This window comes from Tenrec ecaudatus, chromosome 15 (genome assembly GCF_050624435.1).
Source record: "Tenrec ecaudatus isolate mTenEca1 chromosome 15, mTenEca1.hap1, whole genome shotgun sequence".
Taxonomy (NCBI): domain Eukaryota; kingdom Metazoa; phylum Chordata; class Mammalia; order Afrosoricida; family Tenrecidae; genus Tenrec; species Tenrec ecaudatus.
This window is the reverse complement of record NC_134544.1, coordinates 91,281,064-91,425,242: the sequence shown is the minus strand read 5'-3', so window position 1 is coordinate 91,425,242 and position 144,179 is coordinate 91,281,064. Positions and strand designations below refer to the sequence as shown.

The following is a 144,179-nucleotide window of genomic DNA, read 5'->3' as shown; positions in this document are numbered from 1 at the left end:
TGTTCCTCTGTTCCCCTTGTTGTCATTTGTCCCCAAGGGCTCTTTTTTGTTTGTGTTTTCTTTGTGGCTTTCATTGATCACTATTGCAGTCCTATAAGGCAGAAGTGATATTTCCTCTATACAGATGAGAATTTTCCAATGACTAAAAAATTCTTAGTATCCATGGTGATGCAATGGCTTAAGTGTTCAGCCACTAATGGCATGGTTGTTAGTTTAAACCCACCAGCCACTTTGCAGGAAAGCGATTAGGCTGTCTGCTTCCATAAATATCTGAAGTCTCTAAAGCACTGTGGAGTAGTTCTACTCCATTTTATTGGTTCACTATGAGTTGGAATTGACTTGGTGGCATCAGCGTGTTTCAGGGTGACTGTTCTAATACCTTTTACCTACATGACACGTGGCCCTTTCCTCTCATTAAACGAAGATTCTCATCAGTTCTGGGGTTGAGAGAATTTCTTTCTTTTGACATTTTATTAGGGACTCATACAACTCTTATCACAATCCAAACATACATCAATTGTGTAAAGCACATCTGTACATTCTTTGCCCTAATCATTTTCAAAGCATTTGCTCTCTACTTACACCCTTTGCATCAAGTCCTCTTTTTTCCCCTCCCTTCCCGCTCCCCCTTCCCTCAAGAGAATTTCTTAAGAGGAAAAAAAAAATCTTATACTGTGTGCCAAATTTACTCTCTCCCCTTACACCAGATTGAACTTTACCCAGGTGGGCCCCTATCCTACAACAGTCATACACTGTTCTCACATGAGAATGATAGGTATTTGCCTCAAAGGAAATGTCTCCAACTCAAATCAGTACTCAGACTTAAATTTATACCATATTGAACATTTTGTATCAAAACTGAACACATTACTAGTAGTTACATTTTACTAGTAGTTTTCTATTTATTGGATTGTTTTTGCTCTTTTTCTTGCTTTGAATTAGTATTTTATAAATATTATTTACATTAATTGAATTATTAAATTATTCTTGCATGAACTTTTATAAATCTATCCTGTTTTATAACATGAATTTTTAACAATCTTATTTTATGTTTAGACAATAATACATTCCTTCCATTGAGCATAAGGATAATTTAATAACATATTTCCAATTCTTTCTTCCTTATCTTCTGTCCCTTTTTAAACAAAATCACTTGAATATAATAGATAAGTATACAAATTTGTTATTGTTTTAAATATTAGTTATCTTTAAAGACAATTAAAATAATAAACAATGTTAATTTTTCCTTAATTTAATTTATTATCCCTGAAGAAATTCTTTCAGTGTTAGTATCAGACATATACTATTGTAAACTTGATTATAGTGGATTTAATCATGGAAAAATATGGTACAAGGTCACTTGATTTCCCTCTTGACTCAACCTGAATTTTCTCTAGGGTTAAATATCTTTTTATTTTTCTATGAGAGTAAGTCCTTGTCTGTTTTAAACTTATTATGAATAGACTTTTATTTCTTACATTTAATTTTTATCTTTATGTAATTATAATTGTCTAGAAGTGTTGGACACACAGAGACAATAACTGATTAAATCGTTTATCAAGGACAGGGGTGGGGACAGGACTGAGCAGCACTTCACACTGTTGTACAGAGGGTCACTTTAAGACAGAACTCAACTCAACAGCACCTAACAACAAGAACCAAAGGAGATCTACACAAATGGAAGAATGTCCCTGGCTCATGATAGGAAGGCTCATTATGTAAATATCAATATTACCCAACACAAATTTTAAATACCATTCAATACTGATCCAAATAATAACTTCATTCCATAATCAAATGTTAACACTAATTACTAACTTCATATGAAGGGAGAAGAGACCCAGGATAAGCAAGAAAGATCAAAAGTGCAACAAAGTAGGAGAACTCACACTACCCAATCTCAAAACCTATTATACAGCCACATTAGGCAAAACAGCATAGGACTGATCAAATCATAGGTACACTGACCAGTGTGTGTGTGTGTGTGTGTGTGTGTGTGTGTGTGTGTGTGGTGCGGGGGGGGGGCAGAGACAACTTACAAATAAAGTCAACCACCTGTAGGCAACTGATATTCAAGAAAGTGCCAACAATTAAATGGGAAGAAACCATTCTCTACAACCAATGGTGATGGCAAAATTGGATCTAAATCTACAGAAGAATTACACAGGACCCATATGACTTCTCATGTACAAAACTGAACTCAAGATAGATCAAAGACCTACCTCCATGTACAGACCCATAAAGATCACCAGTGGGAAAACAGTTACATACTTAAGGGCCCAAATACAGGGCATACACGTTTCAAACACAGCAAGGAGGTCCACATAAGAGAAGCAAAATAACTGAGTAATTCTTTGTATAATAAGACCCATATATACATCAAAATAATTCAATAAGAGAATTAACAAACAAACAAAAAAAAGAGAATTAACAATTATTTCCTGGACTGGAAAACAATCATGACCAATGACACAGGGGCAATTATATACCACTAAAATATATAGAATGATGCAAGACTTTAATAAGAAAAAATCCAAATAACTCAACAATAAAGGCAGTAAAAATTATACCTAGACGGTTAATCAAAATAGGCATCTAAATGTCAAATAGACACATTAAAAATGTTCCTGATCGAGTGAGCACTCGGCTTGCAGCAACCATAGAAAATGTTCCTGATCATGAGCCATACAGAAGATGCAGATATGAAAAAAATGTAGATATATCATTTTACACTGAAAATGGTAGCCCATGAAAAGAAGGAAAGAAAAACAGAAATAAATGTACCAGAGAAGAAGCAGAGAGATTGGAACTCCCAGACACTGCTGCTGGTAGTTCTGTCCAACTACTCTGTAAAGTGATATGGTGATACCACAAACAAATGGGATAATAAACTGCATGTATTCCAGCAAGGATTTTAGTGGGTATACTAAGATCACAAATTAAAGATAGACATATGAATGCCCATGTTCATCAAAGTACTCTTCAAAATATCATAAAATTGGCAATAACCAAAAGCCAACGAATAGAAGATTAGATAAAGCAACTTTGGTACATACACAGAATGGGATACTATATATGTGTAGGACACTGACAAAGCTCATCACTACACAGATAGACCTAGAGAACATTATGCTCAGTCAAAGCAGTCCATCTCAAAAGGGCAAACATTGCATAAGCCAACTATCAGCATAAACACCAACACAGAGTCTGAAACCTATTCTCAGATTAGGTAATCATTTCATATGATGCCCCAGGCAATGTTGTTACATGACTCTAGCTCAGCTCAATTTAATAGTATCACTTACTTTGCTGTTATTAAAGGAACGGAAATATTCCATTGGACTTAAAGCTGGAATATCCTGGAATGGAGGCGCAGATGACTGCTAACCCAGAGTCGTGGGCTTCAGAGTATGATGCAAGGATTTCAAATGGTAAAGCCAAATTCAGAGGAGGGAATGTTATTAGAGGTTCAATCCGTGGGTATCAGAGTTGAAGTTCTTTCTTTGTTTCTTTTGCTTGGCTTTGCACTCTCCAGAAACAAACTTAAAAAATCCCCCCAACCCCACTTGCCTTTCCAGCACTCTCAGGTGCATTCAGGGTTATTATATTTGATGATTGTTAGTTCTGTGATGTGGCTTTGTTAAAGGGAGTGGTGATTAATCTAATCTTCTGACTTTGATCATTTTTAAGGGAGCACTCTGAACCAAAGTCTGGCTTGGGACCTTAAAAGTATCCATGTCTCTCCCTCGGGGGAATTATGGGCCCAGGAGAAAATTTCTGACCCTGTCCAGGATAGAACTTCTTTTTCTCTTTTCCCTCACCTCCCCTCCCAACACACTCACATCTTTTCCCCAAGTTACAGTAGTTTACCACCTGTGACCATAACATCCTGTTTTGGTGTCATTCGCTTGTACACTTAGGCAATTATATCTTGCAGATGACAGGAGCTGTATTATGGGGGAAAATATTGTTCCCTCTGTTCCTCTTGGTGTCTATATGGATTAATCAGTACAGTAAACTCGTATAATCAGATATCATATTTCTCCAAACACTATAATTACCAGCTATTTGCCCCAGGACACCATATCTTCCCCTCAGATATCTTTCTAATGAAAGCATCTCCCAAAGAGCACATTAGTCTGCTGATGAAGAGCAGCCCAGGCTAACCCTTAAACTCTAGAAACGAGAGTGCACAGCCATGGGCTGCCCAGGTCTCCCCATTCACTGAACAGATATGATTATGCACAAATTCCAATTGAGTCTGCTGACCTAAGGTTCCCTGGTGGCAATTATAAAAAGGAAGAAAAGATGATGAACAAGAGAAACAGTGGATATCTGTGATAGTTTGCTGAACAGGATGTCTTTGTGTTTGCAGATGTCTAGGGTAAAGAGCAGCTGGTAGAGTCTGGGGGGAGACCCGAGGCTAACTAGAAAATGTCTCTGCATTTACCTGCAGTTATGAATGGATTGCATCAGCCAGCTCCAGGGGAGGGCCTGCAGTGGGTCTCAATTACTAGTACTAATGTTGGTACTACACCCTACATAAGCTCAGCGGGTGGCTGATTGGCAGTCCCCAGAGATAATGACAAGAACATTCCCTATATTCAAATAGTCAGGCTCAAAGTTAAGGACATAACCTTGTATCACCATAAAAGAGACACTGTGAAGGGAATCATTAAATGTTTATACACAAAACTCCCTACAGTGGGACACTGGACTTCAATGATTGCTGAGGACCCTCGGACCCAGGGCTCAGTTCCAGCAGACCAAACAGAGAGGAGTTAAAAGCTGACTTCCTGTCAGTGTCACGGGCTTCCTCTCTATCTTACCGTTTCCCTTGAGGATCTCTCTAGATGTGTGGGTTTGTACCAAACACTGAATTAGAAACATTTCATTGTAATATGAGGAAATGCCCTTCTGTTCCCAAAGAGCAGAAGACCACACATGGAGGCACATCATGCAGAGGGAACAAGGCAAAGCTGAAGGACCTGTCTGCTCTGACACAATCCTGTCCCCAGGAACTGCTATGAGGAGGAGAGGATATAGGATGGGTAGGGGTTCCCTGAAATGTGCTCAGTCCAGGGTAGACCAGCGAGAGCACAGTGGTATCCTCAAGCCACAATTGCTCATCAGAGCTGGCAGGTGGTTCTAAAAAACTGGTGGCCTAAATCCTGCTACCATCCTAAGCCACTGACTGGGAATCAGGACAGAAGAAGTGACTGGTTTCAGAGGACACATTTGGGGCCCTTGGAATAGTGTGCTCCTGTGCTTGAAGCAAGGAGAGGTACTTATTCCTGAGGAAACTCTACACTTTCCCTTGTGGGTTTGATTGTATATAAATACCCAAAGTATTTATAATGTGTCAGCTCTTAGAGACCATGTTAATTTAAATAATTTCATTTCATAATTTTGATTTAAATATAAGTGAAAATCAATAAATTTCAATGTAGCTTTCATTTTATTTAACTCATGATTTTCAGGACACACGCACGCACCATGTTGGGAGGAAGGGCAGTCAAAAGGAGAGATCCAGGTGCTAGAACAAGGTCCTGATCCTCAGCCCTGTATGCATTCCTAGCTTACAACTAGGCCAGCTAGCCAGACTTAAGACAAAGCCATCTTGGAAGAAAAGGCTCCATTCATCTGTTGAGCTTTTCAATCGGGCACTAGAAAAGATCTGGAATGGAACCATCTCCTCCATGCCATCTCTTAGTCATAGAGTCAGAAAAACAGAAACAAAATTTGAAGCTGCAAAGTTTTATTCTTGTTTACCAATTAACTGAACACAGCTAGTGAAAATTTGATTGTATATTCCTTTGATCATATTTTTAACATTTTGATGTTCCAGAATATTGAAGTACTTAGTGCACCTGAGTATATGACTGACCAAATCTAACCCCATGGTTGGTGCACTGGAAAACAAGCCCAGTATATCTGAGTTAAGAGTCCAAAATGTTCCTTGATAGTTCAGGGAGTACTCATGAACTCATTCAGGATATGTTTAGTAGACCTGACGTCCTTCTATTTTCAAAGGACAGAAAGCCATACACGGAGGCACACCATAAGAGGGAACAAGGCAAAGCTGAAGGACATGTCAGCCTTGATTCAAATCTGTCCCCACTAACTGCAATTGGGAGGAGAGGATATAAGATGGTTAAGATTTCCCTAAAATCTGCTCAGTCCTGCATAGACCGGCAAGAGCATAATCGAATCTTCAAGGCACAAATGCTCATCAGAGCTGTCATGTGGGTCTCAAAAACTAGCTTGCCTAAGTCCCGCTGCCGACCTCAGCCACTGTGAGTCAGGACAGAAGAGGTGATGGATTTCTGAGGATACATTTAGGTCCCCTCAGGTCGTGTGCTCCTGTGTTTGAAACTAGGAAAGGTGTTCTTTTTTCCATAAAACTCTTGTCTACAGTTTCCCTTGTGGTATTGATTGTATAGGCCCCCAAAGTATTTATAATGTGTCAGCTCTTATAGACCAGTGTTTCTGAACTATATTAATGCCATGACCCTTTAATAGAATTCCTCATGTTGTGGTGACCCCCCCAACCATAAAATGATTTTTGTTGTTACTTTATAACTGTAATTTTGCTACTGTTATGAATTTGGCGACACCTGTGAAAGGGTTGTTCAATCCCCAACGGGGTCACAACCCACAGATTGAGAACCATTGTTAGACATATTAATCTAAATAATTTCATTTCAAAATTTTAAATTAAATATAAATGAATATCAATAACTTTATGTAAATTTCCTTTTCTATATCTCTTGACTTTCAGGAGACACTCAGGCACCATGTTTGGAGGAATTTAAGTCCAAAGGAGAGATACAGGTTCTAGAACAAGATCCTGGCCTTCAGCCCTGTATGCATTCCTAGCTTACAGCCAGGACAGCATGCCAGACTTAAGACAAAGCCATCTTGGAAGAAGAGGCTTTATCCATCTGGTGAGATTTTCAGTCCGGCACTAGATAAGATCTGGAATGGGACCTTATCCTCCATGCAATCTCTTAGTCATAGAGTCAGAAAAACAAAACAACAAAGTAGTTAGAATTTTAATCTGCAAAGTTTTATTCTTGTTTATCAATTAACAGCACAACTGCATGAAATTAGATTATGTTTTCCTTGGAATCATATTTTCTGCCATGATTTCCACATTTCAGAATATTGGGTTTTTTTAGTGCACCTTCAGTATGACTGACCAAATCTAACTCCAAGCAGTGTTTATGACTATTGTTTGCAGATTCACAGTGAATCAGAACTGACTACAGGACACCTAACAAGTACACAGCATCAGCAAAACAGTATCTGCTATGTTTAAGACTAGTATTGCAGTCACTGTATCAATGCCTCTCCCTGAGGACTTTACAGAAGGAAGTGTCTTCTCCATAGTCATTGCAGTCAGCACAGAATATCTTCAGATTATCACACTGCAGTCTGAGGACACTGCCACTTATGACTATGTAGAAAACACTGTGAAAATTCACATCCTGAAAATGTCCCAGAAACCCAGGTCAGAGGGAATGACTTTGACAATTTGCGTGCTGTCTCTCTCTATTTTTCTCCACGTAGTAGTTAAAGCTTTGAGGAAAAAAAGCTTTAATTTCCTGTGCAATATTTTCCAATTGGGGGCTGTTAAACCAGGTCCACAAATGAGAAGAAACTTTCTTTGACTCAAATCATACAATTAGGCCATACACACAGTCACCAAGTCAATTCTAACTTATAGGAGTCTTGTAGGGTCTGGAATGCAAATTATTTGGAGGCACACCCTTTAATCATCCGTCCTAGAAGCTGGATTTCAGGTGGTCAATGCCCTACCCACTGTGCATCTAGGGTTTCTTAATGCTCATAGCACTTAAACAAAATAAAACCAATGTAGTACTGTTTTAGATTCCTTGGGGGGTGATTCTGATGCACTGTGTCCCATTCTGCACAGAGCAGAACTGCATTTCTATCTTAAAGGCTGAGACCTTTGAGAACTAATTCATTAAGCCTGACTTACAAGGTATTCTGGGTGAATCACGATTTGGTTGAGTGCAGTGTTGTAAGGACTTAAGCTTGACTCGTGTGCCCCGATTTTAGAATTTAGAAAAAATGGTGTCCAGGCCTCTTTAATCACTAAAATAGGTAACCTTTCTCTTCCACACCCAGTTTTGCTCCTTCACAGTGTATTATTACCCAAAAGTCAATATCCTCCTTTCCTCAGAATGTGCCCTTTGTCTCATACCCCATTCCACCCTACTTCACAAACTTAAGATTAATGCTTATCTTAGTTTCTATAAACTGCTTCCTGAAAGAAATGTGGAAGCCTCAACCTTTCTTTGCTTACACTTTGTAATATCTTCAACCCCTACTGATTGCCAAACCGACTATGGTTTTTGCTCTTATAAACCTACCAGAATATCATTTTGTGCCTTGGGGAATTTCAGAGAGTTTGAATCCTCCCAAAGTCCACTAGCTAAAATAAGGATTCCCAATCTGGACATAAATGAAATTACACCACTTATGCACATCAGAAGACTACATTAGAAGAGTGAAATGGAGGAGGGGTCAAGATGGCAACCAGGTGAGCCACACATACTGAAGGCTCTTTTGGACATGGTGGGTTAAGTGTTCTGGTAGTTGAATGGAAGGATTCTGGTGAGAGATGCCCCTGGATCTGCCCCCCACCCCCACCCCACACATCTGTCCTGAGCCGTAGACTCAGTGATCTGGGATCGATTCTTGGGAAATCTCGGCTCATCAGGCTGAGTGACCCCAGTGCACCCCCACCACTGCTGTGAGCAGTGATTTACTCACTCCACACCCAGGCCGGGCCTCCACACCAGGAGTTGCTTGGCTGCCCCGCTGAGACACGCAAAGCTATGGTGGGACTCCCTACAACAGCTGCCCACACATGGGACCCCACTAGGAGAGAAATTTCCCTTTCTCGCAGTTCCCCTCTCCCCACATGGCAGCAATCTGCCTGGGCCCAGTAACTGACCTGAAATCTACCAGTAGCTGGCTTGGTGACTTTCACTAGGGAAAATCCGCCCCCATTGTTGCCTGGGACCTCGCCACCAGCACCCTGGTCTGCCTGCCTGCTCCTGTCAGCTTCGCTACTGCTCCCTGTCTGGGAGGCTGCATGACGGTGCACCCTTTCAGGTACCAACGCTGGGCACTCTCCACCAGCATGCACCCGCTGCCGAAGCCCATCCAGCTTCTACCCACAGAGCCACTTCAGGCTGGCCCATGCCACTGCGGTGGCCTGAGGGGTTCCCAGTGCTGGCAGCCCCAAGCGCTAAGCCTGCCTGCCCCAGCCCGCTCCCACAGTGCAGAGGGCTGGCCCCCCTGCCCCGTGTTTCCCACCAGAACCACTTCTGCCCTTTCCTGGCCTGGCCCATGCAACTGCAGAGCCCTGTGCAGCCCTGCGGGGTTCACAGCACGGCCCGAATGATAAGCGTTCTTGCCTGCTAAGGAGGCTAATGACAATCTTTGGGTTTCCTGCTGGAGCTCTTTCTGTCCACTCCAGATGACCCAAGCAAATGCAGTACCCCAAGGCGTCCCCAGCACCAGCGGCCCCAAACGCCTTCTAGCCCCAGCCCAGTTACTGCTGGCAGAGGAGGTGGGCATCTTGGTCTGGCATTTTCCACAGCACCTCTTGCTTCCCCAGTCCTTTCAGGCTGGTGCAGTTGGCTCGCTGCTGTGGTGCGTTTCCTGGATGCCTAACCTCTGCCTACTGGCTAAACACAACAGGCCTGCAGGGACCTTGGGAAGAGCATGCTTCATCTGAAGATCATTCATTCCCACATAGCCTGGCTTTGGAGCCCTTGATCAGCACCCTTCGGGTGACAGTGAGCTCTCCCCAACATATGCCTTCAATTCGGCATCTTTAAAAATTGGAGGCAAAGGGGGAAAATAATCTGTTCTTCTTTTTTTTTCTTTGACCATTTGCATTATTATCATTTCTTTTTTGCTTTTTATGTTTTTCCCTATTAAAAAAATTTTTTTAACAAGGAAAAAGACTAAGTGTGCCCTGACAGAGCAGGTCAAAGGATCCTAGGAGCATACATTTAGGCTCCAGCCTCCACTCCAGTCACTGAAACTTCTCACCACTGTTGGCCACTGAACCATCAATGGACTCTACCTACTAAGGAGTCTGACCCACCTCTATAGAAGGTCATATGTAGCCCCCAGAAGCACCTTTAATAGTAACAAATGGAAGGTGTTAAGGGGCCCCTGGTGTCCCAGAAACATGGGGCCTATGAACCAATCGAGGAAAAATCAACAGACCACATCAGTCCCTACAAAAATCCAGAGACAAAACACAGTAGCAGAGTTAATGACTCTCATAGAAGAATCAGACACAGATCTGTCACAGAAGGAAATCTTCAGAAGTCTGCTCAGAGTAATACAGGAGCTGAAGAAAGCAATGCAGAATAAGGATACAATGATAAAGGAGGTGAAGTCCACAATAGAGGGGATGAAGTCCACACACCAAAGGGAAACACAGGTGCTAACGGATGAAGTAGCAGAAGCCAAACACAAGCTTACAGAATTTACGATTACACTTGAGGAGGCAGAGAACGGTATAGGTGATCTCGAAGACCCACAGACATATGCAAGTGGGAAAGACCGTCAAATAGGAAAATCAAAGAAGCAGAAAATAACCGGAGATCAATGACAGATGCTATGAAGAGGAATAATATTCAAATAATTGGTCTACTGGAGGAGAACACACCACAGAAGTCGACAGCCAAGATAGTGGAAGAATTTCTGGAAGAAAACTTTCCCACCTTAATGTGTAAGAACCAGACACTCATACAGGAAGCTGAACGAAACCAACTAGACTAGACCACAAGAAGAACTCACTAAGACATATAATAGTAAAAATATCCACCTTTGAGGAAAAAGAGAAAATTTTAAGAACAGCAAGAGAAAGGAAGGCAGTCACATACAAAGGATATCAGGTAAGAATATGCTGAGACATATCAGCAAACACTATGAAGAGGAGAGAGTGGAGAAACATCTTCTAAAAGCTGAAAGAAAAAATGCCTCCTCCAGAATCCTTTACCCTGCCAAATTATCCATTAAGATAGATGGGAAAATAAGGGTCTTCCAGGACAAGGAAAGAATAAAAGAACATGCTGCAAGACACCTGACCCTGCAGAAGATACTGGCTGACTCATTGTGGCCAGAGGTTCAACCTCCACCAGAAACAAGCAGACCACCATATACCCCATCTCTATCCAGAAGCCAAAATGCCAGTAACAATTACCAAGACAACAGGACCTAAGAGAGAAAAGAAGACAAAATATAAAATCTCTACACTGATATGAAAGGATAGGAAAACACCCAAAACACAAGACAGGGTGTAAGAACATTGAATGCACAGATTGTAATAATGACTCTGAATTCCAATGGACTCAATTCATACACGGAAAGAAAGGAGACTGGAGGACTGGCTCAGAAAACATCATTCATCAAGATGTGCCTTCAAGAGACACATCTTAAGCACACAGGCAAAAATAAACTAAGAATAAAGGCTGGCAGAAGTATACCAGGCAAACGACAACTTAAAAAAAAGCATGGGGGCAATCTTAATCTTTGACAAAATGGATCTCAAGGTTCAAACCATAAAAAGAGACAAGGAGGGACACTACATAATGCCTCAAGGCCCATTAAACCAAGAACCAGTTAGCATATTGAATATTTATGCACACATTGGAGCGACAAATTTCATCAAACTATTAAAAAGATGAAAAAATAAATCACATATTGAACCATCATAGAAGGTAACTTGAACACTGCTATCAGGGAAAGACAAATTAATTAGGCAACTGGGCCTGACATTTATACCACTTTCCATACAAATACAAATAATTCACATTCGTCTCAAGGTCACATGGGTCATTTTCAAGAAGAGACTACATGCTGGGACACAAGTCAAGTCCGTGTAAATTCAAATACATAGATATTATTCAGACGTCTTTCTTGGATCATCACGTCACAAAGCTGGACATTAATAAAAGTACATCCAGAAGAGCAAGGGCAATCAATTGGAAGAGCAAGAGCAATAAAAAAGATAAACAATTATCTCCTGCGACATGAATGGGTAGGCCCAGATTAGAGAGGATATTAGGAAGTGTCTAGAAAGTAATGAGAATGAGAATACAACATATCAAAACTTATGGGATACTGCGAAGGCAGTTATCAGAGGTAGCTTGATATCATTAAATGCATATAAAAAAGAAGAGAGACTTATGACAGATAATATTATCACAAAACCTCCAACAAGTAGAATAGGGTCAGCAGAAGGACCCCTCCAATAGCAAAAGAAAAGAAATAATAAAATTCAGGACAGAGTTAACCAGTGGAAAGACAAAAGATAAATGCAACTAAAAGCAGTTTCTATGAAAGGATCAACAGAATTGACAGACCACTGGCGAATCTGTCCAAGGATAGGAAAGGGCAAGAATCCATAGCCAGGATGAGGGATGACACAGGGGTAATTACAACAGACCCAAATGAGATTAAGCGGATAATCAAAAACACTATGAAAGTCTGTATTCTAATGAATTCAGAAAAGAGGAAGACAAGGATAGATACTTGAAAAAACAGTCCATCCCTACATTATCTCACACAGAGGTCAAGAATGTCAACAATTCTATTGCAAAAGAAATAGAGGGTCATCAAGATGCTACCAAAAAAAAATAGCCTCTGAGCCAGAAGGCGTCACAGCAGAATTCTACCAAGAATTCAAGGAAGAGTTGACTCAGATTCCCCACAAAGTATTCCAAAGCATAGAAAATGGTGGCAAACTCCCAAACTCATTCTACGAAGCCAGCATAATTTTGATACTCAAACAGGGCAAAGACCCCAGAGGTATAGAGAATTACAGACCAATACCTCCAATGAACATAGATGTAAAAATCATTAACAAAGTAATGACCAATAGAATACAAAAGTATATAAAACATATTACCTACATTGACTAGGTAGGATTCATGCCAGGGATGCAGGGATGATTTAACATTAAAAAATCCATCAAAGTGATATACCACTTCGAGAAGAAAAATGATGAAAAAATATATGATAATATGCATAGATACAGAAAAAGCATTTGACAACACGCAACATCCATTCCTAATTAAAACACTCATGAAGATAGGAATGGAAGGTAAATTCCTCAAGCAGGTACAAGCTATCTACGAAATGCCAACAGGCAACATCATAGTTAATACAGAAAAGACAAAAACAATTCCACTGAAAAAGGGTACAAGACAAGGATACCCCTTGTCCCCATTTCTATTCAATATTCTACTGGAGGTTCTAGCTAACAACATAAGGCAGCAGAAGGATATCACAGGGATCCAAATGGCAGTGAAGGAGTGAAACCATCTATTTTAAGATGATATTGTATATTGAAAACCCCAAAAGCTCCACAATGGGAGTACTTACAGCAATAGAGGAATATAGAAGAGTGGCAGGATACGATATCTACAAAGAAAAGTTGGTATGTTTGCTATACACATTGGACGGAACCATGGAAGAAAGCATCAAGAAAGCAGCACCCTTCACAGTAGCCAAGAACAAACTGAAATATCCAGGAATATATTTAACAAAAATCCTAAAGACCTATACAAGGAAATTTACAGGATCCTACTACAGGAAACCAAAAGCAAACAAATGGAAGAATATCCCATGCTCTTGGATTGGAAGGCTCAACATAGTAAAGATGGGGCCGGCCATACAAGCTCAATGCTGTTCTGATTCAGATACCAACAACCTTCTTCAAAGAATTGGAAAAACTGATCACCAAGTTCATATGGAGAGGGAAGAAGCCCAGAGTTAGCAGAGAACTCTAGAAGGACAAAGTTGGAAGATTCGCCTTATCTGACTTTAATATTTATTACACAGCTACCGTGATCAAAGCAGTGTGGTACTGGCACAATGACATCGACTCACACCAGTGGAAAAGAATACAAAGCCCAGGAATAAAACCATCAGCATATAGACAACTGAACTTCAATACGTGTCCCAAAACCTGCAAGTGGGAAGGGGAGGCCCTTTATAACAAGTAGTGCTGGAAACAATGGATATCCACATGTAGAAAAATGAAAAAAGACGTTTACCTCACCCCATGCAAAATAAACTCCAGGCGGATCACAGACCTAGAAGTAAAACCCCAAACCATCAGGATCATCAAGGAGGGAATCGGGATACACCTAAGATCATTGACCCAGGGAATTCATAGGTTCACTGCAATAGGGAAGGGTACACACACAGGTGAACTGGAAATCAACAAATGGGATTTAATAAGAATAAAACCCCTGTGTGCCTCAAAACTTGGCCAAGAGGGTGACAAGACTACCCACAGACTGGAAGAGGATTTTTAGTAATGACACATTGGACAAAGAGCTCATTACTAAAAATTTTAACACCCTCATGGCCTGCAAAAAGAGGAAAACAGTTAACCCCCAAGTGTCAGGGGAAGCCAGTCCTAACACATCATTACGGGTACAGTACGCGCAATTGTACAGTGATAAGTAAAGATCATAGTAAAGTTATAGAGAGCATGAGAGATAGAAGTATTGTAATAAATGGAATCAGACATGATTCATGGTAGCATGCTCACCTCAGCCCCACTTGATGGTCCATGTGGAGGGAGAGAGAGATCTTTAATGCTAGCCCAGGCTTTTTATATTCTCCAGGGACATGCAAGCCCCCAAATTACAGGTGAGTACAAATGTCACAGAAAGGGGGTGTGCTATAGTTAATACAGTAATGAGAGGGGGTCGTCTAGAAACATACATGCAATAGTAAGAGGAGGGATTGGGGGTATACATGTGATAAGATGGGCGGATAACTTAACTTTGATGTCACAGTCAGTTTGGCCTGTTCCCTGACTCAACTGATAGAGATCCTTATAGGTAGGGTGAGAACACTTGGTTGCAGGCCTCAGGGAGGAATAGTTTATTGTCCCCAGTAGCAGGGAGTGAGGCCTGCCATATACTCTGGTGACTAACTGCCATCGGGAGGATGTCTGTAAGCGTCTGACCTCTCCCAACACCTAAGGAAGTGGGTAAAAACTGAAAAGAACTTTCACTAGGGAGGAGACCCATGTGGCCAACAAGGATATGAAAAACTGGTCCCTGTCATTAGGCATAAGAGAAATGAAAATTTAAACAACCATGAGATACCACCTACTGCCTTGAGGCTAGCTCAAATCAGAAAATCAGAGAGCAACAAGTGTTGGAGGGGTTGTGGTGAAATAGGAATCCTCCTCTACTGCTGGGGGTCACATAGATATGCACAGCCACTGTGGAAAGCAATCTGCAGATACTTAAAGACAATGGAAATTGATCTACTTTATGACCCAGTCATCCTTCTACTGGGCATATACCCAGAGGAGGTAACAAATAAAACATGATCAGTCATCTGCAATGCAATGTTTATTGCGGCACAATTCACAATCACGAAGACTTGGAAACAGCCTAAGTTTCCAGGGGATTAGTAAACTCTAGCACAAAGCACGGATGATCACATGGAACACATCGTTTCATAGGAAGAGTTGGAAGGAATCACGTTAAGCGAGGTAAGCCAATGTCAAAAGGACAGGTATAACACGAGTCCCCTGAGGTAAGGAATACAAGAACAGACACTTATCTCGCAAATCACAGGAGGCATCACAGCTAGTCAGGGGGAGGTCAGACAAAACCCAGGGAGGTAATATATGAGTCCAGGGGGAAAAGAGGACCTGATGCAAGGGGCTTAAGTGGAGAGCAAATGCCTTGAGAATGATTGGGGCAGGGAATGTATGGATGTGCTTTATACAATTGATGTATGTATATGTATGGATTGTGGTAAGAGTTGTTTGAGTCCCTAATAAAATGTAAAAGAAGAAAAGAGAAAAAATGATTAGGGCAAATACTGTAAAGATGTGCTTTATACAATTGATGTATGTATATGTATGAACTGTGAAAAGAATTGTATCAGCCCCATTAAATTGTTAAAATAAAAAAAAAAGAAGAAAAAAAATATATATGAGTCCAACATAAAAAAGGGGAAAAGGGGAAGGAGGAAGGAGAATGGCGGTGGGGAGAAACCGAGATGAGGATATGGGGGGAACAGGGCATTAAGCCACCCAGGAGGAGAGGATTGGTTGTGTCCCCACAGAATTGGAATGTGCAAAGAGAACCCACCATGACGCACCAAACCAGGAGGGCAATGTAACAGGTGGAGGAATCCATAAAAAGACTGGTCTATAAGGCCGGCCCCAATCAGAACCAGCCTGACCACCATGGAAGGGTGTGCATAGAGAATAACATTAGACCTTCTGGTGAGAGAAAGGAACTGACCTACCATACCTAGAAGAAAGCAGAAGCAAATAAACGGGGAGTGGTGCAAACCGTGGCCCACCAAACCCTGAGGACAACAACCCCACTCAGGGCAGCCAATGCCCAGAGAGGACCATATGCCTGGCCCCACTACATCCCACACTGACCCATAGCCATACAGGGGGCAACACTGGAGGCACAGTGTGGGATTTGTGCCCGAGCTGACCCCACCACACCAACTAAGGGTGTGCAACAGAACAGCAAGGGGAGCAGAGCAAGTAAGACCCAAGGGAAAATAAAAAAATAGACTCGCCCAGGGTGTGGTATCCCATCAGACTAGACAGGAAAACATGCCTAAAGGTCAACAAACAGAACTTGAACTATTTACAGGCTTTTCTTTCTTTCTTTTTTTTTTTTTTTGCAAGTCACTGTTTTTTTTTGTATTGCTGCTGTCATTGTTTTTATGTGTCACTTTTTTTAGTGCAGTATTGTTTTTATGTGCATATTATCTCTACACGTCAATCTAGATAAGCTAGGCTGGATAAACAATCTGGAGAAGAAAACAATGCAACAGATAGTTCCAAGGAACCTGGGAGAGGGGAAGGTGGGGGAAAGGAAGTGGTGTTAACCAACCCAGGGACAAGAGAACAAGAGATCCAAATCAGTGGTTCATAATTGGTGATTCAAAACTAGTGGCAAGGAGGGTTTGGGAGGCCTGGTAGGGAGTGATCAAGAGCAATGTTATTGAGAATTACTGAAATGAAAATGAAGGCTGAGCATGATAGTGGGACAAGTGGGACAAGACAAAAGTAAAAAGAGAGAGCGCAAAGAACTAGGAGTCATTTACATATGTAAACATATTTATATATGATGGGGAAATAGATCTATGTGCATATATTTACAGGTTTAGTATTAAAGTAGGAGATGGACATTGGGCTTCCACTCAAGTACCCCCTCGATACAAGAACACTTTGTTCTATTATGATGATGCTCACTTAGTGCCTGACATGAGCAGTAAAGACAAACGTGTGCACAAGCATGTGTAGTGAAGAAAGCTGATGATGCCTGGCTATCAAAAGATATAGCGTCTGGGGTCTTAAAGGCTTGAAAGTAAGCAAGCAGCCACCTAACTCAGAAGCAACAAACTCACATGGAAGAAGCACACCAGCCTGTGTGATCACGAGATGTTAAAGTGATCAGGTATCAGACATTGAAGAACAAAAAAGCATCATTTTGTGCTCACCTTCCCCATATGAAGGCTGAAGACAAACGTGTGCATAAGAAAGTGTGGTGAAGGGTGATGGGGACCAGCTATCGAGAGCTATAGTATCTGGGATATTAAAGGCTTGAAGGTAAACAAGTGGCCGTCTAGCCCAGAAGCAACAAAGCCCACATGGAAGTAGCACACCTGCCTGTGTGATCACAGGTGTTACAGGGATCAGGTATCAAACACCAAAGAACAAAAAAATCCTATCACTGTGAATAAGGGAAAGTGTGGAGTGGGGACCCAAGACCCAGTGTAGGCAACTGGACATCCCTATGTAGAAGGGTCAAAGGAGATGAGCCAGTTATGGTACAGTGTAACATTCATTTAACACACATCTTTCCTCTAGTTCTTAAATGCTTCTGCTCCCCCATCCGCAGACCCCACCCCCAGCAATATCATGATCCCAATTCTAACTTACAAACCTGGCTAGAGCAGAGGATGCACACTGGTGCAGACAGGAACTGGAAACACAAGGAATCCAAGACACATGATCCCTTCAGGACCAGTACTGAGTGGCAATACCAGAGGGTGGAGGGAAGGTGGCGTAGAAAGGGGGAACCGAATACAAGGATCTGCATATAACCTCCTCCCTTGGGGATGGACAACAAAAAAGTGGGTGATGGGAGACTTTGGGCATTGTAAGCTATGATAAAATAATAATTTATATATTACCAGGGTTCATAAGGGAGTGGGAAATGAGGAGGATGGGGAAAAATGAGGAGCTGATACCAAGGGCTCAAGTAGAAAGCAAATTTTTGGAGAATGATGAGGGCAACAAATGTACAAATGTGCTTGACACAGTGGATTTGTATATGTATTGTGATAAGAGTTGTACAAGCCCCCAACAAAATTATTTAAATAACAAAAAAGACTGAGAGCCCACGAATTGGTAATTTTTTTTTTTTTTTACCAATGGCACACTGGAAAAAGAGCTAGTTACAAAAATATACAGAACTCTGTATGCCCTGTGTTCCCAGTTACCACCTGTATCAGTGTACAACCACCGGTTCAACCAGACTTTCAAGGTAGAACAGGGATCATGATAATTGGATGTATGTATGGATTGTGAGAAGCATTGTATGAGCCCCCAATAAATGATTTTTAAAATATATCCTTAAATATATATATACAGAACTCTACAACATATCAATAAGAAAATAACAAGACCCAACGAAAAAATGGGACAAATATATGAACAGACAGTTCACCAAAAATGAGGTACCTATGATTAACAAACATATAAAAAATGCGTACAATCACTAGCCTTCAGGAAAACCACAATGAGATAGCACTTAAGTCCTACAATGCCAGCCCAAACCAAAGAAGCAAAACAACAAATGCTGGAGAGGATCTGGAGGAACTGGGATTCATATATACTGCTGGAAGACATAAATACATACAGCCATTGTGCAAAACAATGTGGTGCTACTTAAAACAACCAGAACTTGAAATCCCATATATCCAGCAATACGATTAGGCATCATGGAATTCATAGAAACATATTTTTAAAAGCAACAACAAAGTAAAAGAGATAAAGCTCAATAGAAGAGAAATATTAAAAACTACAATAGATTTAAAATGGGTCAAAAAGTATCTCAAAGGATAAAGGGTTATATTTTACCTTAACTGCATCTGCAATAACCTACTTTCCAAAGAATGCTGCATGAGAGCAAGGCTATTCGCATTTCTCTTCTATGGCCACAGTATTTCTCCAGTTAATGTAGTTAACATGGGTCAAAAGAGAGAACAAATGTAAAATCAGATATTGGTCTTGATATCAATGCACATATGCACACAGCATCAGTCATTAGGCTTTCCAAGTCTCTGTATTTGTAGGATTTCCTACAGGATTTACACTGCAGTCATACAATGTGGCAGACATTTCGTTCAGCCTTTCTAGGCAGTTTGTGCATCAGCTTAGCCTGAGCTTTGCGGAACATCAAAGAAAATGTAATTGGATACTGGAGGCACTGTCAGTCACTAAATGCATACGCACTGCCACATTCCCTGTATTCATGTGGTTTCTCTGCTGTACAAATCCTCTATTGTCACATGACACCATTTGGGCTAAAGGCCAGCCAACCAGGACTACATTGGTTAAAATCCTAATGTAGTTTACTGACACACTGAGAGAAACCAAGGAGGGTATTTGCAAAGTCACTATATTGCCAGAGCTTTCCTTGTCATTGAGATCACTGGTATGTGATGTCACATGACTTCCTGTGCAGAGCTTTCCCATCTTGACTGAACTTAAGGTTTTAAAATTTTGTGTATTTATGTCAAGTAAACTTAGAAACACAGGTAAGTTTGTTACCCACACTCATTACAGCTACATGGTAACCATATTACATGAAATCATTGATGAGACATGAGCTCTTCATTTTTTAACTCTTTTTATGATTTAAAACTTTACAGAGTAAACTGGTTTCCATTCAACAATTCATACATTGATTGCAATCCCCAAGATATACCAGCATTCTTTCCACTTCAGCCCTCCTTGTGTTTTTATATTATTTATCCTTCTTTCCTATACCTTCTTGCTTTCAAGAGTTCTTATCCATAAGCAAATGCTGTTCTTTTTATTTAGTATGGTTGATTGTTCTAAGGAATATACCTCAGATGTTATTCTTCCCCTCCTAGCTTATAGATTGTTGGGCTGAAAGCTGAGTCAGAGGCGTGAGTACAGGTCCAAGACTGAAGAGTCGCTGAAGTCCATAATTTGGGGATTCCATCAGAACAGTGATCTATTTTATGATTTTGGTTTGTTCTTTCTTCTCCCACTCGACTCAGGACCCTCTTTTGTGATCCCTTTCAGAGTAATTAGTAGTGGAAGATGGGCACCGTCTAGTTCTTCTTGTCTCAGGGTTGTGGAGGCTGAGGTTTGCTGTGGTCAATTCAGCCTCAGGATGAATTGTTCCCACACATCTTCTATTTCCTTTATTCTTATTTTATGGTACTACTCTGCTGTCTGGGGAGGAAGGGTAAACAAAGAGCATGCAAGTGTGGCAGGCACAACTGGCATCTGGGTGGTCACTCTACTGGTTGGTACATCTGTGATCCAGAAACACCAGGTTCAGCTCTCTTTCGGGCACTCAAAGCTGGAAGAGCAATGAGGTACCCATGCACTGTGGAAGTCTGGAAGGTCATCTGCCCCCAAAATGGTGGGCCATGTCAGTAGAGGGACAGCAACACAGAATATGGGTACCCATATGGTAAATCACAACTGTTTCCACACATGGCCCAGGGCAAACTCTAGCACTTCTTCCTTTGTTTTGAAGGTTTTGTTATACTAACTCCAATGAAAGATTTTCTTGTTGAGAATTTTCTCGTGTTTAATGAGACCTGACTTCCACAAAGAAGATGTTCCATATTTAATTCATGCAAAGGGCTTCTTTCATTTGTGAAATCTCTGATGTGCTGTAAGGCATCGCGTCTGGGTGAAAGCTTTACCACACTCAACACATAAAATGTTTTTCTCCAGTATGATTCCACAGATGAGTTTTGAATGAAGCCTTTGCCACCTTCACTATATACATGGGTTTTCTCTCTCTCCAGGATAAGTTTGCTGATTAACAATGAGCTTATTCTTCTTGAGAAAGGATTTGCCACATTCACCACATACATGGAGTTTAGATCCTGTATGAAATCTCCGATGTGCTAGTAAGGTATGGTTTACGGCTAACAGCTTTACCACACTCAATACATACATAGGGTTTATCTCCTGTATAAATTCATAGATGTGGGAAACAGAAAGCTTTCTCCCAAGTCATCTCCCCCAAACATGTTAAGACTTAGGACACTGCTTGCAGCTAATGGTAAATTATTGTCAAGTTACCTCCCTGAAGGCAGTCAGCTGTCAGACTACTGTCTGGTCCCACCACAAGTAGGGTCCACTCCCTGCTGTTAAGAACAATGGGCAACTTCTCCCTAAAGGTTTTCAGCCATCACTTTGGTCCCTGCAGGGTGGGTTTACACCCTACTGATAATGGTTTCTATTGTGATCCAGAGAACAGGTCAAACTGGATCAGTGAAATCCAAAATTAGGCTGCCATCCTGAACCTAGGATCCACCCATCTTGTCACCCAATCCCTCCTCTTCCTATTGCGTATATATCCCTATATCACACCCCCCCCAACCCCACCCATTACGGTATTACCTATAGCACAACGCTTTCTTGTGACATGTCTTCCCCTGTAATTGGGGAGTTGCACGTCCCCAGAGAATATAAAAGCCTTGGTTAGCAATAAATCTATCTCCACGTGGACTACCAAGTGAGGCTGAGGTGAGCATGCTAACATGAAATGCGTCCGACTCCATTATTTCAATTTCTCTTCTATCTCTCATGCTCTCTATGACTTTACTATAATCTTTACTTATTATCATTGTACAATTGCGGCTACGGGACCTATGATGATGTGTTAGGGGCTGGTTTCCCTCACACATAAATTTTGAGATTTCCTTTCTGAATGAAACTTGTGCCATATTCACTACATTCTCGGGGTTTCTCTCCTGTATGAGTTCCCTGATAAACGCTGAGGTCCTTCTTCCTGATAAAGCCTTTCCCACCTTCATCACATCCATTGGACTTCTCTCCAGTATGAGGTAACTGATGTTAAGGGAGGGAATTCTTCCTGATAAAGGCTTTTCCACATTCATCACATACATGGGGTTTCTCTAGAGCAGGGGTGTCTAAATTAAAATGAACAACTTTGATTTTGTGATTTCACTCATCTTCAGTAGTTAAAGCGTTAATGAAGGAATTTTGTGTACAGCATTGCCTTGATCTTCCCTAAGTGCTATTTCCTTCATAATAATTTTTCTATTTACATTTTATTTCAGATTTTACCTCAGGGGCCACACGTGGCTTACAGGCCACCAGTTTGACAACCCTCCTCTAGAATATGAGATCGCTGATGAACAGTGATGTCTTCCTTCCAAATAAAGGCTTTGCCATATTAATTACATACATAGGGTTTCTCTCCAGTATGAATTCGCTGATGGTAAGTGAGAGAAGTCTTCCCGATAAAAGCTTTTCCACATTCACCACATTCATAGGGTTTCTCTCCAGTATGAGTTCGCTGATGATAAATGAGAGCAGTTTTCCCAGTAAAGGCTTTGCCACATTCATCACATACATAGGGTTTCTCTCCAGTATGCGTTCGCTGATGGTAAGTGAGAGCAGTCTTGCTGATAAAGGCTTTGCCACATTTATCACATACATGGGGTTTTTCTCCAGTATGAGTTCGCTGATGATAAGTGAGAGCAGTCTTGCCGATAAAGGCTTTGCCACATTTATCACATACATGGGATTTTTCTCCAGTATGAGTTCGCTGATGATAAGTGAGAGCAGTCTTCCCAGTTAAGGCTTTGCCACATTGATCACATACATAGGGTTTCTCTCCAGTATGAGTTCGCTGATGAAGAGTGAGCCTGCTCTTCCAGTTGAAGGCTTTTCCACATTTATCACATACATAGGGTTTCTCTCCAGTATGAGTTCGCTGATGATAAAGGAGAGCAGGTTTCCCAATAAATGTTTTTCCACATTCATCACATACATAGGGTTTCTCTCCAGTATGAGTTCGCTGATGAACAGTGAGCTCGTTCTTCCAGTTAAAGGTTTTTCCACATTCACCACATACATGGGGTTTTTCTCCTGTATGAGTTCGTAGATGAGTTTTCAGATGTACTTTCTGAATGAAGCCTTTGCCACATTCACCACATACATGGGGCTTCTCTCTAGTATGAGTTTGTAGATGAGCTTTAAAATGTATTTTCTGAATGAAGCCTTTGCCACATGCACCACATACATAGGGTTTCTCTCCAGTATGAGTTCACTGATGAAGAGTGAGCCCATTCTTCCAGTGAAAGGCTTTTCCACATTCATCACATAAATAGGGTCTCTCTCCAGTATGAGTTCGCTGATGAACAGTGAGCTTGTACTTCCAGAGAAAGGCTTTTCCACATTCATCACATACATGGGGTTTTTCTCCTGTATGAGTCCGTAGATTTGTTTTGAGATGTGTTTTCTGAATGAAGCCTTTCCCATATTCATTACATACATGGAGTTTCTCTGCAGTATGAGTTTGCTGATGAGCAGTGAGATCACTCTTCCTGGTGAAGTCTTTCCCACATTCACTGCACACATAGGGCATCCCTGCCCATGAGTTTCACGATATCCCTTGAGATATGATTTACTGTGATAAGTTTTGTCACATTCCAAGCATTTATATCGCTTTTTTCTTTCATGAGCTTTTTGATAAAGTTCATTGAGTTTGAACACTTTATTGAATTCTTGCCCACAATGACTGCATTCATAGGTCTTATCTGGTTTATCAATGATCTCATGCTCATAGAGCAAAGACTCCTTGATGAAGGCTGTCCCACATTTATCACCTGTGTGTGGTTTCTCAATTTCATCAGATTCCTGGTGTTGAATCCACTGTGACTTCAGAAGCCTGGATTGTTCACACTCAGGAAATTTCATTTCATTAAAAAATTGCTCTTGTTCAATGTGGAGGAAAGTTTCCTCATCTTGCTTGAGCACAAATGACTTCTGTGTTTTGTTGCTTCTGTCCTGATTTAATTTCAGAATCATTAAATCTGATTTAACAATTCTTTCATATAAACTGAACATCTCATAAGTTTCCTTTGGTAGGAAATTATTTTTGTGCTGATAAACAGTACTTTCCGATGTATTAAATTTATAGCATTGTTCCATTCTGTCCATGTATCTTTCACATTTCAAGTGCTCAAGCAAATGATCATCATCTTTCTGGACATCTATAAAAGAACAGAAAATTGACTCTTTTCAACATCTTGATTTACAATGGACCCCTTAAAATATGCATTGACACAAAGTAGATCTTTAGTAATAACCCTCTTATATGAATATAAATAAACACTATGCTTAATGCTTATTGTCCATTGGATGAAATACAATTGTATAAATAATCCAAATGTTAAAAATAGCTCTTGTAGAAATCAGGGTTGATATGAAAGTGATGCATGGATACAGATTAGGTATTTGCTTAAAGAGGTACATGAAAACATACAACAAATGTACTAGAAGGAACAAATTGAAACCAATAGACTGAAGGTGTGATAAGGCTTGCTAGTTCCAATTGGTAGAGGTTAGATGTATTCATTTCATCAACCTTTACTGAAAGACAACTAAATACTAGATAAAGTAGTGAATGTGAAAAATGCCAAATGTTCTACTTGGGAGAAACACATTTTTACAGGTATATAGGAAAGGTATTATGGTACAGAAACATATTCTTAATGTTTATGGAGTCTGTATTCTAGCTTACACCACTTATCTTACAGTGTTGTTCTGTGGTGGCTTGCAAGTTGTTTTGATGCCAGAAGCATTGCCACCCAGTATTTCAAATACAAGCAGGATCACCCATAGTAGAAAGGTCTTAGTAGACTCTCCAGAAATAGGGATTGGGGGAAGACATAGTGATCTACTTCTGGAACATGCAGCCCTCAGGTTTAATGGCAATGAAATAACAATGAACAAGTACTAAATCCTCAAAGTACAGTCAACAATAATGATGCAGATAGAAGAAGAGCTTTGGGAACCGTCAGTACTTGACATGACATGACTGAAAAGGAAAAAAAATAGCTGTAAACATCCTCTAATAATTGGAAAATGGCATACATGAAAATCATGAAAAATTTGCAAGTTGTCAAAACAAAATGGAATGTTAAAGATTGATAGTTTATGCATTATTCAAATTTAGTAGACCGGTACTGGCTATTTTTAATTAGATAATCAGGTGGTTTATAAAGTTGAGATTGACAAATTCAAGAAGATTGGCATCATATTCATTATCCAAAAGCACATTGAAAGATCTTCCCTGAAGGATTGGTTTGTCAGTGGTAGGCAAGACCACTTACTACCAGTGTTATTTAGATTTGTGCGCCAATTAAAGCAAACATAAAGTGAGGGATCCAGCCCAATGTGGAATGGGCCCTTAGTAATTGCATATGCAATTAAAGAAGATAGAGCAGACAGCAAAAACGGTAGAGTTGCCTCATCTCTGGTGCCGGAATAAGAGCGCCAGGACGTTTAACAGTGAGTTCATATGGTAGCGAGGTATGCAAACCTCCAGAAGGCAAGACACAACATAACAGACAAGTGTGAATGTGGGAATATCCTGAATTTTTATTATAATCTGCCGAGAACACTTCCAACCATGGCCTTGACAAAGTCAGTGCATGGAGGAGCATTTAAAGAAGGCTCCACCAAGGAAGGTCCCTTCCGCAAACCCCGTGAACACTTTGGAATTACTGGTCTGATATCATTATTGAAAATTGTAGCTGATGTCTGGTTCCTGATAATTTTGATCACTTACCCTTTTAGGAAACAACAGATGTCAACTGAGGAATATTCCCCAGAAGTTGAGGTTACTTCCCTTCCTATGGTTTGGAAAGATCCATGTCCTGACTGCGAGCAAAGTGTATTGTATAATAAAACTAGAAACTGGATGCCAGAAACCCCACTTAAGGAATTTATGTTCAATCCTGAGCAGGCTGAGCTAGTGCAACCAAAACTCACAGAAATCTCAGAGGCTCGTTTGGAAGCTTCTGTGTAAGACTTTAAAAAAATTATCATCCTCTTCCCAGTTTTTCCCTTTCCTTATATTGGTTACAGCATAGGGGTTAAAATACGGCACCCCCCTCCAGGAAATAACCCAAAGAGAAATAGAGCTCCTGACCCTGATTTACCTTATACAGGGGCTTGTAATGAAAATGGCATAAGAATGGTTAACAAAGAAGGTGTACAAGTTCATTTTAGTAGTTTAAGTTTTATGGAAAGGTTAGCAAGAGGAAGGTCCCCGTGGTGTTTGAAGTCCACTAAAACAAAGCTCCCTATTGTGAGGCAACTCATATCTTGGTACAGAAAGTCTTTTGGGAGTTTAATTTATGGGAACTTAGTGGAAAAGAAAGAACAAGAAATGAAAACCCTAGAGGAACAGCCCAAGAAGGAACATAAAGAACAGCCAAAGCCTGTCAAGTAATTTTTGATAATGAAATGTATTAATGCTTTAATGATTTCATAGTTAGAACAATGCACCCTAGTTGGATGAAGTGTGCTCAGTTATTGTTAGAAGGTTTATGTCTATCACCCTTGTAGTTGAGAAAGTTGTAGTTTCAAGATGTACTAATTTTTAACCAAGAATCACGATGTGATTTATGTAACTTGTCATGGTCTTGTGGCCTGAGAATTTCCTGATGAATGATCTCAGGCCATAAGCTTTAAGGCAAGAAAAAGAATATATATGCTGAAGCTTTGCATGAATAAAATTGGAACAGTCACCCGCAACCTTTGAGTCGTGTGGTTTCTGTCTCCTCGCCGATGTCATTACCCACCTTGAGGGACCCCCGGACCTTGCTGCAGATAGACTGCAAAAATAATCGTTTTATTAGGGGTTCATACAACTCTTATCATAATCCATACATACATCAATTGTGTAAAGCACATTTGTACATTCACTGCCCTTATCATACTCAAAATATTTGCTCTCCACTTAAGCCCCTGGAATCAGGTCCTCATTTTTCCCCTCCCTTCCCGCTCCCCTCTCCCTCATGAACCCTTGATAAATTATAAATTATTATTTTGTCATATCTTGCCTGTCCAACATCTCCCTTCACTCACTTTTCTGTTGTCCATCCCCCATGGAGGAGGTCACATGTGGATCCTTTTAATCGGTTCCCCCTTTAAAACCCACCCTCCCTCTATGCTCCCAGTATCTCCACTCATACCACTGGTCCTGAAGGGATCATCCACCCTGGATTCCATGTGTTTCTGGTTCCTATCTGTACCAGTGTACACCGTCTGGCCTAGCCAGACATACAAGGTAGAATTCGGATCATGAGAGTGCGGGAGGAGGAAGCATTTAGGAACTAGAGGAAAGTTGTATTTTTCATCGTTGCTACATCACACACTGTCTGGCTGATTGCCTCCCGAAGAACCCTCTGCAAGGGGATATCCAGTGGTCTAATAATGGGCTTTGGGTCTCCACTTCGCACTCCCTCCCTTATTCACTCTGGTAAGATTTTTTGTTCTGATGATGCCTGATACTTGATCCCTTCAACACCTTGTGATAACACAGGCTGGTGTGCTTCTTCCATGTGGGCTTTGTTGCTTCTAAGCTAGATGGTCGCTTGTTTACCTTCAAGCCTTTAAGACCCCAGATGCTACATCTTTTGATAGCTAGGCACCATCAGCTTTCTTAGCCACATTGACTTACGCATCCATTTGTCTTCAGTGATCATATCATGGACGTGAGCACACAATGATATGATTTTTTGTTCTTTGATGCCTAATAACTGATCGCTTCGGCATCTCGTGATCACACAGGTGTGCTTCTTCCATGTGGGCTTTGTTGCTTCGAGCTAGATGGCCACTAGTTTACCTTGAAGCCTTTAAGACCCCAGATGCTATATCTTTTGGTAGCTGGTCACCATCAGCTTTCTTCACCACATTTGTTTATTCACCCGCTTTGTCTTCAGTGGTTGTGTCGGGAAGGTGAGCATGATAGAAGAAAATATTTTTTCATTCAGGATCTGAATTCTTTTAGACTACTTCATGATACGTATCAGGATGTGGGAAGGTGAGGGCCAAGAAGAATGGTGCAGACAAATTATTTATTCTCAGAATGAAGGAAGACCGCAAAGCCTGGTATCTAGGTGGAGAGGCATTCACAATTGTAAGCTGGAAGAGTCCCAGTTACATTCTCCTAATTAAAAATCATCCCCACAATATCCTCTCATTATAGTGTTACCTTAATGATACCTCATACCAGCACATGGCTAATTACTATCTGCCAGTAGCTTTAACTACAAGAGCAGACGTGTTGTTATTGTTCGCCCTGCTAAGGAGACAGTTACTCTACTCCACCTGCCCTCAACACTGGTCTTAAATTGCTCATCCAATTAGTTCAGGCATCCCAGATTAAAGATCCTGCCTACCTTGTTAGGTAGGTAGGGGTCTGTGAGGTGGGGAGTGGGGCTGCATGCCCTGAGATTACATAAATTAGTGAAAAATACAAAGTCTTTTTATTGCTGTCCTTCAATTACACAACCTTTTATGATACATTCAGAGGGCATTTAAGAGACAAAGGGATAGTTGATTCCTTGAGTGACAGCAACAAAGGGAAGCTGATTGTTTTTATAGCTAGGCAACTTTTAGCTGAGTAGCAAGAAGTCAGCGGCCTGTAGGAGCTGTATACTAACATCTTACTGGAGGGCATTGTGGAGAAAACTCTATCTGGGGATTGTGCATTTCAGCTCTAGCTTTATCCTTGGGGCTTGAGAAGGTTTTCTTCTAACACTAGTACTGGTCTTCCAAGCCCTGTGGTCAGGAGTATAGAGATAAGGCTGCTTTCATCCAGGTTCTGTTTTCCACAATAAAGAAATTGAGGGTGGAGGAGGGAGAGGATAAAGTGGAGCTAATACCAAGGAATTTAAGAACAAAACATTTCAAACTGTGGTAGCAATTGTATAGTACTCCTCCATGTAACTGAACTATGGGATGTTATGATATCTATAAGAGCTCCCAACAAAATATTGAAAAACATATATATTGAAAATTTCACATGAGTTTTGCAGCCTTATATTGATCAACCATACAATCATATACAGTGATGAATGTAAAATTTGGGGAAAGTATCAGTAATTGGAAAATGTCACAATAGTGACAGGACATACAAGTTTACTGATAAAATTTTGAGACTAATGATGAATTCATACCAAATTTCTTATTAAGCACCAGAAATGGAAACTATACATATGGATCTTTCGGAATGGAACAAATGAAAATCAAATCAACCACATCTATAGAAAGAAATGGTGGAAAAGCTCATTAGTCAAAACATGCCTAGGGGTTAACTGTCGAACCGAACAATTGCTCAAATCCAAGTAAAAGCAAGGAAAAGTAGCTAGATCACAGAGCTGAGAGACTACGTAAAAAATAAACTTGAGGAATAAAAGACTGATGACTGAAGACTAGTGACTGAGACCAGATGAGATGTGGGATGACACGAAAGACATCTTACATATGGAAACCAAAAGGCTACTCAAAAGACAGAAAAGAGAGCAATGTTGAATATATTACTCATTGTTTGAATAACAGCAATAAAATCTATTGGAATATACTGCAAAAATGTTCTTTAGAAGCAGCAAAGGTCATCGTTCGTGTATTGGAACCTGTTAAGAAGGGGTGGGCCTAAGGAAGGCACACTGCATACTAAGGAATACGCAGCAGACATGTGCATAATGATAAAAAAAAACATGCCCTTTCCACTTCCAAAATTATTGGAGGAACAGACAACTTAAAAAAAATCTTACAGGTAGAAAAAAATTTAAGGTATAGTACTAAAATATACTTTAAGCTGATAATTTTCTTGCTAGGAAGATAATTTTAGATACCTGAAAATAACAGAAGTCATAAACGTGTTTCACCAAAAGGAGTAAAATATGGAGAAACATGTCTGTTAAAGAATTCCAACAGAGAAGGCAATTTGACCATCTCTATAAGAAAACAGAAAGAACTTATATCACCTGCATGAAGAAAACTTTAAAAGAACAGGACAACAAATGAGAAAATGGACACCAAAACCTTTAGAGAAACTCCAAGGGGGGAAGCTAAGGAAGCCCAAAGGAGACCCGTTTATGGTGGGAGTTCAAGATCCAAGATGGTGCTGCATACTGCAAAGGGAAATCCATTCTTACCCAGTAGGGGAGGAATGTGCTGTGCTCAGAGGACAGTCACAAATTCAGAATTCTCTGTTTGGAGAGAGTCTAGCAAGATGGATTTTCATAGTAAAGTGGAAGCATGCAAAAGAGAAAATTTCAGAATGTTAAAGAAAGAAACTTATTCAAGCAAACATACAATAGTGTAAAACAAGTAAATGGAAATTTAATTTCATAAGAGCTACATGTCTACTTTACTCAACATCTAGAAGAATTCAAAGAAGTGTGCAATTTTATGCATTTTCTGACACCTATTATACATGTGAGCCTTCTACCAGTTGAATCAACTCCCCCAGTCAAATTGCCTTAAGGCATTTTGACCATGCATCTGAAAAAATTCCACTATAACTTGTTTCTAATACCGAACACATTTCTCTTATTCCAATTGAGAGAAAGCTTCTGAGGTGACACTACATAACCTGTTTATGAGAAATTACAGCATCTTAGTCACACTAAAATTAACCTAAAGTTTGTAAAGCCCGAAGAATGTTGTATTTCTAGGAAAATAATGTTCAAAGGAACAAAGTAAATAGTGTTTTCTCAAGGGTAGAAGGCCTACCCCACTAATCTTGGACCAGAGAATGCAATGAGAATCTATCGCTTTGAGAACACCACAGACACAGCAAGGATTTCAACACGTAAGATAGGAAAAGTCAATGACAGAGCCAATGACTTGAGAATTCTCCTCACCAATGGAAACCAGGATGCGATAGTTCTCCAACATCACATCCTGATATAGTGTCTTCTGAGCAGGGTTCAGGAGCTGCCATTCCTCCCAGGTGAACTTTACAGCCACATCATTGAATGTCAGTGATTCCTGTAGTAAGAGGAGTCTATTTAATGGTGTATTTTCCATTTGAAGATTTAAAAATATATATCTTACAGTAAAGAAATCAAAACAGTAATAAAAACTAACTGAGGACTTGGTTGAAAATATTTGACCTTATTTCTATATTCGCAACCATCAGCCCAGAAAACTAGCCCAATTTTCAGAAAGATCTCCATTGTTCTGAGAAATAAATGTTTTCAAATACACATTCTCCAGGCCAGCTAATGTGCCCCCACCCCCTACAATAATTCTCCATTAAGGAGCAGTCTTAAAGAAGGTACCATAGTAGATGAATCATTTCTGTACAGGGCTACTTCACAATGCCTGAAGGTTATCTGTAGATCAGAGCAATCAGGTTCTGTAGCCGGCCCAACATAAATGTAGTAAATGCCTGGGGAGGGGCCCAACATAAATGTAGTAAATGCCTGGGGAGGGCTCAGGGCGGGTTTGCAGTCAAGTAGCACTAGCTCAAGATGGTAACTCACACTTTCCTTATTTATACTGTTACCCGCTGATGCTATTACCCATTGACTATGCATATGCTGACGGCATGACATGCACGCCTTATGGAAAGATCTGTAAGTTCCACTATATGTACATCCATTGGAAAATACATTCACGCTCAGTCCTGACCTGGGAAGAGAGTCCCTGTGTCCTACTGTCTGCTCTCTGTCTTTTAATATTTGTCACAATTGCAATGTCACTCCAGAGGATCACTTTTCGAGTGTTGGGGACCTCCATGCCCCAAAATAATGCACCCACTCATAACATTAAAATTTTGAGTTCCAGTGAAATTGCTCAGCGTTATACTCCCACAAAGTAGATAAACACCTGTTTATTATGAAATGGAATTAGGGCTTCTACTGGTATCACCATTATAAGAGGCTCGGAACCTTCAGTGGCAATAAGTATCAGGAACATTTCAGATGGGGGAGGTCAAACATACCTCAGCTCTCCAACATTTTTTGTCAACTCTTACACAAGTCATTCCTCTCACATGACTCTTTGTCTCAATTCTGGGTCTAGTAATCTGCTGCTGTGGCCACACAAAACTCAATAGAACAAAGTGTCTATTCATGAACAAGGTTCAACTTGGGATCAGGAACAAGCAGCTTTAACCAGAACCAAGATCAGAATGTTCATGGGCAATATCTCCCTTCCTGAATGCAGAACAACTTTCTAAGTTATTAAAGGCCACTTTAGGACAAGCTCCTCTTGACAACCCTAAGACAAATTCTTCTCAGCCACCTTCAGACCGTATTGCCTTAATTTTAATTGCAAGGTCCTCTTGAACCTGCCATCTTTCACCACATGCTCTGCAAGGGCCACTCGTAGTTTTGTTGGGTGGACCTCTGGAGCCCTCCTTACCTTGCCTAGGCAGGGAAGGTGGTAGGTTAACCCAAGAAGCCATCATATCAAGAGGGAGAGAGAGAACTGCAGGCATAGTTTAAGAAGAGAGAGAGACATTTCCTGTCATCTGACTTGTTGATTTGGTTTTGTTAGCCCCTGTAGCCACACAGTTCAGAATGAACCCATGGATTAGGGATTTGCAGCTTCCAGAAATTCATGAGCCATTTCCTTGAATGACAACTGCAAGCCGCCTGTGTGAGCTAACTGGACAGCTCAATACACTCACTCTATGAGTCAACAGCTTGCTGCCTGACCTTCCCATTTGGGTTCCTCAGTCCCTGCAACCTATTATCTGACCAGATTCAACAACTTCACTTTGTGAGGCAGTGGACTGTGGTCTGACCTGGTGAGCTGGTTCATTAGCCTTTGCAAACACATGGATGAGGAGAACCTTACAGATTGATCCCTGACCTCTACACTGATTAGGGACTCACCAGCTTCCACATCATAAAGAGGGATTTATTTACTTGATGACTATTTAGTTTTGTAAAATGCTGGAGAGCAAATCATGGACCATCTTGAACCTCTACTTCATAGGGACCGGTCTACTGCTGCTCCTGCAAAATGAACCATAGTATTCACAGATCAAGAGCTGTGTAATGGAGATAAAGACAAGGGCAGATGGGACACAGTGAGAGAGCCAATGGTGACAGGTCCAGAAAGGACTTTTCAGCCAAGAAAGTGGCAGTCAAGATCAACAAGAGGATATCCCAAAGAAGTTGAGAGGATGCTATAAAGATGGAATTAAGAAATGAACCAACCTATAGAAGGAAAAATGTCTGATAGAGGACAGGGAAAACAGGCCTGCCCTGAAGAAGAGCAAATGTGCTTACATGATTCTTTAATATGAAAGCCAATGTGTAGCCTATTGATTCTGATATCAAATTACACCCTGTTATCTGTGACTCTGAAGTGTAATTAGCCCATGGCAACTGCAAAAAAAATTACTGAGCTGAGTAGGAGAGGGCTGTGGCAAAGATACTGGTGTCATAACTGGAAATCTACTGGAGGGTACAGGTCTGTCTAAGCTCTGCCTCATACAAATCCAAGCTGATGTTGATTCTCTCTCCTGCTTCCATAGTGCGAGGAGGTGAGCTGCTGTCAGCCATTTTTAAACCACTACTGCTACAGGGTCCATGTTAGATGCATTGATGAGAATGCTGTTGTTTGGGAGATTATCTAATATATAACCTTCAGAAAGAAGCTTTAAAGGAACTTACCCAAACAAAATCCCATGGAATAGTGAAAGTGAACTCTCCTAAAAAAGTGATTTTATTTCTCCTTAAAAATTATGCATAGTATATCATTTGAATGCTTCTCAGGAGCTGGCCATAGAATAATAAACTATGAGTTGGAAGATAATGTCATCCAAAGAATCCTCACTGATATATTATGTTCAATGTCAATAGTTTATGTTAATCCTATGATCAATATACTCCTAAACTTCTCCAGCCAAATATTGAAGTCAGAGTCAAAGTTTATCTCTAACTTCTAGTATTTCAAATCTCCACTTTTCCAATGAACTGAATCAGTATTACACAGGCTCCTACAATTCCAGTAGGAAATACAGAAAAGGATAAAACACATCAAAATCACCTGAGCTTTGGGCATTTTCTCTGATCCTTATAACACTGCCGGCAACTGGGATGCTCTGTTTATTTTATCTGGATCAGCTAATGATGCTCACAAATTTCAATCTCTCATGAGGACATCCCCAAAATAATAATACCAGGCGCTTCTTCCTCCTTCCTCTAAGCTGCTGGTGATGCACCATCTGAAAGCTGATGGGAGAATACAATGTGAGTAACACATAACCTGTAGGTCCAGATGCTGTTCTTTCCCTCTTTTTTTTTTTTCAGCGCCACGTGGGTTTATTTGTACAACAAACAGCACAAGAAGACACCAGCGCCATGCAGGCAGCAGCCCAGGGCTCACACCAGTCCCTCTCGCCCTCACAAAGAACTCTACTTTGTGGGAGCCTGGGGGCCTTTGGGAGCTTGAGCTGGGGCAGGGGCGCCTTTGGGAGCTTTTGCTGGTGTCGTGGCCTTGGCTGGAGCATCAGCCTTGCTTTGTGCCTTGGCCTTGGGCCGGCAGAGCCTCAGACCCTTGGCAATACGTGCACGAGCCCACTTGCCAAGCTTGGGGTGGGCAATGTAGGCCAGTCGGCTGAGCTTGCGGTTGACGCCCATTGGGATCTTGGCCTTGACCTCTGTGGGCTTCACAAGATCCTTGATGGCCTCAGCGCGAGCAGCCGCAGCCTTGGCGTTGTTGGCCTGCATTTTCTTCAGGCCCTTCTTGTTGTGCTTCTTGGCGAAGCGCATGTTCCTCAGGAACTTGGGGTCCACCCCCTTAAGAGATTCGTATCGTTGTGACCGGGGTTTTTTGATGCCGTTTCTGTGCCATTTCCGGGATTGGTTGTACGTGGTGTGGTTCTTGGATTTGGCCATGTCTGCACCGACGCCTGCAGCTCCCGGAACGCCAGGGACCGGAAGAGAGAGAGAAAGTCGCGGTGCAGCCCGTTCTTTCCCTCTTAACACACAAAGTTCCCAATACTGTTAATGGTCCCCTCAATGAGTATTGGGAAGCATGCTTATAACATGAGCAAAAAAATATAAAACTCATTAATTTTCATACATGTGAATAAAAGATTACTTTATAACAAATAGAGATTGGGCAATCAAATATAAATGTCAGAAAGAAGAAACAAAACATTTGAATCCCTACCTCACAGCACACAGAATTATCAATTCCTTACTGTGTGACTCTCAAGGAGAATAACAAATGAATCTTTAAGATAAATATGTTAATTAAAGCATCTGGAAACATTTTAAATGGGCTATATAAAGAGCTATTATAAACTAATGATTATTTTATAGAAGAACTATAAATTGTATAATCACTTTAGAAACACTTTAAAACTCACCATCAAGTAGAGTTAGACGTATAATCTGCAGATAGGACACAGGAGAACTGCTGTACAGAGCTTTCAAGACTTTAAAGGCATAACACGATGCTAATGGCTGTGTACCTCTGACCTTGAAGATAGAAGTCCAACTCTTAGCATATGTTAAAACCAAGGCTCCATAATAAACACTTACATGATATCTATTAGATTGAAATTTATATTTATATATATATATATATGAAAAAGTATACATTCCCCAATAGTGAGTCCATTTTTGAATCCCGATATAGATAACGTTTTTAATGTAGCATTATTTGTAGTACCTAATGCAGTTAAGATTGGCGGTTTTCAATCTATGGGTTGAGACCACTTTGGGGGTTGAAGGACCCTTTCCCAGGGGTCGCCTGATTCACAACAGTAGCAAAATTACTGTTATGAAGTAGCAATGAAAATAGTTTTATGGCTGGAGGGTCACCACAACATGAGGAACTGTATTAAAGGGCTGGGGCATTAGGAAGGTTGAGAATCACTGAGTTAGACAGTTGGCCTATACACATATAGTCTTTCTAGCTATGTCCCCTTAACTTCTTCCAAATCATTTACGTGGGTTTGTCTCCTGCCAATGCGAACGAGGCAAAGAAGCCCTGGTGGCACAGTGGTGACTGTCGGGCTGTCCTGCAAGTTCAGCAGTTGGAAACCCCCAATTTCTCCTCAAAAGCAGGATGGGGCTTCTATCAACCACAAGTGACATGGCTTTCTACTCCGCCAGAGTTACAGTCTTGGAAACTCACGGGGGCTGTTCGACCCTGTCCTAAAGGCTCACTATGAGTCAGTGTTAACTTGATGGCAGTGAGTTTGTTTGTTTTTTTTGCTTCAAGAGGACTGGGCATCTTGCCCAACAATACATCGGTACTTTGTGCATTGTGGTTACGTAAATAAACTGTCTAAAATCTAACCTGAAGATCAGTCACACTGGAAATCGTCCTAGGACTAATTGAGTCATTTCAGAGACAAAAACTGAGATCTCACTACCATCAAAAAAGAAGAGCCAGAAGTAGGGGCCTTTGGATCCTACATTCTAGCACTAAAACTCTTCAATCCAGAAGACAGAGAGCTGTGACACAAGAGAGGAAGTGATGGGGAGAAGCAGCAACAGAGACATGGTGGCAGCAGAACCAAGAGACTGAGACAGAACAGTGGGATTCTCAGGTCACAGAACAAGTGACATAAGTGCCTTTGGGCAGGAGGTTAGGAGGTGAAATAGGGGTACATCTGAGTACTTATCTGGGCCACTTGATTTGTCAACCTACATAGAGCTGAGTGTGTTTGGTGTGAGGCTAAGGTGCAGAGTGAGCATTTATCCGCAGAATGAAAAGACCTTTGTAACATTTGCCCATTCAGGACAGAAGCCAGGGGGTTGCAGGGCCTGACCTCACCTGCAGGGTGGCTGTCAATATGCTGTCCCAAAGAACTGTACCTTGTGTAGAAAAGTAACCCCTTTGTCAAATATAATTTAAGGAGGACATTTATTAAACTTTAAGAGACAACAAAAGACACACACACATAAATCATATGGATAAGGGAGGCCATCAGTAGTTCAAATGCAACTGAGGATTCAGTCGAGACCCTGGATAATAGGGCACAGAACAAAAGATCATGTCACAGATCATGATTGGTGGCAGATCAGTACATCACAGCTACAGGTGGGACAGTAGCAGCAGGAATGGGACCATAATTGGGACATGCACATTATTAGATAGAAGGACTTACACGAATCGTCCAGGCCCTTCAAACTGAGGAAATCAATTACTGTGCTGTCCTCAGTAAGGTGAGCTCCATCAAGGACACATGTAGGCAGGCCCTGGGAAGGGGCTGGCTGGAGAGGAGTACAGGCAATCTATTTTCTAAGGCATTCTCCCCAAAGGGAAGATGATCTACATTCTTGGTTAATGATCAGAATGAATTCAATGGAAGCTTAATCAAATTGGGGTTGCAGCAAATGGACAGAGTTGTCACTGTCATCAGCAACGAAAACCTTAAACCCAACTCAGTGCCAGCGAGTGGATTCTGATTATAGCAACACTTTAAAAGGAGGTGGACCGGCCCTTTGTCGATTTCTGAGACTGTAACTCTTTACAAGATCGGAAACCTTGTCTGTCTCCCCAGGGGTGACTTGTAATTCTGAACCTCTGACTGGCAGTTAGCAGTCCAATCTGTAACCACTATGCCAGCAACCTTTTGGAAATTGGAGTGCTCACAATTTAAGTTCTAATATAATTATAAATGGTTTCATAACAAGTGAATTCTATCTTTCAGGGAGATGCTCAAATTGCTCAGACCCTGACCAATGGGGCAGCCTGGATCCTTGTACACTGGTGCTTTCCTGGATTCACACTCCAGGAAGCCCAGATCCCTCCTCCTTTCCCTCAAGTTCCTCTGCCCAGTGCTGCCCCCAGGAACCTCAGGGATGCTCACCCTGCTTGGAGTCAGGTGAATGGATTTGGTTTACAACCCAGTCAGAAGTTGAAATCCTTCCTTGTGATGCTTCAATGTGCAAGACAGTAGTACCAGATTTCTAGCTCCCTAGACTGGACCATATTTCTCTGTGGCAAATCTTTGATCTGAATCAGAAGAGGAGGCAATGCTGAAAAAGGCATATCAGGTTCTTGGCCTGTACTTCTTGGTCTAAATAGTGACCTCCCCCACCAATTGGGATCCAGATCACACTCCAAGCTGAGGGTGTTTGCATTAAATAAAAGCCCACTCTCTTTACACAGCATTTTACTAATTTCTCAAATATCATCATCAACTTTGGATTCACATCCTATAAACACAATATTTCGTTTTAGAATAAAGCGCAAGTATTTAAGGCCTCAAAATTCTCAAGCTCCATTGAAGGTAAATATCTTCTTTTCATCAGCAATCTAACTGAAGAAAGGAATATTTTATGAAGAATGTTCTTTACCAGCCCATAGTGCACCTCAGACTATAACCCTTGACATATCTAGTGAAAGTGATCAAGCTGAATCATGTTCATAGATGTCACTCCAACGTAGGCTGAGCTTTTCATCAAGTATAACCTGCCCCAATCCCCTTGCATCCTGGGTATTCTTTATGATATCTACTGTGTGTGAAGAAATGCCTATGTTGGGTACCCATTTATGCATCATAGTGTGGAAAGTAGAGAACGTTGTACAGGTGGACAACAAGAGACAGAGGGACACTACTAGGACATCCTAGACGTACCTTGGCCAACACAGAGATATCCTAAACAAGAAAACCTGCCAGGGGAATCCTTATTTGCTACTATCTTAAACTCTTGTGTTTATGGATGTCCAATTTTAAAGCCTTTGGGAAAGACTGCAGCCTACAGTCAAGGAATGGCAAGGGCTAAGGTAGATGGGCCATGGCAAGAACCAAGGTGTGGGCAGAAGCTTAAAAGTACAAGATGGATCCAGAAAAGAGATGACTGCTCAACCATTTTGTCATCTTGGCCTAAATTCTGGATTCCAAACTTTCTAGGTAATGCTGACTGATGGCAAACAACACACACTGGGGGAGTGGGCTTATTGGCTTGAGTTCAAGGATGTCCCATCCATAGTCTCAGGTGTGAGTGACGGGTTAGCTGCAAGACTAGAGGATCCAGCCAGAGCAAGTGATCCATGAGCGTTGAGTGGGTTTCAGGATGTTCAGAAGGTCTATAATCAACTGAATCACAATTAAATTCCATGAGAAACTTCAAGGCTAACTGGAAGACAGATTAAATTTGAAGATTCTGGCAGCTAGACACCAGAGTATTCACACAGTATGAATAAACAATTTATGCGTTTTGTCTAAGTTCACATTATTGGGTGAAACATAACAATGATTGTGAAAGTACACTTACTAAAATTTTCTATGAGACCAGTAATAACCTGTTAACAAGGTCAGATCATGAAACTTCAAGAAAACTGGAGACTAATATTGATAATGGATCTACATGAAGAAGTTCTTGAAAATATTGGGAATTGAGTCAAAAACACATGAAAATAATTACATATGATGAGTACTTGGAATCTATCCTAGAATTCACCTAACATGAAAATAAGCACTGTAATATACCAATTAATGTAAAAAAAGGATAATCTAAATAGACAAAGAAACATACTAAGCAAAGTCAAAGGCTTTTAATGCTAAGGAAAAAACCTCTACAAATCTAACATAAAGCAGATATAGTTCAATATATTAATATGCCAATATACATTCCTAAAAAGATAGTCAAAAACATCACCCCACGTCAGAAAAAGGACAAACATAAATGTCCAGTTTTACCAGTAATATTAAAAATTGACTGTATGTTCTAACTAGAGCAATCAGGTTAACATTTTTTTAAATAATAATTTTATTGGGGGGGTCTTGCAAATATTATAAAAATCCACCATTCGATGGTGTTAACCACACTTGTACATATGTTGCAATCAAAATTTCCAAAACATTTTTTATCATTTTATTGGGGGCTCATACAACTCTTATCACAATCCATACGTACATCCATTGCGACAAGCACATTTGTATATTTGTTGCCATCATCATTCTCAAAACATTTTCTTTCTACTTGAGCCCTTGGTATCAGCTTCTCTCTTTTCCCCTTCCACCCCCTTAACATTTTTTAAAGGAAGAAGAGCCTACCAAAAAGAAATAAAAATTCCTCTAATCATAATTTAATGATAATATCTATAAAATATTCACGATATGCCATAAATAGCTAATAAATCTTAAAGATGTGGTAGGCTACATTTAAACACGCTGAAATAACTCTTGGTACTTAACTCACTAATTATTAATTGCTAATCAGGAGGATGAGGGGAAGGTCAGGGAGAAAGAGGGAACAATCACAATGATCTACATATAACCCCCTCCTAAGGGGATGGACAACAGAAAAGTGGGTGAAGGAAGACATCAGTCGGTGTAAGACATGAAATAATAATAATTTACAAATTATCAAGGGTTCATGAGGGAGGGAGGGAATAAAAATGAGAAGCTGATACCAAGGGCTCAAGTAGAAAGAAAATGTTTTGAGAATAGTGATGCCAACAAATGTACAAATGTGCTCAACACAATGGATGGATGTGTGGATTGTGATAAGAGTGTATGATAAAAAAAGTGTATAATCCCACAATAAAATGATTTAATAAAAAAGATAAAGAAAATACAGCATGATCAAAATTACAGCATTTATCTTACAGAGAAGGAAATGCAAAATTATTCAAATTAGAACCCTGAAACAGAATTTGTTTCGACCCATTCTATGATGAAAGTCATGGATTTAGAGTCCTGTAGTTTTCTGTAGTGTTGAAGGTCCTCATATACTGATGAATTAATGAACTAAAGCAAGGGATTTTTGGCACATATAATATTAGAGTGACAATATAGTTACATATATAGACACACATAAATGTATATGATATACACACACCTATATTAAGCTGGACAGCAGAAAGGATTGATGTTCACCCAAAAATTGAAGTTTGAGGACTTGAACACACTGAGCCATGGATGTTCCAGCTAGAATTGGACCCACGGGCTTCAGTTGGACTGGGCTGGGATATTTTCTTGATAAAAAGCTCTTTCTTATGTATATGTTAGTGTCTATAGTTGTATTTTTCTAGATACTCCAGCCCAAGGCAAGTCCCCATCACATTAGTGACATATGTGGGAAAAAGAGTGTATCTGACATGCTGCTCTTAAAGAAAGACACATCACAAGGAAAGTGTGAAAAGATAATCACCAATTCCCTGACACCAAGTCAGCCCTATGTTCCTCTAAGTCTGTGGATTTTGGGTGGGTGAAAATCTATTTATAACAACAGTATCTGAGGGGCCAGCCTCAATCCCAACTACGAGGACATTTGCCCCCTTCCCCCCCTACCCCTGGAAAAATTTACTTCAGAGGACAACACTGAAGCTACAGCTCAGGGAAAGGGACATGTAGCACACAAGAGAAAATGAAGAGGGAGAAAGAGAGTGGAGCACATCCTGGCCAATCAAGCCTTGAGGACAATATCCCCCGCTCAGCGCAGCCAATGCAAAGGGAGGACCTATGGCTGGCCCCACTATGAGACATGACATCCCTCACTGACCCATAGTCCTACAGCGGACAACACTGGAGACACTGTGTGAGAATTGCATCCAATCTGACCCCACCACACCAAGGCAAAACACTAAGGGTGTGCAATAGAACATGGGGAGCAGAGTGAGGAAGTCCCAAGGGAGTACGCAAAATAGACTTTGGGGCCGGGGTGTGGCAGCCTATCAGACTCCACAGGAAAACACTCCTAAAGGTCAACAAACACACCTTTAACTTTTTAAGGTTTTTCTTTTTTTTTTTTGTCATTGCTTTTTTTGTTGCTGTTTTTTTGTTTTCTTTGGTCACTTTGTTTTGCTGTCTTTGTGTGTGTGTGTGTGTGAACATATTATCTCTGCAGGTCTATCTAGATAAGATAGGCTGGACAAACAATCTGGAGGAGAAAGCAATAGGACCCATGGTTGGGGGAAGGGGGTGGACATGGGATTGGGGGAGGTGGGGGAAAGGAAGGAAGTGGTGTTAACCAACCCAGGGTCAAGGGAACAATAAGTGATCTAAAATTGTGGGAAACAAAAAGATTTCTCCCAAGTTGTTTCCCCAAATATATGTTAGACTTAGGATACTGCTCGCAACTAATGGTGATTGTCAAGTTACCTCCCTGAAGACAATCAGTTGTTCCACCACAAATAGGGCCCACTCCCTGTTGTTAAGGATAATGGGTTACTTCTCCCTAAAGGTTTCAGTTTGATCCCTGCAGGGTAGGTTTATATCCTACTGATAATGGTTTCTATAGTGAGCCAGAACAGGTCAAACCTGCTCAGTGACATCCAAAATTAGGCCACTATCATGAATTTTGGGTCCCCTCATCTTGTTACACGTATACCCTTATTCCCTCCTCTTCCTATAGCATATGAACCCCTAGATCATCCCCTGCCATAACTGTGTAACCCATAGCACAACCCTTTCCTGTGACGGATGTCTTCACCTTTAATTAGGGGGCTTACATGTCCCCAGAGAATATAAAACCTTGGTTAGCAATAAATCTCTCTCTCCATGTGGACCAAGTGAGGCTGAGGTGAGGATGCTACTATGAAATGTGTCTAACTCCATTATTTCAATCTCTCTTCTATCTCTCATGTTCTGTGACTTTATTATAATTTTTACTTATTATTGCTGTAAATTGCACCTACAGGACCCATGATGATGTGTTAGAGTGGCAAGGAGGGTGTAGGACGCCTGGTAGGCATTGATCACTGGCAAGGAGGGTGTAGGACGTCTGGTAGGCATTGATCAAAGGCAATGTAACTGAGAGGAATTACTGAAACCCAAATGAAGGCTGAGCGTGATAACAGAACAACAAGAAAGTAAAAGGAAGTAAAGGAAAGAACTAGGAAGCAAAGGGCATTTACAGAGATCTAAATACAGGCATGTACATATGTAAATATATTTTTATATGATCATGGGGAAAAAGATTTATGTGCATACATTTATAGGTTTAGTATTAAGGTAGCAGATGGGCATTGGGCCTCCATTCAAGTGCTCCCTCAATGCAAGAACGCTTTGTTCTATTAAACTGGCATTCCGTGATGCTCACCTTCCCAACATGATCACTGAAGACAAATTGGTGCATAAACAAATGTGATGAAGAAAGCTGATGGTGCCCAGCTACCAAAAGATATAGCATCTGGGGTCTTAAAGGCTTAAAAGTAAACAAGTGGCCATCCAGTTCAGAAGCAACAAAGCCCACATGGAAGATGCACACCAATCTGTGTGATCACGAGGTGTCAAAGGGATCAGGTATCAGGCATCAAAGAACAAAAAATCAAATCATTGTGAATGAAGGGGAGTGCAGGTTGGGGAACCAAAGCCCATCTGTCAGCAACTGGGCATCCCCTTACAGAAGATGAGCCAGTCAGGACACAATGTAGCAATGATGAAAAACACAACTTTCCTCTACTTCCTAAATGCTTCCTCCCCCGCTACTATCATGATCCCAATTCTACCTTACAAATCCAACTAGACCAGAGGATGGACACTGGTACAGATAGGAACCTGAAACATAGGGAATCCAGGGCAGAAGATCCCTTCAGGACCAGTGGTGAGAGTGGTGATACTGGTAGGATGGAGGGAAGGTGAGGTAGAAAGGGGAAACCGATGACAAGGACCTACATGTAATGCCCTCCATGGAGGATGGACAACAGAAAGTGGGTGAAGGGAGATGTTGGACAGTGTAAGACATGACAAAATAATAATAATTTATAAATTATCAAGGATTCATGAGGGAGAGGGGAACGGGGAGGGAGGGAAACAATGAGAAGCTGATATCAAGGGCTCAAGTAGAAAATAAATATTTTGAGAATGATGAGGCAACAAATGTACAAATGTGCTTGACACACAATGGATGGATGTATGGATTGTGATAAGAGTTGTACAAGCCCCCAATAAAATGATTTTAAATAAATGAAGCTATCATGTTAACCTTGTAAAAAACACAGAGCTCTTACAAGGCACAATGCACACATACTCTCTGCACAAAAGGTCAACACTCACATTTATAACATGTAAGGAAACTTAGTAGACTCATAGTCACACTTGATATAAGAAGTTACTATAACACTAAGCTTTAGATTCATGGGGGGAAGCATGACATGCATGCTCCTGAGAGGAAATTCCTATACTTGTTCATATAACAAAGTATTCCCATTACTCAGCCCACATACTGCAGTAGCATCAATGAGTATCACACACACACATTTTGCTTTTTTAATGAAAATATTCATACCGACTGAGGTCAGGTTTCTAAAAGTTTCTGTCATCACATGTTGTCTCTATAGTTTCCTCTAAGAAAGGTCCAGCAATGCCCATTCTTCCTAAGAGAAATTCACAGCCACCTCTTCAACAGCCACAGTGTCCTAAAATATCCATTATATTCGGGTTCAGCAAGGTGCCATGCATTCCACTATATGAAAGATGAAGATGACAGTCCTGGGAAATAGAGACTTCATTTCACATGGATTAGACACAGGGGTCTTGTTCTACTAAAGATTTCCAACAGGGTTTAGCTAACCTACCTCACCAACCACTAGATCAGGGGTTCGCAACCTGTGGGTTGTGACCCCTTTCGGGGTTGAGTGACCCATTCACAGGGGTTGCCAGATTCACAACAGTAGCAAAATTACAGTAATGAAAATAATTGGGGGTGACCGCACATGAGGAACTGCATTAAAGGGCCGTAGCATTAGGAAGGTTGAGAACCACTGCACTAGACACACTTCCTGACTAATTACATGCTATCCCAACGACTGCATGCTTCTAGCATAATGAGTTTATCTCTGTACAGTTTGTGACCAACTGCAATCTTATTCCTATCTCTTTTTCAGAATAGAGAACAGTCAGAACACACAAATCAGACGAATGACCAAAATAAAAGCCTCAATTCCACATTCATATCCTCTCTTCCATTAGAGGGAGGAGACAAATCACCTCCTTGCACAGGACCAACCAGAATATTTATTAGAAGAACATGAAGCACAGGGCGAAGGCAAGATAACAACCAGGAAACAGTGCAGAATTTGTGCTTCTCCCTGTGGCCCCTCCTTAGCCATTGGAGAGCTACTGATATGAACTAACAAAGTAGCAACCCATAGCCCTGCATTCTTGGAATTGTCTTGGAGAATTCTACATGATCAAGAGCGGACATATTACCTGCTGATAGAGATGATTATTTGGGGAATTATGAAGTTTTCTGTGGTGTGTCTATGTTACTCTCCTACTTTCCAGTCACTCTGCAGTTGCACTCTTGTGTATTTTGTACTTTCATGGAGATAGAACAAGCTATTGAACAGGGAAATGGGTAACATGGCAAGAGTGAAAGGTAGCAATAGAATATAGATACCCTCTGTACACTGGTACAGATAGGAACTGGAAACACAGGGAATCCAGGGTGAATGATCCATTCAGGACCAGTGGTGAGAGTGGTGATACTGGGAGAGTGAAAGCAGGGTGGTTTGGAACCAACTACCAGCATCAACATGTGCCCTCCAACCTGGTTGATGGACAACAGAAAAGGGGGTGAAGGGAGACGTCGGACAGGGCAAGATATAACAAAATAATAATTTATAAATTATCAAGGGTTCATGAGGGAGGGGGGAGTGGAGAGGGAGGGGAAAAATGAGGAGCTGATGCCAGGGACTTAATTGGAGAGTAAATGTTTGAGATTGATGAGCGCAATGAATGTACAAATGTGCTTTACACAATTGATGTACACGTGGATAGTGTTAAGGGTTGTAGGAGCCCTAATAAAATGATTTTTTAAAAAATGAATAGTGATATCCTCAAAAATTTTCCCACTCTGAGACACAAAGCTACTGTCATGTAATTATTATGGCCTACTCCCCTCAAAGAACAGTGGACACTCACACATAAATATACACTAAGCCCATAGGATATACTGACAAAAGAGCACAATCTATGAAATATCATTATAGCATGTTCGTCTTTTTGCTAATTGGGAAAATGTAGTTAGATTCCAATTTTCGTATAAGTAGACAGAACTTCAATGCATTTGACTGGTAAACTGTCTAAGGATCCTAGTACTTACACCAGGCTTTGAGATGTTTTCACATTTTAGATTTTTTAAAGATTTTTTCACATTTGCAGGTCATGGAAGGCAGACTAGCTGAACATGATGACCACTAGCATTCTCTCAGCTGTGGGACTGGCCTCTATAACTTGTCAGACTTTTGTTCCCACATTTTTTAAGGATAGACCAGTCCCTGGAGAAGGCCATCATGCTTGGTAAGGGAGAGAGAGGCAAAGAAGAGAAAGGACTTCAACAAAATTGATCGACACAGGGGCTGTCACAATGGGCTCAAACATGGGAACATTTGTGAAGATGGTGCAGGGCAGGGCACGCTGTTAAATAGAGGGTTTTAGGGTTGCCATGGACACAATGCCACCTAACAACAACATAGAAAAGGTTTCACTTTCATGATAAAATTTCACAGCATCACCAACTAGCTATAACATAAACGTCACATGAGCTTCACCGGTCACTCTACAAATCTGCTACAACAATGTAACCTAATGTCGATCCAATAAGACTTTCAAAATCTCATGCACAGCAGTGCATCAGGTGCCATGTTTTAAAGCCTTCCCATTCCTTCATGATGAACCAAACCAAATGTAGTGCTGTCAAGTACATTTTAACTCATTTTCACCATATAACAGGGAGTGAAACTGCTCATTAGCGTTTCCAAGTCTGTAAATCTTTACGGGCCCATGTAGCCTCATTGTCAAGAGATATTCTGTGTAGTACAAAGAGGAAACGAAGAAAACAATCTATTCAATTCAGGTAACTGGAACTCATTTGCCTGGAAGAGTCCATGAGTCTCAGACAATACTGCTTACCTCAGGCCCATATAACTGGCTCTTGCATTTATTCAATTGATTGAGGTAATATAATACCCAGGCAAAGCAGACACAGCATTGAGGAAATCAAAACAAGGCCAATTTGTTCTGAAAGGGCACACCATTCTAAAACCAACAGTTCTACCCTGGACACATGAGGTGGCTATGAGTTGAAAATGAATCTACAACTAACAAGAAGAAAAGCACAAGGTCAAATGGTAATAACTTGTATGAGAAATGCAACAGAGGTGGAGCCTAAGCAGTAACACATGCATATTTACATTTCATGAACTAGCACAGGGAGAAATAAAATGATCACTTTAGGAAACTAGCCAGTGAACCTTGGCATGATAAGGAAATTCGAACAATGTAGGGGGGGGTTCTGTGATGAGTTTGCAAATATGGTTTGATTTCCTTTCTCAAACGTACAAGCAAAGGAGTCAAAGAGCACCCAGGTCTTCATGGACAGGAGAGGGAAGCTCCAAGGTCACCCACCAAATGAAAAGCTCATTAGCAATAAGTATTGATGGAAATCCCACACTGGAAAAATAAATGGAGCATGAAGAAGCACTAGCAAGAAAGTAAAACAAAAGAAGCAATAGTTATAAGAAATGCAAATGAGGACTTTCAGGTTCATGACCAAATTGTGATGAGCCCAAAGTCACCATTTCAGTCTCAGAGAAAAAAGTTGACCATGTTGAACTCAGAGTACGGAGATCACAGAGCAAGTTTTTTTTTTTTTTGGTTTTGTTTTTCTGTTGTACATTAAAAATAAAAATCACTGTCATTGAGTCAATTCGGACTCAATCATTCCTAAAGAGCAGTGTAGAACAGGCCCGGTGCGTTTCTGAAACTGCGAGTCTTTAAGGGAGTAGAAAGCCTCATCTCTCTACTGTGGACCAGTTAGCAGTTTTGAAAGGCTGAACATGTGGGTACCAACCCAACACATAGCGTACTACATTACCATGGGTGCACAGTGTTGTTATAAATTGGAGAAAACTAGGTGGCAACTAACCAAAAAAAAGGCATCCTTTTCAATGCCTCTAATTATTTAATTTAGTTAGGACCCAGAGCAAGCATCTTTCCTGAAAACAGAGGGGCGGTGAACATAGGCACTCTCTCAGCTGATTTCCATTCTGAAATCATTCTGCGTACCTGCCTATCCAGACCTTTTGTCTAGTGGTGGTTTTCGTTATCTGCCCTTAGTAGTCTAATTAATTGAATTCATTGAAAATAGTGATTTGAAGGCTGTAATGGGAATTAACTAATGGATAGCCCAAAAGAGTTTGTTCCTAAAGGAGAAAATACCAGACCACAGGGTATCAGGAAGGAATGTACTTGTTATGTTTTAAGGATAGTCAAACCCCAGGTTGACCAAATAAATTTAAATAAGGATAAAGGATGTCAGAAAGGTGTGTCATTGAGACTTCAGTGAATAAAAAAAAATTGAAATCAATAAAAAGTAGCATATTCCAAAAAAATCATACCATTGTGTGCACACCTTCCCAATATGATCGTTGAAGAAAAATGGGTGCAAAAGCAAACGTGGTGAAGAAAGCTGATGGTGCCCAGCTATCAAAAGATATTGCATCTGGGGTCTTGAAGCCTTGAAAGTAAACAAGTGGCCATCTAGCTCAGAAGCAACAAAGCCCACATGGAAGAAGCACACCAACCTGTGTGATCAGGAGGTGTCAAAAGGATCAGGTATCAGGCATCAGAGAACAAAAAATCGAATCATTATGAATAAGGGTGAGTGCAGATTGAGTACTGAAGACCCATCTATAGGCAATTGGACATCCCCTTACAGAAGGATCGCAGGAAGGAGATGAGCTAGTCAGGCTGGAGTGTAGCAATGATGAAAATTAATTACACCTTTCCTCTAGTTCCTAAATGCTTCTCCCCACCCCTCCAACTATCATGATTCCAATTCTACCTTACAAATCTGGCTAGACCAGAGGATATACACAGGTACAGATAGGAACCTGAAACACAGGGAATCCAGGACAGATGATCCCTTCAGGACCAGTGGTGAGAAAGGCGATACAGGGGGGTGGTGGGGGGATGATGGAGGGAAGGGGGTGGTGGAAAGGGGGAACTGATTACAGGGATCTACATTATAACCTCCTCCCTGGGGGATGTACAAGAGGAAACTGGGTGAAGGGAGATGTCAGACACAATGGATGTATGTATGGATTGTGGTAAGAGTTGTATGCGCCCACAATAAATTATTTTAAAAATAGCATGTTCCAAAACAACTCTCCTCTACAAATGGATCAGTTCTCAAAACTGTCAGCAAAAAAAATTTTTTTTGCACTTCACAAGCGTCCACAAAAATGCTCATCTAATTGCATTTAGCCTCAAATAGTGAATAAGTGGCCAAGAATAAGGTCTGGACTTGTCCACATGTAACTCCCTGCCCTCACATCTGGCCAACTCGCAGCAGAACTATCAGACAGTGTAGAACTCCCTTTAGGACTGCCACGCCTGTATATCTTTACTGGAACAGGCAGACTCATCTTTCTCCTGCGCATTTCTGGTGAGTTTGCACAGCTGCCCTTGCAGTCAGCAGCTCATTTTTTAACCCACTGTGACAAATAGGTTCCTTTGTTCATATATCCCACACACAATAAAGTATCATTACAGGAACACATAAAAGAACAACAGACGAAGAAAAGTAGCCCCAGAAAAGGCCCACCAACTTGTAAGGGACGTTAACTCATGACACATCTGGCAATGCAGGGCTCTGACTGCAAGCACTCAAACTTCAAGGTGTAGGTGCTTAAAGGAAGTCTCTGAGTAGTGCAAATGACTGAGCGCTCAGCTTTCAAACAAAAGATTGCAATTGAAGGCAACGGAGCAGTACCCTACAAGAAATCAACCAACTTCTGAAGTTAGCCACTGAAAATCTTACAGAGTATAGTTTTACTCTGAAACCAAATACAGTCACCATATGGAATCCAATGGCAGGCAAAATGATTAATATTTATAAAGTATTATCTAATTGAGATACAAGGAGCTCATTGGTAGCCAATCCTTTATGCCATGAATGCACAAGGGGCTTCAAAAAGGTCATGGAAAAATGGAATAAAGACAGTGGACTTTATCCATGAACCTTTTGAAGCCACTGCATATCTGTTCCTAATAGATTATTCTAGACAGTTCAGGATTATGCTAAATAGAATATAATAATTTTTTAATTTCTCAAATATTGTACATCTTAAAAAATTTTAGGATACCTGTTCATCTTCCAATCTTCCATGAAAACTCAGGAAGAATATTAAGCTATTTACATATACCATCTCTCTTGAAGATCTATTAAAGTTGATATTAATTTTATTCTCTAGCTATGGTAAAGAGGCCAGTTAGGTTACAGTATATCTGTACAATTCACATAAAAACTTGATAGCTGAAAAATAACAATATGACTTTATTTTTCTGGGTCCTGCAAAGGTTACAAATTCAACCGTGTGGTTTCTCATGTTATAGTTAGAAACTCAACCTCATTGTATAGTTTTGAGTTTTCCTTCTCTGAAAAATTTCCAACTTATATAGTTTCTGGCCTTTCTAAGTATGTGTACTTGCTCGCATCTGTGCCTTGCTTCATTTTTTATGTCCCTGAGCATTATAATGGTTACCATGGATAGATGTTCATGAAAGGCTGGACGTTTGTGTCTACTCGGGGTCTCCGGGAAGAAAGCCTGGGTGATGCACTTTGAGAAACCAGTCACTGAAACCCCTCTGCAACATCCCTGTGCAATGACACACATGGAGCCTCCAGGAGCTGCTGTGGGTTTGACAGCATCTGTTTGGCCTGGTTCATTTCTAAGGGAAAAAATTAATTCTGGCTTCATTTGATACCCTTAAGGCTGGCAGTTCAACCACACCAGCACATCTGCAAGAGGAAAATGAGGCTGGTTGCTCCTGTACAGATTTTTTTTTTGTTGTTTTGTTTTTTCTCCTTTTCCATATTTACTTTTTTTTTTTTTAACAATTTATTGGGGCTGATACAATTCTTTTCACAGTTCATACATATACATACATCAATTGTATAAAGCACATCTGTACAGTCTTTGCCCTAATCATTTTTTTTCTCTTTTCTTCTTTTACATTTTATTAGGGACTCCAACAACTCTTACCACAATCCATACATAAACATACATCAATTGTATAAAGCACATCCATACATTCCCTGCCCCAATCATTCTCAAGGCATTTGCTCTCCACTTAAGCCCCTTGCATCAGGTCCTCTTTTTTTTTTTCCCCTCCCTCCCCTTTCCCCCTCCCTCATATGCCCTTGGTAATTTATACCTCGTTATTTTGTCATATCTTGCCCTATTCGGGGTCTCCCTTCCCCCCTTCTCTGCTGTCCCTCTCCCAGGGAAGAGGTCACAAGTGGCTCCTTGTAATCAGTTCCCCCTTTCCAACCCACTCACCCTCCACTCTCCCAGCATCGTCCCTCACGCCCTTGGTCCTGAAGGTATCATCCACCCTGGATTCCCTGTACCTCCAACCCTCATATGTACCAGTGTACAGCCTCTGTCCTATCCAGCCCTGCAAGGTAGAATTCGGATCATGGTAGTTGGGGGGAGGAAGCATCCAGGATCTGGGGGAAGCTCCTGTACAGATTTTGATATTGGACACCTATACGGAACACTATGAGACAGAATTGACTTTGTGGCAGTGAGTTTGTTTTGGGAGGTTAGGGACAATGAAAGTTTCTAGGTGGCACAAATAGCTTGCACTAGACTGTTCCACTGAGGCTTGATGGGGTAAAGAGCCCACATTATTGTGGAAGCACTGGAGATCTGCTTCCACAAATATCATGCTCCAGAAACACTATGGAACTCACATAACATAGCCACGAGATGGAATTAACTTCATGGCACCTAACCAAAGGGGAAATTGAACATGATTATCGCATATTCATGTCTATTTATGCACATGGAGAGTGTGTTGGAAATAGGACTAAATCAGAATAACAAACATAATTCCCATTAAGAATCACCATGTCGATAATGAAAAACATGTCAGCGTGGCCTATCTAAATTAGCCCGTGAAGAAGCCCTCCTGCTCCAATGGTTAAAAGACTGGCAGCTCCATGAAATGAAAGCAGTTGTGTTCCATGAGGTGACCATTGGTAAGACATGGACTACAGCCTAGAAACCATAAGGAGTAGTGTAAGGTGCTATGGCATCATTCACAGAACCCACTGTAGCGCAGTGGACAAAACAAGCCTCTTATCAAGAACACGTGGATAAAAGGCTAAAACATTCAAGCACTACCATGCAGTGGGGCAGAGAAAATAATGGTAGCTTATTTTAAATAAGATCCTATCTTACTATATACAAGAGTTATATATCTGGATGTAGCCTTTAATTAGAAATAATTGACACAATTTTTAAAATGAGGAGCTATTAGTAGGACACAGTTCTTGCACAGTACATTCAAACAAAATGAAGAAACAGTTAACATATGAGGAAAAAAACCCAACAGGATAAAAAGAATTTACATACATAGAATTTGATTCTAAGAAACTGTTATATGCAGGTCTCAAGGTTAATCAGGGCCACACCCAAAGGGATCAAATGAAAAGTTTACTGGAGCTGGCCTCATTCCAAAGCCGCCTGAGGCCATGTTACCTACAACCTTGGTTCCTGGAAAGAAAGGACTCAAGGGAGGTTTACTCTATGTAGGACTCTGCCATCCAAGTGAGGACTTAATCTATGTTGGGATTTGGGCTGTCGCTGCTATTGTACCCTTCTGGAAAGCAAGAAGAACTTAACCAAGCTCTAATACAGGCCTCAATCATCAGTGGGGTGGCCTGATGACTGCAAGGCTCACTTCTCCTTTCAGTAAAGGCCACTCTGGGGTCCCCATGCTCTCATGGCCGCGACCTGACAAGGACAAAAAACACCCCCAATCGCGCCTTTCTGGAGCGAGGGGTGAGGGTGCAGGAGGAGCTCTGAGCAAGAAAAGCGGCCAGAGTATTCCCAGACCCGAAGCCTGAGGCCTGCAACCAGTTCAGAAAGTATTTAACTGGAAATGTCCCAGGTCTCGGCGACCTTGAAACACTGGCAGACAGGGCGTGGCAAGTGTAATGTCCACAGGAACCCGGACCAAGCTAGGGACGCCAGGCCTGCGGGGGATTCCGCGCCCGTGATCAGCACAAAAACACAGAAACTCACTCACCCTCAGAAACTCCTGGGACACTCACTGGGATCCTTCTCAGTCAGAAGTGGGTTAAGCAGGAAATTGCATCACCTGGGGAGGGGAGAGGGTGGAGTCTGTGAGAAGGGCGGGGCCTAGAGATAATGAGTGCGACCTGGAAGGACGGCCCTGGAGGTCAGGCACAGGGCCTAGAGTGGCAATGGATTCATTCTTAGTAGTTTCTTCTTTGTCGGGAAACCCTGCTGAAACCTGTTCACTTTGGGTGGCCCTGATTGCATTTGAAACATATTTGCATTTGTATCACAACGACACAGAAGCACAGACAGAAAGGCAAACTGAAAGAAAAGTGGTGGGTGGAAGGCATGCTTCCCAGGGCAAGACTGATAAGGGATGGCTAGGAGACCCCCTGTACTGTCTTCAGTTTGGTGACCTCCATCAAGGACACACAGGCCTGCAAGCCTCTAAGAAAGACTGCCCCTTCCAGGGCTGCCTGGAAAAAGGTGTACGTAATGCACACTCCAAAGCCCTCTGCCTGAGGGCCAGGTTACCTACAACTTTGCTTCCTTGGGAGAGAGCACTCAATGGGGGTTTACTCTATGTGGGACTCTGCAATCCAAGTGAGGACTTAATCTATGCGGGGATTTGGAGCTGTCACTGCTATAGTACTCTTTGCAAAGCAAGGTGCTTACAAGTTAAGCGCTAATACAGACCTCGGTCATCAGTGGAGTGCCCTGATGACTCCAAGGCTGGCCTCTCCTTTCAGTAAAGGACTTTCTGAAGTCCCCTGCTCTCATGCCCAATAACTGACAAGGTGGACAAAAACCCACCATCAATCGGGCATTTCCGGCTTAAGGGGTGAGGGTGAATGAGGGGCCCTGAGCAGGTAAAGGGGACCGGCATATTCCCAAGCCGAAGGCAGAGAGGCTTGTAACTAGCTCAGAAAGGATTTACCTGGAAATATCCCATGGGGTCGCGATGACCTGGAACGCGGGCAGACAAGATGCAGGAACTGTAATATTCGTGGGGATGGGGCCACAGCTGGGGTTGCCGGGCCTGTCGGAGCCACCGAGCCTAGGAACAGCATAGAAACATAGAGACTTACTTACCCTACTAGGACCCTCGCACTGCACATTCTCAGTCAGAGGAAGTGGGTTCGGCAGGAAATGACATCACTTGGGTAGGGGTAGGGTCTTTCCCAAGGGGCGGGGCATGGAGGTAATGAGGGACTCCTGGAAGTTCTGCTAAAAGCTCTTCACTTTGGGTGACCCTGCTTGCATTTGAAACGCCTTTGCATTTGAATCACAGCAACACAAAAGCCATGAGACAAAGACAAAGTGACAGAAAAGTGGTGGGTGGAGGGCATGCTGTCCAACTACTTAGACTTTTGTTAATTAGCAATTCAGGAAGAAAGTACATATTAAAAACAACAAAATTGAATGGTCTAAGTCTTTCCTTTAAGAACAATTCTAAGTAGACAGAGCTATTAAAGTGGGCATAAACCTGATAAAAATGGGCCTTGTCTTAGTGACAACTGAACACATCATTCAGTGATTGAAAATTAGCAATTCAGAGAGAAAGAACACCTCAGTAACTTAGCTGAGGAAGTTTCTGATCTATTTCTTTGTTTCACCTAAAATAACATGGGCTGCAAGTGGTTTTTCTTAATCTGAATCCATCTAATGTCCCATTAAATACGTTATGTACATTGTTCTGTCCTTGATGGTCAATGACCCACAAGAGTTTTACCTTCCCAAACTCTATTGTGGCCAGGCTTGTTTATCATTACTGTTGAAACAGCTAGTGAAAAAGCAGAAGTTGGGCTCACAATGAAAAGTGGTCAGGGATCATCAGGCAATCATGGAAAAAATGCCTTAAAAGACTTTTAACAGAGGACAATTTCTATCGGATACTGAGATAGAATGAATTTCTCTGCCATGGAAATGTGTTCCTTATCAACTCTGGAAGAAAGCATATTGCAATCTAAAGACCAGCAACACCAGTTTCTTCTCTCTTTCTCTTGTCCCGAGTCTTAGTCTGCTTCTTTACTTACGTCTGCCTATTTGTCTAAGCGTTTTACTATGCTGCTCTCAGTTTCCAGCACAATGGATTAATAAAGTCAGTGATTCTTAGTAGGTTGGGTACCCATAAAAAAAAAGCCTTTACTGATTTCTTTTGTCTTTTTTGTTGGAAGTGAACTTTTTTCTATAGTTAAAGTCCAGTTCAGTTTGCTTTTTGGTTTTTTATTCTTTTGTTAGTCACTTAGACCAATATTTAGATTGGAAGAATAAGAAATCTTGAGGGATTTAAAAAAATATGTACACTGCATATATTTACACCACCCATCTCTCAAGAAATGGAAATCAACAGCAGTACCATTTTAAACACTCCATGCAAGTGGTTCTCTTTGTTTTCTCTGCCCCATCCTCCTCAATAACCTATGGCTCTCCTGTCCCTGTTCAATCCCTGTCCTTTGCCTCCTCACAGTCATCAAAATCTTATCTTTTCAAGTATAATCCGAGTTCTTTGCATAATAATGCTAGTATTATTAAACATTTATGTTTGTAAGATTGAGGGAGTTTGCTAAGCATAATGTTCTCTAGTTTTTTTCCATGTCTCCTCCTGTTTAACAGTCATTTGTTTTTAATGATGCGTGATATTCTATTATATGGATGTACCAGGGTTTGTTTGTCTATTCCTTTATAATAAGCGTTTTTGGTTATTTCCTTGTTTTTTATATTTTGGAAAATGCAGCAATAAACAAGTATGCATATGTCTGTTCATATTGTATTCTTTACTTCTTTAGGGTATATAAAAAAATGAAGAGACTACTAGATTTTAAAGTATTTGGATTTGCATTTGTTTAAGGAAGTGTCGCACTGATTTCCACCAGAAAGGTATGAGCATTCCAATTTCTACTCTTTGTCTTTAGTATTTATTATTTTGCCGTCTTGAATTTTGATAAATGTGTGAGTGTCAGGTGGTATTTCCTCATTGTTTTAATCTATTTTTCTCTTCTTGCTAGTGAATGTTAACATTTCTTAATATGATTGTTTGACATCTAAATGCCATCTTTAATGAATTGTCTGTTTTTGTCTTGTACCTATTTTTTCGATTGGGTTATTTGTATTTTTCTTGTTAAATGTTTTAGTTGCGTACAGATTTTGGAGATTTGCCCTTAATTTGATGTATTATTACTGAATGGTTTTCTCAATCTGTGCGTTTTCTCTTAATTCTTTTGATGAATTATTTCAATGTGTATAAATGTTTATTGTTTTTAGTATGTCTCAGTTCTTTACTTTTCGTTTATACTGCTGATATTTCATTATGTTCACAGTGTGTTTATGCCTTGATAGTGACCTTTAGTTTGTCCCTAAAATTTCATTGCTAGCCTTTATGGTTCTGGGGTTTCTATTTAGGTTTCTGATGTATGGTGAGTTCATTTTTATACATGGTGTGTAGTATGGGTCCTCTTATTTTTCTTTTTTGTTGTTGTAGGTAAAGAGCCAACGTAAATTAGATTTCTTAGAGAAAAGACTATCTCTGCCCCCACTTACTCTGCCTTAAAGATTAGGTGTCTATAGGTATTTGATTGTAGGTGTCTTTATTAAAGATTAGGTGTCTATAGGTATTTGATTGTATTTCCGGTGTTCAATTATAATCCACCAGTCTTCATATCAATTGTTTTACCAGTACCAGTCTGTTTTGTTTGCTATGGCTATAAAATACATTTTAATGTCTGGGTGTAAAGACTTTCTACTTTGTTTCAATTTATTAATAGTGTTTTATCTATATCAAGTTTCTTTCTTTTTTGAATCACTTTTACTGATTTAGAGGTTTATACCTATTCTCTTAGGAGAGTGTGGCAAAAACAATTACATTGCACATTTTTGAGGCCTGCTAAGTAGGATGGTATCTGAAGGGCTGTGTAATAAATGCAGTTGGAGGTCACAATGGACAGTATATTGGCTTATTGGTTAATCTAAGAGTTCAATACGGGTTGCTTTCATAGCTATGTATTAATCCAGGTAAGCTAGAGAAAAAAACTCATAGACAGCTGGATGACTCATTTGGTGTGCAAAAGAGATAAATAACCCACTGGAGGCCAGATACACTCACTCCCTGTAAGACATTCCTGTTAAAAAGGCACTTGTATCTATACCGATGCACCCAGAGCTCTGGAACTGGAGGAACCACATGGAGACCCACGCCAGCACTTAGATGCTTCCACCGCCCCTGGGTCCACAAGAATTTCCACCCACTGGCCAGTGGTCTTTCTGCATTTGGCATTATTGCATAGCTCCACAAGTCTAAAGAGGAACTTATTAACCAGTATTGGACGTATGGGCTAATATTGGACTTATAGACTTGACCTAGACTGGGCTTGGATGTTTCTCAATACACAATTGCCCTTTAATATAAAGCTCTTTCTTATACATATTTGAGTGTCCATGAATTTTGTTTCTCTAGTCAACCAGGACTAGCACAGGTGGTTTGGGTTTTTGTGTGTGTGTGTGTGTGTGTGTGTGCTAAATCTAGCTCCACAAACATTGTTATCGTTGATGAATCTGAACCCACCTGATGTCTCATTCAGTATCATGTATCCATTGGCTGTCTTCTGTGATCTACATCCCACATTGCGATTTTACCTCCCCGAACTGAACCAGACTCCTTGAATAAAGCCTTGTTATCTTGAAAGTTTGGAACGTGACTCTTTGTCATCACCATCGAATAGCCACTGACATTGCAGAAGTGGAGCTCTTAAGGGAACCTGGGAACCTGTCAATCACGAAAAAAATGATTTAAAAGGATATTTTCTGTAGGCAATTCTCATTGTGCCATGAGATTGAAGAACTTTTTATGAGAACTGTGATAATTAGCAAGTTGGAAAGAAAACATACAACGAAAACAACTCTAATATTGTGGCAACGTGTGATACTCAATTGCTGATGACAAAATGGGTACATATGCAAATGTGGTGAAGAAAACTGATGGTGCTCGGCTCTTAAAACATATAGTACCTGGGATCATAAAGCCCTGAGGTTAAACACAGGACTGTTTAGGAGGGAAACAACAAAGACCACATGAAATCATAACAGCCTGTGTGATCATGAGGTGTCAACAGGAATCAGAAGTTCAAAAACAACCAATCAAATTGATGTGAAAAAGCATGGATAAAGTTGAGACACCTGTAAGACAATTAGACAGTCCCTTACACAAGGGCTATATATAAAGGATGATATGTGCAGGGTGCAGTATAACTCTGATTAAACACATAACTCTCCTCTATTAAAAAATATTTCCTTGCCTCACTATTACACCCTTAGATTTACCTCACTAATCTTACTAGACCTGCATGTGTACATTTGTACAATTGAGACCTTTTGATGCACAAAATCCAAGATAGATAAACCCCTCATAAACAGTAATGAGAGTAATGATTCCCTGAGCATATGGAAAGGAGAAGGGGGACTGATAGCAATGATGACTGTACAAGCCCAGGCGCAGGGAACTAACAACAGAATTGTAGGTAAATGGGTACACTGGATGGTGTAAAATAGGGCAATAATTATAATATATATTAAGGATTGATGGGGGGTAGGGAGGATAAAGGGGAATTGATGTCAAAGAGTTAAAGAAGAAAAAAATGCTTTGAAATTGATGATGGTAGCTACAGAGAACAGCACAGGAGGCACAGTGTGCAAATTGCACCTGACCTGATCCCACCATACCGAGGCAAAACACTGGGGGAGTGCACCGGAACAGCAAGGAAGTGGAGTTGCAAGATCCCCAAGGAATGTTGAATGTGGATATTGGGCCAGGGCGTGGTGCCCCAACAGAGTGGACTGGAAAACACTCCTAAAGGCCAACAAACGATCCTTGAACTAACAAGAAAGAAAGAAAGAAAGAAAGAAAGAAAGAAAGAAAGAAAGAAAGAAAGAAAGAAAGAAAGAAAGAAAGAAAGAAAGAGAAAGAAAGGAAGGAAGGAAGAAAGAAAGAAAATAATGATGGTAGCAATTGTACAACTAGGTTTGATCTAATAGAACGATGAATTGCTATAATATCTGTAAGAGCTCCTAATAAAATAATAAAATCAATTGCAATAATAATAATGATAGTAAAAGTTTCTTCTGTTTCCTTCTTGGTACATGAAGACTACAATGGAAAACATAATTGGGCATAATGGGGAAGGGGGTCCCCTTGACTGCCATTCTGACTCATCACATACCCCTCATCCAGTCACTCCACTTGATCTCTGGTAGCCTGCCTTGCAGTGTCCTCAATGGAAGTGGTCTCAAATGCTTGGCCAGGGAGTGTGACTCTGAGGAAGGAATGGATCTACAAGCAATGCTGCAGAGGACTGGTAGCTGCCAGCAGAGAACCCTAACCCTTTCTCTCAGCCCTGAAAGCATACTCAGTGGAGGCATAGAGTATCTGGGATAAGGTCTTGGGGAACAACATTGGCATGGGCATGTTTCAGACTGTGGATGTTCAATGCAAAAAAGGCCAGTAATCATTGTCCCGTCCCGTGGGACATTCAACGTGGATCCTGGAGGAGAGAGTGGGAATTGGGGGGACAAGAGGCACGGAGAATGGAGACAAGACAATATCCTGATCAAGTCTTGTTCATTGAGTGGAAAGTTATAGCTTATACAGGCCAGGGAAAGGGAAACAAGCCGCATGTGTTTCCCAGAGAACAATAAATGGGGGAAGCAAGCCACAGGTGTTTCCCTGAGAACAATAGTGGGGGAAGCAAGATGCAGATGTTTCCTTGAGAACAATAGTGGGGGGAACAAGATGCAGGTGCTTACATATACTCATTAAACATGTTTACCCAAGTTTGCGAGCAGAGTTCATTCCGGGAATAATGACCTCAGAACAGAATCATGCAGACAGATAGAGACTTCTTTATCTGTTTCTGGCAAGATAAGTATGTCAAACACAGCTGCAGTGCTCTGTCACGTAGGCTGGGGTGGAAGAATATCCAGAGCTCAGGCTAATAAATTCCAAGTAATGGCTTGGCCTCATGGCTCCAGACAAATCATAGAGTATTTCATTTATTTTTTAGCCAATTTGTGATTCAGCTGAAAGGAGACGTCCAGGAGTAATTTCAGTTCAATGATTAGAAAGTATCTCTGGGCAGTAGCTCCGCCTATTTATTGCACCTGATGTTTTGTTGTACACTTTTCTTCCATTCCCCCATGAAACATCTACTCTGGAAAATGGGACAGAATATTCTGTGTAGTCTTCAGGTTGCATCTACTTCTTATCCTCTCTGGATAGATGATGAGTCATTTTGTTTTTAATATATCTCATACACAAAAGTCGTTTCCAAATATGTTGTTTTTAAAATTTTTTTAAACAGTTTTATTGGCATATAATTCACAAAATATACAAATCAATAGTTCAGTCATATTTTTAACAGTTTTGTTTCATATTATTCACATATCATACCATTCAATAGTTTGATCACATCATGAAGAGTTGGAGAAAAAAAAGAAGAGTTGTACAATCATCACCACAATTAAAAAAAAATCATTTTATTGGGCCTCATGCAACTCTTATCAAATCCATACATACATCAATTGTGTAAAGCACATTTATATGCACTTTGCATATGCTACCGCCTGAATCTGTATTCCTGTCTGGTCCTGCTGTGCCCAGCCATGGTAAACCCTACTGTGTTTTTCGACATAGCAGCTGATGGCGAGCCCCTTGGCCATGTCTCTTTCCAGCTGTTTGCAGACAACGTTCCAAAGACAGCAGAAAACTTCCGCGCTCGGAGCACTAGGGAGAAAGGTTTTGGTTACAATGGTTCCTGCTTCCACAGAATCATTCCAGGGTTTATGTGCCAGGGTGGTGACCTCACACGCCATTATGGCACTGGTGGCAAGTCCATCTATGGAGAAATATTTGAAGATGAGAACTTCATCCTGAAGCACACAGGCCCTGGCATCCTGTCTATGGTGAATGCTGGACCCAATACAAGTGATTACCAGTTTTTTATCTGCACTGCTAAGACTGAATGGTTGGATGGCAAGCACGTGGTCTTCGGTAAAGTGAAAGAAGGCATGAACATTGTGGAAGCCATGGAGCGTTGTGGTTCCAAGAATGGCAAGACCAGCAAGAAGATCACCATTGCTGACTGTGGACAACTCTAATTAAATGTGATCAGAATTTTCTGTTTTATCTTAAGCACCAGACCATTCCTTGTGTAGCTTGTGAAATCACCCTTCTATTCCCCATGTGCTGGCAGTATCAATTAATCTTGTGCTCTCACTCCAGTTCTTCGAGTTTTCTCTTTCCTTATTCCCCGAGTCCAGCTGGGAAGCAGAGTTACGTTTATGATTATGAAATAAAAGATAAACAATTAAAAAGCACATTTGTACATTGGTTGCCATCATCATTCTCAAAACATTTGGTTTCGTGGAGGAGGGAACCGGTGGAGAGGTCTGGGAGGCTGGCCCCAGCACCATAAATTAAGTGGATTCCTGCCCCTCCCCCAAAAAGAATTTTTTCCAAAGGACGACATTGACTCTGCAGCTCTGGGAGATGGACATATTTGATCAGAGCACACGGGAGCAGATGAAGGGGCAGGAGGAGAGAGTGGAGCACAGCCTGGCCCACCAGGCCGTGATGATGATGTTTCTGAGTAGAGCAGCCAGTCCACAGAGAGAACAACATGGCTGGCCCCACTATGAGACATGATGCCCCTCAGTGACTAAGGGTGATACAGGGGCACCGGAGACACAGTGTGGGAATTGCACCTGACCTGATCCCACCACACCGAGGCAAATCACTGGGGGAGTGCAGCGGAACAGCAAGGGAATGGAGTGGCAAGGTCCCCAGGGAATGCTGAAAGTGGACTTCGGGGCCAGGGCGTGGTGCCCCAACAGACTGGACTGGAAAACGCTCCTAAGGGCCAGCAAACGATCCCTGAACTAACTACAAGCTTTTCTCTTGTGAACTGTTTTGTTCTGTTCTTTTTCAGTGGTTTGTTTTGGTTGTTTTGTTGTCTGGTTGTATACTGTTGCTTTGTGTTCCTCTGTCTAGTTTTCGTGCATGTTAGTGACTCCACAGGTCTGTCTGAATAGGACAGTCTGGATGAACTATCTGGATGAAAAACAACGGGACGGACAGTTTTGGGGGGACTTGGGGTGGGGAGGTAGGGGGGGGTAAGGAAGTGGTGTTAACAAACCCAGGGACAAGGGAAAAACATGGGACCCCAAATGGTAGAGAAGTGGGAGTGGCAGGCCTGGTGGGAAATGATCAAGGGTAAGGTTGCTTAGAGAAGAGGTATACTCTAGCCCAGGTGGCGATGAAGCATGGTAGTAGGGCAGGAGGAAAGTCAAGGGAGATGGAGGAAAGAGATAGGAGTCAAAGGGCATTCATGGAGGTCTAGACAAAGACATGTACATGCAAATATATATAGGAGGATGGGGAAATAGATCTATGTGTCTATATTTATAGGTCAAGTATTAAGGTGGCGGAAGGACCTTGGGTCTCTACTCAAACACTCCCTCAATGCATGAATACCTTCTTTTATTAAATTGGAACTCTATGATGCTCACTCTCCCGACACAACGGCTGGAGCCAAAGTGGGTGAACAAGTAAATGTGGTGAAGAAAGCTGATGGTGCCCGGCTATCAAAAGAGATAGTGACTGGGGTCTTAAAGGCTTGAAGATAAACAAGCGGCCATCTAGCTCAGAAGCAACAAAGTCCACATGGAAGAACACACCAGCCTGAGTGAGCGAGTGGTCCCAAAGGGATCAGTTACCAGGCATCAAAGAACAAAAAATCATATCATTGACTGCACACCTCCATGATAGGATCGCTGAAGACAAATGGGTGCATAAGCAAATGTGGCGAAGAAAGCTGATGGTGCCCGGCTATCAAAAGAGATAGTGTCTGGGGTCTTAAAGGCTTGAAGGTGAACAAGCGGCCATCTAGCTCAGAAGCAAATAAGCCCACATGGAAGAAGCACACCGGCCAGTGCGATCACGAGGTGCCCAAGGGACCAGGTATAAGGCATCATGCAAAAAAAAAAAAAAAAAAGATATAAGTGTGTGTATGTATGTGTATATATGTGTATATGTATATATGTATGTATATATATGTATATATATATATCATATTAAATGAAGGGGGAAGTGCAGAGTGGAGACCCAAGGCCCAAGTGTCGACCAATGGAGATCCCCTCATAGAGGGGTTTAGGAGAGGAGATGGGTTAATTAGGGTGTGAGGTAGTATCGATGAAGAACACAGCTTTCCCCCAGATCCTGGATGCTTCCTCCCCCCAACTACCATGATCCGAATTCTACCTTGTAGGGCTGGATAGGACAGAGGCTGTACACTGGTGCATACGAGGGTTGGAGGTACAGGGAATCCAGGGTGGATGATACCTTCAGGACCAAGGGTGTGAGGGACGATGCTGGGAGAGTGGAGGGTGAGTGGGTTGGAAAGGGGGAACTGATTACAAGGATCCACATGTGACCTCTTCCCTGGGAGAGGGACAGCAGAGAAGGGGGGAAGGGAGACTCCGGATAGGGCAAGATATGACAAAACAACGATGTATAAATTACCAAGGGCATATGAGGGAGGGGGAAAGGGGGAGGGAGGAGGGGAAAAAAAAGAGGACCTGATGCAAGGGGCTTAAGTGGAGAGCAAATGCCTTGAGAATGATTGGGGCAGGGAATGTATGGATGTGCTTTATACAATTGATGTATGTATATGTATGGATTGTGGTAAGAGTTGTATGAGTCCCTAATAAAATGTAAAAGAAGAAAAGAGAAAAAAATGATTAGGGCAAAGACTGTACAGATGTGCTTTATACAATTGATGTATGTATATATATGAACTGTGAAAAGAATTGTATGAGCCCCAATAAATTGTTAAAATTAAAAAAAAAAAAAAACATTTGGTTTCCACTTAAGCCCTTGGCATCAGCTCCTCATTTTCTCCCTTCCTCCCTGCACACCTTCCCTCATGAACCTTGATAATTTATAAATGATTATTTTGTCCTATCTTGCATTATCTGATGTCTCCCTTCACCATTTATTTCCTTTTTTGATACACACTGAAAACAACAAATTTAATGAACACAAATTAGATATCCTTGAACCCCAAATAATAACAGACTCCAAGGGACAAAGGTGCAGTTTCTACATGAGCAGTTGTTTGGTTTAATTAATGGAGTGTGTTAAAGGTGTGGGGTTCATTAGAAGAAGTAGCTATGTTCACTGGTAGAAGACTGGATCAATTTTTCAGAGTGCAAATGAGTTAAGAGTCTCATTTAGATTCTCAACATCATCCAATGTTGGTCCAAATTTTTTGTGGGGGCTAAAGTGTGACCATTTGAATCAACATCCTGCATTATCAGAGAAAAGCCTGGCAGTTTGCCTCCTTAAATATCACAGAGTCACCTTTGAAACAGTTGATCTTGATACTTGATGCTGCCAGGTATCAAGACACACTGGAAAACAGTGGGCTCAAGATATCCAGACAAGGGATTTCTTTTTCAAGGACAGCACCCAATTCTTGTTCAGAAAAGACACATAAGTGTTTCCAAGTGCTCTGAGATTTCAAACAACATAGTAGTCATTGAGATGGGGAGGTCCATAGTAAGAGAAAATATTGGGACACCTAGAATTTGCACTTCTGAGGGTGAAGTAAATGGGTCACGATAGGTCACCACTTTCCAAGTTGAATATTGGCTGGTGAGACTGTTGTTCCTGGGGCTGAGAGCATGAGAGTCACACTCACATTTGACAAGAACTTCAATTGAGCTGAGCTCAAAGAGAAAGAAGAACCTTGGTATTGGCCCTCTTTTAGGATTTAGGAGAAGCAGCTCCATTATTCTGTGCCCAGTGATCGGTCAAGTTGATTGTTGACATCATTGAAGGCAGGAATTTGCAGGTGTCTGAGTGGTACATAGCAAAAACTGAGTAGGTTACAAGGGACATGCAGTGCACAGCAACTTGGCTTGAGAATGTTTTCGAAGGCAAACACTCACTGGTAGGACTCTGCATAACCATGACCATGTCCACGAGATTCCCTGAGATGTCCAGTGACAGCAGGCAGGGGCGAGCATGCTCAGGAAATCAGGATCAAGCGGGGGTTCCAAGGTCGGAAGATGGGGTCACAGCAGCACCCAGAAGCTTTGACAGGATGCTGCATCTCAAAACTCTGAGGGACAGGGTCATCTGTTGATGATCCAGCAGCAGGCAGGGGCTCAGAGGGAAGGTGCACAAGTGATCGTGCTGTGTGCCTCATGTCCCTGGACTCCCTGGACTGCTGGTGGGATTCAGTCCCAAGGGCTCCTAGTGCGACTCCCATTTGTGGAGGCTGGAGACACTGGACAGATGGAACTGAGGTGGGAAGTGGGGAGACACTGGATCCCGCAGGACTACTGACATTGAAGGTAGGGACCTCAGGCTGCACAGCAGAGCTGCCTGCCCAGGAGGGATGTGTGAGACCAGGATACACCAGTGCACAGCCCCCAAGCCCACTGTGTTGCAGCCAGAGTCAGAGAGCAAGTCCTGGCCCTGCGTGGATTAAAGGACTGCAGATGCCCCTGAAGAGCTTGGGCTTCCTTCCAGGCCGTCCACTCCGGGCTGGTCAGTGCTGTGAGCTCCACGTGGTCCACGGAGGTGCGGTCCCTGCCCTGTTTCCACAGCTCATGGCGCCCAGGTTGCAGAATGCGCACGAAGGCGTCCATGGGAAATGTGACCCCAGCTTCCCCGCAGCTGCACTGAGAAGCAGCTTTACCATAATTAACCCAGCGCAGGACGGCGAAATGGATGGATTCCGCACAGTTGAAACCGCGATGGAAGCCAGCGTGGGAGCCCTAGGGGAATGTGACCATGAACGCGCCTGCTTCCTGGGTGATCCGACCAAAGGGAATGCATTTTCCCTGAGGAGGCTGGGTGAGATGAGGGCCACCTTGTGCCGCAGGAAGTTCTCTGGCAGACACTAGAACTGCCAGGGAGCTTTTCCAGGCGGGCTCCTTGCTCAGGGGGCACCGCATACCAAGTGTTGTGCTCCTTGAAGTGCAGGTGGGTGATGCTGTACAGGTCCTTGTCCTACGTGTGCCAAGCGGAGGTGGTCTTCCACAGGCCAAAGTACAGGGAGTGGGGATTGACGCCTTTGACAACAACTCCACACTCCTGCTCCAGGAGACCCTGGATCGTCCCCAGGTGTGTGAGGTTCCAATGCTCTGTCTTTTCACCAAACAAGGAGCCGCATACCATAGCCCCATAAATGGGAGAATGGTACAGGCAGCTCTTCCAATATGTTCGCTCCAAATCCTCAACATCCCAGTGTGTGGGAGTGCGATGTCTGTCAGTGTTGGCCAAGTGGCGATGCTCCTTTACGGTCATTGATTTCTTCGTTTTATGGTCTTGCAAAAAGACACCTTCCTGCCCCATAGCTACCTGCTGAACAGGACTGGCTATGAGGTGGCATCCACATTGTCAGTTCTGTCTGGCTGTCCACCCTTCAGTGTGATTATCTTTGCCAGGCCTGCATGGTGGGCACCTTGGTATTCCATATAAACAATATATTTGTTGAAATCCTTAAATTCTTCCATGAGGGGCCAGAAAATCATGATTTTAAGACTTGTGTTCTGGCTTTGATAATCAGGGGACTTCAGGCTGCAAAATAAAGTCATAAAACCCTGTTCTCATGGCCGTTCTGTGTATCTTGGAATTCTGGGCTTTTGTTTCTTTATCTCTCTGAAAATTTATTCCAGTGTATTGATTTCTCCGTGAGAGCAAATGTACTTCCTCCAGGCATGTTGATTCACTAAGGGAATTCTACTATGGTGGACAGCTATTGTTTTCCCCCAAAGAGACAGGACTTGGAGTAGTTTTTCCCAGACTGTCCCTGCCTCAGTATGTTGCTCTGGAAGGTTACTCAGTTGGAAGGGTATCTGTATTAGTTGATACTTAATTTCAGTTGCAATCATGTGAAATCTCCAATTCCACTAACAAGAAGTGCCTCCAGGGGTTTTTTAAAAAGTAAATCTAAAGAAAATAATTCAGAAACATTCAACATAAGTGAAGGTTTCCAGAAATGCAAGTAAAGAAACAATCTGGTAAAGAAAAATAGCATGAAGATGGTAATATCAAAAATAACACTTAATGTAAAACATGAACCAAGAGAACTAGCCAAACAGACTCAATGACATCAGTTCGACCCTATAGGACATGGTGGAGATGTCTTTGTGCTTTTCTCTGGCTGTAACTCTTTTTTAAAATTTTATTTTAGCCCATTATGGTTTGTTCTCTACAATATTTTGTTGGAGTTCAACGATTTGCACTCGTAAGCTATATAGCCAAGAGGCAACAGAGTGTAACACAGAGACTTATTCTGAAGTCTTTGTACTGAATGCCATACAAATCTGCTTCGGAGAAACAGATGTAACAAAACAAAACAAACACATAACTTCCAAGGTTCCAGAAACCCAGCAGAAAATAACAATTTAGTGTATTTGTGGGTGTTAACATATGGAAAACAGATATTGTGCAAATCTTAAATTGACACCCAGGGTTTCTTTTGTATAGATATTATAACAATATGCAGTACTTCACCTACAAAACTTTCTTGTTGAAAGGTTCTCTAACACGAGTGGCTTTATTATGCAGAGACAACATTTTATGAAACTCACAGTGGAAACAATCCAGTATCGACAAACCCTAGTGATCAAACACAATCCTTTTAATGTAAAGTGAGGACAATTTATAGAGTATGTCCTAGCTGTGGGTATTATGAAACAACCCAATTTTCAGACCAAAAGGCACTCACAGCAAAGGATGATATAAACTATGAACCAAGCCAGCAGTCAGATTGGTTCTGTGAAATCTGATTACCTACTGTTCAGTTATGCAGTTCAAGGACAAAGGTAACACTAAGCAGAAAACTCACTTCCTTCCATCTACAAATCATATATGTATCTGGACACCCTCATGACTGATCTGGTCAAGCAGGTGGAAGGCAGTTCAGAGCTGTCATCTCCCTAGCAGAGCTGCCACATGGATAATCCAGGCTTCTGTTTTTCCTGAGAGCAACCTGCCATACGTGTTTCTGAGGTGTCCATCACTGTACACTTCCAGACCAGGCACTGTTCAGGACTGACACAGAAAGCACCATTCCTTACAAGTATTTTCCTTGGCCAGCTCTCAAATCCCCTTGGGCAAGCAAAGGGGGAAAGAGCTTTTCCATTGCTGTCTTTTTGTGTGGGAGCAAGAGGAAAAGTGGACGGAGTAAGGCTTCTTCACTCCAAAAGCAGGAGGCCACTTCAGTGTGGTGCTGGGCTCAAACCAGCCTATTTCTTGTGCACTGATTTTAACATTTCATTTTCTTAAATGGCAGGTATCCTACCACACCCTCACCAAAATAAAAAATGAATTGTACACTGGTGAAGACAAATAGGTAAACATTTATACAAGAAAATATAGGCTTAAAGAGCATGGCACTATGAAAGTTTGCATGGCCAGTCTCACTGAGCGTGCTCAGGGGTGAAAGTTGAGCACTGGGTTTTTTGCTTTTAAAAAAAGCTTTAGAACCTAAACACAACTCTAACACAGAACATTTGAACATTTATGAGTCTACCCCTATGTACTAATACTGTTGTACAAACCAAAGGTGGATGGTTTAATTCAGAGCCAACCATCCGTACATCAAACCATGGTGTAAGACTGACTTAATATTTTCAGCATCAGGAAATCTTGATACAATCCCTTCATCTTCAAAAGGGTTTTGATCAACCTTACAAGGGGAAGGTGGCAGGATGTGAAAACCCAGCAGTTAAGACAGGTGACATGACACAGGTTTCTCGTTTATCAGCCCAACCTTCCCCTTAACCTTTCTGCATCCTTGTCAGAACAGGAGAGCACAGTGTCAAGAAGATCCACTTACAGTCTCATTGTTACCAAAAACCAAAGACACTAATGCCTGGAACAGAATGCTCCTCAAATTGTACCCATTTTCTACATTCCTGGCAGGAGGAATCTCAAAGGAGCTCCTTTGGCCCATTTCAGAAAGTCACACCTTGTCCATATAAACTTTAATACACCAATCATTGTGTTCATTGGGTTGATGTCTGATCCATTTTACGAATTCTCTAAACATGTTGCTGAAAACCAGTAATAATATCCTTGGGATCCTTTCTTCAAACTGGCTACATCTTCCCATCAATCATTTTAGCAGTGTCTCTGTTAAGATAGATCCAAAGCATCTCTCAAGTCCCTTCGTTCTACGAACTCTGCCACCAAATTAGTGAAGAATAAGCCAGACAGGAGATACTTGCTGACAGACGTGGAAATTAGCAACAACGGCAACAGGCAATATGTCACAAGAAGGTTGAATTATCTTGAATGAGTTTAGGAATTTTCTCTGGTGCAATGGAGATTTCCAATACTTTAGACAAGCTGAAGAGTCACCTTGTTAATTAACAGCTTTGTTTTAAAGTCTTGTAAGAACCCCGCTGTTTAAAGGTCTTTCAGAATGCTTGCCTGAAAAGAAAAACGCTTGGAGGTCCTGAATTCTTCCCTAGAACAATGTGTCCTTACGAAGGTCAATCCAGCTGCTTGTTTGATCTCTGCTTTCTGAGAACTGAGATCCAGCTATAGGCACTGCTCCCAGAAGAGGATTTGAGGTGTCCGGGTGGTAAGGAACAGACATCTCCTTCACACGTGTGCAGCAATGACATCAGGTCCTCCTTTGGGCATCTCCATTCCATTCCATTCCTCAGCAGGCTGCACAACACTCTAAATAAAGAATGCTACAAAATTGCAACTGACACATGAGGTTGTGTCCTCAATCGCAATTCATTCATTTGCATGGGGAAGACATCTTTGAAATCATTTCTTGAGGTAGTTCATCTGCCTGGATTAGTGAAACATTCTGTTGTGTGACCGTGGCTTTATATACGGATCAATCTGTTCTAATATCTTCTCTAGAAACAAGATAATTCACATCCAGAAAACCTGAAACACAAGTGAGTGTTGGTTTTCTTTCTGGTGGACATTTCCAGAGAAGAGTGTCTTAGGGATTCAGAGACAAGTCTAGTGATACTCCACTTGAACTGCAACTGTCCTTTTTCCTTTAGGTCAATCTCTGGTGCAGTTATAGGGATGGCCCCATCCCCATCCCAACACCCAACTTACTGCTGTTGAATCAATTCAGACTCATAGAAACTGTACAGGATAAAACATCATTGCTCCTTTGGATTTCTGAGACTGTAAAACATTCCATGAACAGAAAGCTACATCTTTCTCCTGAGGATTAGATGGTGTTCTTGAACTTCAGAACTTGCAATTAATAGTCTATTGTGTAATTCACACCATTGGATCTCCTAGGTATGGGGTGGTGGTGTAGTTTTGGCCTTTTTAAAGACGGTTCTATTTCATTTTTTAAAGTCGATAAGTAATTTCTTTTAAACTTTGTTCAGTAATTTCCTTGTCCTTGAAGAGAGATGCTGGGACCTTGTTCAGAAGTTACTTACAATGATAACTGCATTATAATTATAGATTGCTTAGAGTGTGTTATTTTCACAAAGTTGAGTCTTCCTCTTCATGAACCTGGTCCAGTATTCTAATTATTTGCTTTTCTTTTGGTACCTTGGAGTAGTGTTTTTCTTAAAGGCTTCTTTCTACAAGACTTGTTTTTCTGCTTAGGTTTATTCTATTTTTTCTTATCTTTTAGGGGGCTATTGTAAGTGGCATTATTTTCTGATTTCCTTTTTAGAACTTTCAATAATTTTATTCTAGGGCTTTTGGATTTTCTGTGATTAGAGTTATCATCAGCAATTACAGAGTTTAACTTCTTTGTTGCCATTTTGGATGCAGTTGGTTTACATTTGTTGATTGATAGCTATTGTTAACAGTTTGTGTTAGTCAGGGTTGGCTATAGAAACAAATTCATAGACACTCAAAGCTATTTAAGAAAAACCTTTATATAAAAGAGCAATTGTATATTGAGAAAACATCCCAGCCAGGTACAGATCAAATCCATAAGTCCTATATTAACCCATATGTCCAATGCCAATCTATAAATTCCTCTTCAGACTCATGCAGCACATGCAATGACCCTGATTACAGGAAGATCATAGGCCAGTAGATGGAAAGACATGTCGATCCAGTGGCAATGGAAGCATCTGAATGCTGGCAGTGGTCTCTACAGGCTCTTCCAGCTGCAGCACTCTAGTATATCTTCATGTGTCTTATAAGCAGGAATGCCTCATAGGAAGTGTGGGTGAAAGGTCAGCCCCCGCCAACTAATCATGGGTTTTATAGGTACAATTGTACAGGTGAGGTATATAAAGATTATAATAAAGTCATAGAGAATAAGGAGAGATTGAAATAATGGAGTCAGACGCATTTCATGGTAGTATGCTCACCTCAGCCCCAATTGGTGGCCCAAGTGGAGATGGGAGACAGGAGGGCAGGAAATAGGGGGAGGGGGAGGAGGAAAAGGGGAAAGGAAATATTGGAGTGGCGAGACAGGGAGAGTGAGGGGAGAGAACTTTTTATTGCTAACCCAGGTTTATATATCTTTTTTTTTGAGGGGGGGCATGCAAGGCCCCTAATTACAGGTAAAGACATGCATTACAGGACAGGGTTGTGCTATAGGTAATACAGTATTGGGAGGGGGTGGCCTAGGGGTACATACCTAAAGGAAAAGGAGAGATTAAGGGTATACATATGACAGGATGGGCTGATTGTAGATTCAGGATGGCAGTCTAACTTTGGATGTCACCTAGCAGATTTGACCTGTTCTCTGGCTCTCCGTGGAAACCATTATCATTAGGGTGCGAATCCCACCCACAGTGTATCAGAGACCTTCAGGGAGTATATCTCTAGAAGCATCTGACCTCCCACCATGTGCTGGAAAATAGCCTCAGTATGTAGCACATCTTTGGGGGAGACAAAGCTCGGGAAGTTTTTTGTATCCAGAAGGGAGTACGTGTGTATCCCACCTCCAGCAAGCTATTTATTTCCATACTGTTACCAAATGAGGTTATCAAGCTGCGACCTGATTGACAGGCTAAATCCTACCCCTTCACTTTTAACATACTCAAGTGGACAGCAGATTATGCAACCACCACAGAGTTTCAGCACAATATGAAATAAGATTGGTATTTAATGATATCCTTATTTGATTCCAATTTGAAAGGTGAATGCGTGCACTTCCTCTCCATTGAGTGCAATGTCTGTCATTGGCCTCGTAGTTTGCTATTTTAAGTCCTATCAAATCAGTTTGGACCCACAGCAACACTAGAGAAAACAGAATGAAGCATAGGTCTTGCTTCATCCTCACAGTTGTGATGCATGAGGCTTTTGGAGCAGTTACTGTGCCAATCTATCATATTAAAGGTCAGCTTTTTAAAATGACCTTATGCTTTATAAAGTATTATGTTCTTATCCAATTCTCATTTTCCTAACAAATATCCAAAGCACTTGGGATGAAGAAATCACCACCTCACTTCTTTCTATTAAGCATCAGAAGTATACATCACCCAATGTATAATTATTTGTTCTTCTGGTGGTCCATCCTACCATCAAATTATTCCCCAGTACAATAATTCAAGTACATCATTTGATCTCTGATCTTTTTCATTCATTGTCCTCGTTTCACATGCACATGAGACAATTGAAAACCTCAGAGTTTGGCCAGGTACATCTGAATCCTCAAAGAGACATCCTTGCTCTTCACCTTTAAAGAGGTCTGTGCAGCAGGTTTGCTCAATGAAATGCACCACTTGATTGACTCAAGCTTTCATGAATATTGATTGCAGATCCAAGCAAGATAATTTCAATATTATCTCCATTCATCCTGATTTTTTCCATTGGTCCCATAGTGGAGAGTTTCATTTTCTTAACATTGAATTTTAACCTAGCAGGACTGGATAGGGAAGAGGTTGTACACTGGTGCATATGGAAGCTGGAGGCACAGGGAATCCAGGGTGGATGATACCTTCAGGACCAGGGGTGTGAAGGGTGATGCTGGGAGAGTAGAGGGTAGAACTGATTACAAGGATCCACATGTGACCTCCTCCCTTGGAGATGGACGGCAGAGAAGGGGGGGAAGGGAGACTCCAGATAGGGCAAGATATGACAAAATAACAATCTATAAATTATCAAGGGCTCATGAGGGAGGGGGGAGAAGAAAGGGAGGGGGAAAAAAGAGGACCTGATGTAAAGGGCTTAAGTGGAGAGCAAATGCTTTGAAAATGATTAGGGCAAAGACTGTACAGATGTGCTTTATACAATTGATGTATGTATATGTATGGATTGTGGTAAGAGTTGTATGAGCCCCCAATAAATTGTACCCCCAAAAAAGAAAGAAAATGATTGGGGCAAAGAATGTACAGATGTGCTTTATACAATTGATGTATGTATATGTATGGATTGTGATAAGAGTTGTATGAGCCCCTAATAAAATATTTTTTTAAAAAAACCCAGTGGGGAGAAAGCTGATGGTGCCTGCCTATCAAAGGACATACCATGTGGGACCTTAAAGGCTTGAAAGTAATCAAGCGACCATCTAGCTCAAAGTGAGCAACAAAGCCCACATGAAAGAAACACACCAGCCTGTGTGATCAATAGGTGCCAAAGGGATCAGGTATAAGGCATCAAGGCACAAAATATATCATTGTGAATGAGGGGGAGTACAGATTGGGGACCCAAAACCCTTCTTTGGGGACTTGGACATCCCCTTGAAGAAGGGATGCAAGGAGGATAAAAGCCAGTCAGGGTGCAGTGCAACAACAATGAAACATAAAACTCTCCTCTAGTTCTTAAATGCTTCCCCGCCCACCCCCACTATCATGATCCCAATTCTACCTTACAAATCTGGCTAGACCAGAGGATGTACACTGGTACAGATAGGAACTGTAACACAGGGAATCCAAGACAGATTGTCTCTTTAGGACCAGTGCTGAGAGTGGGGATACCGGGAGGGTGGATGGAAGGTGGGGTAGAAAGGGGGTACTGATTACAAGGATCTTCATATAACCTTCTCTTTGGGGGATGGATAAGAGAAAAGTGGGTGAAGGCAGATGTTGGACAGTGTAAGATATGACAAAACAATAATTTATAAATTATCAAGGGTTCATGAGGGAGGGAAGTAGAAAGGGTGGTGAAAATGAGCTGATATCAAGGGCTAAAGTAGAAAGCAAATGTTTTGAGAATGATTATGGCAACAAGTGTACAAATGGCCTTGACACGATGGATGTATGGAGTGTGATAAGAGTTGTATGAGATTCCAATAAAGTGATTAAAACACACACACACACACACACCAAAAAACAGATCCAGTAAAATAAGATATGTCTACAAAGAAAATTATGAAACAATGCGCCAGAATGTTATTACAGTGAAGGATGACAAGACTATGTCAGCAGAGAACAGTTGCTGGAGTAGAACATTATGCTTGGTAAATAAGAGGGTCAGCGAAAAAGTGGAATACTCTCAATGCAATGGATTGACACAGTAGCTGCAACAATGGGCTCAAACCATAGAACAATTATGAGGGTAGTGCAGGACTACACAGTGTTTCTTTGTTGTTGTTGCTTTTAAATCATTTTATTAGGGACTCATACAACTCAACACAATCCATACATACATCTATTGTGCAAAGCACATTTGTGCATTCATTGTCCTCATCATTCTCAAAACATTTGCTCTCCACTTAAGCCCCTGGCATCAGGTCCTCATTTTCACCCCTTCCTCCCTGCTCCCCCTCCCTCATGAACCCTTGATAAATTATAAATTATTATTATTTTTCATATCTTTCCCTGTCCAACGTCTTCCTTCACCCACTTTTCTGTTGTCGGTCCCTGAGGGAAGAGGTCACATGTAGATCCTTGTAATCGGTTTCCCTTTTCCAACCCACCCTCCCGGTATCGCAACTCACATCACTGGTCCTGAAGGGATCATCCACCCTGGATTCCCTGTTATTCTGGTTCCTATCTGTACCAGTGTACACCCTCTGGTCTAGCTAGACTTGCAAGGCAGAATTGGGAACATGATAGTGCTTGGGGGTGGGGGTGGGGGGGAAGTAAGCATTTAGGAACTAGAGGAAAGTTGTATTTTTCATCGTTGTTGTGCTGCACCCTGTCTCTAGTGGCCTACAAATGGACTTTGGGTCTCCACTGCACAATCCCCACCTCATTCACTCTGGTAAGAGTTTTTGTTCTGATGATGCCTGATACCAAATCCCCTCAACACCTCATGATGGCACATGCTAAAGTGCTTCTTCTATGTGGGTTTTGTTGCTCCTGAGCTAGATGGCCGCTTCTTTATCTTCAAGTCTTTAAGACTCCAGACGCTATATCTTTTGACAGTCGGGCACCATCGACTTTCTTCGCCACAGTTGCTTATGCACCCATTTGTCTTCAGTGATCGTATCATGCAGTTGAACACACAATGATAAAATTTTTTGTTTTTTGATGCCTGATAACTGATCCCTTCGGCACCTCGTGATCACACAAGCTGGTGTACTTCTTCTATGTGGGCTTTGTTGCTTTTGAGCTAGGTGGCCGCTTGTTTACCTTCAAGCTTTTAAAACGCCAGATGCTATCTCTTTTGATAGTCAGGCACCATCAACTTTCTTCACCACATTTGCTTATTCACCCGCTTAGGCTTCATCGCTTGTGTTGGGAAGGTGAGCATCATAGAATGCAAATTTAATAGAAGAAAGTATTCTTGCATTGAGGGAGTGCTTAAGTAGAGGCCCAATGTCCTTCTGCTACCTAATACTAAACCTATAAATATATGCACATAGATCTATTTCCCCATCCTCATATATAAATATATTTGCATATATACATGTCTTTATCTAGACCTCTATAAATGCCCTTTGCTTCCAAGCTCTTTCCTCTATTTCCCTTGACTTTCCTCCTGTGTCACCATCATGCTCAGTCCCCACAAGGGTTTCAGCAATTCCTCTTTGTTACATTACCCTTGATCATGCCCTACCAGGACTCCCACACCCTCTTCACCACCAATTTGTATCACTTTTTTCCTTGTGCCTGGGTTTGTTAACACCACTTCCTTAACCCCCCGCCACTTTCCCCTCTCCCATGTCCCCCCTGGAACTGTCAGTCCCATTGTTTTCTCCTCCAAATTGTTCATACAGCCTATCTTATTTAGACAGACCTGTGGAGATAATAACATGCACAAAAACAAGACAGAACAAAACCAAGCAACAATGTACAACAAAACAACAACAACAAACCAATGACAAAAACAAAACATGACAAGAAAGAAAAGCTTGTAGTTAGTTCAAGAATCATTTGTTGACCTTTCAGAGTGTTTTCCAGTCCAGTCTGTTGGGGCACCATGCTCTGACCCCAAAGTCCACCTTCAGCTTTACCTGGGGACCTCGCTGCTCCATTCCCTTGCTGTTCTGTTGCACCACCTTAGTGTTTTGCCTCGGTGTGGCAGGAATAGATCAGGTACAATTCCCACACTGTGCCTCTGGGGTTGTCCCCTGTAGGGCTATGGGTCAGTGAGGGTCGTCATGTCTAATGGTGGGGTTGGCTATTTGAGCCTCTCTGGACTCGCTGCTCTAATTGGGATCATCATCCTCAAGGCCTTGTGGGCCAGGATATGCTCCACTCTCTCCTCCTCCCCCTTCTTCAGCACTTGTGTGCTCTGATCAGATATTTCCCTCTCCCAAAGCTGCAGATTCAATGCCATCTTTTGAAATAAATTCTTCTGGGGTGAGGGGCAGGTTTCCACTTAGTATATGAGATTGGAGCCGGCACCCCCAGACCTCTCCACTGGTTCCCTACTCCTCGCCAGCATGTTGCATTCACATCTTGGAGCATTGGGTTGAAGTCTGATCCTTCTTTCCCGACAGTGTTTCCTTGTGTTGTGCATGGGGTTGCTTTAAGTCAGAAACTTATTCAATGGTACCTAAGAACAACAAGAAACCCAAAGAGACCTACACAAGTGGAATAATAGCCCTCATGGATAAGAAAAGTCAATATCATATAAATATAAATGTCACTGAAAACAATTTTAATCACACCAAAATAATTGCGAAGTAGCAACTTTATGCTATATAGAAATGTTAAAAGTAAATATCAACTTCATACGAACAGGGAAGATATACACGAAAAGAAAGGAACTGCAAAAACAAGAAGAATGAAGTAAGAGACTTTCCGCTACCAACCTCAAAAAACATTAAACAGCCACAGTAGTTAAAACTGCCTGGCACTTTGGAAAAGTATAGAAAACCCTTCAACACAGGACTTAAAAGATATTGAATGGGAAAGAATCTTATGCTTCAACCAATGGTGATTGCAAATTGGATCTCCATCTGTAGAAGAGTAAAACAAGATCCATGCCTCATCCCATGAACAAAAGCTAGCGGAAGATTGATGGGAAAAAACCACAAAACTAAACATAGTGGGTGGAAGGAAGAATTAAAGAACTAAAGGAATGGTGTATGTTTCATAGGTGCTGCACTGCACGCTGCCTGGTCCGTCCCTCCCTTGTGGCCTTTCTGTGAGATGTCTAAGTTTCTACAGATAGGCTTTGGGTCTACACTCTGACCCCCCTCACTTGCATCAATATGCTTGTTTGTTTTAGGTGTTAAAATGCCTGATACCTGATCCTGTCAACACTTCATGATCACACAGGCTGGTGTATTTCTTTCATGTGGACTTTTTTGCTTCCTAGCTAGATGGCTGCTAGTTTATCTGCAAGCATCTAAGATCCCAGATGTTATATCTTTAATAGCTGGGCACCCACTGCTTCATTCATTTGCTTGTGCACTCATTTTGTCTTCACCGATTGTGTCCGGAAGGTGAGCATCACTGAATGCCATATTATTAGAACAAAGTGTTCTTTCGTTGAGGGGGGTGATTGAGTAGAGGCCCAATGTTTGTCTGCTACCTCAATACTTAACATATAAGTATATATATATATATAAGTATATGTACATATGTCTATGTCCCTATCATTATATAAAAATATATTTACATATACATAACTATAAATTTATAACTGTATTTATAAATCTATAAAAGTCCTTTCCCTCCCAGTTCATTCCTCTAGCTTTTTTTATTGTAATTTTCTTGCAAGTTTCTATTCTTAGATGATAAGAAAAAATATTTTTAAATAGATGGATATAATGGCATGCTAATGTTTTTATGCTCTTAATAAATTAACAATGAATACTTGATGGAAAGGTGAATATAACTTTGTTACTCCCATGCATATCAATCACCTTGATAGAGACATCTGGAGAATACTAAAAACTGGTAACATATAAGCAAGTAGTTTTTAGTATTAATAAGGATGGCCAGTATTAACACATGGATATTAATAAACTGGCTTTCCCAAAATACAGGTCTGTACATGGCATTATGAATAAGTTTTGATCAATAAGACTGGGGAAGAGCTCAAGTAATCTGTACCTTTGAAAATCTTTGTAATTAATAAGGTTTCATGGCTAGTAAGGAATTATTGCTTTAGAGCAGTGGCTCTCAACTTCCTAATGCTGTGACCTTTTAATACAGCCCCTCATGCTGTGGTGACCACCAACCATAAAATTATTATCATTTTAAGCATGTTATTGGGGACCTGTACAACCCTTATCAGAATACATACATACACCCACTGTGTCAAGCACATTTGTACATTTGTTGCGATGATCATTCTCAAATATTAGCTTTCTACTTGAGCCCTTGATATCAGCCTCTCATTTTTCCCTCTCCTTCCCCACTTCCCCTCGCTCATGAACCCTTGATTATTTATAAATTATTATTCTTTTGTTATATCTTACACTGTCCGATGTCTCCCTTCACCCACTTTTCTGTTGTCCATCCCCCAGGGAGGAAGTAATATGTAACTCCTCATAATCGGTACCCCCTTTCTACCCCACCTGCCCTCCACCCTCCTGGTATCACCACTTTCAGCACTGGTCCTGAAGAGATCATCTGTCGTGGGTTCCCTGTGTTTCCAGTTCCTATCTGTATCAGTGTATATCCTCTGGTCTAACCATATTTGTAAGGTAGAACTGGGATCATGATAGTGGGGGTGGGAGGGGAGGGAGCACTTAAGAACTAGAGGAAAGTTGTATGATTCATCGTTGCTGCACTGCACCCTGACTGGATCCTCTCCTCCCTGAGACCCTTCTATAAGGAGGTGTCCAGTTAAAATGATATGATTTTTTTTCTTTTTGCCTGATACCTGATCACGTTCACACCTCGTGGTCACAAAGGCTGGTATGCTTTCTCCATGTGGGCTTTGTTTTTTTTCTGAGTTAGATGGACACTTGTTTATCTTCAAGCCTTTAAGACCCCAGATGCTATATCTTTTGCCAGGCGGGCATCCTCAGCTTTCTTCATCACATTTGCCTATGCACACATTTGTCTTCAGTGATTGTGGTGGGTAGGTATGCATTATGGAATGCCAATTTAATAGAACAAAGCGTTCTTCCATTGAGTAAGTACTTGAGTGGAGGTCCAATGTCCATTTGCTGCTTTAATACTAAACCTATAAATATTCCCCTCCCCCCACTATCATGACCCCAGTTCTGCATTACAAATCTGGCTGTATCAGAGCATGTACACTGGTACAGATGTCTGTACCAGTTTTCCCTAAGAGGTCTGGACACATGGAATCCAGGACAGATAAGCTCCCCAGGAAGAATAATGGGAGTAGCGATACCATGAGGGTAGGGGGAAGGCAGGGGGAGAAAGGGGAAACCGATCACAATGATCGACATATAACACCTCCCACCCAGGGTGAAAAGCAACAGAAACTTGGGTTAAGGGAGGCAGCATAAAATAATAATAATCTATAATGTATCAATAGTTCTGAGGGTGGGAAGGTGGGGGGAGGGAGGGCAAAAATGAGGAGCTGATGCCAAGGGTCAGAGTAGAAAGAAAATGTTTTGAAAAGGATGATGGCGACACATATACAGATGTTCTTGACACAATGTTTGGATGGATTGTTATAAGAGCTGTAAGAGCCCCCGATAGCATGATTTTAAAAAAACCCAAACATCAATCCAGAGCTACAAAGATCATCAGTGGGAACATAGGCACAAACTTAAGGGCCCAGTTGCAAGGCATGCACATATTATCAAATATTTTAGAGGAAACACACACAATGGAAGACAAAATAAATGGTTAGTCTTACTTACAATAAGACCCATATGTGCATCAAAACATTCAATAAGAGAACAAAATGTTTTCCACAGACTAGAAAACAATCCTAAGCAAGGACACAATGGCCAACTTAAATCTGAAATCTAGAGAATGCTGTAATACCACAATAAAAAACAAATAACTCAATTATAAAGGCAGCAAAACCCATAGTTAATTAAAAGAGACATTCAAATAGCAAAAGACATGAAAACAATATTCACAAACATTAGTCATAAAGGAGATGCAGATTTTTAAAAAAAGTGATATCATGTCACACTGACAATGATAGCCCAATTAAAAAGAAAAAGAAAACCCAAAAAACCCTACTGGAGACGAAGCAGGGAGATTGGGACTTTCACCCACTGGACTGACGTTTCTGTCCAATGGCTCTGCAAACCTATCTGGTAATGCTACAAGCAAATATTACACACTACAAATAAATGGGATAAGAAATTGCATACCATCCATCAACAAGTTTTGTGGGTTTATATCCTAAAAAAGTAAAATCGCATATCGCAGACAGACCTATGCACTTCCATGCTCATCAGAGCACTGTTCACAGTATCAAGAAATTGGAATAATCCCAAAGACTGTCTTTAGAAGATTGGATAAAGAAACTTTGGTACATACACACAATGGAATACTACACATGTCCAAAACTGCTGGAGAAAACACAAAGCACATTATGACTTAGACCTATAGAAAATTGTAATGAGTGAAACTGGACAATCACAAAAGAACAAATGTTGTATCAGACCACTGTCAGCATAAACAGCAACAGAGGCTGACAACTCTGCTAAGATCATGTAAACATTTAATACGACATCCCAGGCAATGATGTAACATGATTCTCTAACTATGTACTAGGTATCGCTCTCTCATTTGTTCATCTAAAATTTTAAAAGACTAAGCAAAACAAAATAAGAAAACAACAACAAACATTTCTGTTGTGGGAGGCACAGATGACTGATATCCCGAAGTCTTGGGCTTCAGGGTATGATCCAAGATTTTCAAATGGAAAAGCCAAGATCAGAGGAGGGAATGGTATTAGAGGTTCAATTCAGTGGCTATCAGTGTTGAAGTTCTCTTGGTTGTGGACAGCAGAGACTCCAAGCTTCTAGTGAAGTTCTGTTGTTTTTCTTCCTCTCTTGGCTTTGAGGTCACCAGGAAAAAACAGATGCTTACAGATGTTTGTTCCACACTTGTTTTTTTCCGCACTCCCAGGTACATTCCAGGTTTATTATATTTCATGACTGTAAGTTTTGTGTGGAGCTTTGCTAAAGGGAGGGGTGATTAATCTGACCCTCTGACTTCATCATTCTTAAGGAAACATTGTGAACGAGGTCTGAGGTGTCGCCTTACAAACATCCATGTTTATACCCCAGTGGCAATATAGGCCTAGAAGAAATTCCTGACCCTCTTCCAGGATAGATCTTCTTTTTTACCTCATCCATTTCCCCCTCAGTTACTGTAGTTTACCACATGTAACCAAAACTTATTGTTTGGAACCTTTAGCTTGTACATCTAGGCATTGATATCTTTTTTTTGGGGGGGGCATTGATATCTTATGGACAAGAGGGTCTATTTTCTGGGGGAAAAGGTATATGGTGTCCTCTGTTCCCCTTGGTGTCTATGTGGTTTAACCAATATAGTAAACTGGCATGATAAGAAATGATATTTTCCCAACTATTATTTGACAGCTAGTTCCCCTGGGACATTCATATCTGCCGCTCAGGTATATTTACAATAAAAGACACGCACAATGGCATGTTACTCTGCTAATGACATCCAGCCTAGCCCAGTCCTTCAGCTACAGGAGAGAATACAGCCTCAACAGCCCTAGGATGCCCAGCTCCCCCAATTCACCGGAAAGGCGTGATTCTGCATAAGTCCCACTGGAACTGCTGATCTGAGTGAGCTTCGCTTGTTGCAGTATTAAAAAGGAAAAGAAAATGTGGTGAACAAGAGAGAGAAACAATGTGTGATGCTTTCCTCATCAGGATGTCTTTGCATTTGCATGTTTCCAGTGCAGCTGGTGGGCTCTGGGAGACTTGAGGCAGACTAGGGCACCCCTGGATTCTCCTGCCCAACTTGTGGATCGGCCACCAGTGGTTAGGACATGGATTTCACTGCCAGTTCCCTGTAGGGGCTGAAGTGAGTAACAGTTGCTGGTCCTTATGGTGATTCCCTAGCCTACATATACACTGGGAGTAGCTGATTCACAGTCAGAAGTAATGCCAAGAACATACTGCATCTTCAAATGGACAGCCTCAATGTTGGTAACACAACCTTCTATTCCAATAATGGAGACAGGGTAAAGTAAATCTGTAAGCGTCTGGACAGAAACCTCCCTACAGGAAGGTTTGGACTTCAGGGATTGCTGAGGGCTCTCAGCCAGGACTCAGTTCTGGCAGACAGGCTGGAGGGGGGTTAAGAGCTGGCTGCCTGTCAGTGTCTCCATCTTACAGTTTCCCTTGGAGCTTCTCTCGATGTGAGGGTTTGTATCAACCACTGAATTAGAAACTTTGCATTGTAAGGGGAGGAAACAGTCTCCTATTTCCAAAGAGCAGAAGGACACATATGGAGTCAGATACACACAGAGGGCACAAGGAAAACATGGGGGATCTTTCAATCATGATGCAAATCTGTCCCCAGTAAGGGTATTGGGAGGCAAGGGCAGCTGGAATTCCCTAGAAGTTAGCTCAGTCCAGGATGAACCAGCAAGCACATCTCAGTGTCCTCAAGCCATAGTTGGGCATCAGAGCTGTCTTGTGTATTTGAAAAACTCTTGTATCTTAATCCCCTTAACATGGACAGACACTGACAGGGAATCAGGACCAAAGAGGCAATGGGTTTCGGAGGACACATTTGAGGGCCTGGAGCATTGTGCTAGCTTTTGTAGAGTGAGGAGAGGTGCTTTCACTGAGCAAACCTCATCTACTGTTTGCCTTGTGCCGTGATTGCATTGGCCCCACCCCCTCACAAATGTTTACAAATGGCACGTGTCAGATTTCATAGGAGCATATTAATTTAAGTAGGTGTATTTAATTATAATTTAAACATAAATGTAATTCAATAATTAATATAATTTAAATGTCACTTTATTTCCATTTCAACATTCACCTACGCACAATGCTGTGAGCTGAGTCCAAAGGAGAGATCTAGGTGTTGGAACAAATGCTTCCCTCTCGGCCCGGATGCATTCCAGGCCTCCAGCCAGGGCAGCTTGCCAGACCGATGGAAGTGCCTTCCTGAAACAGGGGTCACCATCCATGCATTAAGATTTTCAAACAGGCACGCCATGGGTTCTGGGATGAAACCTTCTCCTCCATGTTATTTCCTAGCTATAAAATCAGACAACAAAACAAAAATAAAGAGTTGTAATTTTAATCTGCAAAGTTTTATACCTGTTTACTGTACAATCATGGCATCCATTTTCGGAGATGGAGGTGACCTGGACTAGTGTGCAGCTCCATTACAGTGTGAACCTTAAATTGTCCCGCCAACCACCAGCAACAGATGTCATGAGCTGCGTGTGCTAGAATGACCAGGTTCAAGTAAAGCCATGCCAGTCTGTGTGTGCAAGCTGAATGAATCTAATGCACTCCCAATGAAAAATATTATCATGTCATTTGCTTGAAATCTTAGATTTTGGTGAACCTCATGAGTATTTTTTGCAAAACTTTTGTTTATTCTCCTTAGCAAAATCTGGTTCAAAAAATCCAAGTGACCACCACCTTGTACTTGGATTTCTGCGTTGTTAAAATACATATTAGTTCAGATATACAGACAATCATTCTGTAACTTAGTGGTGTCAACTGTGAGAATGGAAAAAAATGCTTCTGATGGTGTATATAAATGAGAAAATAATCTAGATGGGAGTTAAAATTTTAAAAATATATATATTTAGGGATAGTGCTACTGAGTTCCTGGTCAATAACATTATATATGATGTTATACATATATATTCCAAATGAGACGATCTATGAATTTTGGTGATAAATTCAAGGGTGAGATCCCTGAGCAGTTATCAAGGGGTCACACGAAAAGGACAAATAGAGAGGCACACTTTGGTTGGAAATGCTCCCATTTCAGGTGAACCAGAGTCCCCTGGGCAAGGGACATTTAGAACAGTCTGCACTCATTCCTACATTTTGAGAACCTGAATGGACCTCATTTAACCCAGAGTGCTTGTTGGGTCTGAGGCAGGTGTATTTTGGTTTAAGATCTGAAATATCGTTTATGGATCTTATTCTTACTTTGCCCTATCTACTAAACAAGTGTTTCCCACTTCCTGCTCTGAATAATCTCTTTACTCAGATTCATGACCCTTGAAATAGTGCCCACCTTTTCTAGGTGGCAACTTCTTCCCCGAGACACTATGACACATGAATCACTGTACTGACACTGAGACACTATGACACATGAATCACTGTACTGACACCGAGACACTATGACACATGAATCACTGTACTGACACCGAGACACTATGACACATGAATCACTGTGCTGACACCGAGACACTATGACACATGAATCACTGTGCTGACACCGAGACACTATGACACATGAATCACTGTGCTGACACCGAGACACTATGACACATGAATCACTGTGCTGACACCGAGACACTATGACACATGAATCACTGTACTGACACCGAGACACTCTGACACATGAATCACTGTACTGACACCGAGACACTCTGACACATGAATCACTGTACTGACACTGAGACACTATGACACATGAATCACTGTGCTGACACCGAGACACTATGACACATGAATCACTGTACTGACACCGAGACACTATGACACATGAATCACTGTGCTGACACCGAGACACTATGACACATGAATCACTGTACTGACACCGAGACACTATGGCACATGAATCACTGTACTGACACCGAGACACTATGGCACATGAATCACTGTACTGACACCGAGACACTCTGACACATGAATCACTGTACTGACACCGAGACACTCTGACACATGAATCACTGTACTTACACCGAGACACTCTGACACATGAATCACTGTACTGACACCGAGACACTCTGACACATGAATCACTGTACTGACACCGAGACACTATGTCACATGAATCACTGTGCTGACACCGAGACACTATGACACATGAATCACTGTGCTGACACCGAGACACTATGACACATGAATCACTGTGCTGACACCGAGACACTATGACACATGAATCACTGTGCTGACACCGAGACACTCTGACACATGAATCACTGTGCTGACACCGAGACACTATGACACATGAATCACTTTGCTGACACCGAGACACTATGACACATGAATCACTGTACTGACACCGAGACACTATGACACATGAATCACTGTACTGACACCGAGACACTATGAGACATGAATCACTGTACTGACACCGAGACACTATGAGACATGAATCACTGTACTGACACTGAGCTTTTCCTTAGGCATCTTGCACTGGGATATAGTGTGTGCGTTGCTTGTAAGATCCGTGGGTTTCTGATGATCGTGGCCCAAGGTGGGGAAATCCCTGGCTGATTAACAGTAGTAGGTGGCCAAAATCTACTAGAGACATCCTGCCAGAGTCGGCAGGTCATAAAATACAGAGACAGAAGTGGAGGGCAAACTCTGGTGCCAGCATCTGGCATGCCGCTTCCTGACCTTAAGAATTTGAACTGAAGGGCACCCACCAGCACGTAAACCATTTCAACCACGGTCATGGGTTTCTGTTGGACGTTGCGGTAATTTTCAGAGCCCAGAAACATGAGAGGATATAATCAAGGGAGAAGAGGGTGGAAAATAGCCCTGAATGGCTTCCTGGAAGAGTTGAATATTTGAGGCATCATTAATCCCCAACTCCTTGGAATATGTCTGGCATTAATTCTTCTAAAACATATATTCCCACATAGAAAAACTACCAAGGACTTTGAGGAGGTTGATTAAGAGGCATTTTTAGATCCCTTGAGTTAGAAATACCTCAGTCCTTGGGTTTGCACCAGAAAGAATTCACACCGAAGCCTGGTTTGTGATCAAAGTGAATTTTATTTATTTATTTAAAAATCATTTTATTGGGGGCTCATACAACTCTTATCACAATCCATGTGTAAAGCACATTTGTTGCCATCATGATTCTCAAAACATTTGCTTTCTACTTGAGCCCTTGGTATCAGCTCCTCATTTTTTCCCTCCCTCCCTGCTCCCTCTTCAATGATGAACCCTTGATAATTTCTAAATTATCATATGTAATATCTTACACTGTCTGACGTCTCCCTTCACCCACTTTTCTGTTGTCCGTCTCCCAGGGAAGAGGTCACTTGTAGATACTTGTAATCGGTTCTCCCTTTCCTCTACCGTCCCTCCACCCTCCTGCTATCACCTCTCTCACCACTGGTTCTGAAGGGGTCATCTGTCCTAGATTCCCTGCATTTCCAGTTCCGATCTTTACCAGTGTACATCTCTGATCTAGCCAGCTTTGTAAGGTAGAATTGGGATCATGATAGTGGGGGGGGGGGCTGGGAAGGAGGGGGAGAAGCAATTAGGAACTAGAGTAAAGTTGTATGTTTCATAGTTGCTACACTGCACACTGACTGGCTTGTCTGCTCCCCGCGACCCTTCTGTAAGGGAATGTCCAATTGCCTACAGACGGGCTTTGGGTCTCCATTCCGCACTTCCCCTCATTCACAATGATATGATTTTTTTTTGTTCTGATGATGCCTGATACCTGACCCTTTCAACACCTCATGGTTACACAGACTGGTTTGCTTCTTCCACGTGGGCTTTGCTGCTTCTGCGCTAGATGGCTGCCTGTTTACCTTCAAGCCTTTAAGACCCCAGACGCTAGACCTTTTGATAGCCGGGCAGCATCAGCTTTCTTCACCACATTTGCTTATGCACTCGCTTTGTTTTCAGCGATTGTGTTGGGACAGTGAGCCTCATGGAATGCCAGTTTAATAGAACAAAGTATGCTTGTATTGAGGGAGTACTTGAGTGGAGCCCCAATGTCAATCTGCTACCTTTATACTAAATGTATACATATATTCACATAGATCTATTTCCACATCTTCATATATAAATATATTTACATATGTACATACCTGTATTTAGACCTCTTTAAGTGCCCTTTACCTCTTAGCTCTTTCCTCTATTTCCTTTTACTTTCCTCTTGTTCCACTATTATGTTCAGCCTTCATTAGGGTTTCAGTAATTCCTCTCAGTTACATTACCCTTAGTCATGCCTTACCAGGCCTCCTACACCCTCCTCACCACCGATTTAGATCACTTGTTGTTCCCTTGTCCCTGGGTTTGTTAACACCACTACCTTTCCCCCCACCTCACCCTCTCCCATTTCCCCCTGAAACTGTCAATCCCGTTGTTTACTCTTCCAGCTTATTCATCCAGCTATCTTATTTAGACAGACCTGTGGAGATAATAACATGTGCAAAACCAAGCAACAAAAGAAAACAAATCAGCAACAACAAAATAATGACAAAGAACAAAACAAAACATAACAACAAGAAAGAAAATCTTGTAGTTGTTCAAGGACTGTTTGTTGGCCTTTAGGAGTGTTTTCCAGTGAGTTTGTTGGGGTGCCAAGCCCTGGCCCCAAAGTCTATTTTTTTGTATTCCCTGGGGACTTCGTTGCTCTGTTCCCCTTGCTGTCTGTGCCACGCCTGATAAAAGAGAGTTTCAATGAGCTCTTTCTGCTTCCTCCTAGGCATCACTCAGTGTTTTTTTTTTTAATTTTAACAATTTATTAGGGGCTCATACAATTCTTATCACAGTTCATACATATACATACATCAATTGTATAAAGCACATCTGTACAGTCCCTGCCCTAATCATTTTTTTCTCCTCTTTTCTTTTTTTACATTTTATTAGGGACTCATACAACTCTTATCACAATCCAAACATAAATTGTATAAAGCACATCCATACATTCCCTGCCCCAATCATTCTCAAGGCATTTGCTCTCCACTTAAGCCCCTTGCAGCAGGTCCTCTTTTTTTTCCCCCTCCCTCCCCTTTCCCCCCTCCCTCATGTGCCCTTGGTAATTTATACATCGTTATTTTGTCATATCTTGCCCTATCAGGAGTCTCCCTTCCCCCCTTCTCTGCTGTCCCTCTCCCAGGGAAGAGGTCACATGTGGATCCTTGCAATCAGTTCCCCCCTTCCAACACACTCGCCCTCCACTCTCCCAGCATCGTCAGTCACACCCTTGGTCCTGAAGGTATCATCCACCCTGGATTCCCTGTACCTCCAGCCCTCATATGCACCAGTGTACAGCCTATGTCCTATCCAGGCCTGCAAGGTAGAATTCGGATCATGGTAGTTGGGGGGAGGAAGCATCCAGGATCTGGGGGAAAGCTGTGTTCTTCATTGATACTACCTCGCACCCTAATTAACCCATCTCCTCTCCTAAACGCCTCTATGAGGGGCTCTCCATTGGCCGACACTTGGGCCTTGGGTCTCCACTCTGCACTTCCCCCTTCATTTAATATGGTATATATATGCATATACATATACACATATATACACACACTTATATCGTTGTTGTTTTTTTTGCATGATGCCTTATACCTGGTCCCTTGGCACCTCGTGATCGCACTGGCCGGTGTGCTTCTTCCATGTGGGCTTTTTTGCTTCTGAGCTAGATGGCCGCTTGTTCACCTTCAAGCCTTTAAGACCCCAGACACTATCTCTTTTGATAGCCGGGCACCATCAGCTTTCTTCACCACATTTGCTTATGCACCCATTTGTCTTCAGCGATCCTATCATGGAGGTGTGCAGTCAATGATAAGATTTTTTGTTCTTTATGCCTGGTAACTGATCCCCCTGGGACCACTTGATCACTTCCATGTGGACTTTGTTGCTTCTGAGCTAGATGGCCGCTTGTTTATCTTCAAGCCTTTAAGACCCCAGTCACTATCTCTTTTGATAGCCGGGCACCATCAGCTTTCTTCACCACATTTACTTGTTCACCCACTTTGGCTCCAGCCGTTGTGTCGGGAGAGTGAGCATCATAGAGTTCCAATTTAATAAAAGAAGGTATTCATGCATTGATGGAGTGTTTGAGTAGAGGCCCAAGGTCCTTCCGCCACCTTAATACTTGACCTATAAATACAGACACATAGATCTATTTCCCCATCCTCCTATATATATTTGCATGTACATGTCTTTGTCTAGACCTTCATGAATGCCCTTTGACTCCTAGTTCTTTCCTCCATCTCCCTTGACTTTCCTCCTGCCCTACTACCATGCTTCATCGCCACCTGGGCTAGTGTATACCTCTTCTCTAAGCAACCTTACCCTTGATCATTTCCCACCAGGCCTGCCACTCCCCCTTCTCTACCATTTGGGGTCCCATGTTTTTCCCTTGTCCCTGGGTTTGTTAACACCACTTCCTTAACCACCTAAACTCCCACCCCAAGTCCCCCCAGAACTGTCGGTCCCGTTGTTTTTCCTCCAGATAGTTCATCCAGCCTGTCCTATTCAGACAGACCTGTGGAGTCACTAACATGCACGAAAACAAGACAGAGGAAAACAAAGCAACAGTATACAACCAGACAACAAAACAACAAAAACAAACCACTGACAAAGAACAGAACAAAACAGTTCACAAGAGAAAAGCTTGTAGTTAGTTCAGGGATCGTTTGCTGGCCCTTAGGAGCGTTTTCCAGTCCAATCTGTTGGGGCACCACGCCCTGGCCCCAAAGTCCACTTTCAGCATTCCCTGGGGACCTTGCCACTCCATTCCCTTGCTGTTCCACTGCAGTCCCCCAGTGATTTGCCTCGGTGTGGTGGGATCTGGTCAGGTGCAATTCCCACACTGTGTCTCCAGTGCTGTCCCCTGTATCGCCCTTAGTCACTGAGGGGCATCATGTCTCATAGTAGGGCCAGCCATGTTGTTCTCTCTGTGGACTGGCTGCTCTACTCAGGAACATCATCATCACGGCCTGGTGGGCCAGGCTGTGCTCCACTCTCTCCTCCTGCCTCTTCATCTGCTCCCGTGTGCTCTGATCAGATATGTCCATCTCCCGGAGCTGCGGAGTCAATGTCCTTTGGAACAAATTCTTTTCGGGGAAGGGCAGGAATCCACATACTTTATGGTGCTGGGGCCAGCCTCCCAGACCTCTCCACTGGTTCCCTCCTCCACGCCGGGATATTGCATTCACACCTTGCGACACTGGGTTGAAGTCTGGTCCCACTTTCCCTGTGGAGATATAAACAATACCCTCAGGTGTTAGAGTAAATTGAACTAAAGAGAGAGCGAGAGCAGGAGCAAGATAACACGGCACAGCTGCTGCACCGGACCACAACCAGGCTGCTCTGAACCGTGTAGTAGCTGCTGGGAGAGAGCCATGATTCAACGTTTTTGGCTTTTTCAAGGGAGGCGTGGTCGATGATACTGGTTAACCCCATTGGCTGAATTAAGCTCACCTGGCCTAGATGGCGTCCCACCCAGGTGTACAGGCTTCCTCTCCCAAAGTCCTGAATGTGAGCATGCCCTCTAGCCTTAAGCAGCTTCCAACTTCCTGTAAGGGCAGCGGGAGGCTTTGGCAATGTAGAGGGCCAGCCCTCAGTTCTGCCTCTAGCTACCTCACAGCATCAGGGTCTAAATAAGGAATGGGTTTTGGAGAGTGTGGGCCAATGATGATACTCTGGGGTGGACCTGATGGTTTCAAGGAACTCTGTACTGTCCAGTCCTCGACACACAGGACATACGGGAGCCTCAGTCAGGGCAGGAGCAATGAAGGCTGGAGGGAGAGAATACTGGGCTCAGAAATGCTGGGTTTCCCTTTGACCATTCACACACACCTCTTAGGAAAAATGATCTCTTATTACAGACTAACACACAAATGAGTTCAAAAGAATTACCCTACAATGGACTTAGAAGAAACAAAAAAGCCTCTATTGATAAACACAGGGTTCCCTCCTATGCAAATCCTTCTTCAGGCACTAGGTTGAAATCCCAGGCTTGGGCACTGAAGGCTATCAGTTCTCTTTGGACAGGGCTGTGGGTCCCTTGGGAAAGCACAGCTGTGGTCTAAAGATGCCATTGCTGTGTGTTCTCCTGTGCCTGATGACAGTTCCCCAAGGTGAGGGTCTCAGAGATCAGTGTGGAGTCTATGGGGATGGTTGTGACTGCAATTGACGGACGGATTCAAATTATCTTTATTTATAGGCATCCTGCCCCTGGTGCAGCTTCAGGAGTCGGGTCCAGGATTGGTGGAACCCTCCGAGAAACTGTCCCTCACCTGCACTGTCTCTGGTTTCTCCATCACCAGCATTGGTTATGATTGGAACTGGATCTGCCAGACCTCAGTGGATGGGATACAGAGATTATGATGGTGATACAGATTATAACCCGTCCTTCCAAAGCCAACTCTCTATCACCAGAGACACATCGAAGAATCAGTTTTCTCTGCAGCTGAGCTCCGTGACTGCTGAGGACACAGCTGTGTATTACTGTGCAAGGATCACAGTGAGGGGAAGTCAGTGTGAGCCCAGACACAAACCTCCCCTGCAGGGGAGACACTGGGCAGCGGGGGGCTCACAGGTCCCACAGGACACACACACCCAGCCCTAGACAGGCACATGTGAATGACAGGGAAGATTTCCTGTTGAAATTAGGGCTTCCTCTCTTACATCTTAGCATCTCCAGGGACAGTTTTCCTCCTCCCACCCCACCCCCAGAGTTTCTCCTCACTGCAGGCTTGAATGGAGGAAAAAATATTAAAGTGACTCTGAAACTTCATACTCTTCCTGGATGACCCATTTTTCTTCTCGGCAAACAGATTACCATGGTCGTTCTCATCCTCTCTGTTACTCAAAATCTGTAGACAATGAAATACAGGCATGAATACATTCATGAGTGCAGAGCACGATTTCAATTGCTCTGAGCTCACTGATCTATTACAGCCCCTGGTTAGGACTCTGGAGGTCTCTTTGACATGCTCCCTGTGCACTGTGGGTAGTAACTGACTAAAAACTCTAAGTCTGAGAAAATAATTGAGGTGACTTTGGGGGATAAACATGTGACATATCCTTCATGATGCTTTCTCCCCACTGTGTCCCTTGATGCAGAAACAAGTGTTCCAGGCCCAAAGGGGAACAGTTGAACAGGAATGAGCTGTCTGGTTCGAGGACTCCTTTGTAAGATTACTCATTGAAGTCCCAAGGAAGGGAACACATGTTGGAAAGAAAACTTTAATTTCCAAAAGATAGAAAATGTATCACAAGAGGAGGACATTGCAGGCTCACATCGCAGAATGTTTTTAGAACTGAGAATAGCGTGACTTCTCACGTATTTTGAACCTGTGATACGGGGAACTGGTTTCTAGAGAAAGTACATCCTGTTTGGTAGAGTGTCCGCAAAACAGAGGAAAACGCTCAGTTAGAAGCACAGACACAGTGGCTGCAAACATGGTCTCAAACTTAAGAGCAAGTGAGGATGGTTCAGGACTTGGAAGTTTACGTATTTCCTGTGAGACATTATGAGTAAACGTGACTCAGAAACACCCAACAACATCTTTGATAGCGTGAGGTACAGAATATTGAGATTAATTTTGGTCAGCTAATTGTAATTACCTAATATAATCACATATTATACCATTTTTAAATTTTAAAAATGTTAAAATTATTTAACATTTAAAATTCAATACATATAACATTCCTAATTAAGTTACAGCTACATGCTTTTCAATTAGAAAAACAATGTGTAATAAATAAGTAGTAAATACATATGCAAATAAAGGTTATTTACAACACCACTATCCCTGATGGCATAGTGGATTTCACATTTGGGATGCTAAGTGCTAGGTCAGCAGTTCAGAATCACCAGCCACTCCAAGGGAGACAGATGAGGCTCGAAAAAAGATTCACAAGGATTGTAAATTATAGTCCAAATAATAATTGTAATCCAAATGCAGAGGAGGAAATAATATCAGAGCTTAATTGTGAGATTCTGGCATGCAGAAGGCCACGGAGGACAGTGGAAGTTCAAAATCCATGTGCAGGATCTCCACAGGGAATACACCTCCTGTGATTCCCTCTCACTGTAACTGAGGGATGGAAGAAGGTGGTGATCAGAGAGTATTGGAGAGAAGACTGTAGGAGATCAAAATGACACATCTGACATGGATGATTAGCAACTTGTCATTCATTTGATCTCCCCTTTGATATACTTTGTGCTGATCTGGGTTTTAACATTTTATGGATTTATTTTTAAACATTTAGGGGTTTATTTCTGCTATGTTTGTCATTGTTGGTAGCGTTTTTGATTCTCATATATTTTTATATGTTTCTTAGTTTATGAAGCACAGGGTGGGTGACTCTACAGAGTCAATAACTAGAATAAGGGTAATGGGAGCTTCAGGAAGAGAGGTGGGGGAGGTAACAGAAAGGAGTTCAAGAAGGAAGAACATGTTTTCTGGTTGTACAACACTGCTTCATATGATTTAACTATAGATGGGAAGATGTCTGGATTAGGTCCTAATAAAAGGGTTTTTGTTTGAAAGAAATAACATTTTAAAACATAGTAGCTGTGGAACAAATGTTTTAAAGCATTTTCATTTTGAATAATCTCAAAATTCATTTTAATAAACTAATATTGCAAATTAAATAAGAAATCTAACATTGATATAATGTTATCTACTTAATAATAAAATTTGCCAATTTCTCAATTAAAAAAAAGTTTTACGGTGCGTAAAACTCTAAGGAGCAGATCTACTCTGCTCTAGACAGTCACTATGATTCAGAATTCACTTGGTGCCAGTGAGTTATGTTGTGTTTCCAATTTGAATCTTATTTTGGTTGCTTATGTCCATTAGTTTGTTTTCTGTATTTGGTTGAATCATATTTAATACGATTGTCAGGAATTGATCTTTTTTTCCCATTACCTTGGTCTCCATAGAATCGCCTACATTGTGTTTTAGGTTAATGATGCCATCTTTTTCTGTCTCATCACTGATGGTATTATTTATAATATCTTTATTAACGTGTTAATGGTTTTCCTTTTAAATATATTTTTTGTCTGTGCTTCAATTTACAAGGTAGCTTAGTGAAAATAACCTTATTCTTCCTTCCATCTGTATTTTTCCCTTCTTTTGTAGTGTAAGGACGACTTAACAGTGTATTTCTGTTAAACCAATGCCTGAGGTCACCAGCAAAAGCACAGCTTACACACAGGCATTGGATGCAACAGTTGTTTGCTCACACAGAGAAGAGACCGAAGCAGCTCATCATCAGGAGTGGGCTCCAGTCCCCACAGCCAGTGGTTTCACTCAGCGGCCAGGGCTGCAGTTGAACAACAGTGTTTCCTCCTCACCAGCAAAGATAGAGAAGTAGGGTTGTGCTAGAATGTGGAATCTCCTGGAAGGCAGTGAGATGGTTTTGTTGTTGCTGTTTTGTATATTCCGTGTAATGTGAATAACAGTCAGGTTGGGGAATGCTAGCATGTGTTCAGAAGAAAGTAGAAGAGGTATGCTGTAGGACGCCAGCTCATAAAGAGTGTATTTGGATCCAGAAGCCTTGGGAAAGGCAGTCAGAGAGCAAGGTCATCACATTCCAGGAGCCAGACTGACACATTTGGTCCTAAGACCTAAGCACACCTGGGTCTGTTATGGACTCTGGGGAAGGACAGCAGACTGCACTTAAACTGCCTGCTTCCTCAATTTCCGATTCTTACTGGGGTTTATCTCAGATGTATATTGGCATTGGGGGTAACATTCTTGAATGTTTGCTCTTTGTTTTTCTGTTTTACATTAGATGAAACGTGGAATTTATGAACATATAGACATAGCTAAGACAATAAGGGATTCTGGGGCCTGTAGTACGGGGTGGCGGGGATAAAAGGGAACTGATGCCAAGGAGTTCAAGAAGGAAGAGAGTGTTTTGAAACTGATTTTGGTAACAATTATACAATACTGTTTGATGCACTTGAACTACGATTTCATAAGATTATTAGCACCAAATAAAATGGTTTTAGAGGAAAACTAAGAAAATAACTAAAATATTAAATACTATTCCATTACTAACAAGTTTTAATTTCATATTTCTGGCTTATATAACAATCTTCTATAGTTCAATATTTTCACTAGTTTTTTGAAGTGTTGTTCCCGTAAGACTTTCCATCAGTTTCTGATTATGAAGGAAAAAGTTATCTTTCATTTTTAACTTATTTTTTCTCATGGTACATGTACAGGCAATCAAATAATATTTTCAACATTCTTCGCATGCATAATTAAGTGGCATTAGATTGTCATTATGCTCAACAATTGCCAAAAACTGTAAAATTTCCTATCACACACATCACAGAAACCCATAAAAAAGAATTCTGACTTGACAATTTCCTCCTTCACACGGAATAACTTTATTACTTTCCTGCTTCGATTATTTAAACAGAAGCCTGCTTTAAGGGCCTTTCTCTTCCTGTGGAAAGACTGAAGCCTAAACTCTGCTCCGTACCTCCCTTGTCTTTCAGGCAAATCTCTCTCTTAATCAGTATTTATTGTGGAATGCATCTCAATATCGTATCTGTATAAATATCTGTGTCTATAGATCATACTTCCTTCCGCTGTACCGAATTCAGATTGTCTGCAAGTTGTAGCACTCTCTACCTCCAAAGCTGTTCACAGTGAGGGAGGGTCAGTGTGAGTCCAGACATAAAACTAACCTCAGGGAGAAAGCGGACCTGCAGGGATGTTAAGAGCCACCAGCTTTGGACCAAGAAAAGAAGTGAGGGCAAGAGCGTGGATGAGGGACTGCAGTGCCGGGTCGGCTAGAACTGCTGTGCTGACCACTATGGTAACTCTACGGCCCAGGGCAGGAAACCTGCGGAGACAGTGCCAGGTAACACTCCTGACCAATAGCATGAAAGCTTAGGGCCAGAAAAAATGTTGCTGTGCGACCCACAGAAGTTGGAGGACAGTGTGAGGTCAGGGAACACCTCTCCTGTAAGTGATGGGATGCTGTCAGCAGGGCGCTCTCTGAATACACTGAGCCCAACACCCACCCGGTACTAATTCATGGAAGAAAATGGAATTTCTTTTTATTTTTGTGGTTTCTTTTAGCCTCACAAATGACCCTGATGTTAGGAAACCTTTTCATTCCAACTCTAAATAGAGAACATAACATTGAAGTACCTTTTACTTCTTTCCAAATACTGTGAAATAAAACAGGGGAAAGAAGATTTTGGGATGACATACACTTGGTTCCCTGTGTGTTCAGATGGATGATTCAGGTGGTCCCAGTCTTGATTCCAAACATGAGGATAGAGATGGTCTTTAATTTCAATAGATCATTTGGGTACTTTCGACGGGAATGCACATAAAGTTACACTGAACTTGAAATCTGCACAGATGTGCATATGGTTGGTAGAGTGAAGACCTCATAGGACTGTGTTCTTCCAAGGACTCCACCAGCATCACGCTTCTCATCTGAGTGCCAGAGCTCTGGGCTCCATTCGGCCCTGTCCACCTTTACATACAAGTGCACCTCCCACATGCAAATACCAGCCCCGTGAAACCACAGCGCGCATGTACTGAAAGTCCTATTCCTTTTCACACGGAGAGCATTTTCTGGGTGTGACGAGTCTTATCCACAAGAACATGAATTGTGTGTGGGTTTCCTTTTCTGGTGGTGACTCCGGGAGGTAAGTGCTTCAGGCACTCCTACATGAAGTCTAGGGTGGCAGCATCGCAGCCCAGGACTCTGTTTCTCTTCATCCCCAGGTGTCTTGGCCCAGGTGCAGCTACAAGAGTCAGGCTCTGGACTGGTGAAGCCCTCACAGACCCTGTCTCTCACCTGTGCTGTCTCTGGATTCTCTTTAACCAGCTATGCTGTGCACTGGATCTGCCAGACTCCAGGAATGGGACTGGAGAGGTTTGGTGTAATAGATACTGATGGGGGCACAAAGTATAATCCAGCTCTCCAATCCCGAGTCAGCATCACCAGGGACACCTCCAAGGGCGAAGCTTATTTAAAACTGAGCTCCGTGCATCCTGAGGACACAGCCCTGTATTACTGTGCCAGACACACAGAGATGGGAATTCGGTGTGACCCCAAACACAAAACTTAGTACATCAAGTCATGGTTTTAGGAGACGTGAAAGAGATAAGTCAGAGATGTTTTCCTCTCAAAAGCTGTAGTTTCCCCACCTTGTCAGCACCTCTCTAGGGACCACCAAGCACAGACTCCAGGGAACCTTCATGTATCTGAACTTGCCTTCTTCTCATTGGAATGGGCTTTGTCGATTTGGCCATTTATTGAAAGGCAGACTTCAAAGTAATAGTTATCGGTTCAATCTGTTGACAATTCAGGGAAACAACTAGTCCTGTTTTTTTGTCAGTTAGAAATATTATTTTAAAAAACCCAAACTGACTGCCATCAAGTTGTTAATTTATAGTGACGCCCATGTGGGTTTCTGAGATTCTAACTGCTTATCGGAGAAGAAAGCCCTGTCTATCTTGTTTGGAGTGGGCACTGGTATGCAGATCTCAGCCCAACACATAACCACTATGTCACTAATGTGAGTATAAAAATATTAATGCAGGAAAAATTTCTCAAGTGAGCTCCAAATTTTCTCCAAGCCATCAGATGGATGTTCAGTGTTTTCATTCCAGTGAACACTCACAAGTGTAGGTTGATGTAATAAATTTAACTTAGAATGATCTAAATAATACTGAATATGTTGAATTGTTATTGAGTTGGCTTCAACTCGCAGAGATCCCAGGTACAACAGGAATAAATACTGCCCAGAAGTGCACTGTGCTCACAGTGATTCCTCCATTTGGACTCACCATAGCAGACTTTGTGACAATCCAGCTCCTGGAAAGACTCTCTTTTTCACCGACTCTAATTTACCAAGCACAAGACCATTCTCCGGGTTGTGGTGCTCCTACCGACATGTTCAAATGAGGGAGATAACGTCTGACTTGAATGCTTCCAAGAAGCCAGATGTGCTTATTCCAAGACAGACCTGTTTGTCCTTCAGGCAGCCCACAATACAGTTAATATTATTCTCTAACACCATAACACAAGTGCATCAATTCTTTTGATATTTCTGGTAGGGTATTTGACCTTTCTTAGAGTCACTCTTAGTTATCCCAATTGTGGCAGCTGTTTCTGACACTACAGATACTGTCCAGGGTTGCTACAGAAAACACACAATATATAGGACAGCATACTCTACGTATGCGACAATGAATACTCAAGGAGTAAAAAATAGCAGTAGCACTGACGTTGAAGAAATCTATATGGTGTCTTAACACTGGACAATATGAACAGGAATGTTCATCTTTAGAATATTAACTTGATGCATGTAAGTTATGCTCAGGAGAACCTGGACCAAAAAAGTATGTGGCACAATGATTAAATGCTCAACTTTGAGCCAAAAGGTTGGCAGTTCAAAACCATCCAGTGACTCCCTTGGTTAAAGACCTGCTAACTTTCTGCCATCAGTATTTCAGAAAAGAAAATCCTATTCAGACAGTTCTTCTCTTTCACGTTAAACTTCTTTACGAGTCTCTAACAACCATCCTGCGCCCATGTAACTTTGGATGCTTAAAGCTCTATAAATATGTAGACATATGCTACCAATAATTACCCAAGACACAGCGAACTTCAACGTAAGAGCAATGATAAAGACAGTGTATTCTGTTACATATTTCCCTTTGTTAGGTGTGTTTTCCTGCATAAAACACATACGATTTCCCAAGCACTGTTATTTAGCCTGGGAAGAATGTTGTGTATTTTGATTTCTTTTTTGTTAAGTGCCACAGAGTCAGTTCCTATTCTCAATGCCTCTCTCAGCATCATAATTGCAATAGATATTTTGAGCTCATTGAAACAGCCACTGTGTCAATCTATCTCATCACGGGCCTTGGTCTTCATTGATCTCCTACTTTATCATGGTTGATATCTTTTTGAAGTGACAGGAATGAAAATTTTCCATGAAAAAAGGTCTCACCATCCTTGATTCTAAAGCACTCACTGACTGTACTCCCTTCAAAACAGACCTGTTTATCTTATTACCAGTCTGCCCCACAGTACTTTCATCATTCTTTTACAACACCATAAGTCAAAGGCCATCATTTTTCCTACGGCCTTCCTTATTCATAGTCGAGTTCATATCTGTATAATAATATTGAAAATATCATGACTTGGCTTCTAAAAGTGACAGTTAAGAAACCTTGTACTATGGGCCTGTTGGTGCAGAGACAGGGCTATGGTGGTGCTGTGGGATCAGATGTAGTTGCTCACCACAAGGCCAGGGATTCAAACCAGACAAGGGGTCCTCCTGAGTAAGATGAACTTGTCTATTCCTGTAAATAATTATAGGCAGAGAAAGCCAAGCGAGCAGTCCTAACCAGTCTGATAGGATTACTATGAGTCAGAAAAGATGCACTCACAGTGGGTGTGGTTTTGGTGGAAGAGATTGTTCATTTCCGTGCATAAGCAAATGTGGCGAAGAAAGCTGATGGTTCCCGGCTATCAAAAGAGAGTATCTGGGGTCCTAAAGGCTTGAAGGTGAACAAGCAGCCATCTAGCTCAGAAGCAAAAAAGCCCACATGGAAGAAGCACACCAGCCAGTGCGATCACGAGGTGCCCAAGGGACCAGGTATAAGGCATCATGCAACAAAAAATATATATATGTATGTGTGTGTACATCTATATATATATATATGTATATATATATACCATATTAAATGAAGGGGGAAGTGCAGAGTGGAGACTCAAGGCCCAAGTGTCGGCCACTGGAGATCCCCTCATAGAGGAGTTTAGGAGAGGAGATGGGTCAGTCAGGGTGTGAGGTAGTATCAATGAAGAACACAGCTTTCCCCCAGATACTGGATGCTTCCACACCACAACTACCATGATCTGAATTCTACCTTGCAGGGCTGGATATGGCAGAGGTTGTACACTGGTACATATGAGGGCTAGAGGCACAGGGAATCCAGGGTGGATGTTACCTTCAGGACCAAGGGTGTGAGGGGTGATGCTGGGAGAGTGTAGGATGAGTGGGTTGGAAAGGGGGAACTGATTACAGGGATGCATATGTGACCTCCTCCCTGGGAGAGGGACGGCAGAGAAGGGGGGGAAGGGAGACTCCGGATAGAGCAAGATATGACAAAACAACGATGTATAAATTACCAAGGGCACATGAGGGGGGGGAGCGGGGAGGGAGGGGAAAAAAAAGAGGACCTGATGCAAAGGGCTTAAGTGGAGAGTAAATGCTTTGAGAATGATTGGGGCAGGGAATGTATGGATGTGCTTTATACAATTGATGTATGTATATGTATGGATTGTGATAAGAGTTGTATGAGTCCCTAATAAAATGTAAAAATAGAAAAGGAAAAAAAAAAGAAAAGAAAATGATTAGGGCAAAGAATGTACAGATGTGCTTTATACAATTGATGTATGTATATGTATGGACTGTGATAAGAGTTGTATGAGCCCCTAATAAAACGTTAAAAAAAAAAAAGAACTGTGTATTTCTAGTTTCAAGGAAGCCATGTGAAGTCCAAAGTGATGGAAGAGTCAACTTTTCATGTTGTCGATACCCAGTTTCACAAATATCCCATGAGATCTTGAAGCCAAGGTGATGTGACACTTGGATACACCACAGGGGATCAATGTAGTCTCCAGAATGCTTCTTGTAGTCTTATCCTCTTGTAACTTTGGTTCTGCTTCCTTATTTCTGCCTGTCTGGATCAGCCTATTAATATGTTGGTCTCAAGTTCCCAATTGTCAGACTTGAGATGAAAGTATATTTAATGATCTAAGTGACCAACAAAACTCCCTTCACTGATCCCTCTGAGTACAACTGTGCTGGTAGGACACATTCAACGTGTACTTAACCAGCCTTTGTGAAGGCAGGCTGTCTAGGACGTTGCTTCATAGTCTCAGCCTAGAATTGTGTACTATCACTTTGTAGACAACAACCGGAAATATAGTAGGGACAGAAAATGGATTGAGAATAGTGGCAAGTGAATCCATCATTGAACTAATGAAAATTAGGAAATAAAATTTTCCACATTTAGTTCATGCAAAGGGATTCTCTCCTTTGTGAAATCTCTGATGTGCTTAAGACACCACTTCTGGCTGAAAGCTTTACTGCATTCATCACATGAAAGGTTTTCCTCCGGTATGAATTCATAGATGAGTTTTGAGATGTGCTTTCTGAATGAAGCCTTTGTTCCATTCACTACATATATGGGATTTCTCTCTCTCCAGGATGAGTTCGTGATGAACAATGAGCGCATTCTTCCTGAGAAAGGCTTTTCCACGTTCACCACATACATGGGGTTTCTCTGGAGTATGAGTTTGCTGATGCTCAGTTAGCTCACTGTACCAGATAAAGGCGTTTTTCCACATTCACCACATACATAGGGATTAGCTCCTGTGTAAACTCATAGATGAATTTTGAGACCTCCTTTCCGAATGAAGCTTTTGCCAGATTCACTAACGTACATGAGGTTTCTCTCCAGGAAGAATTCCCTGAAGAACACTGAGGTCCTTCTTCCTGATAAAAACTTTGCCACATTCACCACATACATGGGGTTTCTCTCTGGTGAGTTTCCTGATGAACAGGGAGCATGTACTTCCTGAGAAAACCTTTTCCACATTCACCACATACATGGGTTTCTCTCCAGTATGAGTTCGCTGATAAACAGTGAAAGCAGTCTTTCCAATAAAGGCTTTCCCACTTTCACCACATACATGGGGATTCTCTCTGGTGAGTTTCCTGATGAACAGGTAGCATGTACTTCCTGAGAAAACCTTTTCCACATTCATCACATACATGGGTTTCTCTCCAGTATGAGTTCGCTGATAAACAGTGAAAGCAGTCTTTCCAATAAAGGCTTTTCCACTTTCACCACATACATGGGGTTTCTCTCTGGTGAGTTTCCTGATGAACAGGGAGCATGTACTTCCTGAGAAAACCTTTTCCACATTCATCACATACATGGGTTTCTCTCCAATATGAGTTCGTAGATGATAAGCGAGAGCAGTCTTTCCAATAAAGGCTTTTCCACATTCACCACATACATGGGGTTTCTCTCCAGTATGAGTTTGCTGATGAACAGTGAATGAAGTCTTCCTGGTAAAGCCTTTGCTACATTTATCACATATATGGGGTTTCTCTCCAGTATGAGTTTGCTGAAGATAAGTGAGAGTGATTTTCTGAATAAAGACTTTTCCACATTCACCACATACATGGGGTTTCTCCCCACTATGACTTTGCTGATGAACAGTGAGAGCAGTTTTCCAAAAAAAGGCTTTGCCACATTCATCACATGCACGGGGTTTCTCTCCAGTATGAGTTCGTAGATGAGTTTTCAGATTTACTTTATGAGTGAAGCCTTTGCCACATTCACCACATATATGGGGTTTCTCTCTAGTATGAGCTCTCTGGTGAACGGTGAGAAAAGACTTCCTGGTAGAGTCTTTTCCATATTCACGACATACATGGGGTTTCTCTCCAGTATGAGTTTGCTGATGAACAGTGAGAGCATTCTTCCTGATAAAGGTTTTGCCACATTCATTACATATATTGGGTTTATCCCCAGTATGAGTTCGTAGATGAGTTTTGAGTTGTATTTTCTGAATGAAGCCTTTGCCACATTCACCACATACATGGGATTTTCCTTCAGTATGAGTTTGCTGATGAACAGTGAGATCACTTTTCATGGTGAAGTCCTTCCCACATTCACTGCATACGTAGGGCATCCCTGCCACATGAGTTTCACAACATCCCTTGAGGTATGATTTACTGTGATAAGTTTTGCCACAATCCAAGCATTTATAAAGCTTTTGTCCTTTGTGAGATTTTTGATAATGTTCATTGAGTTGGAACACGTTATTGTATTTTTGCCCACACTGACAGGTCTTATCTAGTATATGAATGAGCTGGCATTCATAGAGCAAAGACTCCTCAATGAAGGTCGTCCCACATTTATCACCAGTGTGTGGTTTCTCAATTTGATCAGATTCCTGATGCTGTGACTTCGAGATCCTGGATTGTTCACTCTCAGAGAATTTCATTTCAGTACAAAATTGCTCTTGCTCAGTGTGGAGGAAATTGTCCTCATCTTCCTTGAGCACAACTGACTTCTGTGTTTTGTTGCTTCTGTTCTGATTTAATTTCAGAATGATTAAATCTGATTTTACTATTTTTCCATGTAATCCAAACAACTCATACGTTTCCTTTGGAAGAAAATAATTTCTGTGCTGATAAACAGTACTTTCCAATGTATTAAATGTATACTATTGTTCCATTCTGTCCATGTATCTTTCACATTGCATGTGTTCAAGCAAATGGTCGGCATCTTTCTGGATTTCTATAAAAGAACAGAACATTGATTCTTTTCAAAATCTTGACTTACAATGGACTCCTTAAAATATGCATCGATACGAAGTAGATCTTTAGTGACAACCCTCTTATATGAATATAAATAAAACACTATGCTTAATGTTTATTGCTCATTGGAAGAAATACAAGCGTGTAAATAATCCAAATGGTAAAAATAGTTATTGTAGAACTCTGGTTGGATATGAAAGGATGAGTGAACACAGATTTGGCATTTGCTTAAAGAGGTATATGAAAATGTACAACAAATGTAATAGAAGGAAGACATTGAGAACAATAGACCACAGGTCGGATAAGGCTTGCTAATTCCAGCCGGTCGGGCTTACATGTATTCTATTCATCAAGCTTTACTGAAAGACAACTGAGTACTACATAAAGTTGGAAATGTGAAAATTGCAGAATGTTCTACTTGGGGGAAAAGCATTTTTAGAAGTATATATGAAAGGTATTGTGGTACAGAAACATATGCTTTATGTTTATAGAGCCTATATTCTAGCTTACACCACTCATCTTTCAGTGTTGTCCTGCGGTGGCTTGCATGTTACTGTGATGCCAAAAGCAATGCCACCAGTATTTCAAATAATAGAAGCAGGATCAGCCATGGTAGATAGGTCTTAGTGGAATCTGCAGAAACAAGGACTGGGAGGAAGACCTGGGGATCTACTTCTGGAACATGAACCCCTTAGGTTTAATGACAAGGAAATAACACTGATGAAGTACCAAATCCTCAAAGTAAAGTCAACAGTAATGACGTGAATGGAGGAAAACTTGACTGAAAATGAGAAAAAATAGCTGCACACATATTCTAAGAATGTGGAGATGGAATATATGAAGTATTATCAACAAAAATCTGCAAGTTTTCAAAACAAAATGGAATGTTTAAAAATCGATTGTGTATGATTATTAAACTTAAATAGACTGGTATTGTCTACTTATAATTACATAATCACGTGGTTTAAAAGGCTAAGAATGACAAATGAAAGAAGCCTGGCATCGTATCCATCATCAAACAGTACATGGTAATATCTTCGCTAAAGAATAATTCTGTCAGTGGAAGGTTAATATTCATATGCCTGCAAGTAAGACCAGTTATAAGTGCTATTTAGATTGGTACACCAACTGTTTAAGCAAACGTAAACCGTGGGGAATCCAGCCCCACACTCAAATGGGCCCTTAGGAATAGTGTGTGCAATTAAGGAAGATAAAGCAGACAGCAAAACGGGGAAGAGTGGCCTCATCTCCAATCCCAGAATAAGACAGCGAGGTCATTTAACAGTGAGTTTATATAGTAGCGAGCCATGCAAACCTTCAGAAGGCACGGACACAACAGAACGGAATAGTGTGAACGTGGGAATATCCTGCATTCTTTTAGAACACTTCATGGTAAGTATTAGGCTGTGGGAAACTGAGGACCTAGCAGAGAGGACACAGCCTAATTGCTTATTCTCAGAATTAAAGAAGATTGCAAGGCCAGGCATTTGGGTGGAGGGAGGAATTCACATTTGTATATTGGAGAAGAATCCAAGTCACATTCTCCTAATTAAAAATTATCCTCACAATATCCTCTCATTATAGTGTTACCTTAATGATACCTCATACAAGCACATGGCTTATTACTATCTGCCAGCAATTTTAACTACAAGAGCAGACATGTTGTTTTTGTTCTCCCCACTGAGGAGAGAGTTACTTCAATTCACCTGCCCTCACAACTGGTTTTCAGTTGCTCACCCAATTATTTCAGGGACCCCCAGGGTAAAAGTCCTACCTACCTTGTTAGGTAGGTAGGTGTGTGTGTGTGTGTGTGTGTGTGTGTGTGTGTGTGTGTGTGTGCTGGGGGAGGAGCGGAGGGGTGGGGGAGGGAGATTGCAAGCCCTGAGACTGTATAAATTGGTGAAAGAATATAAAGCCTTTTTATTTCTGCCCTTCAATTATACAACCCTCCCATAGGACCCATCCAGAGGGCATTTAAGAGACAAAGGGATACTTGACTCCTTGAGTGATAGCAACAAAGGGAACCTGATTGCTTTTTAAGCTAGGCATCTTTTAGTTGAGTAGCAAGAAGTGAGGCGCCTGTAGAAGCTGTATACTAACATCTTACTGGAGGGCAGTTGTGGAGAAAATTCTATCTGGAAATTGTGCATTTCAGCTCTAGCTTTATCCTTGGGACTCGTGCAGGTTTTCTTCTAACACTAGTACTGGTCTTCCAAGCCCTGAAGTCAGGAGTAAAGAGATAAGGCTGCTTTCATCCAGGTTCTCTTTTCCACAATAAAGAAATTGAGGGTGGGGAAGGGAGGGGATAAAGGAGAGCAGATAGAAAGGAAGTCAAGAGGAAAATGTTTTGAAACTGTGGTAGCAATTGTACAGTGATTGAACTATGAAATGTTATATCTGTAAGAGCTCCCCCAAAAAAGATTAAACATATATATTGAAAATTTCACATGACTTTTATAGTCTGATATTGATCAATCATACAATCATGTACACTGATGAACGTAACATTTGGGGAAGTTGTCAGTAGGTGGAAAATGTGACCTCCATGACAGAAAGGATATGCAAGTTTAGCAATAAAAATGTGAGATGAATGATGAATTCATACCAAATTTCTTATTAAACAACAGAAATGGAAACTATACATATGGATATTTCTGAATGGAACACATGAAAATCAAATCAATCACATCCCTAGAAAGAAATGGTGGAGAAGCTCATTAGTCAAAACATGTCCAGGGGTTAACTGTGGAACAGACCATCAATTGCTCAAATCCAAGTAGAAGCTAACAAAAATACCTAGATCACAGAGCTGAGAGACTATGTAAAGAATAAACTGGAGTAATAAAAGACTGATGACTGAAGACTAATGACTGAGACCAGATGAGTTCTGGGATGACACAAAAGAAATCATACATTTAGAAATCAAAAGGATACTTCAAAGACAAAAAAGAAAAGAGAATGATATTGATTATTCTATGCATTGTTTGAATTACAGTAAAAAATTCTGTTGGAATGTCCTGCAAAAATGTTCTTTAGAAGCAGCAAAGGTCATCTTTTGGGTTGAGGACCTGTTAAGAAGGGGTGGGCCTAAAGAAGGCACACTGCATAGTAAAGAATATAAAGCAGACATACGCTTAAGGAAAAATCAAAGAATACAGGATGTTAAAAATGCCCTTTCCACTTACAAAGTTATTGGAGGAACAGGCAACTTAAAAAAAAATCTTACATGACGCAGGCGGCCATGGTGCAATTCAAGCACAGGTGAGCCAATCTGGCCCGGCCCCTGGACCCCTAACCCTCAGTCCTGTGCTCATCTCCCTCCTGCCACAGGAACAATTAGAACGTGCCAGAAGTTCCTGATTCAGGTACAACGAAGACAGCTGTTGGGATTGCTGCGGAACTGCACTGACAGAGGAGCATGGAAGCCATCCTGAAATCCTCTCCAGGAAGCTGTTGGAAGAGCCAGACAGGAGCTTTCTGACAGTGGCAGTGAGGAGCCTGCGGTGGCCCCCAGTGAGCCTGTGCTTCCCAGTCCCAGGCAGACTCCGGGTCTGCCTCAGCAGCGCGCTCAGCTTTCCAGAGGCAGCATCTTCGGCCACAGCTCCAAACTGACTGAAGGGAAACAAATCCAAGTCATCTTCGTCAGGTTGTATGCAGCCCGTCTGGGAAAAGCAGCCCTGCTGTTTTAGGCAGTTTTGTACTTAGCTGTCTGACAGGTCTGGTTTCTGAAGCGTTTTGCATCCTGTGATCAAAGTCCATTGTGCCTGCACTCCCAACCCGTCCCCTCCTTCCTCCCATGTGTATGCGCGTGTGCACACATTGGAAAGCGGCCTGTGTGATACTAGATGAAGTGTGAACAATTGGATTTCACTTTGAAAGTCTCTTGGGTGGGTCCTAAGCAGAGCAGGTCACTTAGAATTAAAGTATTTGTACTTTTCTAAGAAAAACAAAACAAAATCTTACAGGTAGAAAAAAATTGAAGGTGCGGTGCAAAATTATATGCTAAGCTGATAACAATTTCTTGCTAGGAAGGTGACTTTAGATACCTGAAAATAACCGAAGTCATAAATGTGTTTCACCAAAAGTAGCAAACTATGGAGAAACATGTCTGTTAAAGAATTCCAACAGACAAGGCAATTTGACCGTCTCTAAAAGAAAATAGAAAGAACTTATTTCACCAGAATGAAGAAAACTTTAAAGGAACAGGAGAACAAATGAGAAAATGGGCACCAAAATCTTTAGAGAAACTCAAAGGTGGGGAGCTAAGAAAGCACAAAGGAGGCCCATTTATGGTTCGAGTTGAACATCCAAGATGGTGCTCCATCTGTTTGGAGAGAGGCTTGCAAGATGGATATTCATAATAAGAGAGAAGCATATAAGAGAGGGAAAGTTTTGAGAATCTTAAAGAAAGAAAATTATGGAAGCAAACATACAATAGTATAAATCAAATAAATGGAAATTTAATCTCATTTAGAGCTACAGGGGTACTTTTCTCAACTGCTAGGAAAAGTGAGTGCTCACATTCAAAGAAGCACAGACTTTTATGCATTTTCCAACATCTATCATGGATGTGAGGCCTTCTGCCCGTTGAATCAATACCCCCAGCCTATTACCCTTAAGGTATTTTGACTATACACCTGATAAAATTCCACTATAGCTTGTTTCTAATACCGACCACAGTTCTCCTTGTTACAATTGAGAGAAAGATTCTGGGGTGACAACTAGATAACCTGTTCATGAGAAATTACACAATCTTAGACACACCAAAATTAACCTAAAGTTTGTAAAGCCTGCAGAATGTTGTATTTCTAGGAAAATAATGTTCAAAGGAACAAAGTGTTCTCTCAAGGGCAGAAGACCCAACCCACTAACTTAAGACCAGAGGATGCAATGAGAATCTACCTCTTTGAGAACACCACAGACACTGCAAAAATTTTAACACATAAGACAAGAAACGCCAATGACGAGGCCAATGACTTGAGAATTCTCCTCACCAATGGAAACCAGGTTGCGATAGTTCTCCAACATCACATCCTGATATAGGGTCTTCTGAGCAGGGTTCAGGAGCTGCCATTCCTCCCAGGTGAACTTTACAGCCACATCGTTGAATGTCAGTGATTCCTGTAGAAAGAGGAGTCGATTTAATGGCGTATTTTATACTTGAAGATTTTTAAAATATATCTTACAGTAAAGAAAGCAAAACAGTAATAAAAACTATTGTGACAGTGCATTCCATAATGTGTGGAAAACTGAGGACTTGGTAGAAAGTATTTGACCTTATTTCTACATTCGCAATTATGGGGACAGAACACGAGCCCTATTTCCAGAAAGGTCCCCACTGTTCTAAGAAATGTTTTCAAATACACATTCATATAGCTCTCCATTAAGGAGCAGTGTTAAAGGAATTACCATAGTAGATGAACAGTTTCCGTGCCTGGCTACTTCATTATGCCTGAAGGTTACCTGTAGATCAGAGAAATCTGGTTCTATAGCTAAGCCACCATAAATGTCACAAATACCTGGGGAGGGCTCAGGGTGGGATTGAAATCAACTAGCACTAGGTCAACAGGGTGACTCACCATCCTGCTTATTATGTTACCCGCTGATGATAGTACCCACTGACTATGTATGCGCTAACTGCATGACGTGCACGCCTATGGAAAGATCTGTAAACTCCAGTACATATACCCATTGGAAAATACATTCACTTTCTCAGTCCTGACATAGGTTGAGGAGCCCCGTGCCACACTGGTCTGTCTTTAATATTTGCCACAATTGCAATGTCGCTCCTGAGGATCACTGTTCGAGTGTAGCGGACTCCCGTGCTCTATAATAATGCACCCACTCATAACATTAGAACTTTGAGGTCCAGTGAAACTATCTGAATGAGCTAGAAACAGCCAAAATTTATACTTGCACAAAGTAGATAAACACCTGTTTATTATCAAATGGAATTAGGACTTCTAGCAGTATCAGTGTCAACAATTATCAGGAAGAGTTCAGATGGGGGAGGTCAAACATACCTCAACTCTCCACATTTTTGTTAACTCTTAATCAAGTCATTCCTCCCACAGCACTCTATGTCTCATTGATAATCTGTTGCTACGGTCACACAAAACTCAACAGATTAAAGTGGTCTATTAATGAACAAGGTAAAACTCGGGTTCAGGAACAAAAAGATATAACTGAGAACCAAGATCAAAATGTTCATAGGCAATATCTCCCTTCCTGGATGCAGTACAACTTTCTAAGCTCTTAAATGTCACCTTAGGACAAGCTCCTCGTGACAACCTTAGGACAAATTCTTCGCAGCCACTTTCAGACCAGATTGCCTTAACTTTAATTGCAAGGTTCTCTTGCACTTGCCATCTTCCACCACATGCTCTCCAAGGGGTCTTCGTAGTTTTGTTGGGTGGGCCTCTGGAGCCCTCCTAACCTTGCCTAGGCAGGGAAGGTGCTAGGTTGACCCAAGAAGCCATCATATCAAGAGGGAGAGAGAGAGAACTGCCTGCACACATGGTATAAGAAAAGACAGTGAGACATTGGTTTGTTGATTTGGCTTTGTTAGACCCTGAAGCCACATAGTTCACATTGATCCCATGGATTAGGGATTTGCCAATTTCAAGAAATGCATGAGCCATTTCCTTGAACACCTGTGAACCCCCTGTGTGACCTGACTTGAGAACTTCCCCTACTCCATGAGTCAACAGCTTGCGGTATGACTTTCCCATTTGGGTTCCTCATCCCCTGCAACTTATTATCTGACCAGATTCAACAACTTCACTTTGTGAGGCAGTGGACTGTTGTCTGCCCTGATGATCTGGTTCATCAGCCTTTGCAAACACATGAATGAGGAGAACCGTACAGATTGATCCCTGACCGCTATACAGATTAGGGACTCACCAGAATCCACATCTTGATGAGGTATTTGCTTACTTGACGAATATTTAGCTTTGTGAGATGCTACAAAGTAAATCATGGAACACCGTGAACCTCTATCTCATAGGCACTCACTCATCTACTGCTGGTTCTGCAAAATGAACGTTAATATTCATGGTTCAAGAGCTAGACTGATGGAGATAATGACCAGGGCAGAAGGGACACAGTGACAGAGTCAACGGTTACAGGTCCAGAAAGGACTTTTCAGCCAAGATAGTGGGGCAGGCAGGCAAGATCAAGAGGAGGATATCCCCCAAGGAGATGAGAGAAGGCTAGACAGATGGAACTATGAAATGAGCTTGCCTCCGTGGGTAAAATGTCTGAGAGGGACCGAAAGAACAAGCCTGCCCTGAAGAAGAGCAAAATTTTCTATATGGCTCTTTAATATGAATCCCAATGTGCAGCCTATTCATTCTGATACCAAATTATATGCTGTTACTTAATAAAACTTGTACCTGTGGCTCTGGACTGTACATTTGCACATGGCCACTGCAAAAAGTTAATGAGCACAGTAGGAGAGGACTGTGGGAACAATAACTGGTGCCATCACTGGAAAAGTATGGAGAGTACAGGTATGCTTAAGCTCTGCCTCATATGAATCCGACCTGACGTTGATGGTTGATTCTCTCTCCTGCATCTATAGTTAGAGGAGGGGAGAAGATGTCAATCATTTTTGAACCACTGTTGGCTGAGGTTAAAAATTTGGGTTTTCAATTTTAGATTCATTAATAAAAATGCGGCTCTTTTGGAGATTATGTAACACATCACCTTCAGAAAGAAGCATTAAAGAAACGTAGTCAAACAAAAATCCCATGGAATACAGACACTTCTAAAGAAATGATCTTATTTCCCCTTAAAAACTAGGCATAGCCTATAATTTGAATGACTGCCATAGTTTGGCCATAGAATAATGATTTAGATGATAACGTGATCCCAAGAATCTTCAGAGACGCATTATGTTCAATGTCTCCTAATCTCAAGCCCAATGCTGAAATCAGAGTTCAAGTTTATCTCTAACGTCTACAATTTCAAATTTCCACTTTTCCAATGAACTGGATCTGTATTATGCAGGTTTCCACAATCCCAGTATGAAATATAGAAAAGGATAAAACACATCAGAATCACCTGGGCCTTGGTCATTTTCTTCGGTCCTTAGAACACTGTCAGCAACTGGGATACTCTATGTTTGTCTTATCTGGATCAGCAATAAAGATGTTCACAAATTTCAATCTCTTATGAGGACATCCCAGAAATAATAATACCAAAATCAGGAACTTCTTCCTCCTTCCTGTACGCCGCTGCTGGTGATACACAATCTGCAAGCTGATGGGAGAATACAATGTGAATAACACATAATCTGTAGGTCCAAAAGCTATAACAATTCCCTTCCTCTGATTGCACAAAGTCCTCAATAATACTGTTAACTGTGCCCTTACTGAGTGATGGAAAAATGATTTTATCATGAGCAATAAAATCTAAAACTCATAATCTTCAGACATGTGAGTAAAGATGGCTTTATAATAAATAGAGATTGGACAATCAAACATACATTGGACAAAGTCAAATAAGCTGTCAAAAAGAAACAAAAAGCAGGATCCCTACCTCACAGCATACGTAACGATCAATTCCTTACTGTGTGATTCTCAAGGAGAATGATAAATCAATGAACCTTGAAGATGGTTATGTTAATTAAAGCAGCTGGAAACATTTTAAAAGGGCTATATAAAAAAGCTAGTATGAAGTGAACACTATTTTCTAGAGGAACTATACATTGTAAAATCACTTTAGAAACACTGTAAAACTCCCCATCAAGTAGAGTTAGATGTATAAGCTGCTGAGGGGACACAGGAGAACTGCTCGACCGAGTTTCAAAGACTGTAAAGACATGACAAGCAGTTAATAGGTATGTACCTCTAACCTGGAGATTAGCAGTCCAACCCTTAACACACGTCAAAACAAGGGTTCCATATAAACACTTATATATCATCTATTACATTGAATTTTTTTTATATACAGCTTTCCTCAAGTTCCTAAATGCTTCTTTTCCCCCTCAACCCCAACCCCAAGTATCATGATCTGAATTCTACTTTGCAAGTAGGGATAGAGCAGAGGATGTACACTGGTGCAGACAGGAGTTGGAAGCACAGGGAATCCAGGGCGGATGAAACCTTCAGGGTCAGGGGAATGAGTGGTGATACTGGGAGGGTAGAGGGAGAGGGGTTGGAAATAGGGAACCGATTACAAGGATCAACATGTGACCTGCTTCCTGGGGGACGGACAACAGAAAAAGGGGTGAAGGGAGATGTCAGGCAGGGCAAGATATGACAAAACAATAATTTATAAATTATCAAGGGCTCATGTGAGAGGGGGGAGCGGGAGGGAGGGGGAAGATAGGGGACCTGATGCAAAGGGCTTAAGTAGAGAGAAAATGTTGTGAAAACGATGAGGGCAAAGATTGTACAGATGTGCTTTACACCATTGATGTATGCATGGACTGTGATAAGAGTTGTATGAGCCCCTAATAAAACGTTTTAAAAAATAGATTGAAATTTATGTACAGATTTTGGAATGAAGTAAGAAGTATATATCCCCATAGTGAGTGCACTTTTGAGTCCAAAGATAAATGATGTTTTAATGTAGCATTATTTGTAGTAACCTAATGCAGTTTGACAGTTGACCTAGGCAGGCCCGTAGAGAGGAGCTGGCTGGAAAGGAGTGCAGGCAATCTACTTCAAAGGCATTCTCCCCTGGGGGAAGATGATCTACATCTTTGGACAATTATCAGAAAGGATTCAATGGAGACCTAATCAAAGCGGGGACACAGCAAACAGACACTCTGTTGTCACTGTCATCAGCAACCCAAACCTAAAACCCAACTCACTGCCATCAAGCGGGTTCCCGTTACAGCAACCCTTTAGGAGGTGGACCTGCCCCTGGTGAGTTTCTGAAACTGTAGCCCTTTACAAGAGTAGAAACCCTGTCTTTCCCCGAGGTGTTACTTGTAATTCTGAACTGCTGACCCTGCAGGTAGAAGCCCAATCTGTAACCACTAGGCCTTTTGCAAATTGATTACTTACCCAGTGAATTCTATCATTCAGGGAGATGAGATGAGACATTGGACCATGATGGACAGGACAGCATGGGCCCCTGTACACTGGCGCTCTCCTGGGGTCAGACCCCAGGAAGCATGGATCCCTACTTCCCCTCAAGCTCCTCCACCCTGGCCCCACCCCCAGGAGCCCCAGGGTTGCTCACCCTGTTTGGAGTCAGGTGAATGGATCTGGTTCACAACCCAGTCAGAAGTTGAAATCTTTCTTGTGAGGCTTCAATGTGCAAGACAGTAGTAACAGACTTCTAACTCCATAGACTGGACTGCATTTCTCAGTGCCAAATCTTTGTTGATGAGCAGACAATTTTGAGAAACATGTCAGGTTCTTGGCCTATATTCTTGAGCTAAATATTGACCACCCTGAACCCTTGGAATCAAAACCATGCCCTTATCTGAGGGTGCTTGCATTAAAAACAGAGCCCACTCTACATTTACAGAGCAATTTTACCAATTTCTCAAATATAATTATCAACTTTGGATCCACATCCTATATGTATACAATATTCATTTTCAGAATAAAGTGCAAGTATTTTTTTAATAAATCATTTTATCGGGGCTCATAAAACTCTTATCACAATCCATACATACATCAATTGAGGAAAGCACCCTTATACATTCGTTGCCCTCATCATTCTAAAAATTTGCCTTCCACTTGGGTTCCAGGAATCAGCTCATTTTCATTTTAACCCCTCTCCCTCCCTCACCACTCCCCCCTCCCTCATGAACCCTTAATAATTTATAAATTATTATTTTATCTTATCTTACACTGCCTGGAGTCTCCCCTCACCCACCTTCCTGTTGCTCATCCCCCAGATAGGAGGTTACATGTAGATCCCCCAGATCGGTTCTCCCTTTCTACACTCCCTTCCCTCCAAGGTACAAGTATTTAAGGCCTCATAATTCTCAAGCTTCATTGAAGGTAAACATCTTTCTTCACCAGAAATCTAACTTTAAAAGGAATATTTTGTGAAGAATGTTCTCTACCAGCCAGTACTACCCCAAAGACTATAACCCTTGACATATTTGGCGAATGTGATCAAGTTGAACAATGCTCTTACATGCCACTCCAACCGATGCTTAGCTTTTCATCAGGTTTAACCTTCTCCAATCTGCTTGCATCCTTTGTATTCTTTACAATATCTATTATATGTGAAGAAATGCCTATGGTTGGGTAGCACATTTAAGTGCAACACTATGGTAATTACAGAAACTTCTTGTGGAGGTGGACAACAAGTGACAGAGAGACACCAATAGGACATCGAGATGTACGTTGGCCAAGACAGAGATATCCTAAACAAGAAAACAAGCCAGGCGAATCCTTACGTGCTACTCTTTTAAGCTCTTCTGCTTACTGATGTCCAATTTAAAAGCCTTTGGGAAAGACTGCAGCCTACAGTCAAGGAATGGCAAGGGGTAGGGAGATGGGTGATCCCAAGAGCCAAGGTGAGGCCAGAAGCTTAAAAGTACAATGTGGATCCAGGGAAGAAATGACTGATCAACGATTTTGTCATCTTGGCCTACATTCTGGATTCCAAGCTTTCTAGGTAACGCTGACAGATGGCAAACAGCAAAAACTGTAGGAGTGGGCTTATTGGCTTGGGTTCTAGGATGTCCCATCCACAGTCTTGGTCTGCTAGGGAGAAGAGGAAAAGCTAGTGCCTAGACTTGAGCTGGTGAAACATGTTCCACCAGGACCCAGTTCGGCAGGACAACAAAATGAATGTGGTGGGAAGAGGCAATGGTGTGATAAAGTAGTGAGGCATTAGCCTGAGTGGTTAGTTGGATATCATTGTCACTTCCCTTTTGCAACCCCCAGGGTGTCTCTGAACGCAGGACTGTGAGGTTGCAGTTATAGGATAAGGGGTGTAGACTAGTGCTCCTCTAAAACAAATCAGCAAGTCAGACAACTAGAGAAAAGCGCAATTTGTTTTAGACTCTGTCATGTATACCAGTCATGAAGCTTACTTTGAATATAAGGCTCACCATTGCACCGGGTGTTAACCACAGGCTTCAACTCTAGCGCCTTACATTGGTTGGTAGCAGAGTAAAGTTGGCTTCCAGGCCCCTCCTGAGCAACATTCTTAATTTAAGCTTGATTAAGTTTTTTTTTTTTAAACGTTTTATTAGGGGCTCATACAACTCTTATCACAATCCATACATATACATACATCAATTGTATAAAGCACATCTGTACATTCTTTTTTTTAATTTTAACAATTTATTAGGGGCTCATACAATTCTTATCACAGTTCATACATATACATACATCAATTGTATAAAGCACATTTGTACAGTCTTTGCCCTAATCATTTTTTTCTCCTCTTTTCTTTTTTTACATTTTATTAGGGACTCATACAACTCTTATCACCATACATACATATACATACATCAATTGTATAAAGCACATCCATACATTCCCCCCAATCATTCTCAATGATTAAGTTTTAATGCCTTCCAGAAATACTGATAACTTATGCAAAAAATACATAAAAACAGAATGGTGATAGTAACCGTTGAGATCAATAGCTACATTGTATACATGCCTTATTATGCTTATTTAGAGTATTTCAGAGGAAGGATCTTACTTTGAGGACTAGGTGCACATCACCCAAATCATGGTATTGTCAATTGCCTCTTATGTATTGGCAGCTGAACACTGCATAAGGAAAACTGGAGAATTCATTTATTTGAGTTATACTGCTGGCTAAGAACACTGAAATAACATTGGTGTCCAAAAGCACAAACCAATCTGTCTTTGAAGAAGTAAGCTCAGAGTGCTAGTTAGAGTCAAAGATAGTAAGCGTTCCTATTACATACTTTGGACAATGTTGTCAGAAAGGAGCAGTCCCTGGACAAGGATATTGTATGTCGTAAAGTAGAAGGTCAGGGACAAATAGGAATCCCCAACTAAATGAACAGACACAGTGACGACAACAACCGTTCATCCTAAACAGTGAGTCTGGCATAGAAAACTGTGTTTCCTTCTGTTGTGTACTGGGTCCCTATGATATGGAGTCAACTCAGTGACACCTAACAACAACCACCTCAGAAACCACTAATCAGTACCCAAGACAAGCACAAAATACCAGTGTGTAAGTTATATTTACAAAAGTTATTTCCATGGTAACTGATGCCAAACCTTTCCTGTGACATTTGCTGGAACATAAGCTCTCTTATTAAAAAGAAGGAATGGGTTTGGTGTGTGTGTGTGTGTAACAAAGTAATGACAAAATCACTGAGGTCTATCATCACTGAATCAAAATTAAATTCCATGAGAAACATCAAGGTTAACTATAAGATAGGTTAAAGTTGAAGATTCTGGTAGCTAGAGACCAGAGTATTCACACAGTATGAATAATCACTTTGTGTTGTGTTATTTAAGTTCAAGTTATTGGGTACAAACATAACCATGATTGTGAGAGTACATTACTAACATTTTCTATGAGACCAGTAATAAGCTGATACCAAGGTCAGATGATACTTCAAGAAAACTGTAGACTGATATTGGTAATGGATCTACATGAAAAAGTTCTTAAAATTATTGGAAATTGAGTCAGACAACACATCCAAATAATTATATACCACGATTAATTGAAATCTGTCCTAGAGTTGATTTAACATCAAATAAGCACTGTTATATACCAAAAAATATAAACAAATTATCTTTTTTATACTACAAAAGAATTGATAATTATCAATTATCTAAATAGACACATAAAACATACCAAACAAAATCAAAGGCTTTTAATGTTAAGGGAAAAAACCCTCCACAAATCTAACATAAAATGGGTATACTTCAATAGGTTAATATGCTAATAAACATTGCTTTTTTTAAAAAAAGGTCAAAATGTCAGACTTAGAAAAACTACAAAAATATCCACTTTCACCAGATATTAAAAACTGACTGTATATTAAAACTACAGTAATCAAAATAAGATTTCTTTAAGGACAAGGCTGCCAAAGAGAAATAAAAATTCCTCTAAACATAAATTAATGATCGTATCCATGAAATCTTTAAGATATGCCATAAATAGGTAATAAATATAAAAACGTGGGCTACATTTCAATACGTAAAAATAACTTTGGGAACTTAATTCACAAACCATCAATTGCTAAACAACAGCTCCCAGACTATTAACCCTTACACCTTAACATGCTGAGCATCCTGACAACACACTGATAATCTTCCCAAACACTGAAACCCTAACTACCTGAAAAGCCCCTCACCATCCAGAATGGCTATTAATACCCTGAGCACTCCCTGATAGCAAAAACCAATTAAAAAAATTTAGCCTAATTCATTTATTCCAATTTAAAAAATCAGGAACACAACTTGGAATATATTCTATAACCTAAATCCTAACTATATAACTCAAAGTCTCAAATTGAGGAACCAACTCCCAAACTGTACTGTTTAAATCATAACTCTACATCTTTATACCATAATACATAAGCCGTAAGCAACTGCAAACATAAGCTGTCAGGCAGGACACATTCTAAACAGAAAGCCCTTTACCAGACGTCTTGATTTTTAACAATTTTTCTCACCTCCCGCGGTGTTTTTAAAAAGTCGCGATTTTTGGAAAGAATGCATGACAAGCTAGAGTATCCGGTTTTTGGCTGCCATGTGGCTATTTCACCAGGATCTGAGTTTGATCAATGGTGTCCTGCTGGTATCTTGCTTTACCAATGTTAAAATCTGGTCACCTTACTTTAATCTCTCCATTAACATCTGACTCCTGACACTTATGTTCTATTTCTATCCATTGACTCTTGTTCTTGAACCAGGAACATTAATCCCAGGACCTAATTCCAATCTTACCTACAGATTCTGACTCTAGCACCCTACAACCCTAAATTGAACCCAAATCTAACCCATCAAGAAAGTCACATTGCTAGGTATGTATGTGGAGCTATCTTCTCTCTCAGACTTTACCTAAATGTAGGGAACTAATAAGGTAGGTAGACAGACAAAACCAGGAATCACAGGCACATTTTCAGTAAACTATTTAATCATTTTCTTTTCTTTTTTTAACTATTAAATCATTTTCATCTAATTCATGGTAGTTGGCAAAATAAACTGGTTGATAAATGTTTATATATGATAACAACAACATGTCCATATGACAGGTGTCTTGTGGATCTCCCCTCTACTCTGTCCTGGCCTCAAGGAGTCTTTTCTGCTATCGGACATATGCAAGGATGTTACCCAATAAGCAAGGTGCCTGAGGGTTCAGTTGTACTGATTTATTAATTTATACATCCCAATTTCATCTGGTTTCTTCCTCAAAGATGTAGCGAAACCCATGATCAATAAGGCATATTAATTACTTCTTAATTTTGTCACCGACCCCTTCCCTCCCCTCATTCCCACAGGACACTCAGGTCACAAAAGATGCAGGAGGCAGAAAATTAAAGGTACATACATAGGAAGCATTGTATCCACTTTTCAAAACTAACATTGGCCTTTTACTGAGGCCTAGGGAAAGGGCTCAGTGAATGATTTTATATACCTCCTCTACCAGTGTGCACTGATAACCCGAAAATATCTGACTCCAGTCAATCTTTAGATCTGTGTGAACCAACAGCTTAACCTCACAGGACATACTTCAAGTGGGGCTGTATCTTCACCCCAAACTGGAAACATGTCAATCCTAAGGATACTCTGTGTGTCCAGTGCCAGGGACTCCCTGTCAGAGCACACTGGGGTTCTCCTCTCACTGAGAAAAGTAAGTCCTCAAATACTTCCTCATGATAACAACAGCGGGGCAACCCCTCTCGGACCTAACCTGTGAAATGCTGACCGGACAGCCTGGGCACATGGATATCTCAATGAACTCTGAAATGAAAGTGAGAACTTGGTGTGGGCCAATTAGCAACTAAGAAGTCATTAGTGGAGAATGATTAAGGCAGCAAATGTACAAATGTCCTTGACACAATGGATGGATGTATGGATGTGATAATAATTCTACGAGCCCCAATAAAATGATTTTTTTAAAAAGAAGGATTTATGAACTAAAGACCAGTTTAGTCCAATGAGAGAACGCTATGGATAAAGACAAAAAAGCAAAACTTTCTTCAGAACAAGAATAACTAGACGGCTTGATGCAAGATTTAGACAAACTCGAGAGTCCCTCTGGCCAGCTATATTGGGCACAAGAATCCTAGGGAGCATCATCAAAGCTCGGGGGGAAAACTATTTTTCAATATAGATTTTTAAAACCAGCCATACTATCAACAGGAGAGCACCCCAAACCTCCCAAAATAAAGGGATTTTCAGCCATGGAAAAAAATAAATAAAAGAAGTCATTAGTGGACACATCACGGCCAGGGTAATGGCACAGGTCTGAATACCGTTGACTGTAACCACAGGGGCTTCCAGAGGCAAAAGACATTGTTTCTCCCTGAGCCTGTTATTACATACCTACTGGAGGAGGGTACCTGGCCTAGGATAGGCCCGCGTGCACAGGTTCCAGGGTCTTTTACCATCCAAGAAGCACAAAACTGCCAAACAAGAATGATCCACTATCTTTCCACACAGCATAGCCTGATCTGAGATCCACATCTGTCCCAATTTCAGCACGTCGAATAATCTGTCTCCAGGATCACCTTGGTCTGAGCTCCAACTGGGAAATAAAGGGGATGCTAGAGACAGATTAAATGGTAACCACCCAGAATTACTTCAGCATGATCAATAAATCAATATAATTTTTCTTCCAGGTACCTTCCTTTTCGGAACAGCCATCATGGGGCTTGGAGTGGATTACCTAATATAAACTGATGCTTGTGCTAAGAATATGCAGACTTCATGAAGACCTGATTAGTCATCTACAGAGAAGGTGCCAAGGATGAGCTATATCTGTGAATCCATAGCGGAATGGGGGACATGGCCAGCTAGTACTGTGGGAGACATGGTGAGGGAAGTCAGGGTGAACCCAGGAACAAACCTCACCTTCAGGAACGGGCTACAGAGGGTGCTGATGAACAAGTGAGCACAAGAACCAGCCTCTGAGGCAGGTAGAGAGGGGTTGACAGGGTGGGTTTCCTGTTCTGAATTTCATCGTTTTCTCCAAGAAAACATCTCTATTTGTATTCTTATGTTCCAAAGCCCTGAGATCTATAAATTCAATCATCGGGCTTCCTTAGAAGTTAAAAAAACTGCATGTGAACTATTTGCCTTCAGAGATCATCACATCAGTCAGAACCAGTTTTCATTTAGGAGAAAGTATAGAAACTGATGACCAGAAAAGATGGTGCTAACTGCAGGTCTGAAGGGAGTGACCTCACTTGGGTTGTACACAGACCCTAGAAAAGCAGCTGCCTTAGAGAAGTGCTGAACTTGTCTTATAATTCTGTTCCTCCCTCATAGCTGTGAATATACCATTTGTAATAGGGGAAATGTTACTATCCGACAGCAATGTCACAAGAATCTTCATTTTTATGGAGGTTCCTTAACAGCCCTTAACACCTTTCAAACAGTGAAGATGTGTGTTTACGGGCTGGAAGACAATGAACCTCTAATAATCAGGCCACACTCTAAACCTATACTGGAGAGAAGGGTACACACAGGAAACAGAGTTGCCTTGCTGAATAACACAAGTCTTTTAAAACACAGCATGAGCAAAAGTGCAATATTGTTCATATTAGGACCCAGAAATGTGGAGTTAGATTCCACCCATGTTCTTAGGAAAGTCGTGGATTTAGAGTCCTGTAATTTTCTGTGTAGTGTTGAAGCTTCTCACATACTGATGAATGAACTAAAACAAAACATTTCTGTGCAAATAAACACAAAAATAATTCTCATTAAGAGTCACGATGTCAGAATAACGGGGTCAAAAAATGTGCTTGACACAATGGATGTATAAATGGATTACGACAAGAGTTGTATGAGACCCCAATAAAATGATTTAAATAATAATAATAAATAAGAATCACCATGTCTATTATGCAAAACATGTCATCTTGGCAAGTCTACATTAGTCAGTGAAGAAGCCCTACTGCTCCAGTGCTTAAATGAGTGTCAGCTTGATGAAATGAAAGCAGTTGAGTCCCACGAGGTGGCAATCTGTTGAAATACAGATTACAGCCACGAAACCTGGAAAAGTTCAACGGCCCATGGCATCACTACCAGAATGCACTGGAGTGCCCATGAGAACAATAAACCAGTGAATAAAACAAGCCTTCTATCAAGGACACTTGGATAAAAGGTTAGAACATTTAAGTTCTACCATGCAGTGTGGCAGAGAAAATGGTCACCTATTTTAAATAAGATGAGATCTTACTTTATATAAGAATTATATATCTGGATGTTGCCTTTTACTAGGAACAATTATAGCACATTTTTGAAAATTAGGAGCTAACATTGGGACATAGTTCTACCCAGTAAAATTTAAAAAAAAATTGAAAAAGAAAGTAACCAGAGCAAATAAATCAAAAGAATAAAAAGAATTTACATACTTAGAATTTGGTTGCAAGAAACATTTTCTGTATCCACTAGGATAGTGGTTGTTAACCTTCCTAATGCCGCGACCCTTTAATACAGTTCTCTTCACTTTGTGGTGCGCCCAACCATAAAATTATTTCTGTAATTGTAATTGTAATTTTGATACTGTTATGAATCATAATGTAATTATCTGCAGGATGTATTTTCCTCGCTACAAATTGATCATAATTAAAACAGTGATTAATCAGAAAACAATATGCATTATATATTGTGAAATGTTTATTTCTAATTACAAATAAAGGAAATTTTGTCTTGAATCATGGTGTATCATGAGTAAGAGTCTTCACCTCCGGGTATTCATATGTGGGCGTATATGCATGTGGGTGGACCTGGCAGGAGACAGAGGAGCAGTGTCTCAGGTCCTAAAACCATCTAAAATATGTGATTTGCCATGGTCTCAGGTAACACATGTTACCACCCCCGCCCTAAAGGGTTAACAACACACAGGTTGAGAACCACTGCACTAGGATAACTGATAAAGGACCGATTTAAATTCTATGTCACTGTGAAAATAAAATAGTAAAAAAAGTGCTGACCTTGAGGACATGTGTCACTAAAATATATTAATGCACAAAACCCAAACTCCCTGCGTTGAGTCAATTGACTCATAGTGACGCTATAGGAGAGAAGAACTACTCTGAATTTTCAAAACCAAACTCTTTACAGAGGAAGAAAACCTATTCTTTTTCCAGATTTATACATAAAAGGACCTGAAACATCAATCAATAATTGCTGGATTCTGCAAAACAAGAGAATATAAAAGAAAATAAAAAGTCCTACAAAAAATTGAGTGGACTTTACATCTGGGCCAGCAATGCACTAAGAGCCAAGAGGGATGGTATGGGAGTGATAGCAGTGGATTGAAGAGTGCAGTGATAAAGAGAATTGAGCCAAATAGGACAAATCTCTCATGTGAGGTTTATTTGGGGAGATATCCCCAAGTTGGATTCTTCACACTCCAAGTGGAAAGTTACAGCATCAGCAGAAATTAGGAGACAAGTCCCAGTGGGCTGTCTTAGAGATTAAAGTCTTAGCACCCCAGTTAGTAAAGGTGTATGGATGACAGTGACTGCCTAAAGTCAAATTGAAGGGTCTACCCATAGATTAGGCCTCCATGGAATTATTTCTGATTATTAAGCAAGGATATAGATTAGATTTGCCTAGAGGCAGAGGAAGTGAGAAAGTCGACGGCCTCCGCCATTCTCCAGCCAATCCAGGGTGTCCTATATTCCTTAAGTTGAGCCCAGGAAACCTACATCAGATGGCCCTGGACCACTCTTGTAAAATGTTCTATCTGACAATATAGATGTCCCAATTATGGTCCTGTCCCTTCTTCTGTAGTCCCACTTATAAAAATGATTGTCCATCAATCATGAACTTGTGACAGTTTCCTTTGTTCTAATATAATTTACCGTAATTAGATTCCCGACTTGAGTGTTTCCTTGAACTGCACCAATGATCTGCATCATCTGGGTGACGTCTGTTTGCGTCTTGTATTCTCTTTGTCACTATTAAGACTTAATAAATGGTCTCCTTAAATTATATTTGAGATTGGAGTCCATTTTGCAGTCTAAAACAGAGCACAAGCTGGTTTCTGAGGGGCAGAATTGATTGACAAGGCACAAGCAGGAATGATGCTTTAGAGTAAAACAGACACCATTTTAAATATAGTTTAAAGTGAACATTTGTTAAATCTTAACTGAAAAACACAGCACAGACACAAATACATCTGGATGAGTGAAGCCACCAACAGGAGGTTGAAATGGCTTCCCAGGTTCACAATTGAGATATGCGATAAAGAGGTTGTGGGGGAGGGGCAGAGCAAAAGAAACGCCTACAAAAGCATGATTGGTGGCCAATGACAGGCAATTCCGAATGGTCCAGGGCCTTCTGACCCATGCAGTCAGGGCAGGTCTGATAGGGGATAGCTAGGAGACCCCTGTACTGTCTGCAGTTTGCTGACCTCCATCAAGGACACACAGGCTTGCAAGCTTCTCAGAAAGACCACCCCTCCCCCGGCTGCCTGGAGAGAGGTGAAGGTAATCCACACTCCAAAGCCCTCTGCCTGAGGGTCCAGTTACCTACAACCTTGCTTCCTGGTCAGAAGGCGTTCAATGAGGTTTAAGTGGGACTCTGCAATCCCAGTGAGAACTCAGTCTGTGCGGGGATCTGGGGCCGTCACTGCTAAGGTACCCTTTTTCAAAGGAAGGTGCTGAGAAGTTAAGCTCTAATACAGAACTCGGTCAGCAGTGGAGCGGCCTGATGACTGCAAGGCTGGCCTCTCCTTTCGGTAAAGGCCACTCCGGGATCCCCTGCTCTCTTGCCCGATTAACTGACAAGGAGGGAACAGGCCATAGGCAAGAACCCGCCCTCAATTGGGCATTTCTGGCGTGAGGGGTGAGGGTGAATGAGGAAAGGGGGCCTAAGCAGGAAAGGGGACAGGAGTATTCCCAGGGCAGAAGGCAGAGAGGCTTGTAACCAGCTCAGAAAGGATTTAACTGGAAATAACCCAGGGGGTCGCGGTGACCTGGAACGCGGGCAGACAGGGTGCAGGAACTGTAATATCCGTGGGGACAGGGGCACAGCTGGGGATGCCGGGCCTGTCGGGGACTCCGAGCCTAGGATCAGCACAGAAACATGGAGACTCACTTACCTGTGTGGGACACTCGGGCTGCACCTTCACAGTCAGAGGAAGTGGGTTCTGCAGGAAATTGCATCAGCTGGGTAGGGGTGGGGTGGGGGGGGTCATTCGCAAGGGGCGGGGCCTGGAGGTAATAAGAGACTCCTGGAGGGCGTGGCCTGGAAGTGAAGCTCAGGTCCCTGGAGTGGCAACTGATCCATTTTTAGTAGTTTTTTCTTAGTCTGGAAGTTCTGCTAAACACTCTTCACTCTGGGTGACCCTGCTCGCATTTGAATCACAACAGGGAAAGACAAACTAAGGAAAAGTAGTGGGTGGAGGGCATGCTTCCCAACTTCTTCGACTTGTTAATTAGCAATTCAGGAAAAAGTATATCATATTAAAAACAAAAAAAATTAATTGCCTAAGTCTTTCCTTTAAGAACAGTTCTAAGGAGAGAGAGGTAATAAAGTGAGGATTAACCTGATAAAAATGGACCTTAGTGACAACTGAAGACATCATTGAGGGATTGAAAATTAGCAATTCAGAAAGAACACCTCAGTAAATTAGGTAAGGAGGTTTCTGATCATTTCATTGTTTCACCTAAACTCACATGGGTGTCGTTTTGTTCTTTTTGTTTTTTTGTTTTTTTAATGAATCTGAATCCTGCAATGTCCCATTCAATGCCTTATATACTTGGGTCTGTCCTCCATGGTCAATGGCCCACAAGATTTTTACCTTCCCTAACTGCTCAGTTCAGGTGCTCCCCTTTGAGGGTTGTGGCCAGGCTTGTTTTTCATTGCTATTGAAATGACCAGTGAAAAAGCAGAAGTTGGGCTCACAGTGAGAAGTGCTCAGGGATTATCAGGCCATCATGGAAAAAATGGTTTAAAAGACTTTTGACAGAGGACAATTTCTATTGGACCCTGAGATATAATAAATTTCTCTGCCAGGGAAATGTGTTCATTATCAACTCTGGAAAAAAGCACATTGTAATTTAAAAAACAGCAACAACAGTTTCTTCCCTCTTTTCTCTTGTCCCGAGCCTTCCTCTGCATCTTTGCTTATGTCTGTTTGACTAAGCGTATACTGTGTTGCTCTCATTTTCCAGCATAACAGATTAATAAAGTCAATGATTCTTAGTAAATTGGGTACCCATAAAAAAAAAGCCTTTACTGATTTCCTTTGTCTTTTTTGTTTGAACTTTTTTTTTCTATAGTTAACGAGCCTAATATAGTTCAGTTTTACTTTCCTGCTTTTTGGAATTTTTTGGTTTGTGTTAGTTACTCAGACCAATATTTAGATTGGAGGAATAAGAAATCTTGAGGGATTTTTTAAGAAATATGTACACTGTATATATTTACACAGCCCACCTCAAGAAATGGATATCAAAAGTAATATTTTAAACAGTCCAAATAATAGTCTCTTTTTTTTCTCTGCCCCATCTTCCTCAACAACCTATTGTAAGGTCTCTCACTCCAGGCTAGATTTCAGCCTTGGTCCTTGGCTCTGCGCGAGAAAGATTTCACGCCGAAGCTGGACTCGTGATCCAAGTGAATTGAATGAGAGTTAAAAGAAGCTTCAGGTTTTATGCGGCACCCATAGGATTCCTTCGACCATGTGGCCTGACAGAGACTTCTCAGGATCATGCAAGGATCTCTCTCCTCCCAGGAAGAGGACCAGACCAGCCCCTCTCCCTTCCTGTCCCTGCCTTTTCAAGGGTTCCCGGGGGAGGCGTGGTGAATGACCCCAGGTCGCTCTCATAGGCTGAATTGCAATCACCTGGACCAGGTGGGCTGCTCCAGGTGTAACGCCAATCTGAGCCCACCAGCGGGAAAAACCAGCTTTGTTCTAGGTGGGCTCTCCTGGGCATGCGTAAATGGACTTCCCAATTCCCTAGGCTTAGCTGCCTAACACTATCACTCTCCTATCCCTGTTCCCCCCTCCCACCCCCCCACCCCCATCCTTTGCCTCTTCACAGTTATCAAAGTATTATCTTTTCAAGTATAATACAAGTTTCTTTATGTATGGTTTTCATTATAATGCTAGTGTTATTAAATATTTATGTTTGTAAGATTGACTGAGTTTGCAAAGCATAATACGTTTTTTCATGCCTCGTGGTGTTTTAGACAGTCCTTCCCCCTGCCCCTCTCCCCGAGTAAGTATATAACTCTATATGCTTACAGATAATATAACTATTGATTCAACACTTTTTCAAATTTACAAGATAAAACAAGGCTTAGAACTGGATCACTTGGTCCTTTTTCTCTTATCACCTCCCAGTTCAGAATGCTTGCATTTTTAAATGGCCAGCATCTTCTTGGACCTACAGTTAAGCTCAACACATTCAATCTCAGCATGATCTTCTTTGTGGCTTTAGCCTTCTTCCAGAAAATTGGCTTTGTGTGCCCACCACAGCCACTCTGCTTCCCATCATAGGGTCTCCTTCTTTGCGCATACAGTGAATCCTTGACCTTCTTATACTGGGTCACTTTGTGAGGTTGATGGTTGCCGCATTTCTTACAGAAAGTTCTCTGGGCTTGGAATACATTGACTATCTTTGCAGAGATATGGCCTATGCAGTGTAAATGGGAACTGAGAGTCTGCCATCCTTGTCTCACTCCACTTGTGCCTAACCCTAGAGTCATTTTGTTTTCATTGATGTATGATATTCTATTGCATGGAAGTACCGGGGTTTGTCTATTGCTTTATAATAGGTGTCCATGGTTGTTTCCTTGTTTTTTTATATTTTGGAAAATACAGCAACAAACATAGGTGTGCATATGTCTGTTCGTGTTGTATTCTTTATCTCTTTAGGGTATATATAAAAATGTACATATGTAAATATATATAACGAGAGGGGAATAGATCTATGTACTCATATCTATACGATAAGAATTAAAGTTGCAGAAGGATATTGGGCCTCAAATCAAGTACTCCCTTAACACAGGAACACTTTATTCTAACAATCTGACATTCTGTGATGCTCACCTTCTTGACAACATTGCTGAAGACAAAATGTGTACATAATCAATGCGGTGAAAAAAGCTGATGGTGTACGGTTATCAAAAGATTTAGCATCTGGCATCTTAAAGGCTTGGAGACAAACAAGCAGCCATCTATCTCAGAAGTAAAAAAGCTCACATGGAAGAAGCGCACCAGCCTGTATGATCATGAAGTGTCAATGGGATCAGGTATCAGGCATCTAAGACACAGAATAAAACCATACCCAATGTGAATGATGAGGCACATGGAGTGGAGACCCAATGTCCATCTGTAGAGATTGGACATCCCCTTACAGAGGGGTCACAGGGAAGATATGAGCCAGTCAGGACGCCATATAGCACCAATGAATCACACAACGTTTCTCTAGTTCTCTTGGTGCTTCCTTCACCGCACTATCATGACCTCAATTTTACCTTACAAATTGGACTAGATCAGAGCATGAACACTGCTACAGATAAGAGCCCACAACACAGGGAATCCAGGATAGACAAACCCCTCAAGGCCAACAAGAAGAGTAGAAATACCAGGAGGATTAGACGAGAGTGGAGTGAGATAGGGGGAATTGAGCACAAGGCTCAAACTAGAACCCCCTCCCAGGGGGAAGAATAGCAGGAACGTGGGTGAACAGTGAAGGAGGACAATGTAAGATATGGAAAAAATAATAACTTTTCAAGGATTTGTGAGGGAGGACGGGTGGGAAGGGAGGGGGAAGAAACGAGGAGCTGATATCAGGGGTTCAAGTGTGAAGAGAATGCTTTGAAAATGATTATGGCAGCATGTTTGCAATTGTGCTTGACACATTGGAGGAATATATGGATTGTGATGAGATGTAAGTGCCCCCAATAAAAGTACTTTTTTTAAAATGATGAGATTACTAGGTTATATTTGTGCTTGCATTTGTTTAAGGAAGTGTCATACTGTTTTCCACAGAGATTTTAAAATTGTACAGTCCCACCAGCAATGTATGAGCATTCCAATTCCTACTCTTCTCCAGTAGCATTGATTATTTTGTCTTATTGAATTTTGATTAAAATGTGGGTATCAGGTGGTATTTCATTGTAGTTTTAATCTATTTTTCTCTTCTTCCTAGTGAACATTAACATTTCTTTACATCATTGTTGGACACCTGGATGACGTCTTTAATGAATTGTCTAATTTTGTCTTGTGCCTATTTTTTGATTGGGTTGTTTGTATTTTTCTTGTTAAATATTGTAGTTCCCTACAGATTTTGAGATTTGTCCTTAATCTGATGTATTATTACTAAATGGTTTTCTCGTTCTATGCATTCATTATAAATTCTTTGATGATGTCTTTTGATGTGCATAAATGTTGTATTTTCAGGTGATCTCAGTTCTTTACATTTCTTCTATACTGCAGATATTTCATTACATTCACAGTATGCTTGTGTCCTGTGTTAGTGCCCTTTAGTTTGTCCCTAAATTTTCGTTGTTACTCTTTATGTTTCTGGGGTTTCTATTTAGATCTCTGATTTATGGCGAGTTCATTTTTGTACATGGTGTGCAGTATGGGTCCTCTTCATTTTTGGGGGATTTTTTGGGCAGGTGAAGATCTAACATAATTTGGATCTCTGAGAGAAAAGGCTATGTCTGCCCCATTTACTCTGTCTCAAACCTTTATTAAAGATTAGGTGTGTATAAATATTTGATTTTATTTCTGGGTTTTCAATTCTAATCCATTGGTCTTCATATGAATTGCTATATCAGTACCAGGCTGTTTGTTTACCATGGCAATATAATATGTTTAATGTCTGGGGGTTAAAGACTTCCTACTTTTTTTTAAACATATTAATAGTGTTTTATTTATACCGAGTTTCTTTTCTTTCCACATAAGCCTTTACTGATTTAAGAGACTTACACCTATTCCCTTAGTAGAGTGAGGAAAAAAAAAACCCCAAAAAAACAGTGCACATTTGGTGGGACTGCTAAGTAGGATGGCGTCAGAAATGCAGGTGGAGATCACAATGAACAATTCTTTGGCTTACTGGTTAATCTAAGAATCCAACAGGGATTGCTTTAAATGTTAGGTGTTAGTTCAGATAGATTAGAGAAACAAACGCACAGACACTCATATCTGTGTAAGAAAGAGCCTTATATACAACAGCAATTGGAACATTGAGAAAACATCCCCGCCCAGTCCAAAAGAAGTCTATAAGCCAGAGGTTAGTCTTGTCTGCAGGAATGTCTGGCAGGGAGTGAGTGTGTGTCCCACCTACAGTGAGATATTTATCTCTTTAGCACATTTAAATGAGGTCATCAAGCTGCAACCTGATTGACAGGCAAAACTTGTCCTTCATTCTCAAGTCTCAAATTGAGAAGAGATTTTGTAACTACCACAGGATAATTCTGAGCGACAACCCTAGTAGAACTGTGAGATTGAAGGGCATCTATGTCTGAGACCTATGTTAGCTAGGACTTCAGGAATAAAGAATTATCACTTTAAAAATAAAGAAACTGGATTTTGAGAAGAAGAAGTCTTACCTCTAAACACAATCCTACGTAAATAATTCTTATACAGGATCAGAATCTGGGCCTGGGTTTTTGTTTGGTAGTTGTTGGTCTTACATTTTTAATTGCTGTTGTTCTTGTACTTAAGATCCATACACCATGTCATTTTCAATGCACATGAATTCGTTCTATGTTTCTGTAGTTCCAAGTAAATATGTCTAAACAATAAATATATATAACTGTGCCTAATATATACCTGTGCCTTAAACAGTCTGTTCATATGTTAAAATGAATTTTATATCAATAAAGAAGCTATGTCCTCTTCAGTTTTTCTTTTCCCTTTTTTATTGAGACTCAGAGCAATGTTGATGTCTGATTCGTAAAGAATCTGAATGGCTTTTAACCCTGCCACATTTCTCAACCTATATTTTTAAAAAAGAAAATTTTACTTTATTTATTGTGTTAGTCTGGGTATATTAGAGAAACAAATCCTCAGAAACTCATACGTATCAGACAGTTTTATATAACGGGTTAGTGCCCATCAAGAAAACGTCCCAACCCAATGCTGCCCAAGCCCACACGTCCAACATTAGCCCGTATGTCCAACACCAATCCATAAAGTCCTCCTCCATCTCACAAAATACACACAATGATGCCGAGTGCAGGAGGAAAGCCCAATCAGTGAACATGTAACCATCTCAGCGCTGGCAGGGGTCTCCACATGGCTACCACAGCACCCAGGGCTGCATCGGGGTAGGTCCATGTAGCTTCTCTTCAGGATGTGTTGCAAAAAGTGAACCTTGCCAGCTGAAACAGAGAACTGGCTAAGGCAGGTACACCCTGATCTTATCATCAGAAAGGAGTAGACCTGAGAACTTGTAAGGTGAGGCTTACTGAGACATTTATCTCTCCACCCTTCAACCGACCTCACATGTTTATCAACCAGGTTGTCACAATAAAGTAACTCTCTCATTTCTTTATCTTGGTATTTATCAATTTTTATATATTTTAAATACCTCTCTTTGATTTTTGTGTGTAGAACATTATTTGAAATAAAAACATATCCTGTGTAGTTGCACTGCCCATCTCATCAAGTCAAATCAGTAAAAGTGACCCAGTTCTTGCCCCACTTTATGCAGTTATTTTCTTGGCTGTCTCTTCCTCCAAAATTTTATGACCCTTTCTCCTTTTGGCCAACACCACATTCCATCACCCTTGCAGTCATTAAAACCTTATCTTTTACTATGAAAACAACATTTTCTTAATTTCTTATAATAATGATTTCATAAAATAGTTATCTTTGTGAGACGGATTAACATTCCTAATCATAATGTTCTCTTGCTAAGTCCATGTCTTAAAATGACTAAAAGAGTCATGTTTTTAAGTGATATTCCATAACATTCCATTATATAAATACAGACGTTTGATAGTTGCCCTCCATTTAGAGTCAGTTTTTGATTGTCGCCATTGTTTTGGTATAATAAAAATGCCATAATAAGCAACATTTTGCAAATGTATGTCCCTGTTTTGTTTTTTGTTGTTTTTTAAATCAAAATATTCTCCATAACTTTCTTGACTTTAAAAGAACTGTGAATTTCTGGTTTCAAGGAAGCCATGTGAAGTCCAAAGTGATGGAAGAGTCAACTTTTCATGTTGTCGATACCCAGTTTCACAAATCCCATGAGATCTTGAAGCCAAGGTGATGTGACACTTGGATACACCACAGGTGAGCAATGTAGTCTCTAGAATGCTTATTGTAGTCTTATCCTCTTGGAACTCTGGTTCTGCTTCTTTATTTCTGCCTGTCTGGAACAACCTATTAATATGTTGTTCTCATGGTCCCGATTGTCAGACTTGAGATGAAAGTATATTTAATGAACTAAGTGACCAACAAAACTCCAGTCACTGATCCCTCTGAGTACAACTGTGCTGGTAGGACACATTCAACGTGTACTTAACCAGCCTTTGTGAAGGCAGGCTGTCTAGGATATTACTTCATAGTCTAAGCCTAGAATTGTGAACCATCACTTTGTAGACAACAACCGGTAATGTAGCAGGGACATAAAGCGGATTGAGAACAGTGGCAAGTGAACCCATCATTGAACTAATGAAAATTAGGAAATAAAGGAAAAGGAGCACACCATTAAAAATTAGGTGTTCGGTGATGTGCAGTTACATCATCTCCTGTCAACTTCCGAAGGGGTGGACTTTCCCCATTCAATCAGGTCGCAGCTTCATGACCTCTTTTGGAGGTTCAAAGGGGCTATAGCTCACTCCCTTTAAGACACTTCAAATGACAAGCCACATGCAGCTACACTGATGTAGCCAGAGCCCTGGAAAACAATGTGCCACTTGCGAGGTCAATTAGGAGTGCCTTTTGATCAACTGGTTGGAAATGCTCAGATGTGTGCAGTTGCATCGTCATCTGTAGGTCAATTTTACTTTAATGACAATGGCATTTGAGGTTCATCTGGCATGTGCAGGTTTGTGTGCCTGCTGGAGTGTGTGTGCATGCTTGTACTCCAAATTCTGTGGCAAAAAGCAGGTTTTTGCAACATCCACAGATAAGAAGTATCTATGCATATATTTCTCAAGGGGTTAGCAGGCCATGAGCCCCTGAAGCATTCGACTCCATTGCTTATCTAAAAAAGGATGCTGCTGTTTGCCTGCCTATCTTTTTTTTTTGCCTGCCTATCTTAATGGCCTTGTTTACCATCTTCCTGAATTAAAAGACTTGCTCCACTAATTAAGCGTAGAAGCAATTTGTACAGCAAGAAGGGGACTGCTGCATTTTAAAATTCCAACAACTAAATCTGATACAGTTATATTTCTCACATTTTAACTAACAGCAGGCTAACCCTTTCACTCTCCCCCCTACCTCATCAGTTTTGACTTAACCATTTCAATCCCCTTAAGGTACTGTCTTCTGGAAGTCCTTGGTACTTTCAGCATTTTTTGCCAATAATATAATTCAAATTAATTGATTCTTCTTTGGTCCTTTCTCAATATCCAACTTGCATATGCATATGATGGGACTGAAAAAAGGTGCACCTCTGTCCTCAAAGTGACCTCTTTCCCCTGCAGTACTTTAAAGTGGTCTTGTACACCAGATATGCCCAATGCACACATGTCCAAATAAGGTAAAATCCTGACAATTTCAATATCTCCCCGATTTAGCATATTATCTATTGGTCCCGTAATGAGAGTTTCGTTTTCTTTACATAGCGTTGGAATCCATACGGAAGGTTCCCATCCTTTCCAGCATGCAAGGCGTGTCACGTGCAGACTGACAGATGTTAGAAACCTTCCTCCTAGACAATGCAAAGTATAAGGCCAAGTTCTTCTTCAGAAACTCCAGCTTCTTGGATGATTTGCTCAGCATATAGATTGAATAAGCATGATGAAAAGATACAATTCTGACATACAACTTTCCTGATTCTAAACCACAAAATATTCTCTTCTTTATAGATAAGGGCCTCTTGGTCCATGTACAAGTTCTACATGAGGACAACTAAATGTTCTCAAATTTGAATTCATCTCAATGCTATGATCTTGTGGTAGACCAGGTTGTCTAGAGAAACAAATCCAGTGACACTCATATATGCATAAGGAAGAGTTTTATATCAAGAAGTAACATTATACCAACAAGGCATCTAACCCGTGTCTAACTCAAGGTCACAAGTCTGATGCAGGTCAGGGTCCTCTGCACACTTACAGAGCTGCAGCCTGATGATGTATAAAGGTGAAGCTGGATGTGGAAGATAACAGGCCAGTGGCGGCAGGATCAGATGGATCCAAGGTCAGTCGTAGTATGGAAAGGCACCAATAGCTCTCAGTCTCAGGCAGCCCACCTGGGGCTACCCCTAAAGGAAGAGAGTTATATCAAGCAGGAAGATGGAGTGGCAGACAATGGGAAATTTAAATATTCTCCAATTATTAGAAGGCCACACCCCCAAGGAGGCATCATGAAGCTGTGACCTGACTGGCAGGTTGGATTCCACCACTACACGTTCCTACATCTTCAAGTTGACATAAATCTACCTGCCATAGATCCATAGTTAAATGCTTTTGCATAGTCAATGAAACACAAGTAAACATTTTTCTGGTACCTTTCAGGAAAGACCCATCTGATGTCAGCAATCACATCATATTTGACATTCGCTTCTGAATGCAGATTGCATTTCTGGAGTCTCCCTGTTGAAGTACTGCAGCAATCATTATTGAATTGTCTTTTGCAAAATGTTACGTGCATGAGGTATTAATTCTATTGGTTCATAATTTCTACAGGTTTTTTTTTTTGCTCAGGTAGCTGAGTTTTAAATTTCTTACATAGAGAAATGAGTGATTCCTGTGCTTCATCAGCTGGTTGAAACATTTCAGCTGGTTTTCTGTCAACTTCTGGAGCCTCGTTTTTTTCTAATATCTTCAGTACTATTTGGACTTCTTCTTTCAGTACCATAGGTCCTTGATCATACACTACCTTTTGCTTTGTGTATTCCTTCCATCCTCTTTTGATACTTCCTGCATCATTTGAATTATCATTTGACGAAGAATATTGAAAGAACCATGGGCTTCAAGAAGAACTAACCAATCTGTCTCAGAAGAAGTGCATCGAGAATGCTCCTGAGAAGTGCGCCTTGGGAGATGTTGTCTCATGTGCTTTGGATGTGTTATCAAGAGAAACCAGTCCCTGGAAAAGCATATCATGCTTGGGAAAGTAGAAGGGCAGTGAAAAAGAGGAAGATCCTTGTGAGAGATTGAATGATTGACTGCAACAATGAGCACAAACAGAAAACTACTGTGAGATGGAGCAGGACTTGGCAGTGTTTCATTCTGTTGTACATGGGTTCTCTGGGAGCTGGAACCTAATTGAGGGCAACTATCAAGAGCAACAACACACTATCATTCATCCCACTCTCTACAAGGCTTTCCTGTTTCTATTCCTCCTCATTTCCTAAATTCTGTCCTTGGGTGTGTACTGTCCTTTTGATCTGACTTACATGGTTGGTTAGTCTATCAACAGGGTGAGTTTAGTTCCGGACTGTGGGAAAATAAGAGAGAGGGAAATATGACTAGGGCTATATTCCCTAACTTATTATGGAGGGAATCTGGAAAGCTAGTATTCCATGGTAGGAAAGCCACCACTTTGGTATGGTAGAGATAAAGTCAAAGTACATTATTCTGCTTTAAATACCATTTCCACAGATTCTCCCCTAACAGCTATGCTGCCTTAAAGTGAGCACATGGTTGATTCTATCTCTCTACAGAAGCCAACATTCTTGTTGTCCCCTCCTGGCATAGTACCCATCCCCCCTCATGCTTTCCCCCAGTGCAGGTATTAGGTTTCCTCAGGAGTAAACTCAGAGACTTTACTGTGGTTACCACCCACCTTGTGATGTATGTAACTACTGAATGTGCATAACTTATAGCTACCTACAAATATCCCGACAGTAAAGATTGACTCTCTCCTCCTCCCTCTCTTTGCGTAAATCTGGCTACTGAGATCATGGCTGTCCCAGAAGTAAGTGTTTGGGTCGGGTCTGAACTAGGCAGCCCCCTTTTTGGACTAAGCTGAAGCAGGTCCAGATCCTGCACGTGCTTCCCTGCACATCCCAAAGGTCAGCAGCTGCTGGGCGCCAGATAACCAGTGAAAACAGATGTTACTGGTTCAAAGAAAGCAGCAAGCAATTCTCCCTCCCAGTTTCCAGACCCCATATGCTAATTGCCCTACATTCTTCACCACCCCTTTAAAATCCCTCATGTGCAGTTGCTGAGCATGACTTCCCTTACCTGTTGGCCTAGGTCCTGGAACCTCATCCGGGAGCTCCCCCACCTAATAAAGCTATTTCTGTTTCTGCTCTCCCACGTCCTGTCCTGTCTGTCTGCCTTCCTGTTCCTCAGTTTCACCCTTACAGTAAGCATGCTACTATAAAATGTGTCTGAGTCCTTTATTTTACTTTCTCTCTCCTATCTTCTAAGACTTTACTATGCTCTTTGTATATTATAGCCATGCAATTTCAACTACAAACCCCACGATTGTCACAGGCTTGTTTACACAAAGACTGAACTTGAGAGGTGACTAAAGACCATTGTGTTGAGGGTCTCTTTGGTGATTTGAATTTTGGTCCTCATTTTCCTCCTACTCTATCTATGATCTTCTAGTGGGATTCCTTTTCGAGCCCTTGGTAGTGGTAGCTGGGCACATCTGGGTCTGATCAATCACTAACATTAGGTTAGCAATTTAATGGAAAGTAGCTTGTATAACTGAGGGATCCTTTTGGACTACACTTGTGTGCTATGGTGGGTAGAGCTACAAAGATACATAGGGATCCCTGTTCGTGTAGTGGTTACGAGTTGGACTGCTAACTGTAAGACTAGCACTTTGAATCCACCATTCACGCCACAGCGAAAGATGGAGCTTTTTACTTCAGCAAAGATTTAGTGTTGGAAACTCATATGGGCAGTTCTACCCTGTCATATAGCGTCACTCTGAGTTCACATTGACTCCATGGCACTGAGTTGTTTGTTTGTTTGTTTCTTTTGACAATTCATGATTTATCCATGGGGACAGAAAGACTCACATGAAAGCAGGTGTAGTAGTTACATAATTTCATATTCATTTGATAAATAAGACTAGGGTTGGAGTTTAGCCTGTCAATCAGATCACAGTTCCATGATGCTTCCTGGTGGGCTAGACTGTCTCATGAGAATTCTGGGAACTTCTACTCTTTCTCACTGGAGGTAGGCTACCCTCTCTCTCTGCTTCACCTTCCCTCTGTTCGGAGAGGTAGAAGAACCACGAGAGACTTGCGCCAGCCCTAAGAAATTCTGCCGCAACTGGATACACAAGACTTTTAAGCCACCGACCTGTCATCTTTCTGCATTCAGCATCATTGCATGTGCTGTGTGAGTCTGAAGAGGAATCTATGGACTAGTATTGGACTTATGGGTTCATAGCAGTCTTATGGACTTGATCTGGACTGGGTTGGGATGTTTTCTTGATATCCAATTACTCTTTGACATAAAGCTCCTTCTTACACATTATGAGTGACCCTGGATTTGTTTCTCTAGCCTACCCAGTCTAACAGGGCAGGTATTTTAAAAGAAGTCCCTTTTAGTTGCAAAATCTACCCTCTGTTTCCCAAGATCTAATGATAAGGTGGCTCCATCAAATCTGGGAACATAAATCAGTTTAATTCAGTAAATATTTGTTGATAAGTGACACAGTGTTTTCTGTATCATCTGCACAACTATCTGACCATATTGGGAAATGTAACAAAGTATTGCAATCCTCGTATCTCAATTTTCAACCAGCAACTTTGAAATCTGACTAGAACTTTCATAAGGAAATTCTCTAGTGTATCAGGCATAAGAGAAGCATAATCCTTTTGGATGCAAATTAATAGAGAAATATTTCACTTTGATCTGTCCCATAAGCACTTGTTCTGAGAGACCCAGCAGGCAAGAGTTACTTAGAGGAAGGAAATTTAAATTCCAGACCTCTCAACTTGGAAGAGTCTCTAGAAACTTTTTGCCCATGCGCTTGAAACCACTGGACTGATAGAACCTCTGGTAAGTGATATAATTAAAGTAGCAGAGTGAGTAAATCATGATAAGTATCACTGAACTTAACTGTCAAGTTTAACTGCCCCAATAGAATTCAAGCAAAATGAAACAAGATAAAAGTACAAACTCCAATTCTAAGGACAGTCAAGTTTAACACCACCACCACCCCTTTCTCCCATCACTTTTTAGTGCTCCTGCTTAAGTTTTATTTTTACATTTTGTTACACTGACATAATTTACCGAGACCATATGATGCTAGGTACTTCTCTTTTCCTAAAGGCAGTCATACACCACAAAGCTTTGCGGTGCACTATGGTCCTTCACCTCAAAGGTCATTAGTCACAGTTCTTGCTTCAGCCCAGTAACACTGTGGCAGGGTGGATGGCTGGGCGTTTCGCGTTAGTTAGGAGGATGCCCCATCTGGGGAATCTGATCACAGGCTTACATACGTACATTGAACATCGTTTTATGTCGCCCATGCACCCTCTCGATGTCTGGTCTTGGCACAACAGACTCCATTTTGAGTTCTGTACCTCCATCTTAGCTCTCAAGACTGACCCCTAACTGACCTCCCCTCCCCTCCCCTGCCCAACCCCAAATTCCTGGAACCAGCTCTTCCCAAAGCCAGAATGTTTTCTGAAGATGTGGTCACTCGACCCTTCCCTGACATATAGATAAGATTATCGACCTTCTCCCTTCTGAAGCACCTGTGTGAGCAGATCCTCCCCAGCTATGATCCTCCCCAGCTGTGCCTGCCAGCAGTGGACATAAAACGCCACCAGGATTTTTCCCTGCGCAGCTTCAATAGCTCAATACCCTGAGTTGCTGAACCCGCCGGCCAGCTTCGCAATAAAGCCTGCTTCTAAAACTTCGTTAATTGGGTCTTTGATTCTGTTTTCGCGTCCAAATAAGCCTAATACTCCACGCTGGGGAAAGTACCGTTTCTGCCCCCAGTTGCCATCATGACCTGAGCCTTCGCAGCTGCAGGCTGAGCCAGGGCTGAGGGCCCATTATTGCCGAGCGCCTCTCCCGGGCTCCGCCGCTGCGGCCCCGCCCCCGGTCCAAACAGCACCGCCCCTCCCACTTCTGGGCACCTGGGTTTGCGCAGCCGCGCAATGGGCGGGTCCAGAGCCGCCTCAAAGGTGAAGTGAAGGCGGGGCCCCGACCCCGCCGGCTCCTCCCACCCTGGTCGCTGGGAGATGGGGCGGAAGTGCGGTGTCCTAGCCGGAAGTGTCGCTTTTCAACGGCTCCTACTTTGCACTCACTTTAGGGCCAGAGGAGCGCCGGCCATCTGAGCACTGTGTAGCCAGCGCTCCCAGGTGAGGGGCGCTCGTCTCCACGGACACGCGTGTGGGCAGCGGCCAGTTTGGGGTACCGTAGTGCTCCCAGCAGCCCTGCTGGGGTGCAAGCCCCCTTTCTCTCCTCCTGTCCTTCTCCGGGCGGCGCCCCTTGTGGTGAGAGGTGAGCGCCTGTCCCGGGACGCCGATCCCATCCCCCAGCTTTTGGATTGGTTGGGGCTCGTGGTGGGAATCCCCGCTGGAGAAAGGGGTAATCCCAAGCTGGGGTTCTTGTCTTCGGGGTTCCCAGGTTCGTTGCCTTGTGGGTTTCTGCTAAGCCCCCTCCATTGTTTCCTTTCCATACAGCGGTGCCTTCTCCCAGAGACTCTTGTCCCTCGTCAGCTCAAAGGGAAGAGAGCGCGTCTCAGGAAGCGAGTGGCTGCAGCTGGTGCACAAAACGTTAGTGCTTTCGCCCGGGGTTTGCTAAGTCTTGTCACCTGTGCGGTACCTTCTCCTGGGAGCGCGGGGAGAGAACCCAAGGTCCAGGTCTAGAACCTCCCTGGCTCTTCTTGTCAGCTGGTGTGTGGCCACAGGGAGCACACTCAGCCTTGTGAGTGTTGAAGTAGGCTAGAGAAACAAATCCATAGAAAGCCATGTGTTATAAGCATTTTATATAAAGAGTAATTGTACATTAAGAAAGCACCCCAACACAGTCCAGTTCAAGCCCCGAGTCCGATGTTAGCCCATATGTCTGATAGCTATCTATAAATTCCCCCTCAGACTAAAGAAACACGTGCAATGACGCTTAATGCAGGATGATCCCAGGCCAGTGGGTAGAACGTCTTTGGATCCAGTGGTGGTGTAAGCATCTCAGCAGTGGCAGGGGTCTTCTCGTGGCTTCTCTAGTTCCCAGGGCATAAGGTCTATCAGCATATTGCCATGTGTCTGGTCAGTAGAGGGTCTCTAAGGGAGTAAGCCGAAAGGGAGAGAGAGAGGGAAAGAATCTGCCTCCTGTCTCCAAGGAGCATATTCTAGAATTCCCATAATTGTCAGGAGAAGGCCATACCTACACACGAGCCATTGCTTAAATTTTGATTGACAGGCTGGACTCCACCCCTTCAGTCTTAATCATCAAATTGACAAATGATGATATAACTACCACACTAAACAATGGCATAAAATACCTCTAGTTTGTTTACTGGCAAACTTCAATTCGCTGGATCTTAAATCAGTTATTAAAGGGGAAAACTGATTTTCTTATGTAATGTGTGACTGCAGTACAACTTGGACAACTCAAGATGGTCACCAGCTGGTGTATTGATTTAAAAATTATTGAAGATCTCAATAATTTCTTTTCAATCTACAAAACATATTCTGATAGTCCATATATTCAAGTTTTCTCTCTCCTTCATGTTCAACCTCATTTATGTCAAAATTGTTCCACTATGCAAGTCCTATTGGCTCAGTAAAATGTTCCTCTCTCAGCCTAAGACTCAGTCTTTGATCCTTCTGATCACACTGTGCCCCCAATTTCAATGCCTTTTGTGTCTGACCAAACTGCTGCTGGGCCTTCTTTTCCCCTCCCCCATACAGCTCCCTTCAGGTCTCTCCAACCTCCTTGGATACTGCTGTGTTCTCCCAGTTGCCAGACTGTAACCCTATATCTCCTGCTATCCAGTCTCATTCTTCTTTAGCCTTCCTCCTCACCACCTCCTCCCACCCCTGCCTTGTCTCAACCTCCTCCCACCACCTCCGAGTCCACAAGTTTTAATCCAATATCCCCTACCCTGTTACCTCATACAATTTCTACCCGAACTCCTCCCTTGCCCATACCAGGATGGTCCACTCCTGCCACCTCTCCTGTCAGCAGTTCCCCTCCCACACTTACCATGTTTTAAGACATCTGACACCTCTCCCCTAATGCCAGCAACATCTCCACCTCTCAACCTTCTGTGTTCAGCTCTCTCCAGTACAAAGACAGCTTGTTCAAACCCATAGGATCTATCCTCATATCCTGCCCCCCTCATTCCCCTATGAAGTCACAGGACCAGAGAGAGGTCAGTAAAAGTTCACATTCCTTTCTTGATAAATTATTTATCAGTCTTAAGAAAACATCTTGGATGTTATACATTGGACCCAGACACTTAAAGAATTTAAGGTCTAGAAACTCCCTGGCTGGTGTGTGGCCTCATGGCATACACTAAGCCTTGTGGTTGTTGAAGTGATATTCCAGCACAACCACCATGCACTGAAATGTGATTGACATTCCACAGTTGCTGGGCTAAGCCCTTTTCAGGACTGGGGCCCTCAAGGAGATGGTCCAGTTGGGTGGCTGTTTGTCAACACCCTGGCAGCTGGCAAGTGAAGAAGAGACAGGTTCAGCTCTAGAAAGATGGGTTCAATGACCTTGAACTCAGCCAAAGGGAGACTCAGTCTTTTTTTGGAAAGCTTACAGGTCTCTAGAAGGGCCAGACCGCTTCCATTGGAAATCTTTACTAAGGACAGCATAGGTTTCTTCTGTTTACAAAGCTTACTGCACCCCTCTTGCCACTCAGTTAAGTATTGTCAGTCCATGGAAGCTGGCAGCAGCCCACTGGAGCTAGCTACACCCACCAGAAAGATGTGGGGGAACCCTCCTTAGCAAAAAGAGTTACAGACATCCCAAAGACTTGCACACCAAAATTGATCCTTTGTTCTCACATGGACTGGGCTCCTTCTACCCTCCTGCTGCTCTGACCTCCTTTGCTGTCACCTCTCCTCTCTACCTGTAAGGCTGGCTCTCCCTCCCGCTTAGAGTCTTTCTGCGGGTTCTGCAGCAGACATTAGAGTTGTCTAACCCCTTCCTCACCAATTCTGTAGTTCGTTTATGGGTCTGTATTAAGCCTAATGTTCTCTTCCTGTATGTTATAGCGGGTCTCAAGGACTTTACATCTTTTAATGTAGCTAATCCTCTGGCTTTAGACTAAGGGCCAGCTCTAACCTTATCTTACTATCTTACTATCCTAAGTTCCTTTGATTTCCTGTTCCCTACAAACTGCACCTCCCTCAATAAGTCTATAAATTACAGGTCTCACTCTGTCTCTTGTCTCTGTAAAACCTAATATATGGTGGGTTGCACGGGAGGCTGGCTAAGCTAGGACTGGAGCAGCACTTTGCTTTCCCTAGCCAGTAAAGTCCCCAGCAGCCTTTCCAGACTACCTTCTAGCCGCCTTTCGGGACCCCCTTCAAGCGAGCCTGACAAAGGGATCTCCACATCTTCTGCCAAAGACCCTCTGACAGCACATTGGTGAATGTTAAATCCAAAGCTCCCTACTCCAAGGTCGTCTGCACATTTTCTCTTGGCCTTTCTGAAAATGTCCACATAACAGAAATCTTTGCACCATCAGATGGCCTTCCCAGCCCCAGGGGCTTAGGTGGTAATTATTCAGTGGAAGGATGCTCTCCTGTTGCTACCTCATTTAAGAGAGCTAAAAATTTCTCTCAGCCTTTTAAATGTGTTGTAAGAATTCTAGGTATATTACTAAAGGTAGGCTAGAGAAACAAATGCATAGAAACTGGTGTATAAGAGTTTTATATAAAGAGTAATTGTACGTTAAGAAAGCATCCCAACCCAGCCCATAAGTCTGATGTTAGCCCATGTGTTCGATACCAATCTATAAAGTTCCCCTTAGACTTAAGAAACATGCAATGACACCGAATGCAGGGTGATCACAGGCCAGTGGGTAGAACGTCTTTGGATCCAGTGGTGGTGTAAGCATCTCAGCAGTGGCAGGGGTCTTCACGTGGCTTCTCTAGTTCCCAGGGCATAAGGTCTATCAGCATATTGCCATGTGTCTGGTCAGTAGAGGTTCTCTAAGGGAGTGATGCAAAAGAGAGAGAGAGACTCCCGCCTCCAAGGAGCAAATTCCGGAATTCCCAGAATTTCCAGGAGAAGGCCATACCCACACAGGGGCCATTGTTTATATTTTGATCGACAGGCTAGACTCCACTCCTTCAGTCTTAATCATCAAATTGACAAATTATACAACTACCACACTAAGCAATGGGATAAAATACCTCTAGTTTGTTTACTGGCAAACTTCAATTCGCTGGGTCTTAAATCAGTTATTAAAGGGGAAAACTGATTTTCTTATGTAATGCGTGACTGCACTACAAATTGGACAACAACTCAAGATGGTCACCAGCTGGTAAACTTGATGTAAACATTATTCAAGATCTCAATTTCTTTTCAATCTACAAAATATATTCTGATATTCCATATATCCAAGGTTTCTCTCCTTTATGTTCAACCTCATTTACGTCAGAATTATTCAAGTACTATTGGTTCAGTAAAATGTTCCTCTCTCAGCCCAAGACTCAGACTTTGATCCTTCTGATCACATTGTGCCGCCAATTTCAGTGGCTGTTGTCTCTGCCCAAACTGCTACTGAGCCTTCTTTCTCCCTTTCCCCTTACAACTCCCTTCAGGTCTCTCCAACACCACCACCCCCTAGATACTGTTGCATTCTCCCAGTTGCCAGACTCTAACCCTGTATCTCCTGCTATCCGGTCTCATTCTTCAGCCTTCCTCCTCACCACCTCCTCCCACCCCAACCTTGTCTCAACCTCCTTCCACCACCTCTGAGCTCACAAGGTACAATCCATTGTCCCCTACCCTGTTACCCAAATTCCTCCCTTGTCCATATCGTGATTGTCCACTCCTCCCACCAGTTCCCCTCCCACCCTTACCTGTCCCCTACTGCCAGCACCATCTCCGCCTCTCACTCTTATATTCAGCACTCTCTGGTACAAATACAGCTTGTTCAAACCCAAAGGATCCATCCTCAAATCCTTTTCCCCCTCTTTCCCGTGTGATGTTGCAGAAGCAGAGAGGCTAGTAAAAGTTCATGTCCCTTTCTTTGTTAATTATTTATCAGTCTAAGGAAAACATCTTGGATGTTATACATTGAACTCAGACGCTTGCATTAAAGAATTTTTATATCGGCTTTGCAAATGCTGCTGCCTGAGTTAGTA

The 144,179-nt window shown here is 41.6% G+C and overlaps 1 protein-coding gene across 1 annotated transcript; it reads right to left on the bottom strand.

The window, feature by feature from the left end:
* Nucleotides 1–34,452: 34,452 nt before the first annotated feature.
* LOC142427421 (large ribosomal subunit protein eL29-like) lies at nt 34,453–35,103 on the bottom strand. The gene has a single exon (XM_075532690.1). The coding sequence runs from the start codon at nt 35,035–35,037 to the stop codon at nt 34,555–34,557; it is 483 nt and encodes a 160-aa protein (XP_075388805.1). The 5' UTR covers nt 35,038–35,103; the 3' UTR covers nt 34,453–34,554.
* Nucleotides 35,104–144,179: the final 109,076 nt, after the last annotated feature.

What these genes read in the sequence shown, in the direction of transcription:
- LOC142427421 (XM_075532690.1), bottom strand. Translation starts at nt 35,037, where the DNA reads ATGGCCAAATCCAAGAACCACACCACGTACAACCAATCCCGGAAATGG.